The 144,179-nt window shown below is 38.4% G+C and overlaps 5 protein-coding genes across 7 annotated transcripts in view; 2 read left to right on the top strand and 3 right to left on the bottom strand.

Moving 5' to 3' along the window:
- Positions 1–15,617, top strand: part of LOC139691529 (minor histocompatibility antigen H13) — a 23,217-nt gene extending 7,600 nt beyond the window's left edge. The window contains exons 3-8 of the mRNA XM_071589392.1: positions 1,040–1,122; positions 2,739–2,943; positions 3,999–4,182; positions 5,313–5,433; positions 8,613–8,801; positions 15,127–15,617. Coding sequence (XP_071445493.1) covers positions 1,040–1,122; positions 2,739–2,943; positions 3,999–4,182; positions 5,313–5,433; positions 8,613–8,801; positions 15,127–15,199 — 855 coding nt within the window. The 3' untranslated portion in view covers positions 15,200–15,617. The remainder of the gene's footprint in view (positions 1–1,039; positions 1,123–2,738; positions 2,944–3,998; positions 4,183–5,312; positions 5,434–8,612; positions 8,802–15,126) is intronic.
- Positions 15,618–18,404: 2,787 nt separating this feature from the next.
- Positions 18,405–66,359, bottom strand: Grip (Glutamate receptor interacting protein). 2 transcript variants are annotated; one of them, XM_071589356.1, is made up of 14 exons: positions 66,061–66,359; positions 54,838–54,939; positions 51,355–51,517; positions 48,790–48,943; positions 47,249–47,472; positions 44,294–44,517; positions 40,609–40,824; positions 37,914–38,058; positions 33,162–33,346; positions 30,774–30,893; positions 30,454–30,687; positions 23,795–24,009; positions 20,478–20,762; positions 18,405–18,621 (listed from the first exon to the last, which is right to left on the bottom strand). In XM_071589356.1, the coding sequence occupies exons 1-14, from the start codon at positions 66,134–66,136 to the stop codon at positions 18,520–18,522; spliced, it is 2,445 nt and encodes an 814-aa protein (XP_071445457.1). In that variant the 5' UTR covers positions 66,137–66,359; the 3' UTR covers positions 18,405–18,519. The 2 variants fall into 2 exon arrangements, with proteins under 2 accessions (XP_071445457.1, XP_071445456.1); XM_071589355.1 differs by having other exon boundaries at positions 33,138–33,346; positions 66,061–66,358.
- Positions 66,360–79,995: 13,636 nt separating this feature from the next.
- Positions 79,996–100,610, bottom strand: LOC139691498 (DNA primase large subunit-like). Its single transcript, XM_071589348.1, has 9 exons — positions 100,466–100,610; positions 100,274–100,389; positions 98,862–99,083; positions 98,005–98,238; positions 91,235–91,378; positions 87,530–87,709; positions 85,336–85,525; positions 82,954–83,172; positions 79,996–80,096 (listed from the first exon to the last, which is right to left on the bottom strand). Exons 1-9 carry the CDS (start codon positions 100,608–100,610, stop codon positions 80,020–80,022), a joined length of 1,527 nt encoding a protein of 508 aa, XP_071445449.1. The 3' UTR covers positions 79,996–80,019.
- A 257-nt stretch (positions 100,611–100,867) lies between these two features.
- On the top strand, positions 100,868–120,145 carry Nf-YB (nuclear factor Y-box B). Of its 2 annotated transcripts, XR_011701602.1 has the most exons (6): positions 100,868–101,357; positions 101,437–101,591; positions 104,314–104,511; positions 107,042–107,108; positions 107,923–108,068; positions 119,663–119,775. XR_011701602.1 is itself a non-coding variant. In XM_071589377.1 (5 exons), exons 1-5 carry the CDS (start codon positions 101,273–101,275, stop codon positions 119,767–119,769), a joined length of 612 nt encoding a protein of 203 aa, XP_071445478.1. In that variant the 5' UTR covers positions 100,868–101,272; the 3' UTR covers positions 119,770–120,145. The 2 variants fall into 2 exon arrangements, 1 of the variants encoding a protein (XP_071445478.1); XM_071589377.1 differs by lacking the exon at positions 107,923–108,068 and having other exon boundaries at positions 119,663–120,145.
- A 100-nt stretch (positions 120,146–120,245) lies between these two features.
- Positions 120,246–138,304, bottom strand: LOC139691516 (nitric oxide-associated protein 1). Its single transcript, XM_071589376.1, has 8 exons — positions 137,411–138,304; positions 134,076–134,288; positions 133,239–133,390; positions 128,869–129,004; positions 127,604–127,785; positions 125,249–125,400; positions 122,526–122,743; positions 120,246–120,992 (listed from the first exon to the last, which is right to left on the bottom strand). Exons 1-8 carry the CDS (start codon positions 138,255–138,257, stop codon positions 120,802–120,804), a joined length of 2,091 nt encoding a protein of 696 aa, XP_071445477.1. The 5' UTR covers positions 138,258–138,304; the 3' UTR covers positions 120,246–120,801.
- Between the last annotated feature and the right edge of the window lie 5,875 nt (positions 138,305–144,179).

Below are 144,179 nucleotides of genomic sequence, written 5' to 3'. Positions count from 1 at the left end.
TCAGTAATACTGTAAATCAGCCCCACAAAAAAGGCTAAAATTAAAATTTCTACAATACAGTAATTTTTACAATAATATTTTAAAAATACACATTCACTGAATAAGCATCAAAATTCTTAAGTCACCATTTTAGGTTTCCATGTGCCCCTGATATTTTTAAAGCAAACATTTATGCCAAAGCATAAATGCAAACTTTCAGAAGTCATTGATTTTGACTGAAATCACCCTCAACTCTCGGCAACTGAACGACTCCCCTCGGTTTGGTTCTGGGCACCCTCAGCTTCACCCAAGCCAAGTGATTTTTTGGGTATCTGATCTTTGTGGATAACCATATGCGGCACGGAATGGAACTGACCCCTCTTATCACCCTGATGTGTGAATTTCATTGCCATTGGGGGGTAGTACTAGGTGAGCGATACCTTTAACTATCAAACCAACCTTTTAGTCGAATACTGTTTGGTCTTGCATAAATAAATGTATGAAAATATTCTCAATAATAATAATGCAGACATCTCTAACGAGGAGCCATAGTATATATGTTCATTTATACAGGGGAATAAAATGGTGTCTTTACACTATAAAATGTGGTTATAGATTCAAAGTTTAGTTGTGTGAGATACAAAGTATTATTTGAGGTGATAGAGAAACTTTCAAATTCGTGCAACAGTGATTTTTTAAACCTAAAATTATGTCTAATTATATAAAATGTAAAAGTAGCATACTCTTGTAGGTGGACGTATGGCCGTAAGGTGTTTGAGGTGTCAATATAGCAAGCATTGGAGTGCACAGAAATTACTGGGAAGAGAGTGAATAGGTATTAGAGTGCTTCATCATCCCTTCAGGAAAAGTGACAGAAGTCAGAGGAAGAGTCCATGTGGGTACATGGCAGGGTGTGACATTACTTCGGTTGTTGCCACCGAATGCCAGGAAGCCCCGTGTCATGGCTGATTACCGGAATAATGTGTAAAGGGCATGTGTGTGTGGCTTAACATGTCTTGAGGGCACATTCCAATGCTATCTATTATTCTACATTTTTCAGGTGTTTTCCAAAGAGCACATCAACTTACTTCTCACTGGTTACTTCTTCTTTCTGGGCATCCTTGCCCTCTCTCACCTTCTCAGGTATGTCTACTCAATGATATGATACGTAATGCACTAGAACTTTTGGTGGTTAACGAATAATTTCCATGAGTCCATAAGATTTTAAGCCTGTTTTCAAATTATTGTTTTCAATGTTTTCAAATTCACTATATGAAAATATTAGACTTTGCCAAATGCCAGTATAATATACTTGCTTAAGTTCTAAATTGTTCATTCCATTGAGCTCTGTAATGTACACCGTTCGATTGAATGACTGAATCGAGATTGATAATTTAATGGTTGAGCAAAATGGTAGCTGGCTGATGAATCATCCTGGACTTCAATTACAGCTCTGCAGTGTTTGTTGGCCAATGCTGTGGACAGTTGTTTCGCTGGTCGTTCAAAATGATGAGCTTGGATCATATATCCTACAGATTTGTGATCAAGGAGAATGGTTTAAGAAATTGTACAGAAGTACAGCAATTAATATAAATTGATGATGGTTACACCACTGCGTGTGGCTTCACCAGGTGAAGATGCATCAAAAAGCAAGGTATACATATGCATCCAGGGAGAAGTGGTGGAGTGAGAGGGGGGGAAGGAGAGAGGGGTGGAAGTGGGACTGGGAGGGCAGCTTGCGTGGCATAGACTCTCTTTCCTTGGGAAAATATCACCGAGGATCCAACGCTTACACCCTAAAAAGGGAATAGTCACTTCTCCAGCAACATACACCCGAGGACATTCTGGGAACCAGTGAAGACAAAATAAACACCACAGAACAAAGCGGAGGATATTAGCTCTGCTGCAATGACTGCAATGCCATATATATTGGGAAAACATTCAATATGAGAACACTTGGCCTCCTTCACAAACTACAAATAGACGTCTCAATTTGCAAAACACTTATTGACACCCAACCAACTCACTGCTTTCCAACCCAAGATAGTACACATGGAGAGGAAGGGTCCAAGGTTAGATGCACTCGGAGAGTTGGAGGTTAAAGATTGAAGTAGTTCTACATTTGTATCACATCTTGGCAGATGAAATCATTCTTCAAATTGGGTAATTTAGATGAATTATTTTATAGTTTTTTATCTCTGGCAAAATTTGTATACTTGCTGTAAAACATAAGTCTTGGAAAAAATAAGGCCAATTGGTTTTTAGTAATAGTATTGTACCATTTGATAATATTTCACCTCATGAATAGCTGACCCTCACTGAAGTTGATGACGTCATACTTGGTCAATATTAGCTAAGCAGAAATGTGCTTTTATGAAATAATTTAGTGTTTCAGTTCGTAAACTCTTTGTTAAGTAGAAATCATTTAATACTGATTATAGATTTAATGAATTGGAAAAATATTCTCCTTCTCAGACCCCTAACAGTCATAAGTGCTGTTTCCTTGCTACTGACAAATAATAAATGCTATTTTCATATCATCAAGTCTTGTATCAAGAGTGAATTGCCTTCGGTTACTCTTTATATAATTTTTCAATAGCTATTAATTCCAGTGATTATTTTCCAAAAATAGTTTAAATAGTACCTTTGTGTTCTCCTAAAAACAGGTGAAATAAAAAATTATTAATACGGTTATTGAAATTTATGTGTTCAACGCATAGCTGTCTTGAAAGTGCATCTTACTTTTTCATATGCGCCAGCCCTGTAATCTCATCGCTGGTGCCTGCAGCCATCCCCAACATTCCATACCGCATCCACTTTGCCCAACTGGACAAGGGCGAAGAGTCAGGGGGGGCAAGGGATCAGGGGGAGGGTCAAGAGATCATTAGTTACTGCTTCACATCGCACGATGTGGTCTGCCTGGCATGCTGCACCCTGGTCGGCGCGTGGTACCTCATCGAGAAGGTAACTTCCCTGCAACTGCCCCTTCCTCCCACTCAAATGTTATTTGGCTAGAAAAGGGAAGAGAGCTAGCGGACAAGTCAAAAAATGCCCAAATCATCCAATCAAGCCTACATAAATGGGTTGGTGCACTAGTGATCTAGCCCAGAGCAACCTACGGAAGAGGAGTGAATGGAGTGAAGACGAAATTCTTAGAAGCAGAAGATAATCATGCATGGCTACATATATGAGGTGTGTCCATGAGGTATCCAAATAGGCAGCATTTTGAGAAATAGCGTACCTAGGGCAATGAGGCATCCATAGTTATCACCTTTGAGTTACTCCCTTTGGCACGTCAGTCTTATCCCAAAATTGTCTAAGTCCTTTTTTGGGATGGTCATCATCTGCCCCTCTTCGCATGCTCCTTTATCTTGCCAACCGACGGTCGAGAAGACTGGGCTTTAGTATCAGGGTCATGCCGGAGCCAGACCCATGACTCATCTCCAGTTATGACCTTTTTTAGAGCCGGGGTCATCATTTGCACTTGGAGCAAGTCCCTTGCAACTGAAGTACAAAATTCTTGATGTTATTCAGGGTTATTTGGGAGAGCAAGTCTCAGTTTAAGGATAATTGCAAGCCAGTCACTGCTTGCCCTTTTCAATGCCAAAATTGTGGCCAAAAGGTCCATAGTTTGTGTAGAGACGTAAGCATAGCCTATGTTTCCATTGTTTTCGTATATATCTCCTAGAAAAATCAATGCATGTGTCCTTCGATTCGAATACTTTTTGTGAAATCATGAAATATAGATAGGAACGTGAAAAAGGACACTCGCCTGTGTTCTCAAATGTTTGGTGGCACAACCACGACTCCTTCTTCAGACAGATAAACGGACTGGAGAAGCCGTGGAGGAGGATGGAATGGGGAGAGAGAGGTGGGTGGACGGAAGGGGAAACGCAGCTTAAATAATATCTTGGTTCTCAGGAGCAAGCAGTGTGGATTGTTCTTTTTTTTTTTAATGTTTTGACCCAGTTATTTCCTCAATTTTGTTCTCAGTGTGTCTTAATCTTTTTTTGTGACAGCATTGGATTGCCAACAATCTGCTCGGCATAGCCTTTGCCATCAACGGCGTGGAGCTGCTGCACCTCAACAACATGGTCACCGGCTGCATCCTTCTCTGTGGCTTGTTCTTCTATGACATCTTCTGGGTGTTCGGAACAAACGTGATGGTTACTGTGGCCAAGGCCTTTGAAGCACCCATCAAATGTGAGCACTTTTCATAAGTATTCAAGGGATATTCTTTGCTTGAATCACTTTGCTATGTGCGTACAAATTGTATGTAGTGCTAATGATATCCATTCCATGAAAATAGTTTGTTGCAAAATTTCAATCAAATTACATGCTTTGGTCATTTCCCATATTGTGCGTGTACAGTATTAATATAAATGTGTATGCATGTTTTCAAAGTGTTTTATCCTACGTGGGTCATTCAATAACAACCTTAGAAAATCCAAGAGATGATGCTTGTAGTATAGGGAAATGTTTAAGCCTTGTCTCTCACTAGAGAGCTGTCAAAGTTTCAGCTAAATCCACTGCGTGTTTTCATTTTCATAGTCTATTGAAGTAAAAAACTTCTGTTTATCTGGAAAAATGAGTTTTGTGCAGTGTTTAAACACTTCTATTTAAAAGACTTGACGCCAAAGAAGATAAAAGCCAAGTTGGATGAAGTTTTTGGCACATCTGCTTGTGAGTCTGCAACTGTTGACAATTGGGTGAATGAGTTTGAATCGGGCCGTACAACCACAAATGATGAACATTGCCAATATGCCCAATTGTAAACAGTTGTAACCTTAGGAGCCAGGCATGCCATGAACTTCATCCATTTCGGCTTTGTTCTCTCTCGGTGTTCTACCTTGTGAATAACCTTCTTTCAATATTTTGTTTAAATGAACAAAATTTTGTTGCTTTAATAGACTATGAAAATGTAAACGTGGTGGATATAGCTGAAACTTAAACTGCAGTCTAGTAAGAGATGAGAGTCACCAAAAGCAAAACTTTCATTTTACTGCGAGTGCCATCTCTTTATTGAAGAAGTGCTTGAGAAGTTGAAGAAGATGCACTGATGTTGAGTGTCAAGTGCCTCCTGGTATGCAGTGACATAGCAGACAGGTGTGCTGGCATAGCACCCAGGGAGCTTTGGTCGCTAATAAACTTGTTGCTGTTGAGTCATGTGGCTGTGTCAGATTAATTTACTTGAATGCAAAATCTCTCTCTTGTCTTCCTCTGATTTGATGACTAATAAATTCTATGCTTGCCAAAGTGTGAAATGAGAAAAATTTATTGGGTTATTGTTGATTGTGAAAAATTTAACGCTCCATTTAAACTTTTCATTGCAGTGGTATTCCCTCAAGATCTCCTGGAGCGGGGCTTGGAAGCTAATAACTTTGCCATGTTAGGTCTTGGAGATGTTGTGATCCCTGGAATATTTATTGCTCTGCTGCTGAGGTTTGACCACAGGTGAGAGTGGTTTCACTTCTCCTCCCACTTCCTCTTGGGGGGATGCAAGAAGCCTTCTGTCTCCCTTCTAGGTGACTTAACACATTGCAGATGGATCACGAGATAACTCGTTTTCTACATGCTTCCTCTAGATACCACCTGCTTTGATGCATCATTGTATCTACTTGACCTATGTACGAGGTCTGTTCAAAAAGTACTTCTGTGTTATTTCAAAAATTATTTATTTATTCGTGAATATCTATTTTGTCCCCTTCAAGGTAATCCCCATTAGATATTGTACACCTGTGCCAACGTTTTTTTCCAATCCTCGAAGCACTTCAAAAAATAATTAATTTATGTGATCTTGCTCAGCTCCTCCTTCGATGCAGTCTTTATCTCGTCAATCGTAGCGTAGAGTCGTCCTTTCATGGGCCGCTTCAGTTTCGGGAACAAGGGAAAGTCACTGGGGGCCAGATTTGGGGAATACGGTGGCTGCAGCATCATTAGTGTGTTGTTTTTGGCCAAAAATTTGCGCACAAGTAATGATGTGTGAGCAGGGGTGTTGTCATGGTGCAAAAGCCAACTTTTGTTCTCCCACAAATCCGGGCATTTGTGACAGATTGCTTCGCACAAATTGCACATAATTTGCAGGTAATATTCTTTATTTATTGTTCTACCCTGTGGTAAGAACTCATGATGCACCACGCCCCTGCAATCGAAGAAAACTGTGAGCAAAACTTTCGCATTCGACCGAACTTTCATGCGCGCTTTTTTCGGTCTTGGCTCGTGCCGCAGCTTCCATTGGGATGATTGAGCTTTAGTTTACGTGTCATAGCCGTAAACCCATGATTTGTCACCAGTTATGGCCCCCTGGAGCAAATTTAGGTGGTCGCGGACAGAGTCCAACACCTCATTAGCAATGTAAATGTGTTGCTCTTTTTGGTCAAAATTGAGCATGAATTGAGGTACAAAGTTTGCGGCGACCCATGTCATGCCCAAATAATTGCTTAAAATCGAATGGCATGAGCCAATCGATATGTTTAGTTCCGAAACATCTCTGACGGTGATTCGATGATTGACCAATACTATTCTCTTCACTTCATCAATGTTTTTGTCTGTTGCTGACGAGCTAGGGCATCCGGCAGACTCTTTGATCCATCTTTTGGAACAGGCAAAAATCGAAGACAAGCCAAAACATGTCCCAGCAGAACAGCTGTCAAATATTAGCGGAACATTCAAAATGGTCGAACTTTTTGGCATAAGTGTGAGACATAAGTACCAACATAATGCCACAAAAAATAGATAATCAAATATATATAACCCATTGGAAATTCAACATTTGCGATAGTTTTTTAACAGACCTCGTACAGACTATTCCGGCAGGTATTTTCTAAAGAGTGGTGAGATTCCAAAAGGAATTTATGAAGTGAATGAACTCTGGAATTAACCTTTCTTTTGACTTCCCTTTTCAATATTATAGTGAAGTAATAGGGATTATTGTCAAATAAAATTATTATCGTCTGCAAAGGGTAGGATCGTGTGCAGTAAACAGGGCAGTCAAATCCTGAAAATGGGCTATAAGTAACTTTTTTCTTCCATTAATCAAAGTCCGATTAGAGTTTCCATTTGAAGAAATGATATGTCGTGTGACATCAATTTAGAAAATCCAGAGCGCAGCCTCTTGCAGAAGGGATGGTGACAGTTCCAGAATCCTGTCATTATATGTATAATCCTGGCATTAAGGGTTGTCTGAAACATTCCAGACCTCAATTTTGAAAATGGCAGTGCTCCTCAACAGAAGTTGGGTATGTGTTTGTATATGCGTTCTAAGGTACTACACAAATACATACAAAAAATACCAGCCATTTTGGACACTCAGTTGTTTTTTGACAATCATTCAAGTCAGCCATTGTGAAAGTTTTAGAGAAAATGGAAAAAATTGAGTATTGAGTTGTCATTAAATATTTGTTTTTGAAAGGTGGTGTGCTTACGCATATCAAAGACAAGTTGGACACTGTGTATGGGGACTCAGCAGCATAATTTGTGGCCATAAAATTTTGGGCAGCTGAATTGAAATGTGTCTGTAGCAGCTGGGCTGATGATCAGCTTCCAGGATGGACAAAAACTGTGACAAACAGTGATAGCATTAAAAAAAGTAGTCCAAATGGACACATTGGATGAGTGTTGAATTAACATTGGATAGATAGCAGAGGCTATGGACTTATTGAAAGAATGTGCTCTTCAAATATCGACTGAAGAAGAATTGGACATGTGTTAGCTTTCCATAAGTTGGGTGCCACATTTGCTAACTTTGGACCGGAAAGGAATTCGAATGAACATTTCTCTGGAGCCCTGTTGGAGTAGTTTAAGCAAAGCGGGTTGGATTTTATTGGCTCCTTCACTGCACACCTGAGATGAAAGAACAGTCAAAACAGTGGCCTCTTAGGAGCTGACCTGCTGTGAAAAAGATGAAGATGGTTGCATTGGCCAGGAAGGTCTTGGCGGCTGTATTGTGGGATAGTCATAGAATTGTGTTCACCGATTATCTTCAAAAAGGTAAAACAATATCAGGAGAGTATTATGCACCATTAATTGACTAACTGCAGACAGATATTGCGAAAAACAATTACTTCATTTAAAGGAGAAGAAAGTGCTTTTCCATCAGGACAATGCACCTGCTCCCACTTCAGCGGTCGCCATGGCTAAAATTCATGCATTACAGTTTGAATTTGTTGAACAATCATCCATACACGTTAGAGCTGACACTCAGCAACTCTTCCCTATTTCCTATCGTTAAAGTTTCGCTTTCACAGAAGGAATATTCATCGGATGAGGAGGTTATCACATATGTGAATGCCTATTTTGGGGAGGGAGACGTCAACTACTATTTGGAGGGGAACTCAAAACAGTTAAGAGCATTTCAGGAAAAAATGTATCAACTTAAAAGGAGACTTTGTTGAAAAATAAAACTCAACTTGTAGAAAAAATGTCGGGGTTATTTGTTAGGCCGGAAACTTTTCAGACTCCCCTCGGTGTATTCCACGAGGAAAGGGGAAGGGGAGTGATGATGTCTTGCAAAATGCATTCATGTGAAGCCACTGCCCTCACCTCAACCCACCCTCTGTTGATGGATTACCTCAATCATGTGTCAACTAAATAATTGCATTACTTTTCTCATTTTCCTTCCATGGCACATGCAGCCTGAAGAGGAACTCCAACGTTTACTTCTATGTCACCTTTGCGGCATACCTTCTCGGTTTACTAGTCACCATTCTCATGATGCACATTTCAAAGCATGCCCAGCCAGCCCTGCTGTACTTGGTGCCATCGTGTATCGGCACGCCATTAATTGTTGCCCTCATCCGAGGTGATGTGAAGGCCATGTTTCAGTAAGTAGACTTCTGGATTTTGGTGTGGGCAGTTCTCTGAAGTTTTCAAACAACTGGTAAAAGAGGCGGCGTAGCTTATGTAGTTATTAGAAGGCATTTGATGCAATGAGTAATTTGCTATAAAATTATTCCTTGTGTTCAGAGCATGGAATGATGAAATTTCATGTTATTCAAAAAGTTTTAAGAGATTTTGTGGAGCAAAAAAGTTTGATTTTGTCAAACTGTAACCATAGTTGCACCTGGGAGCATCGTATTATGACAATGTGAAGCCAAAAGAGGATTCTTAATTTCTAATGTGAATGTCAGTGATGATATAAGTTTATAATAAGCCTAAGAATATAATCAAACAAGAATAAATCACGCAGAGGTGGTTCTCGAGTTAGACTGCGTGAGAGCAATTTTTGGCTCAATGTTTCTCTCCCGTTGCAGGGAGAGTCTTCAGGAGTGAGTAACCTTGCGTGCTCATTCCGCCGGTATATATACCTCAGTTCTCGGTCCTTTCACTTTTTGACCGTTAGGGTCTAACGGCTGTTGGTTGGTAAGGGTGGGAGGTTGTGTGTATAATAATATATATATATATATATGTATATATATATATGTATATATATATGTATGTATGTATGTATATATGTATGTGTATATATGTATGTGTATATATATATATATATATATATATATACATATATGTATATGTATATTAATATATATAAATATACATATATGTATATATTAATGTATATATATATATATTAATATATATATATATATATATATATATATATATATATATATATATATATATATATATATATATATATATATATATATATATATATTTATATATATATATATTTATATATATAGTACAATACACAGTAACACATAATATAGAAACACAAAAAAAGAGAACACTCACACGTATTTTCTTGATATTTCGACGGAAACAATCCGTCTTCCTCTGAAGATGTAGAAGTAATGACTGCTGGAATTGTTGAGGTGAGGGGTGCGAGAGAAAGGGAAGGGGGCCAGGGGAAGGGGAGAACGGGAGGCGAAGGAGGGGTGAAAGGAATGGTTGGGGAGAGGAAAGGGAGAGGGAAGGGGTGGAAGTAACAGTTTTAGGCCACTCCCATCAGTGAACGACATTGAGGCCCGGATGCTGATAGGCCATACAGATGTAAATGAAAGCCAATTCAAGGGTTTTTAATTCTATAGGGTTATCGGATGTAGGAAGGGACGCTAGGATGGAAACATTGTAACACTGGTTGAAGGGGGTATTATGATGGGAAGCATGTTTAGGGATGGGGAGACCCGCGGACGGGGAGGAGGGATTGCACGAGGCGCGGTGGTTGTTAATCCTAATGTTAAGTGGTGTGGAACATTGGCCTATGTAAAAGGACGGGCAGAGTTTACAGGTAAGAAGATAAACAACATTCTTGGAAGTGCAAGAGGAATAGGGGAAGGGCGGGAGAGAGTTGAATGGTGGGATGGAGTGGGGTGGAGTGGTGAAAATAGGGCAGGTTTTGCATCTTGCTCGATGACATGGAGTGGGTATGGCTCTGGGTGTGTGAGGGGATTTTGAGAGTGGCCTGGTGGATTTGAGGATATCTGCTAGGTTGGCGGGACGTTTGAAGGTGACAGAGGGGCAATTGGGGAGAAGGTTGGAGGAAGTGTTGTGATTTTTGAGGATGGGGAATAGGTCTTTGAGGATGACTTTGAGAGACTGAATGCCTGGGAAGTAGGTCGTACAGATTGAGAGAGGCTGGGAGTCTGTGGTTGACGCAGTCTTGGGGGTGTAGGAATGTTTAAGTATTTTTTTATGGAGGAGAGAATCAGGGTATCCTCGTTGGAGGAGGGAGTGGTGAAGGTTGTTAAGGTATTTGTTAAGGGATTCGGGATGGTTGCAAATGCGGTGACCGCGGATAGAAAGAGAGTAAGGGAGGGAGCGCTTGGTATGGGAGGGGTGACAACTGCTGTAATGAAGGTATTGCTGCTTATTAGTAGGTTTGGTGTGAACAGAGGTAAGGAATTTGTTGTTGCTGAGGGAAATATTAACATCGAGGAAGGTAATCTGAGAGGATGAAATGGTCGAGGTGAAAGACAAAGATGAGGAATCATTGAGTTTGGAGATGAAGGAATTGAGGGAATCTATGCCGTGTGGCCATAGTAGAAAGATGTCGTCAATGTATCGGAGCCACAGGAGAGGTTGCAGAGGATAGTTGGAAAGGAAATTCTCTTCCAGGACACCGAGGTGGAGGTTTGCATATGAAGGGCTGAATCTGCTACCCATGGCACAGCCCTTTATTTGGAGGTAATGGTTATTGTTGAAAGAAAAGGAGTTGCGGGTGAGAATGAAGTTGGAAAGATCAATGAGAAAATCGGTACTGGGGATTTGAGGGGTAGGGCGTTTGGAGAGGAAGTAACGTAGGGAAGAAAGGCCTTCTTGGTGAGGAATGGATGTGTATAAGGAGGTGACATCGATTGTAGCCATAGTAATTTGGGTGTCAGGAGGGAGTAAAGTTGAGTGGAGCAATCTGAGGAAGTGGTAGGTATCTTTGATAAAGGAGGGTAGGGAGTGAACTAAAGGTTGGAGATAGTGGTCCACGAAGGCGGAAATTCTTTCGGTCGGAGAGCTACGCGAGGAGACTATAGGGCGGCCTGGGTTGTTGGGTTTGTGGATCTTAGGAAGGATGTAGAAGTGAGGGGTGTGAGGTTGGGAAGGGGAAAGGAGGGAGATGTCCCTGGGGGAAAGATTCTCCTTAGGGCCATTGTCTCGGAGGAAAGCGATTATTTCTTTTTGGAATGCGGGGTTAGGGTCAGCAGGAATATGTTGATAGGAGGAAGTGTCGGAGAGTAATCTGTTGCATTCTTGAAGGTAGTCTGTAGTGTTTAGGATTACAACTGTCGAACCCTTGTCGGCAGAAGTGATGACTAGGTTGGGGTTGCGTGTGAGTTTTTTTAACTCAGCTAATTCGGCCGGGGAGAGATTAGTTTTCGGATTTAGAGATTTAAGGAAAGAAGGACTAGATGTTTTGGACAGGAGAAGATTGATAAAGATTTCGACCGGGTGATTTGGAGGGAGCGGTGGAGGCTCAAGGTGGGAAGGCGGCCGGAACTTGGTGAGAGCGCTGTGTGTGTGTGCGGGGGATTGAGTGGCGGGTTGCATCGCCCAGAAATGTCGCCATCTAAGATTTCTGGCAAAATTGATGACGTCTGCGAGGATGGTCACGTGATTAATCTTGGGGGTGGGGGAAAAAGAGAGGCCTTTTCCCAGAAGAGAGGTTTGGTGCTCATTCAGCGTTGTGCTAGAGAGGTTCAGCACGTGTTCGGCAGTATCTTTTGCTTGGTCAGCCGGCGGGGAAGGGACGGATTGAGAAGGGTTTTGTTGGTGGCAACGGCTCGGTGGAATTCCTGGTGTTGGTAGGGAAGGTGGGGGTAGGTGGAAAATAGTCGCTAAATCCGGTTTCTGTAGGTAAAGGGGTGGGGGAGGAGGGCTAGGTTTGACAAGTTGGAGAGGTAAGGCAAGGCCTTGGCGGAAGTAAGAAGTGCAAAGATTGGACAATTTGTTTAAGGCTTTTCTGCGTCGGAACTCAAGGGAGCGGAGAGCCGATTTGAGGATTCGGTTTACATTCGGGAGGAGATGAGGGGAAGTGAGAGAAAGAATGTTGATGAGGGAATGTGTGGAATTGTGATATTTGTGAATGAGGCCATTGTATTGATCTCGGATGAACGTGCAAAAAAGAAAGGACTGTTGAAACTTGAGTGCATGTAGACTGGGGTGCAGGACGGAAGGTAGGCCTGATATAGGGAACTTAATGCATAAGCCATTGGGAATGATACCCAATGCAATGCATGCCGAAAGAAATTCAGAATGGCAGGTGTATTGGGCGAGTTTGCGGGAAAATTTCCGAATCTGGCGTAACCAAGATGATGTGGGATCAAAGTCGTTCATCATTGGAAGGGTGCAAAAATATATAAAGGAAGGGTGTTGGGATGGTGATTAAGTGGAAGAGGAAAAATAGAGAAACAGTAGTGAAGGGAAGGATAGGACACTGAGAAAGGTAGTTTCAGCTTACAATACTGGAACCGTAGACACAGCACGTTGACAGAAGATGACAGGGTGATTGCTCATAGCAACAGTATATAGTATATGCTTTCATAGACGTAACACGGAAGTGCCGAATAGTACAATACACAGTAACACATAATATAGAAACACAAAAAAAGAGAACACTCACACGTATTTTCTTGATATTTCGACGGAAACAATCCGTCTTCCTCTGAAGATGTAGAAGTAATGACTGCTGGAATTGTTGAGGTGAGGGGTGCGAGAGAAAGGGAAGGGGGCCAGGGGAAGGGGAGAACGGGAGGCGAAGGAGGGGTGAAAGGAATGGTTGGGGAGAGGAAAGGGAGAGGGAAGGGGTGGAAGTAACAGTTTTAGGCCACTCCCATCAGTGAACGACATTGAGGCCCGGATGCTGATAGGCCATACAGATGTAAATGAAAGCCAATTCAAGGGTTTTTAATTCTATAGGGTTATCGGATGTGGGAAGGGACGCTAGGATGGAAACATTGTAACACTGGTTGAAGGGGGTATTATGATGGGAAGCATGTTTAGGGATGGGGAGACCCGCGGACGGGGAGGAGGGATTGCACGAGGCGCGGTGGTTGTTAATCCTAATGTTAAGTGGTGTGGAACATTGGCCTATGTAAAAGGACGGGCAGAGTTTACAGGTAAGAAGATAAACAACATTCTTGGAAGTGCAAGAGGAATAGGGGAAGGGCGGGAGAGAGTTGAATGGTGGGATGGAGTGGGGTGGAGTGGTGAAAATAGGGCAGGTTTTGCATCTTGCTCGATGACATGGAGTGGGTATGGCTCTGGGTGTGTGAGGGGATTTTGAGAGTGGCCTGGTGGATTTGAGGATATCTGCTAGGTTGGCGGGACGTTTGAAGGTGACAGAGGGGCAATTGGGGAGAAGGTTGGAGGAAGTGTTGTGATTTTTGAGGATGGGGAATAGGTCTTTGAGGATGACTTTGAGAGACTGAATGCCTGGGAAGTAGGTCGTACAGATTGAGAGAGGCTGGGAGTCTGTGGTTGACGCAGTCTTGGGGGTGTAGGAATGTTTAAGTATTTTTTTATGGAGGAGAGAATCAGGGTATCCTCGTTGGAGGAGGGAGTGGTGAAGGTTGTTAAGGTATTTGTTAAGGGATTCGGGATGGTTGCAAATGCGGTGACCGCGGATAGAAAGAGAGTAAGGGAGGGAGCGCTTGGTATGGGAGGGGTGACAACTGCTGTAATGAAGGTATTGCTGCTTATTAGTAGGTTTGGTGTGAACAGAGGTAAGGAATTTGTTGTTGCTGAGGGAAATATTAACATCGAGGAAGGTAATCTGAGAGGATGAAATGGTCGAGGTGAAAGACAAAGATGAGGAATCATTGAGTTTGGAGATGAAGGAATTGAGGGAATCTATGCCGTGTGGCCATAGTAGAAAGATGTCGTCAATGTATCGGAGCCACAGGAGAGGTTGCAGAGGATAGTTGGAAAGGAAATTCTCTTCCAGGACACCGAGGTGGAGGTTTGCATATGAAGGGCTGAATCTGCTACCCATGGCACAGCCCTTTATTTGGAGGTAATGGTTATTGTTGAAAGAAAAGGAGTTGCGGGTGAGAATGAAGTTGGAAAGATCAATGAGAAAATCGGTACTGGGGATTTGAGGGGTAGGGCGTTTGGAGAGGAAGTAACGTAGGGAAGAAAGGCCAAACTGTTACTTCCACCCCTTCCCTCTCCCTTTCCTCTCCCCAACCATTCCTTTCACCCCTCCTTCGCCTCCCGTTCTTTCCTTCCCCTGGCCCCCTTCCCTTTCTCTCGCACCCCTCACCTCAACAATTCCAGCAGTCATTACTTCTACATCTTCAGAGGAAGACGGATTGTTTCCGTCGAAATATCAAGAAAATACGTGTGAGTGTTCTCTTTTTTTGTGTTTCTATATTATGTGTTACTGTGTATTGTACTATTCGGCACTTCCGTGTTACGTCTATGAAAGCATATTTATATATATATATATATATATATATATATATATATATATATATGTATGTATGTATACATATTTCATACATTGTAGAATTTGTTAGAATCCAAAAATGTGTGAATAAGAGTTGCCTCAACCATATATGTTTTGTAGCTCCAAATGCAAAAAATGCAGGCCCTGGAAATCAATGCCTCCATGCTGGTCATGCAATATAAATGACTAAAACATACTGGTTTTGAGCGCATGGCCACTGCCTCCACTTGACACCTATTGCTGTTGTCCTTTCCTGCCCGCAGGTATGAGGACCATCCATCAGAGGGGGAAGAAGTCCCAGCAGAGAGTAATTCCAAGCACAAGAAGGATGAATGAGTGACTGTTGTAGGGATTCTTGGCTAGATTGAAATAAGTAAAATGAAGCAAAGACATTACGCGGCCAATATTGCAGCATTCCCTCTCGTACTTGCGTTCGCACAGACTTCCTCTCGTGATGTGACATCGGATCTATGCCCTGCATCTGCCTGCTGCTGGGCATAGCCTCAACAACCAACCAAAACCCTCCCTCCCCCCTCACTTCCCAGAGAGCCCCTCTCCGACGCGCCAATTCACTGGTGCACTTATCCACTCTCCATCCTCTCTCCTCCAGGTAACCCATTTTAACTATCTACGTGTGACAACTGCAGGGTTATGTGCATTTAATTTTTTGTATTAACTTTATGCCCACACAGCTCTTTTTTTGTCATGATTTTAACTTTTTATATTTTACAATACAATAAAACTATTCTGTTGAGTTTTGCCTCGAGTCACTTCTCCCTGATGTAGTTGGTGGATGTATCTCCAGGATGTTTTTCTTTCTGAAGACTGCTGGTGTTAAGGTAAGAATAGTGAAGCCAGGGTCTCCCAAAATATTCGTAAAAATGATATTTTGTGTATTTTAACAACATCGGGTCCGTAATAATATCATTAGTACCACTTCAGTGTGCGGTACTCTTTCTCGAAAACCACATAACCTTTGTTTTATTCACATTTATTCTCCTTCCATATCTATCCCACTCGATCGAGATGGTGCGGGGGCTAACGTACTGGCTTCCCACCCTGAGGGCGCGGGTTCAAATCCCGGCGGTGTTGAATATTTTTCAGAGGTATCTCGATCCCTACTTGAGGTGCTATGTGGAGGGCACTTTGAGTAAGTACGCCGTCCGTCGGATGGGACGTTAAGCCACGGACCCCTTGGCGCCTTTCGTAAAGAGTAGGCTAATGCCGACGCCGGGTTTCTCTCCACCCTTCATCCTTTCCTGTCCTTCCCCTATGGCGCAAATGACCTTAGCTGTCGGTCGCCTCCCCTCAAAACTACTACTACTACTGACTGACAAACAAAAGCTTGGTCATCAGCAAACCTAACTGATTTTTCGAATTCCCCGCCCACTTTCATTCCTACCTCCAGTTCTTCCCATGCCTCTTTAATCATTTCCTCTGCATACAGGTTGAACAGCAACGGTGATAATGGGAAACCCTGCCTTACACCTCTTCCTAACACTGCCCAACCAGACTCCCCGTTCCCGACTCGCACCTGAGCAGTCTGAGACATGTACAGGTTGCAGAGTAGCCTCCTATCCCTCCAATCTATTCCTATTTTCTGCAATATACTCATTAGTTTTTCCCAATTCACTCTATCAAACGATTTTTCGAAATCTACAAAACAGGCAAATACCTCCTGGTTGTATTCATTTTCCTCTATCCTTCTGTTCATGATCCTGAGAACAACTTTAGCTGCGTGGGATATCAAACTCATTATCCTGTAGTCCTCACATGATGTAGCCTTTACCTTTTTTGGATAGGAGCTAAAACTGATCTCACAAAGTCTTTCGTTCAGATTCCTTCCTCATAGATACTACGAATAAGTCCATATAGCCTATTCTTCCCACATTTTCCTAAATCTTTTGGTGTTTCAGCAGGAATGTTATCCACCCCAACGGCCTTATTTATCGAGTATGCCGGGACCTAAGCTATCTTCCTCTACGTCATGTTCCTTTTCTGTGTCTAACTTTTTTGGTCTAAGTTCTTTACTATACAGTTCTTCTTTATTTTCCTTATCCCTTCCCTTCCTTCTCTCTTGTATCTTTTCTGTTTCAACTATTATCATACCCGCCTTATCTCTAACTGTTAGCATAGAACTTCCCTTCTTACTTACTGATAGTGTTTTAACCTTGTGTAGCACACCAATTTCATCCCTCCTCTGTAAACTTTTCTTATTCTCACATTTATTCCACCATGCTTCTTTTGCTTTATTTGTTACCTGTCTCAATTTATTATTTAACTCTTTTTACTTCCTGCTACCTAACTCTGTACTTAACATTCTTCCATTTCATTCTCTGATCTATCTTACTAGTCATCTCGTCTGTAATCCATGTCTTCCTTATCCTTTTCCTGTCGACAGTTCCTTGTTTTGTTAGCACCTCACAATATCCCTTTTTTGATATATTTCCATTTTTCCTCAATAGTACTCTGCTCTTTTCCGTCATCCATGTTTTCTCTACAGCCTGCTGATACTCCTCCCTTGTCAATCAATTTAATACTTCTAGCGTGTCTGGGAGAATTGTATACAGGATGCTCTGTGGTTGATGATTCTAATAATATTGAGGGGCGTGGTGCATTGATAAAATTAGATGCTGGGCAGTGCAGTGCTGGACATTGTAGGAGGTATGTGATATTTTGAGAAATGCAGGAAGCAGTCGAGAGAGATGGGGAGACAGGTGAGTGCATGGAGTTGGAGGGGTTTTGGGAATTGGAGTGCATCAGGAATGAGGCATGGTGGATTTATGAGTATTACAACGCACCCCTCAATAGTAGAGCCAACAACACGAGAGCAAGGATTAAAGTAGTAGTCCATCACTCCATTCCTAGACTACCATGTCACACATGTTCATTTATTGTGGCAGAGAGAAAAACGAGACAACTTGCTTAGCAGTGTACTGTTTTCTGGCCTTAGGAGGCTCCTGCTTGAAGGGGTCAGGCACTGTTAAGGCTGGACATCGCATTCGTGATGGTCAGGGTAAAGGCAAGTAAATGGCTAGGATCGGGGAGAAAAGTGTTGACGGTTTTCCTGTGCGCAAAACTTTATGAGGAGGCCTTGGACGAGGGAGGGCAAATTGAGATGAAGTAGTAATGTTTAGATTGAAAAAGAGGGAAGTATATGGATGAATAATAGATCTGTAGTGGGAAAATTTCAACTAAATTGCAGATTCCATCTTGAAACTTGCAGTTATTATGCATATTACCAATAATATGATTGGTATTTTTAGAAAAATACTTTTTATTGCGACTTTCCTAGAAATATGTTCAGCTCAATGAGATGAATATAGGCCACTAAAATATTATCTTTTGCATGGTAACTGCGCATAAATAAGTAACCTTTTTTAAAAAAAAGAAGCCTACATAAATAAACCAGTATGAGCTGACAATTCACAATGCTTTCACATCACATATGATGTATCTTTCACTTGTGGACTTACTACCCTGGAACATTCCAGCGAATGCTAATTTACCAATTCAGGCTGTGTCATTCCAAAGCATAAGATTAGTAAAAATCCAACTTTATTGAACAAAACATAGCACATTGGAAAAACCTCAGTAAGCACTAAAACACAGAAATAAAACATGGAGAGGGTCACAAGTAAGGGAAGGGAGGTGAGCTACAAGGATCTCACAATTGTCAAGTCTATCTTATCACCAGCTGAAGCAATCAGTGGCACTGTCAAACAGCAGTCGAATGCATACGTCATGGTGTCATTCACCTGAAAACAAGTGGCAGGAAATGAATCATCACACCTATATGTCTCACCTGAGATATATAATATCTACTAGTTAATATATGATAACAAATTAGGTTTATAGTTTACAAAAGTGTAGAGAAAATTTAGATGTGTCCATGGTAAATAATTTCTTTTCTTTTAAAAGGAAAAATTATGCATGTCTCATGTGAACAGTGTGAAATTGAAGAATTGAGCTGCATGACACTGAATTGTGCCAACCGATCTAAGGAATCAGTCTGTGTTTGTAGCTGCTTGTCCAAATGGAAAGTTGGGTTCTAATTGCAATGAAAAACATTGATTAATTTGCAATGTGTACAAAGCTTCCAATAGCAAACACCTCCATTTTAAATTCGAATCAATGAAGCTTCTCACTCAATTCATTTTCTAGTGCAAATCATTTACAATGTTCTCAAATTATCAAAATATAACGTGCAATCATCACCAGCATGGAAAATGAAATAAACATACAAGCAAAAGGTCCAGTGAAAAAATAAAGGGAGAAGTTTAAAAATAGTGGAAACTCTAAAGGCCTCACTATTTCGTTCCTTAAAATAGATTCTATGAATGTTTTCAGCTGATGTCACAATCAGCAACTTAACATTCACACATAAGAAACCAGCTTAGCTTAACTCAAAAAGGTCCTCAATTGCTCACCAATCTTCATGGTTCATTTCAACTCCACTACCCAAGTCGCCATTCATGATCAAACAGTACCTCTAAAGATGAAAAATTCAAATACAGGGTCGCACCCAAAAGTGATAGGACTGATTTTTTTACAAGAATTTTATTGACGATATACTTACTTCGACTTAATAATCTTCTAAGTATGCTCCTTGAGCTGCTACACACTTAGTATAACGTTGCTCCCATTCCCCGTACGCCCGCTGGAAATTTTCTTTGGGGATGACGTTGATGACCCTCGTCGAAGCCTCTTGAACGGCCTTTATCAAGTCAAAACATCGTCCCTTGAGCTGTCTTTTCATCTGGAGGAAGAAGAAGAAGTCCGGTGGTGCCAGATCGGGAGAATAGGGCGGGTGCAGCAACATGGCAACGCCGTATTTGGCCAGGAGCTGTCGGTCGACGAGCGCGCCATGGCAGAATTTTCGGCACCATCTTGGCGCACACCTTGCGCATGGCCAAATCCTGTGAAATAATGCGTTGAACGTTGGATGCAGACAGACCCAACTGGTCTGCAGTTTCTTCACTGGTTAAGCGTCGGTCTGTGTTCAGCAGTGTCCTCACTCTGTCCACATACGTGTCGGTTCTTTCCGTCGACGGCCGTCCGGAGCGATGGTCGTCTTCAACGAGCTCCCTACCCTCTTTAAACAACTTGTGCCACTCAAATACCGTGGAACGGCTTAAGGTAGTGTCCCCATAAGCCTGCTTGATCATATCGAGGGTCTCAGTTACCGTCTTCCCGAGTTTCGCACAAAACTTCACGGAATAACGTTGCTCTAAATTCAGATTCATTTTGTTTTTCGACGCGGACAAAAAACTTGCTTCACTAAAAACGGTGTCCTCACTCAACGACAGCCCGCAGGTGACTGAGGTTGGTGTCGGTCTGTTGCTAAGAGCCCCCTCCACCTTACCCTGCCAGGCAGACCCCCCTCCACCGCTCCGTTCGCGCCAGAGAAAATCAGTCCTACCACTTTTGGGTGCGACCCTGTATGTATGCCTATAAATGTTTGATGCAAATGTACTTTTTCGCCTCGGTGGGAGTGTGCATAACAATCAGCTCAGTTTGCCTTTGTTTCCCAAATGGCAAAATATCTGCAGCATGATGGGGGAGCTCAGCAAAACCTAGTTATGATACCAAGTTTAAAGACAATGAGGCCTACCTGGATTATTCTATCATAGGGCAGGAGCGAGCCAATGTCTGCTGGTCCACCGTTTCGAATGCGGTTCACGTACACCCCTCGCTCATAGAGACCATCCGAAACGCTGAACCCAAAGTCCTCGTAGATGCCATCCTTGTATAGGGTCAGACGCAATGTCTCCGTCCTGGGGGGCTGCTGTGCTTCGGCAGAGCCTCCCCTCACGCTGCCACCAACAGAGTGGGTCAGAGAACTGTGGTTGACCGACAACTGCTGATCAGAGTCATACGACACTGGACGGTTCATGTCCTGGAGCAATCAGAGTAGAAAAATCACAAAGTGACGAGCTGGGAGATTTGGATGTCCATGAGAAATTGCAGTGCACAGACCGTGGGTCAATGGAGGCCCAATAGGGATGGAACCATAGGCCACCTTTTGGTCTCCACTTGAGAATTTCAGCAAGTAATCATGAGCTAATTATATTTATAGAGAGTGCACATACTTAAAGCTGATGAACTGGAAACTTTAGAAATAAAGAATGACTGAATCTTAGGGAAATACAGTGGGACTCACAAGGCGAAGCAGTCCAAGAACAGGGTAAATCCTGGAAACATTAAAAAAGAATGAAATGAAAGAAAGCATGTCACTTCAAAAGAACAGTGACAGCATCAGTGCCCTTCCATGAGAACCTATGGAAAAAACGGTCAGCAGTGGAAACCCCAAACCATTCAAAGTAAATGCAGAAAGCTATGGCGGAAATGTAAAATCATCAAGGACTGAATTTAATTGGAGTAAAATTATAAACAGCATTGATATTGTAAAAAAAATATTAAACCAAAAAATGCCCTGCAAAAATTTTGAAAAAGAAAACTTGTAACATAAATGGTAATATTTTGTTCTTATGTTTGAAAATAGTAAGCTCAAAGGTATCCCTCAAAAGATGTAACAGTGGGGATACATTATCAAATACATCAACAAGCATTCTGAATGTACCACCCTATTTTCCGACCCAAAAAAATGGCAATTTTGTTACTCCAACATGTGCCCATAAATCAACCTGCGTCTTACAGGCTGAGGGCATAACTTCGACCTAAACGACGCCAGCCAATTTACCAAAAAAATACTGCAAAGTATTTTTCCCCGCATCAGACATAGAAAATAGTTGCCTTTATTAAAAATATTGATAAAATCTTTGTTTTGAGCCAGCAATAAGCAAGAGCATTTAAATATTTGCTTCAAAGTACTTCCAAAAAATTCCAAAATACATTTTAACTGCAAACAGTATTGCACATTTAGTTTCATCTCACATGTGGTGCTATTGTGAAGCTTAGACGATATACAATGGGCTACTAGGGAAGTGGTCCCTATTCTGTTATATGCATTGCATCTCTCCCAGTAAACTCGAAGAGTCTACAGGCACTCAACCCTAAGTAGAGTGTCCTTAGAACATAGAAAATGAGGGAATAGACAACTTGTAGGCATTTGGCTCACAATATTTCGTGAATGCCCAAGGCCAGATGAAGCCAATAATACAAAAGATTGAAAGAATTCTCACAAAACTTCCCCGAGGCTATTTTAGCCCAGGAAAAGCTTTCCATCAATGGGAGCTAAGCCGTAAGAAAAGCAGCGTACCAGCTACAATTAGTAGTAACCAAACCCTTGTTAATCTTTGCCCTAATTATAATGACAAAATATTCAGTAGTATTGGAACCAGTGGCATATGCCCTTCAAGCAAAAAGCATGGATTTGATGAAGGTAGGAGAACACATCATAAGAATCCTTGACTCAAAAAAAACGCCGTCAAGATGAAAAGCATGTAACTGACTGATTCTGTACTTTAAAAAGCACAAGACACTGCAAAGGAATTGGAAATAGAAACTTATTCAATGTCTTGCTCATGAGCAAAATAGGTGCATACCTTCATCAGATTGTGCTAATGAATACTGGAGGTTTTCTCTAATTTTATCAAACCTTTATCTGCTTACATTATTTTAAAAGATTCAAACTCCCCAAGAAAATACCTCAGCTCATATCTTGAAAAGGCTACATCCATTAGCATGAGGAAAAGCAGTATAATGGACTTACAAAGGATGCAAAATATGTTTTTTGAGTTTTATGAGATGGAAGATGAGACCACAGAGCTATAACTTGTCAAGCAATGGAAGAAAAAGAATTTAACTAGTGACAGGTTAAGTGACATCGAAGTCAATGACCTTCCAAATGAAACTAATGTTTGTCCCCAACCGTGAGTAAAGCACTCGGCAATTTGAGTGGAATTCCAACCACTGTGGCAGCCCTAGAATGGTCCTTCAAAGAGTGAAGACCCACCTCCCTTAGGAGCACTGTGGGAAAGGGTAATGGTATCATATCCAATGCATCTTAATTTCATAAGAGAGAATCATGAGATGGTGGAAAATAAAGTTTCAGAAAATTTTCAGGAAACCCAAGAAAATTACAATAAGCCAAAAAATTAACTCTTCAAGAATAAGAAAAAATATAAGGTAATGTAGCAACTGGGTTATATTGAATTATAAAAAGAATTTTTCCCAATGTGTGATTTTAATTTTGTATAAGAGCATGCCATGAGCTGCCCCTTGAGCTTCCCTAGCTCCAACCTGACGATGCCCTTGTTTTGAGAGGTGGGATGAAGCGAATCGATCAGAATATGAACAGGAGGAATCGGAAACAGTGTGATATCTGTTGAACGCTTTTACTTTGGTTTTCAAACTTTCAATGACAATAGCAGAAAATAGTGTGATTATTCCTGAAATTAAAAACTTGTAAATGCCATTGCAGCTGATACACAGTGACTGAAAAGTTTCATGTTGACTGAGGAGAGGCACCAACTAGTGTGAAGAGCACCAATCCTTCACATTTCTATATAATGGGCTCCAACCCAATTACATAATGAACACAACCTGGATTGTCAACACACAACACAAGTTATACTAAATGAAGGTTGAAATTCACTTCACAATTAGTATTTGAGGATGAAAAATATTGGTGTTTTGAGGTGTATTAAATGAAAGTATAGATTAAAGTGACTCCAAGCAAAATGTATGAACTCCTGAGAAATGCAAAAATGAGAGAAAATTACATTCACCATGGTAGCTTCTTCCTTCTGCTTCCTTTCTCACTCAACATCCTGATTGTACTATCTAGAAGCCACAGCACATAAACATTTCACTCATGTAAAAGGCTTCTAGTGAAAATAAGTATGGGTGAGTGGGAGAAGGTAACCCCACCCCACCCATTTGACGCCCCCATAGGTGCCACCTCAAATCAATTCCTTAGATAGGGGGTTTAGTGGGCAAGAAAAGGGTCTCGGACATTGTACTCACATTGGCAAGGGAGTGGTTGCCACTGGCACTTTGGTTCAGGTGGTGGTTGATGGGTGGTTGGTGGCACACAGAGGGGTGGAAGGTGGGGGGTGCCGCATGGTCCACCTCTGGCACGCCCTCCTCCTCATACTCTCCCCCACCACAGCTGCCGTGCATGGACAACGGGGCTGCCCTCGCGTCCCCCACTGAATCACAGAAGAGGTCCAGGAGAGGGCCTGCACAGAAGGAGGGGTCTCTCTCAGAGAATGGAGCGGCATGATGACAACAGGTGCCTCATTGATTGGAGGGGGTGGGGGGTGGGGTTTCAACCGGGTGCCCAAAGTAACAATCCTGTACCTCTTGCTTTTCAATCACCCAGCAATTTAAAGTTCTGTATGACTTTGAAAACTGAACACATGTGCCTGTATAACTATCGTATGTATCTCACATAAGTTATGTCAAATGAAAACTATTTAACATGCGTTATCATTTAATCAACAAAATTTGAAATTGCTCAATTGTTTTGACAAATGTATCTACAGTACGAAGAGTATAATAATAATAATTTTTATTTGTCCAGAGACTGCATCACACAAAAAATTGTACACATAGTATAGGACACGTCAATATATACAATAATACACAATGTAATACATATACCTATTCTAAGTTTCATGTTCCATGAAATTCCTAATAGAATAGAACAAATTTCTTTGAAGAAAAGCTCTCAATTTCCTTTTAAATAGACAAATGTTTGTGCTGGATTTCAGGTCCTCGTTTAGCTTATTAAACATAAGGAGACCCATAGATTTAGGGCCTAGTGCGGTGGTTCTAGTTCTTACGTAAGTGTATAATGGAGAGATTGATGTAATACAATGTACCAAGAATTTTGCCCATAGGACAGATGAGTGAAAGGTTTTGGAAGAGTTATCACCTTCTGATTTCCAGTGGAAAGCACCTACGGCAAACACGGGATGAAATATTGGACAAAATGTAATTTGTGTTCCTGCTCCCATAGCTATGAATGCATATAGGTATTGGTTTTACAGGAACTGATTCACTTAAAACAGCGGTTTTCCCTGGAACAAAATTCTACAGATAACACAAAAACAACACACATACAACACATACATATCCCATTCACAACTCCACCAAAAGTGAAAATTGAGCCTCTACAAGTGATTGATGCCACTGAAAGGTTCAAAACATGCATTTGACAAGTTTGGAATACCATATTCAACTTATCCAATAATCATAGAAAAATCAAATTATACGTTCAAGAAAAACAAGTGTAGCTGTAATGGATGCATTTATACATGAAAAAACATGAGGATTACGTACAGTGCTAATTTTTTTGATCTTAGAAATAAGATTACTCTCACTTCTGGTCTTGCGTTAATGGCACAGGTAGGCATTATAGCTTCAGAGCTTGGAATCGTTTCTACGTCTAACCCAGGGTGGTAGGAGCAGTTCAAAAGGTGAGGAATGGGATAGTATTCATGATTGGTGTTTTCTGGTGAGCCAGAGAATATTTCTAGTGAAGGGGAATCATAATGGATTAATCCTTCCTGGCCGAAACTACTGGCATACCCTTCAGTGTGGGGAATTATTCACGGATATGAAATCAGAATTTTTTTCACTGCCTTCCAGAAAAGATTTAGCGTTTAAAATTTTCTGGTGTTCTGTTCCTGGGGAAAATAAGAAGGGTGCTCTGTGTGCTAAATTATAGAGATTTTAAATGAAAAGCGACCTTTATATCAGTTATGTATCACAGAATGTAAAAATTGATGCATTATGCTCAGCTGCAGCACTCACCAAGCCAACCTTGAATTCAGAGGGAAAGGTTTCACATGTTGGTAGTAGTGCATGGGAAAAACAACTTGGAGGTTGGTGGTAGGAGAGGGAGGGAGAGGGTTGGGGGGGGGGGGCTGATGGACAACCAGTCCCCCTCACTCACTCACTCACTGTGTGAATTGCATGTCACTGGGACCCTACACTCTCCTCAGAGAACACCCCTGGGTGAAAATTCATATGGGGAATGAATCCTTGGATTTGGGGTTTCAGGTAGTGCATATCATCAAACCTACAACCTTGACATGGTGGATGGGCTTGTGCATTCTGATGACCCTTGGGCTGTGCTGGCGGGAGCAATGGAATTTTATCCTGGTAGGGTCACCCATACCAAAGAGCCAGACGAATGGTAGTCCATGCAGCATCGGTGAGGTGGCTACAATTATACACTTTCTAGCCTCTCCTAGCAAACAAAACCCAACGTCGTGTTCTGAAACAAAACCCCTCGTCATCTCCACATACTTCCTTTCTCCTTTCATTCCGTCCAATATCCCTATCCTATTCCTTCTTCTTCCTCATTTGCCTAACATTCTCCCCTCTATATCGCAGTCTTGAACATCCTATTGCCAATCAGAATGCTTTGCATCCATCTTTCTCACCTACTTTGGTATTCTCAAAATGATCCCCTATCGCCATCCCCCACCATGACTAGCACTTCTTACAACATGAACTGACTAAATGAATCACAATACATGAAATTACTACGTGAATTATGCTTCAGAACACAGAAACCAGGCAGTTGAAAGGTGTTTTAGCCCACTGAGAAGATATTACGAGAATAGAGGGAGCAGAAGATGAATGTAGTAAATGCAGGCAAGGGTGAATTTACTTTCCATTCATGCTGGATAATAAATCATGTGAAAAATGGGATTACTGTTTCAGCAAAAATGATTTTAACTGTATGAAGTAGATCTGGAATAGCACAAAAACTGCCACTTGAATAAGAAAATAAATTTAAATTGAGCCTTAAACGAATAAATATTTTTAGAATTAAAGAAAAAATAATAGGAAGCATATTATGCAAATACCTGGCCATTTCAAGAGATCCGGATTTCATCCTTTTCATTTTAACAAACATTCAAGGCAAGTAATCGTCATAAAATGAGAATGATAATCTGAATTAAAGAAACTATTACCTAAGATAAAAGAGGCACAAGGAAGAGAGAGACTTAGTAATGAACAGAATATTGGTTTAGAAGGAAAGGTATTCTGTTAAAAGGTCATGATTTTATTTATTCTGAACTTAAAATATAATACCTGAGAAGAGGGAATACCATTCAAACACCACCTTTACAAAAATCACACATTTAGTTATCATATCAGTAACATGGTCGCAATTCTTAAATAGATTGGTAAAAGATGATACAGATTGTAAAACAATAGTATCATCAACAGTAAATCATCAGAAAAAAGCATTGTTCATAGAAATTATGGATAGCCAGTGAGGGAGAAGACAAAGCAACTCAAATAATTTTAATTATTACTCATAAATAGTTATTAGGCCCAAATACAAAAGTAGGAAATTTTGACACAACCAAGGGAGCTTGGATATGGATGACAATGTTAAAATAGACATGACTAGAGAAATAATTATTAAACTTGACTCAACAAAATAAAAAATTAACAAAAATGTCACCAGTAAAATATTGGAGATCTATTGCAAAACAGTGCATCTTTAAGAAGTGTAACGAACTACAGGCTACAGAAGGAGTTAAATAATGGTAAAAATTGGCCCGATGGTGCTGATGGCATTAAAAGATCTTCCTTTTAAAGATGACTTGCTCAACAATGTGAGGGCTCACAGAGAAGCCAGAGCTAATAGTGAATGAGCTGTTGAATGGAACAACCCTCCCCTGTTCCCAAGCAACCCCCTCCATTCATGAAGTTAATCCAGGGAAGCTGGATCATCCCAAAAAGCAAATTTGTCACTCGTCATCAATCAGAAATGCGGGCTACCTCATCCTCATCCTGACCAGGTGATCAAGCTGAAGTGATACAGGGACACAAGGGAAAGTAAATAGTGAAGAAGATGAAATAACTGATGACGAAAACTCTTAGTTCTGCACTTTTGGACATTGATCTTGTGAAAATGGATGAAACACCAATTCCATACATGCAAGTACCACACCATATCTCTACATGAAAGCAAATTCTTATGGCCATGAGATTTTTAAAATGGTGGTGAATGTATTTTTGTGCAAAACAAACTTGCTCTGAAGGATGAAATGAAATGGGAATGAATTCTTTTCATTCATTTTCTTGTAAAAGAATGCCTTGATAAATTCCAGGCACTTTGCCTTGAGATATCAGCTGGAAAAATTTGTAAGGGCTAACTTTTGCAAAAACTTGGTGATTGTTTCTGTTTATAGACCTCATGGGGGAGAGATTGAAAATAGTTATTTTACATAATACATAGTCTTTTGGAATATTTTCAGAAATGTATTTTGGACAGCAGCAAATCTATAATTACTCAGATCTTTGGAACAGCCCTTATTTTCATAAAGAACTTTACTAATACTTTAAATTAAGCCCTTGCTGATGAGTTATGTCGCATATGATGGTGCTCCCAGAAATACCTGGCCTGACCTTAAGATTGCAGTAGTTGTTTGAAAAATATCACTCTATTAGAAAGTATGCAATCTATAAAGCGTATTTTTCAAGTTTGAAGATGCTACATTGCTTAGTATTTGTTTGGCAGCCATCAATTGTGAACGTTGTCAGTGAATTTGTGAAAATGGAGAAAATTGGTCATCATTATGTGATACAATACTTTTCAAACCATTTAATGCAGCTACATTCCATTTTCTGACCCGCCGCTCCTGCCTTATCCTTTTGAAACGGACGCTATATTTCATAACAACTAAATTGTGGTCAGAGTCCGCATCCGCTCCCGGGAAGCTGTGCGAATTTATCACACTGTTCCTAAACCTGTATCTAACCAAAATATAATCTAGCTGATACCTTTCACCTGGCATTTTCCATGTATACCTGCGTCTTTTGTGGTGTCTAAACCAAGTGTTGGAGTTGGATGACTAGCCCCCGTCTCCAGCAGAACTCAACTCCTTTCTCCCCGCGGTCATTCCTCGTGCCTAAACCGTAGTCCCCCACCTCACCACCATCTCTTCCTTCGCCTACCGTCGCATTCCAATCCCCCATTACTATCAAATGTTTCCCCTCAGGAACACACGCGATTATATCCTCTAACTGATCGTATTATCCTATTGACCTCTTCTTCCTTATGGTTGCTCGGTGGCAGGTATACCTGAATAATAACCAAGTTCGTCGGTTCTGCTTTTAACTCTACTAGTAATAATCTATCCGTTACCTGCTCTATGTTGACTACGCTTCTTCCTACTTCTTCATTTAATACTATGGCAACCCCTCGTTGGCTGTCGTCCCCGCCGCTGTTTATTATACTATAATTATCACTCCAGTAATCCCCGCTATCCTTCCACCTCACCTCGCATAGACCTAAAATATCTATATTTCCCCTTCCCATCACTCGCTTAACATTCTCCAATTTCCCTGTCCTCATCATTGTCCTAACATTCCACGTTCCTATTCTAACTAATTTGGTCTTCTTCTCCTGCGTCTTCTGTCCTGCTGCTGCTGGTTTTCCCTTGCAAGGGTTTCGTGGGATGACGACCACGGAAGCCTTGCCTCCCCCGCTGCCGGGCACGACACACGGCCGATTGGGCCGAGCCCCGTAGTTGCCAGGACTGAAAATCTCTGTATTGTCCATCATTTAAATCTTGGGAATGATAATTGAGGTGGTTTCCCGTTGCCTTCCTCAATAGTGTTTTTCACGTGACACCATCACTTACTGGCTGCCCCACGGGGGCCAGACACCATTGCAGCCGCCTCACTGAGGAACAGACGCTGCGTAGACTACCTTTCGTCTGGCTCCTAACCTTCGACCTATATGGTATGGGTGACCCTACCAGGAGCAATTATTTTTACTCCCGCCAGCATGGCTCTAGGGGTCATCAGAATGCACAAGCCCTTCCATCACGTCAAGATTGTAGACCAGGAGGGTATATATATATATATATATATATATATATATAGTACAATACACAGTAACACACAATATAGAAACCCAAAAAAAGAGAAGACAAACTCACACGTTATTTCTTGATATTACGACGGAAACAATCCGTCTTCCTCTGAAGATATAGAAGTAATGACATATATATATATATATATATATATATATATATATATATATATATATATATATATATATATATATCAATATATATATATACATATATATATATATATATATATATATATATATATATATATATATATATATATATCAATATATATATATACATATATATATATATATATATACACATATATATATATACATATATATATATATATATATATATATATATATATATATATAACAATTGTACGGAAAAACTCACACGAGCGGCACAATAATGGGCTGACACAATATAACACAAATAGAATAGAATAGCAACATTTAAAAGGACACTCACACGGTAAATTGTTCGATCTCTCGGCCCTCTCAGAGGCCTCCTTCAAATGAGACTCGTATAAATATATGTATATGCACATAAAAATTATATAGAGTGTGTGTAAAAATACGTCATTATCAGATGTGTGTATGTAAAAATATGTTTATGTTTGGATTTTTTCAAATTTCATTACATAACATCATTTTTTCAATCATCAGAACATTTTTGTATGGATAACGCACGCGTTGTCGATGGGAAAATATGGTAGTCTATACGGCATGAGAATTGAGTCTGAGTGAATCTCCATTTGAGAATGAGAGCCTGTGGTCCACTTGCCTTGCTCAGGCCTCCTCCTGGCTGGCAGGACTTCATCCCTGGTGGGGGGGCTGGGAGAAGAGGCAGGGGGCTGCAGGTGGCTAGAGGGACGGGCTACGTGTAGAATGACTGGGTCACTGGCCGCCCGCAGAAGGGTAACGGCCTCTGACAGCGGCCTCCCCACCAGCGACTCTCCCCCCACGGCCAGCAGACGGTCCCCGATGCCCAAGGCCGCCGTGCGCTTGGCTGGCCCTCCTAATAAGCAGTCCAAACAGAGTGTGCAATAAGTCTGATGCATGCCAACGGCGTGGCTGTGTCAAGGGGGGAACCAAAGGGCATACCTTCCACGAGGGCGGATATGGTGACATACTCCTGGGGGTCTTCGGTGCCGGAGAGGGTGATCCCCAGGGGACCACCATCCCTGGGAACACGAACCATATACACCTCCATCTCTTTATCCTCTAAAAGAGCAAATCAATTCGCAAAATAAAATATATTCATACAAGAGAAAATACAATATTGTTAGCACTAAGTTCTCATGTAAACGATTATGTACTTAGAATTAATAGTAAAATAATTAATATTAGCGATTATTTAAAAATATTTTTTAAGGCTTTCACTTAACAATTAATCGAGCTAGGAAGGTGTGCGTAACACAAAATAGGAATGTGGATGCCATGAAATTTTTTATTTTTTATTTCTCCGTAATTAATTTTGGGAAAATGTTGTTTCCATGAAATAAAATTTGCTTGGGGATTTCAGTGGAAATACATATATTGAGTTCCCAAGAATAAGTTGAAAACATTTTATTAATTATGTGCATCTGTGTACGTGAAAATGTGTGAGTGGGCACAAAAACAAAAAGACTTGTGCCCTGGGCAACACAACATAATAAATTTAATATTTTGTAATTATTGTAATTCAGCCAATATCAAATCACTCAAATTGCCTCTTTTGAGGTTACACTGCAAAATATATAGAAAGAGTGGGAGATCTGAGAACTTTTTTAAATTAAAAATTATACAAATTCTAATAAATAAAATTTTTTTTTGCATTAAAAAAAATGAAGGATTGGAAACTAGAGTGGGAAGTAAACAACGATATGGATGAATAAATAATTCAATGCCTTTCAGCTTCTCATTTACTGTCAATAGTGATTCATAACATTGGCAAATGTTCAAATAGTTACATAAAGAATTGTTCCATGTTATTGTAGTTTTCTATTGTATACATAAAGCTGTGAATAAGTCACAGCAGTACTCACTTAAAGTTGGAGTAATTTAAACTGACATTCCTGCAAATAGATAATCAAGTTTCCATCATAAAATTGCTGGGCAAGTATTTGGTATGTTGAAGATACGTATTCTACTGGGCTAAATGAAATCGCTGGGCATAAATCTATAATTTTATGTCAAATTGCTCAATTGGTTTTATATAAACTATGGCCTGACATATATTTTTTTATTTGGTAGTTTGTCAATTAAAGGTTGTACACAAACTGCACACTCCTACATTTTGTAGCCTTGACTGACAAAACAAAACCTGATACTCCACACTACAATAAACCTTGTGCTCTTTTGACTTGCACTTTTATATCAACAAACCTATTTAGCCAATGAATTATTATGACTAATATGAATTTCATCATGATGAGGCATCATCGGGTAGCTATCAGATACCTGATGATGATGAGCACTGAGAAACATGTCATACCACTTGCACTTTGATGGAAAAATATTAGTAAGTCACTTTCCGTGCTCTGCCATAGAATACTTCCACAAAGTTGAGCTGTAGAGCATAAAGTCAAAACAAATGTATGAGTTATACGCTGATTTGAGTGCCATAACATGACTGTGCGAATGGCATTATGGCCATTTCTAATTCAAAAGTATGTGTATAACATGGCAACCATTTGAATGGAAAGTTCAAGAGGAATACATTTATGAAAATGTTTTGTGCTGAAATTAATAAAACCAATACATTTATTTATCGACCAGTTATCAATTGATGATGATCGAGTTCAACCAGTACTAAGCCCTATACGGCATGTGAAATTCACACATTATTAGGCTAATACGGGGGGCCAGTTCCTTTCCCAGTGCTGGCTATGGGTCCCCAGGAAGATTTGGTACCCGAAATATCACAAAGCTTAGTTGTAAAGTAATTACCTCTTCAGCAGGTTTTTGTGTAATATTTCAAAGAATTTCAAGACACAAAGAATTTCAAATTTAAAGCATTTGCATGACTGCATCTGTTAACCCACCAATTAATGGGAGGGGACGAGGGAAAAGACATGAGTGACGTTGGAAATGCGAGGTGAGAGAGATGAGATCCAGGAATGGGATTCAGGGTGGAAGGCAACAAGTCCACCAGTGAGGAAGTCCACACTTCACACACCCTAAGATGCCGTGGACCACAACATTACCACTCATGCAGAAGCATTACATGTGAAAATAACACCTTTTTAGAAGCAAAATAAACATCACCATTAATTTTACAAAGTTTAGAAAAGATAAATTTTAAATCCTCAGATAGTAAAAAAAAGTTTTAATTTCTAAAGGAGGGTGAACGAAAATAAGTATGGCAATCTGTTTTAGTTTGATTGATAATTTGGGCTCTCATGATAGTAGAGGAAAAAAAATAAAGTGTGAAAGAGCAAAGAGAGGTGATTAGTGCGTGAGCTAGACAAAGGGCCAGGTGCACACCAGCAAATGGGAAGATTTGGGAACCATTGGGGTCATCCTGAGCCAAGCCTTTGGCCGCCACGCAGTCGTCATCTCCTTCCTCATCGAGGGGGTTGCCCATGAAAGGCTCGTCCTTGTGGGGAGTGATCCAGCAGCGGGTCCTCTGTGAAGCCCCCAAGAGCCTTTCCTCGCTCCCAACCTCTTCACTGCACCTCCTCATGGGGACCAGCCTGCAAGCAACATGGGCGCCCACAATGACAACTGGCACCAACTGCCAAAAACAGCAACACCTTCTTCCTTTCTCGGTTTCCCTCCAAGGTTTGCTGCACTGTTCATTTATATTTTAGTTTCAACAAACCATTGAAAACACAGATTTTTAAACTAACAATATCGCTACTTCCCTCAAGTTTTATATATACTGAAATTCTCTCATATAATTATTATTAGCAGTAGTCTACTAGGAGAGACAGGTTTTACAGGGTTCGTCCGGAAAATAAGTGTACTGACTCCTGGGCTGGGCGCGCCGCTCCAGGCGCGCCCAGCACCGCTCTGACGGGCTGCGATTGGAGGGGGGTATGTTGGCAAGCGATGCTGAAAAAGGCAGTCGGCTCTGAGCTGTGGTGTAGTGAGGAGCTCTGTTAACGCAAACCTCCACGCTTCGACCCACGTCACGGAACGCGATGACGAAGTTTTTGGAGCAGCGTTATTCCATCAAATTTGCGGTAAAGCTTGGGAAATCGTCTACCGAAACTGTCGGTATGATTAACCGGGCTTACGGGGAGTCAGCCATGTCCAGAAACATGATCTTTCGGTGGCACAAGATGTTCGTGGAGGGCAGAGAAGAGGTCGACGACGAGTCTTCGAGAGGTTCCCGATGATGCCTTCGCGGGAGCGTTCCAGGAATGGGAATGCCGCTGGAACAAGTGTATCGACTCACAAGGGTCCTATTTTGAGGAATATTAGCTTAAGATATGTAAAAGTGTAATACATTTTTTTCCTGAGCTCAGTACACTTATTTTCCGGACAAACCCTGTATACAAATCAAGGCACACCGTACAGCTGCACTGTTAACCTTCATCAAGCGCAATACAATAAAAGAAACCGTTTTTCAATGTCATGTACTTTCGACCACAATTCATTCCATTCCAAATTCAACACTCATTCCCACACCACATTTCCCCCCTCAACCATAGTCTTCATGACACTTCTTAGCCGCTCACTATGCCCTGCAACCATTTTCATTCCTTCTTTGAATTTCCCACAATCACCTTCCCTCTTCCCCGACTACACCTGAAACTTCTTCATACCCACATCTCAAAATCTTTTAACCAATGCTTATCCTTTTTTAACTAAGACCAAGTTTCATAGCCAGAAAAAACACACTCTACATTACATTTTTCAAATCTTTATATCACCTTCACTTAGAGGCCCTCTCCTCAACACTCTCCATTGTATAAGCCTTCCCTAACTCATGCAATCATGCTTCTAGTATCCTTCCTTATCACTATACTCTTTTTTGTTCCACATTCCAAAAAAATCTTACAGACTTAGTGCCTTATTTTGAAATTTGCTCATTTTAAAATATACTATGTCTTAAAATGTTAAGTAAATTATATGAAATTTTGGAGGAGAGATTTTCATCTTTTGAATTTATTCCAGCAGCATTTTTTTCCAGTGCAGACGTGATTATTACCACATATTGGAGGATGAAATCAGCATAAACAGATGAGTGATGGCTTTTACTCCATATAAATACATTGCTGAATTTAATTATGTCCCTAAATGTTGCTAAGTAAAACATTTTTTAAGTGTTTTATTGCAAAATTTTTAGCTGTTAAAAATTTTGGTTCTTTGATTCAGTTATTTTTTTGCTATTATATCTTATAACGTGAAGTACATTGTTTAAATTGTTTTAGATTGTTTTTTTTTTCATTTCAGAAAGAAAGAGGTTTGCATTTTTTTGGTAGTGATTGCTTGATTCCAATTTACCAATAAATTCCTGATTTCCATCGTTTTCATTGTTTTGTCAGGAGTTCCACTCTCTGCAAAAAGGACTCCAGTGAGAAAACAAAATAAAATCATGAAATCTGTCACCAAAAGAAACTTATGGCAAATGAAAAATAAAGGCAAGTCACACTGTTGAATAGGCATGCATTACCAGAGGTGTCAGTTTTGAAAGTTTTGGTTATCTTGCATATTGATGACTCTCTGTCGGGCCCAAATACACCCAACATAACTTACACAATGCCTGAGATACGGAAGACATCAACTTATCATTGTGCAGAGTGCCCCACTTTCTATTCATTATTGAGCACTTGAGCCACCCAGGGTGAGTTTGGAGGCAGCATGGATGCAGCAGTTAAAGAAGAAGATGTAATAATGACACAATTTAAGTATAGGGAATGGAAAATCCAAGAGAAAAAAGTTAGTTTTATGAATTCAACCAGTCACCAGTTCATAAAATCCTTTCTTTCAAATTTCTTTCCTCAAGTTCTGGGAAGCCATACTCCTTTCTTTTCCCCGATTGCCCAGATACAACACTGATAATTTCCAACCAATGGCTAATCCTTTCTTTCATGCACCTCATTCTAACTCTCATAATATTTAAAATCATTCTTCACCTTCTCTCAACAGATGATATTAATTATTAAAGGCTCTTTTAGCCTCTCTCACAATGCTGTTGTGATGCGCTCAAAGTATTCTTAGTTTTTTCTTTAAACATTTTCAATCAATAAGAGATGAAAGAGATAATATACAAGTGAAAGTGAGTACATCATGAAAAAAATTGACATTGCAAATTTCTTCAAATCACCACATAGTCTTGCAATTAATCGCTGTGGATAATGTGATGGATAGGGCTGAAACTCTTAGCAGCAGTCTAGTGAGACCTTTTCCAGTGCCATCTTTTGAATTTTCTATGGTGTTATTGAAAGGCCCACATAACTCTTATTTCTACAGTGACCTCCTAATAACACCCAGCACAAACACTTGATTATTATTCACGATATTTCACTTTAGCAATAACATTCATAACATTATTGCTTTCCAGTTGATTGCTTCACTATTGGAAAGATCAGTCAGGTTCATATGTCTCTGCAGTTAATCATATTATTTTAATATTTACATGTTTTTGGGGATAGCATGGAAGCTGCTACTGTTTCATTTAACTTCCTTCATTCTATAAACAAATGCTTTTTCACAGAATCCCTCTCATACACCACTCTCACTCTAATGAACTGGAATTTTATCTGCTCTCTTCCGCTAGCTGACGAATCACACTAATTATGCAAACATGAGTATGATTCAAAGGTTTAGATGATTTTCAATAAACAGTCAACAACTACTTTATCTTTTTATAATAGTAATAATGACTAGCAAAATAAATTCACATTATTTATTCAGTTTAGAGCCCTGAAATCATATTTTGAATGTTTTTGTTTCGTGATTAACCAGCCATTTGTTTATCTTGACAGGAGTGTGGTTCCATGGTGGACCTAATGTAACAGTTTTTAAATGTGACAAAATAGGTCTTTTCAGGATAAAATGTTGAAGTGAACCTATACAACAGCAGAGGAGATTGCATTGCCCATCCACGAGTCAATTAAAAACCACCTCATGTTGCTATTTTGTGCCCAAGCAGGCGGCAATTTGAAAATGAATGAAGCCACTGCTTGTTTACCTATCAGAAACTCCCTGAACCTTCAATGGAGTGTTAACTCCAAAAATTGAATTTGCATCCCAGGTTGGTTCATTCCTGGGGCAGAAGAAAAGATGAAGATGATTCATAATCTTAAACAATGTATTCTAAGACCAAATCTTATGCGTAATTATATTTTTTGGCATGGAGTGCATTATCATTTTTACATTAATTTACATGGGAAAATTGTTTTGTTTTTGAGCATTTTGCATTACAAGTAAGATTCTGGAACAAATTATGCTCATTGTGTGAGGTTCTATAGTATTACAATTTGTTATAATTGGAATAGGGTGTCCGTAATTCCCAAACCTCACTTGGTGTATTTTAATTGCATATGGATTTGTATTATTTAAGATTATTAAAATGCAATATTGTCTGTGAAATGGAAATAATACAAAAATCTAGATTACAGATTCAGGTGTGATGTGGTGGAATTATTCCATAATAACAGAGACAAAAACTCTTCCAATATTCCACTTAATTAAGATTTATTTTAGACTAGTTTTGATGTAATACATCATTTACAAGTACTGTCAACTTGAAAAAGGTGTAGTACATCAAAAATCGTCAAAAAGAAATCTTTAACAAGTGGATTATTGCAAGAGTTTTTGTCTCTGCTATTAATAAAAAAATCATTCATCCTGATTGAATGCCAGCCTCAGTGGTGGTTGAGCAGGGTAATGTCCTTGCCTGACAACCCAGAGATCATGAGTTCGATTCTTCCCCAGGTGGGTTTTCCCCCACCATGTGCGATAGGGCACCGGGTGTCCTCATTGTAATTCCATGTTTATAGTCCAATGTTGAAGTCCGATACTATGCTGCTTCCTGATCAGTACTAAATAAATAAATACCTTATCCGGACCACATTTGGAATAAAAGGGTTATTAAAACTACTATAAAAAATATGCACATCAAAAATAAAGCTGAGGCAGGTCAATTAATGATCAAAATTACAAATTTAATATAGTAAAAAATGAGAATTTTTTTCCAATAAGAATATTTGTGCATGTATCTTGTATAAGTATTTCTCATCTGGCGGCACTTCCATTGTCCCCACTACATATAAAGAAGTACCAGAGAAAGAAAGGAGGTAGACGCACCCTTGAGTGTCAGCATCTAAAAGGGCACCGCCAAGTGACTGGAAGCTCCCCTGCTGCCAAGGAGGGGGCAAATTCTCTCCATGATCGGAAGCAGCCCTGCTCTCGGTTGTCTGCAGGAATTCCTCCAGTTGCAAAATTTCCTCCCCTGCAATGGAAGGGTATCAGTCCTGTAGTGACATAGTCAGTTCCATAATGGCATAACGTACTAGCGCCCATTGGCAAACAGAATCTAGGCAACAGACATGAGAAATAACCATACGAGGGGTACTCAAAGAAAAAACCAGAATTATTTTTTTTTAAGCTATGTATTTAATTTTTTAAGGAAACAACCTTATCACCTCCAAAGTACTCTCCATTGCACTCAATACCTTTGTCCAATCTGCGATTCCATTCCAGGAAACATTTCTTCTGTTTTGATACCCGACAGCTCCTTCCTCAGTTTTTTCTTCACTGCTTCTACGTCATTAAAACATTATCCCTTCATGTCCCTCTTCTTTCAAAGAAACAAGAAGAAATCACATGGAGCGAGGTCAGGTGAGTAAGGGGCATGGCGTGACCAGCTTTTCTTTGGGTGAGGTGACCATGAAGTTTTCCACTGGCTTGATTGTTGTTGACAGATGCCGCAGATGAGTTTTGTCATCAAGTCACTTTTTACCTTCTTTGAAATGAGATAGCCATTGATACCCTTGAGTTTTTCCCATCGCACAGTCCTTGTAAGCTGTTTTTAACATCACAACAGTTTCTGCGGCATTTTTCCCAAGCAGGAAGCAAAATTTCACAGCGGTATGCTGTTCACTTGAATCCGCCATGATGAAAATCAAGGAGTAAGCAAAACTGCTTTAAGAAAACAAATTGTTGTGACTGAACACAAACTTCCCAAATTACAACAATGTCTGTGCAGAACTTTGAATAATTCGCGCAAAACTCAACTAGCGGTATAAATGCATACTACGTAAGCTGCGCCAACTGCAGCACTGTTCCGGTTATTTTTGGTTACCCCTTTGTATGTACTACCAGAGATGATTATAATTAGCCTGCCCTATTGATATAAACCAATATTCAACCTTTATCTCAGATATATTATATAGAGCCACTGTGACAAATTGAGATACATATATTATACCTGTATATACCTTCAATCAGCAAGCATAACACTGCAGTAATTCAAAAGTAATCTTGAATAATATGTATTTGGTTCCAGCATCCAACACTATGATGAGTTAACAAAACATGAAAACAAAAATGTAAAGAGAAGTCGTGGTTGGAACATGACAAACTTTTGCAGCACTTTTCTCCCCATAATTATTGTATCCAGGAGAGGTATCCGAGCAAGAACATTAGGTGCACACATCTAATTCTTTTGATTGGAATCATGTTTGTATACCAACAAATCTATTAACCTGATAAATTATTATCATCACAATCGAGGAAAGGAGGCAAAACCATTATCATTTTTTATGACTTTCAAAACCTATGTATGCAAAAACCCAACTCTTTACAGGAGTCATTGCACCCCTGTGCATTTAGGTAGAGGCAAAGTCATACACTCATTTGTTCCAGTAAAATGCTTCATTTGTTAGTGAGCCTTCAAAAAGGTGACAGTCTACTCGAACACCTACCATTGGAAGAATGAGAAGAATGGACCCATCTGCTCAGATATCGACTGCTCTTAAGAGCAGTCAATCTCTGGAAAAAAATGTGCACAAAAGGTGATGAAACAGTGGTATGAAACATTTCACATGAATAAATCTAATGTGGCCCACACATTACTTTTCCAATACAGTTTTCTTTTTTATTTTCAAAGACAAGGATATCCTTACTAATCAATAGCCATTTATTGCATTACTCATACACAAGGGTAATTCAATAGGTAAAGGGACAAATGGCTATAGCTCAAAAACACTTAATTAGATTCTTACATAATTTGGGCAAGTCTTCAACATAATCACCCCCATCATTTATGCACTAGTCCCATCTGTCTTGCAGCTCCCAAATTATTTGGCAAAGAATTCACTTGTTTGGCCCCAAAGACACTTTGGCAACCACTTCTTTGACTTCCCTGTTGTTGAAATTCACTGAATATACTTGGTTCAGACAGAGAAGTATTCAAAGTCTAAGTCAGTTCAAGATCTAAGTCATCAAGTCCCGTCTCTTTGCAAATTCTTCTTTGCACAGTCCAATACTTCTTTATTAATGCCCCCATCTCATGCAAAACAATTCTCAAGCATGTGAACTGTGTCACCTATTTTAGGTTACGCCCTCCTACTTATATCTTAGCCTTCCTATTTCTTGAGAATCTCTTGATCTTCATTTCCTCATGATTAATGCTCATTCCTTACCAACCACAATGGTTCCGCAATGCACTGAGTAATGAATGCAACCCTTTGGATGAATGGCTAACTAATGCTTGGACATCCACAAAACTAACTGATTCAAAGAGCTCCCCGTTTACTTTCACACCATGCCTTTTTTAAATATTTTTTTCCATAATATGTTGACCTTGATTGCTGTTGGATGCATTATTTTTGGTAATTTTACATCGATCATTGGCCATCCTCATGGACCATTCTCATTGCCACCCTCCCATTACATGTCTTTCGTTAATATTAATGTACTCTCTCCGGTCGTAATCTGAATCGAAATCCTTCCATGGCATGGAGGCATAAAGACTATTATTTTTCAGTAAGTCTCTGACCTCTCTGCATGCTGCTCTCGCCCAGCAGGTGAGCGGGAGAGGCCCTGGGCCGCCACCCCTGCCCTTCCACCACAGGCACCGAAGGCTCCACGCTCCACACCAGACTGCTGCTGCTGCTGCCTGAGCTGCCCATTGCCGATCGCTCCGCCTTCCCGCCTCCGTCCACGTAGCGAATCCCACCGTGCACAACCAGTGGAGAAGAGCACGACACACCACCTGCGGCCAAAACGGAGGGAGAGGGCAGGTGGGTATGCGGCCAGGCCACAACTGAGCCAAGAGATCACAATCACATCATATTGAAGACAGCAGAGCCACCAAAATCTACACACCCTGAGCACTGCAAACAACTGGAGAGCATGAGCCACCTGCTTGCCATTGCCATGAACTGCTTCCGGGATTTCAAAAGGGAGGGAATCGGGAGAGGATGACTCCACTTTGGATTGATCAAACAGGCAAATAATGAACGGAGACAAGAAAACAAACAGATAAACACCACTGTATTTTTTCACATTCAAAGTTTATCTTCTCGCATTAAAATCCAGGAAGAGAAATTTTCTGGTCGGATTGCAAATTACCTAATTCTTGAAAGAGGCACCATTTTAAGATTTTAAATGATTCAATGAATTATAGTTCCACCATGTTTTTGTCTGAGTTAGGGGGTTAACTGACATGTGATGACTTAATACACATACTTTCAGCATAAAACCATATTATAAACATAATTCGTCATTGTTCAAAGATGCACAAGTTGAGATACCTAATTTAAATATAACAAATATATTAGAACGAATCTAAAACTGAATAAAAAAATAATGCCACAAACTAGTTGAAGTAAGGAAAGCAGTTCAGTGTGGATGAATGAAATGAAAAAAGAAAGGAAGGAAAATACGTTCTTCTATGTACTATGCATAGTTCTAATACACTCTTTTACTACTAAAGGAAGAGAATAATTTTTTTCTCAGGTCTCTCCACCAGTATTTCTGATTTTGGTGACATAGTGGGCTTAATCAATGTAACAACTTACATAAACTATTAACTAAAAAACCATCAGCACCAGATAAGCATCCTGCTCACTCGGAATATTGATCAGGATAAATGAAAAGTATGGATACAATCAATAATGAAGCCATGGAACTTCAAAGTAAAATGTGTATGCTTTGCTTGATCATCCAACATTTACTGATAATTGTTTCAAGACTAAATTACGTGGTAAAAATAGTTTTCTTAGACAGAATCCTTTACTTAAGAAGTTAGAAAATGCAGTTTCCATCCAACTGCAGAAAGAAATTAACATCAGTTTAAATGTTTCTTGCAGGAGTGCCAATATCCTTCAATATATCAGAGGGATTCAGTTCAGTTTTCAGTACATTTTAGCCATCCCTTCAGTGAAAGACCAGGAAAAAAAGATGGCTTAACAAATGCTCACCTGTTCCCTTTTATGAGTGATCATATCAATATTACCAAGAAATGTATTAATATAATATTTCCTAGGGCCATAGATGATGAAAATATAGTCTAAGTACCTAAATTATACAGCTGCAAAATGTTTGAACCACGGATATTTTTTCAAAGTACTATTTACCAGCTGCAGCAGTGCATAAGATGCATCCTGATATATCAGATTAGAAAAGGATCAAAGTATTTTGACGTGAACACTGAATGGGTGGAAAATTGAATTGTAACACTACAAAATTAGGAGCCACACGTGTATCAAGGTTTATTCATTGCAGAATCCTGGGAATTCATCATCACTGCTGCTAAATCATTTCCGTAGTTATTTTCACTGGGGTTGTCACTTTTGCCTTACACAATGTCATCTTCACATCCATAAGGTTCATCGCTAATTTCACACTTTTAAGAAGACATTATGATAGTCTAACTTTCCACCCAGGCTTTTTCAATCACAAACACCAGAAATTGATAGCCATTTCATCCTACCTGACTATGATGTCATGAGTTGGTGCCTTATAACCTTTCTTTCTTACTTAATAGGTAGTTCCCCTGGAAGTTTTGACCATTTAAGAGCACATGGATGTAAATGTTTCTTCTCATCTGCATTTACTAAATCCACCTTCTCATCAACATGACATGATCTTCTCAATTGGGGTTGGGCCAAAATGTCTTTCAGTTGCCTTGTTTCCATGTTCTGAAGCGTACTTCACGAATTCAAGTTTAAATGGAATACTCTACGATAATCTTATCTCTTTCGATCCCATGAGGTCCCATCATTGTAAATTTTAGTGCAATGCTTAGTTTCTGTTATTATTTTGATATTATTAACATTTGTATTAGAAGCACCTATTTTCTGTCTTCATTACACTGTCATTCCAAACAACTCTTTCAGAGTGTAAAAGTCATTTGCCTTGACCAGGATTCGAACCTGGATCCCTCAATTTCTGGCCGAGTGCTTTAGCCAGTTAAGCTACCAAGGTGGATGACTCCATTAAAAGTAACTGTCGTGGCATTTCCCACAGTTTCTTAGAGCTTTCATACCACTAATGGTCCACTGCCTTTAAAATAGGTGTTCATTTGGGAGAGATGCTATGTATGTATTAGTAGAGGGGCAACATCCCTGTTGGCCCTAGAGGTGATAATTTTTCCAGCAGCACTACATGTGAGATGAAACTGAATGCACTTCATTGAATTAATTGACGATTTATTTGGGAATTTTTTATGAAGTGCTATCAAGGAAATATTAAAACTTTAGCTTATTACTTACTGACACAAGACAGTGGTATTATTGAAATGTCTAATGTTGGTAACCCTTTTCTATGCCTGATACTGGAAAAAATACGTACTGGTAAGTATTATTCCAGCAAATCAGCTTGCACTCATAGGTCAAAGTTATACCCGCCTATCATCATACGACAGATATGACGCAGGCCCATGTCCTAGTTTTAGAGCATAATTTAGAGCTTATTTTTGAATTTGCATGTTATAGGCTGGAAAATATGATAAGTCACAAGTAATTAGCTGAGAAATGAAGGAGAGAATGACCCATGCCAAACTCTTTTAAGTAAAACTTGTCTTTGAATAAGACAGAAGTTATGAATAATGCCTAGATTTGTCAATCTAATGTTTTTATCTATGATTTTGGTTTTTAAACCCATGTATGTTAACCAGTTTCCTAATACTTGTATGATAGCATTGTAAAATAATATACACCATTACATCATCCTTTAAGATGTTGTATCCTCTCGTTTTGTCTGGGAAAACTATGTTAATACATGTGAGATGAGGCAACGGTTGAAAATTTTCAAAAACCAACCATTTTGATACTGGTCATCCAAGGCATTCCACCTATTAAAAGTTGGTTTTGGATGGTCCCCAATGACCATGCGTGCCTATGCACCATGAGAAGTTCCTCTTGCCTGCCCCACATTACTTCTTCCTTCTTCATAACACCTCCCTGTCCATCTGATTTCATAAATAAGTTTCCCGTAAGACCCTTATCCCTCCAATCAACCCATTTAAAAGATACTAATATCACAGTATCAAGTATCATTAAGTATTCCGTCATATTTCTATTAACTTTGCCTGCTTTGCATGTTCGAACACCTTTTGAAAATACACACAAACAGCATACAAAGTCATCGATCAGGGTGGATTTAAAAAAACAGTAACTCAAGAGACCTTCATGGCTCGCTCGTGAGCATGTGAGACGAATGCAAAATGTGCAACTCACCACCTTGCTCCTTGCTCCGCTCACGGCTTCCAAAGTCACTGCAACGAGAGTTGTTGCTGGTGCATCGGCCCACGTCCATTTGAGAGAGTGGCAGGACTTCCATGTGCAGCACCCACGAGGACCTCGGGGAGCCTCCCGGCTGACCACCAGCATCGCTCCCTCCCCCTCTGCGCTGCACCTCACCTATCGACAGCAGCACATCCCCTGGATGAAGGGCACCACACCTGCCGTGCATCAATGCCTACTGTCACACACCCTCACCCTGGCAAAGTGTCTCATCTTCCACAACGGCTACCTCACAGTTACCTGAATTTTTGTTACTTGCATTTCAAAATAAACAAACTGCAATCCTGTGAGAGTTACACAAGTTTTAAGGCCCAGGGTGCCACACACGTTGGGTGAACTCCACCCATACCTCTTGATGGATCGTTTATAGTCACAATGAATGCCCTGCACACCATTTAATTTGTGCAGGACACACCAGTTTTAAATGTGAACAAGAGTGCCCTACATACCTGTATGCTGAACCACAATTGCAGCTAATCACGGTTGCACCTTCCGTAGGACTTCACATGGGGCTAGCTCTAGCATTCACTTTGAAAAATGTTTTGCATGAGAATAAGCAATTTAATTGTTGCCAGGGTATGGTGGCAATTTTTAGACCCTTCATCCATTTGATTCTTGCTGTCTAGATTATGGCGTAATTAGTTTCAATTTAAAAATATCTAGCAGCACGTCTGCAGTGTCAAATGACATTATACATTTAAAATGCTAATCTATAATTATATTGACATCGACACTCATCTATCATTTCAATATACACTATTGCGATTGCCTTAATTTATTTCAAATGCCCCGCAAATATGACAGATCATTTTATTATGGTAGAAGGCCTTGTTGGATCCACATGAAAAGCTGTCAAAAAGTTTGAAAATTTGGAAAAACATTTAAAATGAGATATAGGTAGTTTTATTTGTCTCACACATGCCTGACAAATATGGTATAGCATCATCAGGTGACCTAATGATGTTATGCCATAACGAAACCTAGGTAGTAATAAAAGTGGTTTATGTGGAAAGGCGAAGTATTTTAAATTTAATTTCAGTAATGATAATGTATTGATCTTTCTTCATATGCCCTATGCACTCGCCATATGAATGTATTATGAATCACTGTGTCTACTGGGGAAATAAAAATAATTATCATTATAATAACAGATACATTCGCTGGGAAAAACCTCATTTATAGGACCCTCTAATGTTATCAAAATACACTTATATGGTGCACACTAGTCACGCTGATACTGTGCACAACCATCCATCCAATCTATTACTCTAGAAAGTAGAAAACCAGTGTGGAGCACAGCTTTCTGACATGTGGTCGACTATGATGTGAGTTAGCTTTTCTAAGGACAAATCCTATTTATATCCTAGCATCCCATACTGTACTTACATAATAAAAATATTTAGAATGCATTTCCAAATGATTTTAATGTGAAATCAGCCACAGACACAGGTAAACCTTCAAGATAATTTCTCAATATTTAGATTTTTAGGAATCTCCAAAACTATCCTAATGAATCAAAGCACATTTTTTCAGAAATTATACCAAAGTAAATATAATAATATTGTTCAAATATTGGATATAGCAACATATGTACACGGTCACTCATGTGGGTTGGACCGATGGAGAGAAATAACTTCATCAGTAAAACTGGTATTCGTAACTTAAGTAGTTAAATGAACATGAGAAAACCTTTCATAGACTGAAACGTAGCTTTCTTAGAGAGGAACCTATGTTCAGTGCACACAGACGAGAGAACGAGTGGGAGAGGTTAAGAGTTGCAGTGAAGGGAGGCTTAGGACACCAATGGGTGGGTATAAACTTCTTGAAAGTTATTTGAATGTCCGAAAATTGAATGAGTGTTCTAATTTCACTCATTATTGACAATCTCAGCAGTTTTGGGCATGCCTTTGTGAAGTCGGATGTCCTCATGTCAATATATTATGCAAATATCTACTCCAGTATAGTATATAGTATCCTTTTCTGGGGTTCTTCTCCGCTTGCAGACACAATATTTAAAATTCAAAAGCGAGCCGTACGGCTAATTGTCAAAGCAGAGCATAATGCTCCTTGTCGTCCATTATTCCATAAATTGAACATTCTACCTTTGCCATGTATTTATATCTATGTATTACTGGTGTACACCTTTGTAAACCTTTCAATGTATGACACAAATTGTGGTATTCACCACTATGGGACCAGGTCTAAAAATGATCTGCACCGAACTTACGTAAGAACTAGAACCACCGCACTAGGCCCTAAATCTATGGGTCTCCTTATGTTTAATAAGCTAAATGAGGACCTGAAATCCAGCACAAACATTTGTCTATTTAAAAGGAAATTGAGAGCTTTTCTTCAAAGGAATTTGTTCTATTCTATTAGGAATTTCATGGAACATGAAACTTAGAATAGGCATATGTATTTACATTGTGTATTATTGTATATATTGACGTGTCCTATACTATGTGTACAATTTTTTGTATGATGCAGTCTCTGGACAAATAAAAATTATTATTATTATTATTATAAGTCGATATGTTAAAAGACAGTGAAAATTTTGAAGAGCTGAGGGCTTCTTTTTTTCAAATTCAAATGTGACCAGTTCACAAAGTCATGTAATCAATAGGAATTAGAATGGGATTGAGCTTCCAGGAGAAGTAATTTTATCCTTCTCTTCCAATGTATACAAATTTGCTCCACAAAGCTTCCAGATGATAATTCCTCAACATCTTAAGAAACTGTGCCCAGAGTTGAATATAAAACTGTGGAAAATCACAGAGAATACCATAGTCTATGATGATTGCTCTCCATCTCCATGCACTGCACATGAATGCAGCACTACCTCTGTGGCACGAGCCAAATGTGGTCCATCAGCTGGTGCGGCACACATACCTTTCGGCGATGCTTGCGGGTCGCACAGCCTCGACGAGGGCTGCTGGGCGCGATTGCGTGCCGCCATCCTCGGGCAGCATGGCAAGGGACAACCCCAGCTCCTCCCCAGGGTGCTCCATCTGCAACTCCACGAGGAAGGGCCCACGCGTCTCCACCAGCCCCTCACGCACCACAACATCGTACTCAATCACCAGCAAGGTGCAGCACTCTTCTGAACAGCACGGCTGCAGTGGTGCACGCACGAGAAGAGGAAATCAGCAAATTAATCAAGATGCACCTGCACACCATTAACGTGAATACCCGCGCAATACGGCTTTGGCATGAATGCCACTCATTGCCCACCATCAACGCCAATCGATGAGATTCTCAGCCTGCTCCCTCTTTGGAGATCACCAGCCATTTGCCCCTCGCCAGACAACCAGCCATGGCTCATTTCCCTCATATCAGGCATAATGTATTCGAGCAGGTGGAATCCATACATCCCCAATGCACATGGTTCATACATTTACCATTGTATTAGTACACTCATACTCCATCGCATGACGTTATCAGCAGACCTTGGAAGCTCATGCAATTGCATGTTGGAGTCATATATTAAATAAGACATTGTAATTACCCATTTGAAGTAAAAATATGCCATAAAAGCCATATATTATGCTGCATAATCAAGCATATTTTTTGTCTCTACATCGCATAGTATTTTTTTAACATTTACGATCGTAAAGCTGAAGTATTTAAAAATCCCATTACGGTATACCCTTGTTTATCAAGGGATGTTTTTATCATGAAAAAAATGACAGTTAGCAAGATCAATTACAATAAATAATTGCAGTTATTACTGGATCACTGCAGCTAAGGGGAAAGAGGGCCAGCGAGGGGTGGCATTAGTATTAAAAAAAGGTAGAAAAGATCAAGGTTAACATGGAGCAGGGGAATGATAGAATATTACTGGTAGAGATAAAAGCTGAGCAAACAAACTTCACCATTACTCAGGTTCACATGCCAACAAGGCACCAAATGAAGGAAGAAGCAGGCAGGGCATAAGATCAAATAAAGGAAATAATAGCGAGTGTCTCTCCCATTAGACTGAAAGAGCTTGTGTTCCGATGACCACTAGAGCTCGAACGGTGTGAACAATGATAATTGTACATGGTAGGGTCACCGTTGCCAGAGAGGTTGAAGAATAGGAGTCAAACCAAAGATCCAGCATCTGTTCCTCAGTGAGGAAGCTGCAAAGGCATGTGGCCCCAGCAGATTGGCCATTTGAGTGATGGCATCAAATTAAAAACACTATTGAGGAAGGCAACAGTGCAGAATTCTCTGCATCCATCTAACCTTTATGGTACCACAATTAAAAAGGGCTTAAGAAATCTTCAATGTGCTCAATTCTGTTCTTAATATGGTCAAACAAACCCTTCTGATAATCACTAAACTCCTTGTTCACCAGGTATTCAATACAGTATTAAAAAATATAAATGGAAATCATTCGCTCCTCACTTATTTATCCACTAAAGGGATAGCATTGGTAAAATGACACTCACCGTGCTCCCTCCACTGCATTCTGGGTCATCCCGCTCCCAGGAGATGCAGTGATTGTGGCGCAGCAGTAGGGCCTGGGCTTCCACCAGCGTGGCGTGCTCCGTTGAATGTCCATCCACGGCAAGAAGGCGGTCACCTGGGCGGATGGAGCCCTCCCTGTGTGCAAGCAGTGTGTGCCAAGAAAGCAACCAGAGGAGATATGATCAAAATTACATCAGAGGAAGGAGTTGGAAAGGTTTGATATGCAATTCCAATCCAATAGAGCCAATGTTACTCACTTAAATGGATTTCCAAGAAATGAAAAAAAATATGGGTTGCATCTATAGTCAAGTGGGTGGATCTTCCTTCTAGTAACTACGGGACAAAGCTAATGGGGCAAAGGATTTGCTATTAATAGTACATTGAGCTAAACAACCGATGTCAAATGAACATGAACTATTTTATGCTAAACAACGACATGCATGATTATAACACTAGAGGTATTAAAGAAATGCATTACAAATGTGTAAGAGCCAAAGCTTTACAAGATGGACCCTAGGAAATGGGCATAATATTGTATAATAAATTACGTCAATCATTGAAATAAATTGAAAGTAATGGTAGCTTTAAAGTAAACCTTAGAGAATACCAGCTAAATGAGATGTTTCATTCTGTGAAATAATACTTAAATACTCGGCAGTATAACCTTTTTGTGAACTATTACTATCAGGTAAACCTGCACTTCTGTGTAGTATGATGTAATTTTTACATGTTGCTGTGCAGTGTGTGTTTTTTCTACATATCTCTATGTGCTTTGTGACTTTTTTGACTGGGTACTTATGGATCTTTCTAATGGCGTCCTTATCCTCTGGTGAGAATAAAGTATTATTATCATTACTAATTTCCAATTTTATAACTGATTAGGCTTATGGAATGTGTAAAAATCACAATCATGCTACTACTCCCTGTTATATCCCCTTACGTCTTATCTTCCAATGATGAAGAACATAGCGCCAAAGATAGAAAATACAAATGTGACAAGTTAATCTCAAAGATTAATTTGAAATAGAGTCACATGCTTTTACTATTTCACATAAAATCTGATTTCTGTGTCAAACACCAGCTTTTCATCAAAGCTGCCAGACAGAAAACATGATTGTTTTAAATTGTCTACAAATAAAAGCTACTATGTGATTTTATCACATGGTGGGCTGCTTGTCATGCCAATTGTATTTGCAGAATTTCAATTATGAAGATATTTTGTCGATGATTCGGAAAATGCCAAAGTTTGAGAGGAAGTCTTAGAGATCAAATATTTGTAATATAATCGGCTGGAAAATGTAAAGACAGTGTGGTTTTTTCGTATCATTTTTCATCCTTAGGCAAATTTCACTTTTCATTTTTTTTGCCAACAAATAGTACACAAATACCAATAGAATGAAAAAAATAGGCATGAGACTTCAAATAACTTCATAGTCTAGTCTTTAAAATATGCTAGCAGTGTCATATCACTGAAATGCAACTAAAAAAAATTCCTAACGGGCAAATGGGCACCAAATCACACATAAGTTTATCAGTTGTACGTTTGTACATTATATTACCATGGAAGTGCTTTGAAATTAAGGTGAAGATTAAAAAACTATGTTAAACAATCATTGTTCTGATCACAGCTTTGAGATCATTTCATTTATTTATAATTCAAGACATGTCTGAGGATTTAAAAAGTTTCAGTCATTCAAATGTATTGTTCAGTAAAATTCATTCATATGAATGTATTGGGAATGAGATATATTTCTCCAAATGTATTTTAAATTGCTCTCAACAGATGAAGAAAGCCAATGTTGCAGCTTCAACTGCCCTTTGAAAGTGTCCAGAAAGGACCAAAACTTTTACTAATGATCAATCATAAGTTTCACAATATGATGTAGAAATAAATGCTGAATTTTCCGAGGGGAATATTTATGATTGCCCCAATCTCAGCATAAAACAGTCTCATCCCTATCAGTGACAATCTGGACCTTCATGCATGAAATTTCTTAACAATCTATTAAAATTTTCCTTCCATTTCTCATGTTGAGGAGAGGAGAAGAAATTCCCTTGCCACTGATTGGCCTGCCAATGTGAGATCAATGCACTTCGTTCCCCATATTCTTTTCAAATGCCAGGTATGCAATTTTTTCTTTGAAAAAGCACATCTGTGGAAACCAAATGAACCTACATTCATCATGGAAATTTATGAGGCAAGATTACTTTTCGTAGACATTATTGCTCTTGTTGACAAACTTATAAAAGCAACACACTCATTCCTTACAGACTGCAGTTAAGCTAAAAGCATACGGTTAATGTGAGCCAAAAACATTTCAAAATCCATCATAATTTTTAAAATGGTGGGATATTAACGTTGACTTTCATGTGAGCTGACAGAAACTAGAAATACATTTTAGTGCCAAGAGCTATGAATTATAGTTGAATTAAAGAAGCATTTCACCAAAATAAAAAAGAAAAACTATCATGCAGTTGTTACTAAACAAACTCCTGGTTCCCCAAGGGAAGAAGTGACAGAGATAAGTAGTCACGAGCCAGCGTACATGTGCACAGGGCCACCAGGACGGATGTGGGAGATGATGAGGGGGCGCGAGAAGGTGGCATTGCTGGCACAGGCACCGCCACATAGAGTCAGCCCCAGGCTGCCGCCAGCATCCCTCTTCACTGCCACCTGGATCAACCGCTTGCTTATCTGAATGCCAGCATCTGCAGTGGAGAGTGGAGGCATTACCACATAAAGGATAAACTGAATCCCTGAGGCAGGTCTTCCATCAAACTTATAAAGACGATTTTGATCTCCACAACCAGATCATTCATTTTCAATAAAAGAACCAATGAAGGTTGTTCCAAAAATAACAAAGCCCAAATCTTTTCTCCCAAAATACAATAATGAGTTACAGTAAATAATATGTGCAAGGGATGATATAGAGGTTTACTGTAAAGGCCTACTAAACTAGTAAGACACATTTTGTGGATTTTCAGTTTTCCCTTTCGTGATCGCATATAAGCAATGCTAGTTTTCAAAATATTCTATGATATTATACACAAAATATACTATAATAGCTGTAAAAACTAGTTAAATTATTAGTTATAATTAACCTAAATAGTTATATAAGCATATAAAATACATATTCATTTGCACATAGAAATTTTGAATTTGTACCAATAACTGTGATTTTTGGTGTATTTTTTTATTATTTCACCATTGGAGGGCACTCTTAGCTTCAGCGGTTGGAATGCTGAGCCACTCAGGCCTCTGGACACTCTTAGCCCAACCCAAGCTATGTGATTTTCCTGGCACCAGGCCTTTTTGGGAAACCACAGGTGGCAGAGGTAAGACAATGGCTGGCTCCCCTTATCACCTGCCAATGCATGAATTTCACATGCCATTGGACTTGAGATTGAGATAACTCTACCCTCACTTATCAAATAAACCTTGAGGTAAATTACGGCGGGTTTCACAAATCGTTTTTTTCCATTTAAGTTAACATGGATCAATTTTACACTGAGATTTTTTATTTGAGTTTCATAAACTTTTGACTTAAGGTATGTTTGGTCTATCTATTAAAAGTTAGGAAATGGAAGATCACTAAAAATTACCAAGCAGGTTGTACTAATGTTACGTCGGTAGGTGCTGTTTACTTCATTTAATGGTGAATATAAGGTTTTTTATGTCATTCTTTGTTCTTCTTATTACAGTTCTTACATAACTAAATGGGAATATGCACTGCTACACTGATACCCAATTAAAAGTTTTATTTATTTAATGCTAACTAATGGGTTTTTCCCTTAATATAGGAAATGAAATTAATATACTATATAGGTACAATATATTGCACGAACTTCCTCTTGCTGGCCCTATACTATTTCCTTACTTAAGCAGGGAAGAGAAATCTTCCCTGCATCCCTAACATGTGCCTTTTATTATAATCTAACACCCCACTATATCTCAACATTTCTTCAACCCATTTTATCTGTCTTCTTTCGACTTCACAAAACAACTTCCTCCATCCTCCCACCATATTTAAAACTTTGCTCTTAATTTCCTCTCTTTCCAAACTTATTTCCTCATTTCTTCTGCTTATCCACATCTCAAAAACTTAAAACTATGCTCATCCTCTGGCCTCAAATACCAAATTTAGGACATACACAGCACTATGCTCCAAAATAAAGTCATGTTACAGTCACAAAGTAAGATATTGTCAGTATAAAGGGGCAAGGGGCTGACAAGAACTGCAAAAACATTATGATGCAACCTTTAAAAAATATTGTAAAAAAAACTGCACAACCTTTGAATGTAGATAAAAATTCATGAATCTTCATTTGTGTTTTTGTACATAATATTCATAAATATGGTGCATAGGAGTTGGGCTCAATTAAAGTACTTATATACTCCCCAAGAACAATAATTATAATGCATCATTAGTCAAAGTGACTTACACTTGAAATGAAAAGCATAGTATAGGAAAAAATCTTTAAAATACATAATAATATAATATACTTTATCACTGTAGATAAATGGTACAAACATATTAAATTTTGTCAAGATAAATAGCCAAGCAATATAAACAGAAATTCTAAAATGTGATGAAAACTGCCATAAAAAATCATCAATTGAACAAAGTGGCGTAGCAAGTAATCAAATAACCCCACTCTTGAAATTTGGGATAGAGTCACATTTTAACTGAGTTGGCAGCCAGTTATATAAACAAATGTTCACATTCTGAAATTGGTTGTATGTTGAGGATAGCCTGTAATAATTAGTATTCAAGTTTTATCCTAGCATTGTCTTCATTCATCCATGCGATCCATGGATAGGGATATCCATCAGAGCAGCACTGAAATATTAACACATTGCAAAATAGGACAATGAGCTGCAAGCAATGAGCAACAGTGCATTTAAAAAACAATTCAATGTACTTCTCAACGTGAAACCTAATGCAGGAGGAGGCAAATATTGTTTGACTCCCATAATGTTCCATTATTTGTGTATATGCAATGGTTCCAAGTATTTTTGTAATAGCAGGAATAATGGTAGTTGGCCCATAGCTGTTGGTAACAGTGATATCGCCTTTTTTTAGACACTAAGATTACCTTTGAGAAAATAAATGCAGCCAGGAAGTTTCTTAAATGAAAGCAAAAATATTTTTACAATGGAAAGGAGTTTGCTTTGGGAGGGGATGTTTCCATTGGAAATGACTGTTTGAAAATATAATTAAAAATATATTAGTGCATCAAAGAATACTAAATAGTTAAGACTAACTGTCCTTGTGAGAAAGCATACTAGTTTAGTCCACACCACCCAGTAAATATCTGAAATCTTCAATTCCATGAGAGGTAATTAATCTGATGTGCACTGATGAGTTTGGTGTCTTATGTGAACTGCTGTTTTTTTGGTCTAAAACTGAACAAGTATGGCCGGATGATCTGAAATAAGTGTGTCAATGCTAGTAAACTAGTAATAAGTTTTAGTTTTAAGTCCCTCAAAATTTTTAATTACACTGTCAATGCATAAAATATTTCCAGTAGGTTCCATACTTACACAAAAAAGGTTAAAGAAGGGATAGTCCCCAAATACACTTTGACCAGTACAACATATCAATAATGAGATCTACACCAATTGCAATATTAGCATTATACTGCAGTCAATAAGTCAGAACCTTGTCAAAATGATCAAGAAACTTATCAGGGTCACCATTCAGTGCCTGGTAAGTGAAGAATACTATCAAATTATGCTCACTTCACAGCCATCACTTCAAAATGCAGTTCAACTCAACACCTTTATGGGTTGATATGATTTGCAACCTTTATTGGCAAATAAATTAATAGAATCACAATTTAAATGAAGATGAGCAATTTTCTGTTTAGTTTTGAGAAAAGTCATATTTTGTACGTTTTAAATCCCCCAACCCGCATTGGGCTGGGGTTGCATTGAGGACAAGCAAGCTTGGATAGCATGGCGAGAGCAAAGGGTGCATCCATTTTGAAGGCGCTCTCCACTCATAGTCGGCTGTTGCTGGGCTCACCTTCCGCCGCATTCCCATGGCAACCACATCCTCCCTCTGCCTCCTCTTCCTCTGGTGCATCATCTTCTGCTGAGATTGATTTCTTCTGTGGGCAAAGGACCCCTATTCATGATGGTAAGGAAATGAAAACGATTTCAACATGGCATTAACACAAATGAAATATTCAAATTTCCCATTACATATATCTGCATGTTATTGCGGTAATATGCACTATTTAACATTCGATAAACAATACAGAGAAATACTTTCAGATGAATCAGGAAAATGTTTGGGTCAGGAATTAAATAAGGTTGCTCAAGGTAAGTAACAATGCCAGTTGGATAATTTCCATGCCATTTGTCTGCATTTGGATGGCAAGAAATAATGAGCTCTATGGCCTCTCAGTTAAATAAGAAGGGGGAAAAATCTCCAATGGCCTTTTTTGTCCCCCCTTCTCACTCATTTGGATGGTTGGAACTCTGAGAGATACTCCTTACTATACCTTCTGATCTAAGTTTACAAAAATAGGAATTCAGCATTAATTCGTCAGTTACAGTTTATTTCATATTTATAATGCAAGTTTTATACAGTATTCAGTCAGTGTTTATGTATCTGTAGTGAGGAGGAGCCAGTCATTGTTACGGTGGGAAGGGGATTTAGTTTATAGATTTGTTAATATATTCATTGGGGAGTTCATAAAATATGTTAGGTTTGCTGATGATCAAGCCTTAGCTTGCAAGTTAGCCAAATTTGCAAATATTGCTGAACTCATTACAAAGTCAGTGAGATAGGTATGAGATGAGATTAAATGTAAACAAAACAATGGTCCCGTGGTTTTTGAGGAACACAAATGCTTGGAAAAGGTGAAGTGTACAGTAAGGAAAACAAATAAAAGAGCTAGGAATGGTGGGGTGGAGAGGGGATTGCTTGGAGAAATCAAAAGGAGTCAGGAAAGATTGCTGCAAAGCACATTGATTGGCAATGGGATGTTGAAGACTGAGATAGAGGAGAGAATGCTAGGCTAGCAAGAAAGGGGTGGAAATAGATAGGAATGTTAGACAGGATGAAAGAAATATGTGGAGATGAAGATGGGGCTTGTTGCAGAGTGCGATGTTAGGTGAGACAAGATTTATGAGGTAGTTGTGTCCATCCAAAACCTACCTTAACTGGTAGATATATGCCTGATTAAAACACTAAGAAAGGACACTAACTGTTGTAGTGTCCTTAGGTTGTGCTCTACCAGTGGAGAGCACAATCGAAATAAATAAATATAAATATATAAAGATATATAAATATAAATATATATATATATATATATATATATATATATATATATATATATATATATATATATATATATATATATATATATATATATATATATGAGGAACCGAGCAGGGCTGCCCCAGCCACCCTAAAGCCCAGATATGCCACCGCTTGACTTCTTTTTGTCCCCAATAATATAAAGGAGCTTGAAAGGCACCCAATTCGGAATGCTTGATATCATTAAATAGGCCATGATGAGGTTCCTGTCAAGAGTAATATGATCACCGAATACGTTTTTGCCCAGAATTATTCTGCTCATTTTTAGGAAGGACCATAAACAAATATTATCCAGGGTTGCAGTTTGTTTGTGCCTTAGAAAGCAAAAATGTGTTGCTGCATCATACACTCTTGCAAAGTACATTTCTATGCTTGCATGTGCTTTAGAGTTTGAATGGCAGAGGGAATTCTTGCAAGAGTTTGGACAAGAAAGCAATACTGGAGCAATGTATTTCTATACCCTGATAGAAGTATGTACATAAATGTAAATATATTTACATCAGGAAATTGATGCTAAGTGGAGATGTTGTTTTTGAGTAGGTAAAATAAAATGAAAAAAATTGCAGACCTTACAAAACCATTCCTTTAGTCAAGGATCAAAGAACTTACAACTGGTTGGACATTCATTAAGAGTATTCAAGTTTTGTAGAAATGCTTTCTCTATAAATGAATATTTAGTGTTATTTGGTGTGCAATTTTTAGTTGTGTGGTGAATATAGAATTTGGCTGATAGAGAATTGAATTTTTTGGTGATTGCTTAATTATATATTACTTTTCAAGGACACTATTGGTAGTTTTATAATTTAATATACTTACTAATAAATTATGTTAGTAGCTTTGCTGCCAATTACATATTTTTAATGTATGTGTGCTGCACCCTGTGGTAATGTCAATAAATATGATGTCTGTCCAATAAATAAGCAAACAGAGGCCATAAAAACTTTATTTAGCAAAATTTAGTCTACAACAATTTAGTCCCCTTCCTCAAAGTACTCTCCATTTGTAGGCTATGCACTTATTCCAAATCCTTCTTTTCCACTGCTTAAAGCACCCTTGGAAGCCCTCGACAGCAGTTAGGCTTTTCATTTTTCTCGTCGTTTCTTGCTTTATTGTGTCTTCCACATCTTCCCAGTGATGTCCCCTCATCACATTTTTGGAACAGGAAAAAGTCGCAGGGGGCGAGGTCTGGCGAACAAGGAGGATGATCAAGGATCAAGGTGATTGCATTTTTTGTTAGAAACTGGCGAACAATCAATGCTGAATGTGCAGGTGCATTGTCATGGTGAAGGAGCCATCCATCATGTTCGGTTTAAATAGTAGTGTGCACTGTTGATTTTCCTACATTCAGTCCATCAGCTATCACTTGGGCAGTTTTTTGACGATCGGTAAGGACAAGGGACCGCACACAATCAATGTTGTCCTCAACACAGGGGGTTTAAGATCGTCCCGGCCTTGCATCATCAATTGTGGCATCTTGACGGCCATCTTTAAAATGCTTAATCCACTTAAAAACAGATGTTTTCTACAGAGAATTATCACTGTAAATAGCTGCCAACATTTCAGTAATTTCTTGATAACTTTCACCACATTTAACCAAAAACTTTGTCAATTTATTGCTCAGTAATTTTGCCAAATTCCACTTTCGACAAACAGTAACAAAAAAGGACCACAGAAACTAACCTAACTGGCACCCTACGCACAGCTCGACGATCCGCTAAGCACAGACGGCTCTCATTGGGTCTCAGGCAACTAACGCTGCTAAAGTGGGTGGGGCGGGGCTATGATTCGCCTCATGGCCCCCAGATTGCACCAGTTTGCGCATTTATTGCTCAGACCACGTATAGTAGTTGGGTTGCTTTGGCCACTGGAAATGGATGCACTTTTGCATTGGCATGTCCATGGACATGAGTGTTCTCATCAACAAAAAATTGGGAAGGAACAACGAATCCTTTCAAATACTGTTTGAATTAACATAAAATATGCTCGGACTCAGTCAAGCAGGTCGGGTAAAAACAATACCCTGCATGAATTTTTGATTCATCCAGAAGACATTACAATAAAAATACAGCAAGACAGCTAAAAATGTTAATATTTTACGATATTAATTTAGGTTGAAGATCCAATAAATTAGGGGATTAGGTACACTTGGTAGTAAACATATGAATGACTCCCATTATGACAAGTAGCAATTGATTTTATTGAATGCCAGCCATATATTAACTAGCAACATCTTTTAACAATTTTAATCTTTTTATCAAATATGTAAATTATATTTTAATCTTTTAGAACTTACGGTCGTTTATTTTTTATTTCAATTAGTATTATTATGGCAATTAGTGGTAGATGGAGAGTCTGGATAGGCAGAGATAGAAAGAGAAGTAAGGCAGGCGTGTTCATTATCACCTGTGCTGTTCAACATTCATGAGGAGGAAATGATTGAAGAGGCATGGGAAGAACTTGAGGTAGAAATGAAAGTCAGTGGGGATTGATAAACTCAGTTAGGTTTGCAGATGACCAAGATCTAATTTGCCAGTTAGCAAAGGGATACAAGCATTGCCAAGTGAATTGGAAATTCATCATGATAGAGATTGGATGAGAATGAATATTAATTAAACAACAGTTATGCTATTTTCCAGAAGGAGGAAGACTAATGTCAACATTAAAATAGGAGGGTTAAAATTAGAGCAGGTGGGACAGTTTATGTATCTTGGAAGTGTTTTGGACCAAAATGGTCAAAGTAGTAGGGACGTAAGGAGAAGAATTGCGCTAGGCAAAGAGGCTTTCACAAGGAGGGAAATGACGACAGGGACTTTGAGTGACGATGCTAAGAAATTCGTCAAAAGTTTGACATAGATCTTGGTTTTGTATGGCACACAACATGGTCACTGAAGCAAGATAATAGGCGTATATTGGAGGCTTTTTGAATGTGGGTGAGGAGAAGGATGGAAAAAGTGAAATGGATAGAAAAGATAACCAATGAGAAGATGCCAAGTAAGGTGGGGCAGGAGAAGGGATTGCTGGGATAAATCCTAAGGGAACAGGAAATATGGATGCAAAGCACTCTGATTGGAATGTTGAACACTGCGATAGAGGGGAGAATCTTAGGCAAACAAGGAAGGGGGAGGAATAAGATAGATATGTTGAACGGTTTGGGGGAAGAAAGTATGCAGAATTGAAGAAGGTCTTATGATAGTGCAGGATGTTGGGTAATGATTTATTATAGAAACAAGGGAATTGTCGTTGTACCATGTAGCAGCTTGTGTCCACCAAAAAAACCTACCTTAACTGGTACATCACCAATAATAATAATTTGGTAATGCTACCATCTTCTACCAAGCAATACTGCACATACCTTTGTCTCTATTCCTAGATGACCTCTCTCTCTACAAGACTTAATGCAAATATAAACCATACACAGAGTAATCAACCTGAAGGTCGGTTTGGTAGGTGATGGTAGAGTTCACCCAGTACTAAGCTCAACGGCATGCGAAATTCACACATCAGGGTATGGGGGCCAGTTCCTTTCCTTGTGCCAGTTATGGTTTCCCAGAAAGATCTGGTACCCAAAAAATTACATAGCTTGGGTGGAGGTGCAGGTGCTCAGGGTGGCTTGCCTGGGAATCGAACCCGGGCCCTCCAGTCAGCAGTCCAACGCTCTACCCCCTGGACCTATTACTGCGACCCCTACTGCAAATATTCTCTATATTTTACCTGGTGTATTATTCATACTGTTTATAAAAATGCAAAACTATAACCTATTGGTCCATTGTACACAGTGTGAAAAATTAACCTGCAGGTACTGTACTTGGAACAAAAAAAAATCAAATTACATCATTGAAAGATTAATACAAATAAAATTTAAAAATCAAGTTTAAATCTTTGCTTGAGCTGAGCTGCTGTGGATCTTTTCTTGATGAGAAGCATTCAGGAGATTGATTGAATAGTTTGGTATATATATTCTCCATGCATGTGCATCTCACAATATAAACGCACAGTATTTCTGAATGGTAGTTATATTTAACCCAAGTAAATTGCTCCATTGCCTCGACACTGGCAAGAGCTTTGTCCAGTTGCAAAAAGAATCTGTTCAACAGTTTGCAATGAATTTCTTTCCTGGATCGTCTTCTTTCACTTCTTCCCATCTTGCTTTTTCTTTTGCCAGCCTCTGTGTTACCAATTCCATCAACCCTTCATCTGACAGCTCCATTTCCTATTATATACCAGATTAGGTAACTTATTTTCTATATAATTTTATGGTAATAGCTGCAACTAAAATATAAAAACAATTCAGCTTATAAGAAAATAGCATTGGTTATACTGATGCATCAGCATAAAAAATAACTCCAATTCATTCTTGTGATCAAAGAGTACAGGAAAAATTAGAGGACAACCACATCTTCACAATAGTCAGATGTATTTTTTTAAATTGCCACAGTCCTGACTAGATGACAATGTCATATGAATGGCATACCATATTACAAAGTACTTGCATACCCAACTGAGAGTGACAGATGAACAAGGAGCAGCAAATGTTATGGCAATGGAGGAGGGAAGATAAACTTCACACCTGCCCTCTTAGACCCTGCTATGCAGTTAGATCTTTGAACATGGTACTGTAAAAATAACATGTTTTTTCATTTTAAGCCTGGAATGGAACTCAGGACTTTTGAATGATCAGTATACAGTTTAGAATGAGCGAGCAAGTGTAGGTTTGGTTTCCAAAATCTTTAATCAAAGATGTAAATGGTCATTAAATTTTTAAATTGACTCTAGTCCTCTACCAGCTTCCATTTATAGATGTAGTGAACATCACTTGAAAAAATATTGGCAGTTTTCAATAGTAGTAACTTATATTTCCTAGTAAATAAAGGCATCAGCAAAAATATATTATTTTTTCACAATTAAATAAAATGATTCATAATTAAGTGTGAGATCCTATTATGTTTCCCTGAGGGATTTGTGGAATCACTTGAACACCAATGGAACTGAAGTCATTAAATACTACCCACCCTTTGTTTCAGATGGATAAAACAAAGCTTTACTACAAAGATGCTTGAAAAATATCTTACCATTTATTCTGTATTCTTGTAGCATAAATGATCAGAAATTGTATCTATCAGTATTGTATTATCAGAAATCTTGAAATGTTTTCATCATATCTTAGATGACCATTTAATACAACCCACCAGGCTACTGGAAGATTCCTCTTAAAATAGCATGAGATAGTATACAATAGTACTAACATCTCAGGCACAAAAGATCCAGTTGGGGCCAAGTGCAATTTTTGCAAAAACTATTTTGAACATCACCTTTGTTTCAGCAGTCTGATCCTTCAAATTGGGTTTCTATTATCATAGAGAACATAATATATCTAGGGACCTAAGCCAAATGGCTCTGTATCGAGTTATTGACGAATTAGAGTTCTCTTTTGTAGGAGTTCCACAAGTCTTTTATAGAGGCGAATGCGTAATAATTTTGAATGAGTAATTATTAAAATTAGAATAAATGGCATTTCCTTTGTGGTTTGCTCAAAATGTGAATTGGATTGCATTTAAGGATTGGTTCCATCTATGGCTCCAGCCCAACTTTATATGCAGAGGGCGCAAATGTAATCCACAAAACTCCTTCCATCAGTAGTAGACTTGATGATGAACAGCAGGACAGCAATTACTTACTTGCTACCAATACAACTTCTCAAATCTCAATGCTCATTTACTTGGCATACGAAAATGAAAGACAGGTGAACTTTGAAGTTGACTTTGGAGAGCAACTTAAATTCAATGGTTAACTGCAATAAAAGTGTCACCTATACTGATGATATGAGCATCATTAATTCCTATTTTTCTTTGAATAACTTATTGGATTCTGGTGAACTTGGGATGAAGGCTAAAAGGTACAAGTCGAAGGAAATGTACAAGGAGTTCATCATTTTAGTGAAAGTTCCAAATCTGAGGATAACATGGTAGGTATGTGATTCACAATTAATATTCTGAGATAACAAAACCCAGACCCATACATCTGGTCAATGTTTCTTCTCGATAATAGATCACCAATATCCCACACCATAGCACAATATGCCATATCAACTGTTAACCATTTTCATCTGATTGATCACTGTAATTTGTCACTAGTAAATTTCACCAGTGCGTCCACAACAGAGAAGTTTAGTAACAATTTGGTTTTTAGGCTTAAGACAGAATGTTTCCCTTATGACGATAAAACCTCTTACTCCCAAAAGCTCACAATCTAATAAGTTAACTCCCAACCCACTAAACATTATACCAATGGCAATGACGGCTATCAAAGGTACACTTGCTTTGTTTAAAATTCATATAGAACCAATCATCCATTAGTGCTGTGAGATTAGGTAAAATTAAACTTCAGAGATTAAGCAGGTCAAGGTTAATACGGGGACTTATGCATTAACTGAATAGTTGGAGTGTGCCATGAAATAATGTGATGACAGAATCTAATGCAACTTGATTGGAAGACCTACCAAGAGAAGTAGCAGTGCCAACAACTTAATAACATACAATTTCAAAGAAGTAGGAGCACAAGAGAATGGAAAAAATAATACTGACAGAAAGAAAAATCAAATGCTCATCCGGTAGTCATTGTAGGGAAGGGAGATCATTGTTGGGAGAAATTTAAAGAAGGCATAAAAAGTGGATGGAAGGGAGACTGATATGCACAGGGAGAGTGACAAATGTGATTGAGAGGGGGATTGCAAGAAGAGGGAGAAAAAGACTGGGCATTTCCGATGGCATGAAGGGAGGGAGGTCCAAATCTATAATCATAGTTTGAAGACTGATTCATTGTGATGGAAATAGTTTTGCCTTCTTTTTCATTTGCGTTGACGTGGCAAATATTGCCCTCCTAATCGCAATTGATCTTCAGCCACCTAAGCACCTGTTTCCCCACTCGTGGGTTAAGGATTATTAGCACTACTTTGCCATGTGTCACCCTCAATTTATTGGTGCAAATGACCTCAACCATCTACTGTCTATCCTTATAATGCCTAGGACTAACCTTCTGCAAAGCATGCCTCAAAATTTTGTTTTATTCCTTTTTGGGACTATTATTAACTTCAAGTCTTCTGGGCCTTCCCCCCAAAAGAAAAAAAAACTCTGCCTTCCATTTTCCTAGATCTTTCAGTTTAATTCTGCGAGGACATTACCTAATCTATTACCTTGCTCATCTTCATTTCCTACATCATTCTTGTATGCCACCAATTATTATTTCTGGTCCCTCATCAACGCCATCCAAATTGCATTTCCAATCTTTTGTCAAGCTGTTTTGACCTTGGGGCTTGGAGATCTTATACATTTTCTCCCCAGCTTTTATAAATTTATCTTGGTTCCAGCAATAAATTTTCTGGCTTTTACACCTTTAATAGATATCCACCTCTTTAACCTAAGGAATTATTTCATCTCCTTAGAGAACATGCCATTTAATGGACATAAACATAATTAAAACACCCAAAACAAAGGGAAAGTTCAAAGATTGGATAACATGCTAATTACTAGTCGGAAAGGAGTGCATAATTGTCCCTCAGTGATCTACAACAAGCTTCCAGCATTTTAAAAATCCTTTCCCTCATTGCCAGTCTTATAAAGTGATTCAGGACTTCTCTCCGGGGAAAAAACTTTAATAAATTAAAAGGATACATGAATTGATTAGATGAATGTTATATATTAACAAACTAAATTATATTATTTCTTTGTGTTTCGTGTCTGCATGCTAATATTGACTTGCTTTGTCAAAATTTTGACAAAATAGAAGCCATCATGATAATATTATAGCACTCTACATCTCCTTTGCCCTAATTAAGACTGAAATGAAAACATCACCCCAACTTACAGCATATTTTCATTCGGAAGCTCCTGAGGCAGTTACTGGGTCATAATTAAATCACTTACCTTTAAAAACGTAATTAATAACTTTAGATTTCCATAGCAAAAAGTCAAGCCTTTTAAACGTTTGCATTTTCAACTAAAACATGTCAATTTCCATCCACATATTGACAGCTGTCTCACATGAGAGGTATCGAATATAAAAATTAATTTCTACTGTTTTACAGTGTTCTTCATAGTCTCTCAACATATTTACTCCTCATGGTTGATTCTGGTGCATAGGTGATACCACATCCATAGATGAATAAACTATTTCTTTAATCCTCAACTTGGAAGTGTTATATGGAGCCAATGGAGGTCATAGATTTGAATACAACAAAACAGTAAAACAATAGGGTTAGCAAAACGAAAACACACGATAGGTAAAAAGTTATTTAGGATATCCATTACTTTCCTCAACTTCATCTTATACACTACATGAAATTAAAATTCACTATAGTACAGAATGCTCATAGGCACCAATTCACAAGCAGCTCACCTCCCTAAACACAAAAGCAAATCATATCTTCTAAATCTGTATTAACATTATTTTTCATGGCAAGCTGAAACTATTCCTTTGTGATAGAGAACTAAAAACTGGCAGAGTAAAACATAAATAGTTATTTAAATTCTTTCTTGAATGCGGTGCTACTTCACGACCATACCATTCTGAATGTTTAATATGAAAGAAATACAAAAATGAATAAATGCCAGAGTTAACTGCATTACCTTTTATTTATATTTCAGAATGTAGGTTTCTCAATAATATGGTATTCTAGGTACAATTTAAATTTTTTAAAGCATACCATAGTTCTCGTATATCGATAGCATGCAAGTTAATAATAAACAATTAAAACCATCACTGAAGTTAGAATTAGTGAGTAAGTGACAGCTTCACAAGATTTAATTAGAAAAATCCAAACATCAGAGTCACCCGTTGCATTTAAACGTTTCAAGTAAAACTTTACTTGCAATAAAAATCATGGTACGCTACAATTTTGAAATGTTAGAATGTGGAGATAAAAAAATTCAGGAAGGGAAATATTAATTGAAATAAATGGCTTCTATGATGATATACCAACAAACATATATCTTCGTGATGCCCACTTACGTGGTCAAACTTCAATCACAAGCCCAAACATAAATTCGAATTGTCTCCAGGCAATTCTTGTATTCTAATTGCAGATGCAGAAAACACGAAGATCTCATTAATCAAATTCTGCACGCTATGATGAATTCGGTGCTAGCCTATCCCCACGTTGGCAGGATTACCGAAAAATATCACCCATGAACTAATACGGCTAAGAGGGGAAAATATACTCTGGAGATCATTTGCGGAGGTTGTGCCATGGCACCGTTGAAATTTCACTGCTCCATTTAACTTTACTTATCCAAATTTGTTCTACACAGGCATTACCATTGATCAAAATGTATTCAAGTGTATAATCATTATTATGCGCGACAGTTAGGTTATGCTGGTGGACAAGTATAAATTGGATAGTTCACTAAGTTCACTATCAATTAAAATATACTCAGCTAAATTGAATCGTGAAAATTCGTGACTTGGACTTTGCGACAATGATATTGTTGACGGAATTAATGTGTTGGTACTGAAAATTCATTCCCGCAGATTATCAAGAGCAATGGAATTGCTTAGGGGTAAGCAAAATTAATACTTTTGACAGGGATTCGTGTCGCTCCGCTACTCAGGAAATGAATCTTCCTCGGGTTCGACCGAAATGTCCATGGTTGGATACTTACAACAATATTGAGTTAGTCGAGCATCTATGGTAGACCTAATGTGCATTGCACTAAATTTTATCTGTTTCATGAAATAATAATGCTAACAACATTTACGAATAAAATACATTTCTTATTTCAGCACCGTTTACATATTAGGTATAGTAATTAGTGAAATGCCCAAAGCTTGGTATTATGCGCATCAAAGAGTTAGTTTATTTAAGTTAGTTCATTCCAAGACAAATTAGTAAAAGATGACACAATGAAAAAATGCAGAACAAGAACCTACGAGAAATATTACGGGCGTGGCACAGTTGTTCCCCTTTTGCCATTGGAGAGGAATGAAGACCGAGTGCAGCAAACATTATACTTCAAGCGGAAAGAATAATCACTTTACAGTACGTAAACTACTATGGAGTTAGCTTATCATCGTCCTTCGATAGATCAGAAAACTAACGCCCTGTCAACCTAATCACATATTTTATTTCCAGTCAACATGAACTTCTTAGGTTCTAATTTCGGTGTTCCCCACCCATGGAACTTCCTCAGCCCAGCCAACCCTAGGAAACAGCCTACCCTATCAAAGATGTCAACACAACGCCTACTAATTTACCCTAATGTTTGCGCATGCGCAAGGCGGCAGAGTTGAATCAGAAAAATGCACGAGTTAATTAAATGGCACGTTGCAAAACGTAATAGCATCAACTGTAAACATTTTTTATTTATAAATTTCATGAAATATGTAGTTTCTCCTGTGTTTACTATTTTGGGGCATATTCTTTTCCAAATGTTCATCAGTGACACCGGTATCACTATTTTATGCGCAAATGCGTCAATAGAATGATACCCTTAATAATTGTTGATATTTAATCGGTAAAATAATGATATACAGCTAAATAAAAACCTTTTAATTCCTATTAACCTCATTTTTTTATCTGGGAAATCCTAGATATAATACAATATTTTACAGGCCGTCACATATTCTGGAAAGTTCATCCTAACCTCGTTACTCTCATTCGTAAATCTTCCCCTCCCAGAAGAAGTGAATTCTGACCCCCTCGAGATATCCCAGGGGGTTCCAATTTTTAAGAACTAAGGTGACAGATATTACGTAATAAACAAATATCCATTATACCTTTAGTTTAAAAAAATACATGGTTATGCATTTAGTAAGTCTCATTGATTATCTTAATGACATAAGTAGTCTGTGATGACGTGACTATGGATCATATTATATTACTTTAAATTATGAGTACTTCGCGATAATCATTCATCCATTGGCAGCAAATCTTGTAGGCATGTTGGTTTTATGCTTAAAAATGAAAACTGGAAAGATGTTCTCTGCTAAACTTTTTGGGGTTAAAATTTATGCATTCCTGAATAGATATCAATATCCATTGGCAACCACATTTCAAAAGAAAGGTTCATTACACTAAATCAGGAAACGAGCAGTGAAATTCCATAAATAGTTCAGTTGAGCATTTTAAAATAAGAGTTATACAACTAGGATTAGGAGCCATAAATGTATCAACATTAGACATAAAACCCTGTGAAACATTTTTTCATAATCACTCCTAAAAAATATTTCACTTTGCTGTTGCCTCATCCCTCTCCAACGGATTTTTTTCATAACTAAAAGAGAAATTTCTCTAACTTGTACATAAATGCTTTTTGAATCTTTGGATGGAATTTTTTTTGCCATCCTATGGTTAAATTTTACATCACTAAAATAATTATTCACTCAATTTAAAAAAAATGAAAAAGTATAAAGAATAAACCAATACTGTAGCAATAAGCTTGCCGGCCTAATGACTTAATTGAATAGTTTTCTGCATATTCTTTTCATGTCTCTTGAATATTTCCTTGGTCAGTAAATAATTCCTGACTAATCAAAAATTGTTTGCCCAGATTCCCCTTCTTACTTACTTCCTGACAAAGTTTTAACCTCCCTGATAACACACCAATTTCACCATGCTTCTGAAGACTTTCCATATCCTTGCAGTACATCTTCCAACATACTTCTTTTGATCTTTTTTCATGCCTATGTTAATAAATGAACTCTTTATATTTCCATCTACCTAACTCTGTATTTTTACATTCTTCCATTTCCTTTTGTCATTGATTTACACATGCATTTTTTATGTGCTCCATAGTTTGTTGTCCTTTTCCTATAGTCTTGTTTACAGCTCTCAATACCTCTGTTTTGAAATTTTTCATCTATTATACCCATCTCCCTTCCACTCATTCATAATTTTCACTAGAGCCTGCCGTTATTTATTTTTAAACATTATTCACAAACAGCAGTAGCACCAATTTATAGTGAAAAATATAGCAAAGAGCATGAAAGGGGAAAAAATAAATAACTGCAAAACAATAAATGACGAGAACCAAACATGGACAGGGGAACGATTTAATTTGTTGACAGGCAGGATGAAGCTTGGGTGGTGAATTGTTACATAATAAATAAAAAGGATTGACAGTGTGAGGGAGTGAACTTATAATGGGGAAAGGTGAAATAAAGGTGAGTGCTTAGTGAGAGATATCCTATGAATAGGAAGATAGAGTAGGGAGTGGGTGCGGGTGGATCGAGTAGGTATCCTGAAGTTGAAGAGAAAGAGAGCAGTTAAGGGCAATCAATAGTTGAGTTTAGGGTGTTGTGGAGGAGTTTTAATGTGTGGAGGATTCAGCTCTAGAGGTAACCCTATTGCTGAGTGCCCATGTACAACAAGGAACCTGTCAACTTCGTAAATTTTGGGTTCCCTTACATTTTTGATTTTTTCCAGCAGCTCCAATTTTGTCTCAACTGCAGAGTATATAATTCCCCTGGTGTCCATCCAGGCTTCCATTTCGTCCTTTTTTGTGCTGCTGCACAGTCTGAGATTTATCTGTACGTTGTGGCACGAAGCATTATCCATTACCACAACTGAATTTGAAGGGATATTCACCTGGAATTGGTTTTGGAGCCACTTGGAGAAATTTTCTCGGTTGATGTCACCAAGGTAGTCCCCTGCCTTTAAACCAGATTTGATTGTTAGAAGAGCTCCAAGGACGAAACCCATTTCTCCTCCTTGAAGAAAAAAATGCTACATTTTAAAAATATCATTGCAAATACTTATTTCTAGGTGGAATTTATATATATATATATATATATATATATATATATATATATATATATATATATATATATATATATATATATATATATATATATATATATATATATATATATATAATCATATTTTTAGTTTATTATGAATGAAATTCACTCACCAGCATCAACAGTAATCAATCGCTGGCCCTTGGAAATGGCTGTCTTGAGCCCAGCTACTTCCTCACTCCTCTACTGAAAAGGGGTGGAATGGGAGGAAAGAATGTAGCTTTCATCCATGTAAATTATAGGACGTCCTTCTTCTTGGAACTTTTGCATTTTTCTAATCTATTAAATTCTTTTCAGACGGATGTCTCTTTGCTTGCTCAGGATACTTTTGTAACTGGAAGTCTTCTTTTTCGACCAGATGAAAAGTAATAAGAAAAACTTTAAACATCACGTAAACTCTCAGATAATAGAAAAAATCATCACATTTTGTAATAGTACTGACCTTAATCCAATCTTCCCCATCAACACAAGGAGGGAACTGATTTGGCCGCAAAAGTTGGAATTTTCCTTGATAACAGGCAGAAGGGCTTGTAATGTAGAATGCCTCTTTTCTGCAGTGTGGAACTGATGCACTGTTCTCCTAATAACTTGAATGTTGAAGTCGTCCATCGTGGATCTTGGACCCCTCTGGGATCTTTAGTCTTCCTTGGGATCTTGAAGGAAGGACTCAACCATTATCAGTAGCTACCCCCTCCTTTGCAATGTGTTTCAACATGCAACTGCACACTTTTAAGGGGAACAGTGATTCCATTGACCGCTTCCTTCTTCATAAAAGTTAAAACTTAATAGATAATCTCCCATGCCTAACTATGCATAGCCTTCCCATCACATACTTTTAAAACCATGTTTTCCATGGTAAACTACCAACAAAATATGTACGTAAACTAAATCCGCTATAAACCAGTATAATCAAATAATCGTAAGCTATCTAATATCTTAAATAAATGAATCTATATGAAATTTATGCCTAAAATACAAAAATACCCTCTCTAGAAATTGAACTAACCTTATAAAATAAACCAACGATTAAAACTAAAGAATATTAAATTTTGCTAACAAATAACCTACAAATATGAAGCTAAATTTACACTTAAGATAACTGTCTAAAAACGTAAAGGAGAAAAAACTAAAACCAAAGCTAGCTAACTAAAACTGAAGATGAAGGCTAAAAAGGCAGCTAGGTTGGCAACGAGCGCACTTGGTCATAGTGAGGTCTCGAGAGAGAATAAAACTTTGACCCCACCCCCCTTCTATATATATACTTCTTACTTCTTGGAAAGGGTTCTTTCTAGGCCCAAAAACCACTTCTGAGCATGAACCACAAGCTTTTAACCAAGCTATACTCCTTTCTTGTCGTTTTACTTCGTGCCTCTACATTCCATTCCTGTAAACTATTTCATCCCCTTGAATCTGATGTTGAACATTCATTTGACATCTGCATTAGATACATTTATCCGCCTCCGTGTAACTACAAGCGAAAGAGTAAGTTCGTGCACACTTGGCCTAAATTGAATATTAAAATATACTTAAAATTTTTTCATAAACATTTTCCTTCAATATTGTTACATCGTAGACCTAAATTCAGCGGCATGTATGGACATTAATTCCAGACATAATATGAATTTAATTGATGTTGAGAGAATATTTTATTATGTCCATTTAGACTACCCTTTTACTTGATATCATTTCACCACCTATGAATGATACATGCTACCCAGGGATAACATGTTTACTTGCCAAAAGAAATGTTCAATAAGAGGTCTGTTCAAAAAGTATTTCGCGAGTTTTGAATTTTCGCTGGTTACGTATATTTGATTTTCGATTTTTTTGTGGCGTTATGTCGGTACTCAAGTCTCTCACTTATACCGATAAGTTCGGCCTTTTCGAATGTTCAGTTAATTGTTGACAGCTGTTTTGCTTCGACGTGTTTTGGCTTGTCTTTGATTTTTGCCAGTTCCAAAAAGTGTATCAAAAATCTATATCGAATGTTGTGAGAAAAACGAAATCAAGTGCGTGGACAACAGCGGACATATTATACTCGGTGATACTCCCTGAAATCACTTGCAATTGTAAGACCGGGATGAGTTATGTATTATGTGATATACGGCCCTAGAAAGACATCTACACATTTAGTTTGCCCAAGCGGGAGGTCGTCTTTTATAGCGAAAACTAACAGGTCGTAACGAAAACGTTTTCGACAATATCTGCTCAACTAGAAAGGTACTTTTCTTGAAAATCACCAAAAACACTCGGCACTCCGTACCCTATCACGGCGAAGGCATAAAACCCACATCCATAGCCTAATTTAGCATCCAGTGCCCAGAGCAGTCACCAGAGTCGCCCTTTCAAGAAAAAAATAAGAAAGTACTTAACAATATCTCCTAAACTAGAACTTTTTTTTAATATGGCAAAAAAAAATTAAACCCTCTTTCCTCTATCAGCCACCTTTCGCTTACCCCATTCTCATGGCCTAGTTTAGGACCCAAGGCCCACAATCGTCACCAGAGTCGAACTTTCACACCAAAAATAAAAAAGTACTTCACAATATCTCCTACACCAGAACATATTTTTCCTAAAATTTGGTACAAACACTAACCCCTCTTTCCTCTATATTCAACCTTTCGCCTACCCCATACTCATGATCTAGTTTAGGACCCAGGGCCCACCATCGTCGCTAGTGTCGTCCTTTCAATGTAAACATGAGATTTGGAGAGTTAATTCAGGGAGTTTTAATGCAATGGATTTTTATGCTGTACATAAAGACTGTGAAAATATAAGTTTTAATAACTCCAAGGTTGAGCCTACGGGATAAATCAAATTATTTTGCAGCCTGCAACGAAGATTTAGTCCATTGTATTTGAGTTCTCTTTAGAATATTGAAGACAGTAATAAATGGGAGATTGTTAAATAAGCAAGGAATGGGAAAGAAAAAGCATTGGGATTAAATGAAACAAGTTCGAATTATGGACGAGACAAATTGCAACGTTGTCACTACATAAGATTATTATTGATGCCCAAGTAGGTGAATGATTCAACGTCATTCCACTAGTTTCACTCCTCGAATCGTGATATCTCTGGATTCAGCTTCCCTCTTTCACACACAAGGATTTTTGTTTTTTTCTTGTTGATTTTAATATTATATTCCCAAAGTACTTGGTTTGTTGTAATCAGATATGCTTGCAGGTCCTCTTGCATCTTTGCTACTCCTGCGATCATCGTCTGCGAACCACAGCATGTTAATTTATTTGCCATTCACCTTGACTCCTTTGATGCCCAATTCTTTTGCTTCCTTCATCGACTCTTCTACATATATGTTGAATAGTGCTGGCAATTGGCATCCTCGTCAAACTCCTTTGTTTATTATGGCTTCTATTTTCCTTCAGCTTCACATTTGCATGGTGGTTATTATTAATAGTAGTAGTCGCTTATCTGATTACCTTTAAAATTGTGTTTTAGCAAGAGTCTGATTCACCTAATTTCTGTTAAATATTCAGTAGTGCTTGGGTTAAATTATTCCTAAAGACTTGGCCTTTTTTGTTTTCCTTTGATAATTTTTATGCCAATCTTTTCATGAAGAATGTCAAGCTACTTTTTATCATCATGATTAATGAATTGTCTTGTTATATGAAACCTAAATCTGTTCTGTATGCTGATGACACCACTTCAGTCTAAAAATGTCAACACCTAGGAGATGAAAAGGATTGATCTTGCATGCTAAGACAGGCTAAGGATGGTAATGGTTTGTTATCATTCATTTACATATAAATACTCACAAAACTAAACATTTTGTACGCAATTTTATATGAAAAATTACTGATGTTGACACTCCTAAAATATTATGAATAAATATTTTTAAAAAACTAAAATGGGAGACCCACATCAGTCAGATCTGCAATTGACTGAGTAGAGCACTTTTTATGTAAAAAATATTTTAATTTATCACAATAATATTATAAAAAATGTATAAGAACCCTATCTTCCAACGGTAGGCGAAATCATGTCCACCAAAACAGATGGATTATGTATTGGGAGATATATTTCATGTGTCAGTTTTTCCAGGTGCGATAAGGGATCACAATTGCATTGTCCGACCACGGTAGGGGGAGAAAAAATTTGGTCAAAATAGGTCTGCTGTGTATTAACCTCCAGCCGCACACCCTAGCGGTGGCTTGCAGGGCACTAATCTTTTTTTACTTTATATGTAACCATCCTCCACTTTCCACATGCTCAAACTGGATTTAGCCATGCCAACGCACTTCCATTCAAATAGGGGAATAGCAGACTTATGTTCCGTACGTCCCCGTCATGCAATTTCAAGGTGTGTGAAATGTCTTAGTATGAAATAACTCATCCCGATAGGAAGGAGCTATTCATGAAGAATCGGCTCGGTCCCCTCCTGGGTCAATCTGGCGTCACAAAGTTGCAGTCTTTGTTCACAATATTTATTGTTCGATCGAGACTATACTGTTCCAGCATAAGATTTTTACTTCAATTTGAAAGAGCTTCCGAAGTTGTACGAAGTGAAAATTTTGGGATAGATATTATTTTCCATATTTTAGTACCATACCCGTCATCGCTAGGCTGCGTGCCGGGGGGGGGGGGCAGATACTCTTTTAGGTGAAAGTATAGTTATTGAGACTGCATGGTAGCAGGCAACGAGTAATCGGACATGAGGTTAGTTGCTATGTGAAAACCTATGGTTTATCAAAGTCTTTTCATTCGGTATTTGCTCTTTATGTTGCGTTCTTACTTGGGTTTGTCCGACCAGCTTGGGATTTCCACTTCCCACTCGCTTTCCCTATTTCCCTTGTCCCTGCATGACGGTGGCCCTCCCCTTTGCCCACCTTTGTGGACATATAATGGTGTTCATTGTAAACATAAGCTTTCCTCGAAATGAAATGATGTTCTGTATCCTTTTTAAGCACGTACTGCCGAGAGAAGGAAACAAAGGAATCCCCAAAGGTTCCCAATGCCTCCCAAGGTCCTCCTTGGCACCCACCCCCTCCATAAAACTCCTCAGGCGAGAACGAAGGGAAAGATTCCTATTCTGGTCGTTTAATGCCGACGAAATATGCTTTCCCGGGAAAAACCGGTGTCGTCTGTTTGCGCATTTCCTTTCATGGTGCCGACTGCCAACCTCACTTGTACTTCAACACCGTAGATAGGAGCAAGAAAGCAATGCTGTCGCACTTATATTTATAACTGGAGAAGTCATGAAGCTGAAGTGCGAAAAATTGATACTATATTGTCTTATGAATACCTTTATGTGACGCATACACTTGATTACTGAGGAAAACTGAGAAAATATTGTAACTTTTTTATTCATGTGTGACAGTTACTTGACGTGTTTTCTAGATAATCAGGTAGACGCCGCCAAGCCACGGGAATTGTCTTCCTTTAAATAAGAAAGAAACGGATCTTATCCGGATTCCATCATATGCACTTCAAGCTCACGGGGCATATGAGTTTCCTTGCGGCAAAGTGAATGATTACGGCATCCAATGATATTGTTAGATTCAACCACTGCAATAAAATAACAGAGATATATGCACCGTCGCACTCAGACTCAAGCAATCGTTCTTCGTATACCTACATGGTCACAATAACCCTGCAAGTGTGTGTGGCTGGGGTTTCTAGGACACAGGGCATTTCACTTACACTGTTATGACAATGGCAACAAATGGTGTCCAACGCAAAACTGTTTATTGCCGGTAAAGTGTTCTCATTAGTCATCACGGTAAATTCTTACCAAAATACAATCGAAGCTTGAGTGTTGTTGGGTGGCTTTCGTGCTGCATCCTGGGGTGCAGTTTTTTGTTGGTTTGTGGTATATGTGTTTGCATGAGTGTTGGATGAAGGATGAGTTTGCATGAGCGTGTGCGCTGCTGTGGGTGTAATTTTCCATGTTGTTGTTTTCCATGTGGTATTGTTCCTTTTTACGGTTGGTGAACTAACACTTCCCGCCACACGCCCTTGCGGCGGCTTGCGGGGTATTATGTAAATGTAGAAAGTTATTCTATGGCAAAAGCAGCCTTTCGTAAAGCGCTCGCTGATTTCAGTAGAAGATGTTAAGGCGATTTCTAGGAAAACTTAGTCAACATTAATTTTTATCAAATATTTGGTGGAGCCAAGTTACACAAAGATTGTGAAGTAGGTAACATAACGCCGTATTTAGTTGGTACAGGAAAGTACGCAGCAATTACAGGCCAATCTATGCGACATCAATTTCAGGTAAGGATGTAGAACACATAATTATCACGACTATAAGGTGGCAGAACGACAGTATTGTTTGATCAAGACTCGGAATAGCCCTACAGTGGACAGATTCCACTGCTTAAATAAGGCCTTCTATTTATAACGGTTCCCTGAGCCTTCTTTTTCTGGGTAATCTGCACAATCAAATTGACATTTTTGTCGAGCTGTGTATTGGGATTGTGCATGTTTGACTGGTGACCTCGGTTTTTCGTGGCAATATTTAGTACTTTCTCAGTGCTCTGCAAGGCACCGCCATGTTGTGTGGCATAGAGTGAACACACACCATACTAATTTTGACCCGAATATTTTTACCCCTACCGCCGCCGGACACCATCATTGGGATCCCTTTTCTTAGTGGGAAATGTTCACTTAGTTCTATTTCTTCTACGTTTAATCTCTCTGATGCAATTTACTTGATCTTTTCTACCGTAGTACGATGACAGTAATCAAACATTTTCAAATATGCCTTGAAGAGACGTCATTTCAATTCCTGCGAGCGATTTAATCTGTAATTTAACTCCCTTCCGTGAGTGATTCCGAGCTTAGCAGCTGTAATAATGTTCATGCTCTACTTGGTTTGTCAGTAGTAACAATGTCTTACAAATCCTATCCTCCTATCCACGGTGCACGCGATCCAAGTCGACAATCAATCCAACCTCGTGAGGATCCCATTTCCTTGAAGCATTTTTTAAATCAGACCTAACCAGCGAAAGATCACATTTCTCTTTCACCTTTTCATCGCAATAACCGAGGACTCTTCTATTAAATTCCAATTTTTTGTTAGCTTTCCACATATTCCTCGTTCATGTTTCACGCAAGTTCAAGTTTCACGCGCTTTGTAATTTCATTAAAGATATCTTCGCCACCGTAGTTCTTAAAAAAAACAAAAGGGACATTATTTATATCCCTTGCGAAAATTCCAGTTATGCCCTACGAGGGAACTTCACGTCCGAGGGTTTAGTCGCCAAGCTTAAGTTCAAAGAGAAAATTATATTAATGCCGTTCAATAAAGACTAAATCACTGGTCCCTGTTCGTCGTAAACTTCGGGAGTTTTTATTCAGTTATTTCGATCCATTGGGTAGCACGGATATGGATCATGCCAGGCATTACAATTTATTCACGACTTTCTTAAAGAAGCGGAATACGTTAAGTAAGGAAAAAATACGTCCCAGTAAATTGAGAGCAATAAGGGTGACATTCGGTAAACAGAGAGATAGCTATAACTGTGGGGTGCATTCGTGTTTTTTCATAAATCAGATAGCGAAAAATATGGGAACTGAACAAAAGTTTGATGCCGACGAGTACCGGAACAAAATTAAAACAAATATATTACAGTCCCTCCGTAAAGTTAACGAAATATGCCCTTTGTGCGATCGGGGTAAAATCCGTGGAAGTACAACGTCGGTCGCGTGCGATGTGTGTTCCCGATGGTATCATCTTTCTTGCGTAGATAAAACTGCCACCGCTTCCGATTACGAAAATATGGCTTGGTCGTGTATACTGTGCACTAAATGGATAACATTAGATATTCAATTACTAGATATGGCAGACAGCTGATTAATTGGCCTTGTGGCTATCCCTTGGTTGTACATCGATTTAGCTTTGAACGCACATTATAAGTTGGCAGGCGAATATATTTTGTTGAATTTCCTCCAATACAAAGGTTAACCAACAGTACATACGTTAACCTACTATCACAGGCACTGAGGTGCTCTCCGTCTATCTGAAGAAGCGGGGGCCGGAAAGCCTCAGAAATTATAGCGTAGGAACCAGTAAAAATAGGAAAAGAGAGGTGGCAATGATTTTATAGGCACTGAAGTGCGCTCCGTATATCTGAAGCAGCGGGGGGACGGAAAGCCTCAGAAGAGATAGCATAGGAACTATTAAAAATAGGAAAAGGGAGGCGGCAATGATGATATAGGATCTGCGGTCCATTCCGTCTATCTGAAGAAGCGGGGGACGGAATGACTTGGGAATATTAAATATGCTTATTTACAACAAGACAATTTCATGCTACTTAAATATTAACGGATTTCATTAGGGTAAAACACTAAAAACAAATGTTGAAAAAATTCCTCTATTTTACCGTAGGTTTCGGGAGATACTCCCTTTGTAATTAAGGGAAAGGGCAAGCGGTTTCTCGCATGCCTCCCGGGGATCTCTTTTTCACTCGTTTATTCCCCAAGCACAAAGAGAAACGCATCTAGCGAGTAACCTCTTCGGGTGATGTGGAATATCTTGCAGATATACTAAAACCGTGATGAATTAATGAATACTACTAATAATACAAAATAGTTATCCATACTTACCTTCTAAAAACTTTTCACCAAATCCCATCTTCGTAGCTCAAGACACCAGACAAAGAAAATGGAGAGAGGTGAAGAATTAGAGAGAACTGTGAAAACGAGGAGTCCGTGGCCGAAAAATGGTGCAAAAATCACCTTAAAGTAATAAATTAAGAAACAGATTGCTGAAATGGTGAGTTTTTCATAAAAAAATTGGCCTACTTTGTGACCCCGAGGAGGAAAAAAACGGTCGTATTAGAGGGAATATTGAGTACATAAAAGAACAAACTTGAAAAAACCTATTTCCATGGGCCAAGTTCAGCGTCGTATCATAGTCACTTTTGATGGGCCCTGGCTACTAAACTAAGCCAGGAGAATGGGGTAAGCGAAAGACTGCCGTAAGTATATGTGGAGCCTAGTGTGGATTGTAAAATTTAGAGAAATAAATGTTCTGGTTTAGGAGATATTGTGAATTACTTTGTGTTTTCTCACGTGAGATGACGACGCTGCTGACTTAATTGAGCCCTGGTTACTAAACTAGGGCAGGAGCATGGGGTATGCAAAAGACTGCGGGAAGTATATGTTGTGCTCAGTGTTTATGGAAAAAATTTAGAGAGAAAAATGTTCTAGTTAAGAAGATATTTTCAAATTCTTGGAAAATCAGCTGACATAACCTATCACAGTGGGCCAAGTTCAGTGTCGTATTGTAGTCACTTTTGGTGGGCCCTGGGTACTTATCTAGGGAATAAGCATGGGATAAGCGAAAGACTGCCAGAAGTATATGTTGTGCTCAGTGTGTATTGTAAAATTTAGAGAAAAAAATTCTCTAAATTTAAAAGGGGACTTAGTTGAAAAATTAAAAATAATGTTTTTGAAAAAATGGTTTCTCCATTTCTAACATGGGTACTTATTGAACCACCCTCTTACCAATGCGAGTAATGCTTATGGACAGTGCTGAAGTGATTCTAAAGCATCCCTTTGCATGCAAAGAGACAGCATCAATGTGGTTTAAGTGCATACCTTCCCCAAAGGCACATCAATTATTAAATTAATGTACAAGGAAATGCCACTTGTGAATGCTAAAATTCCAGGCATCTTGATTTTTGGTAGACACACACTTGCTTGAAACATTTTCTTGAGGGAAATTTCCCCACTCTCCAACATTTGGACAAAAACGCATTTCATAATTGAACATAAGGCAGTAGGTAATCCAAAATGAAAACCCTGGGAAAATACTGTTTCCCTTTCACCCCAGAATACTTATTATGGTTCATGTTGGTGGTCCAAGTAGCTGTTGATTCTCCAAACAGAATTGGAAGTACAGTTAAGAGAAAATGAGCTAGCTTTAAATACCTGAGACTTGGGAAGGCTGTTTCAAAATGGCTCCTTGGTGCCACTGATGCTCTTTGCCTGTGTGAACCTGAAAAGTGCAGCCCCAAACATCTCTCTATGGTACAATAAATGGAGGCAATGGAGCAACAATGTCTGCATTGATCAACACTTGACTCACACACTCACTGACAGCCTGCATTGTGTGGCAATTTTAAGGGTAGTGGTCACTGGGTAATTTATATTATACATTCCAGTATTATATTGCAATTACATTGGACTACTACACTACACATTATCTCTATATTGGATGCCTCATTGATGGGCGAACTTGACTTTATACAGGTCAGCATCTGTAAAAACTTCCAATTGACTGACAAACTTACTGTTACCATGTTTGCTTTATCCTCTTGATGGCCTTATCTGCTAGTAGAGAAGTACATATTTCCTCCATCACCTGACCCCCCACAGACACATCCTTGAATGGTCTAACGAGTGGGAAATGGTGACACAAAATAGTGGCATAAATGTCCCTCTTTGATGAAGCTAGGGATGTGTCGATTGAAGGAAACAGATGCCATGAGCCTGTGCCCATGGAGATCAAGGTGGACTGGTTGTCATTCCCAGCTTCTCACCATTCTCCACCCTCAATCACATGAGGCCTTCCTGCTTCTCTCATCTACATGCATCTAAAATGGACTTATTGAATATATTTTCTAGTCTACAGAATTCATTATCCTTATTTGCCAATCATTTTATTGTTATGGGAAAAATAATTTAGGTACCATCACATTTATCTCCCTTCACAGCATTTTTAACATGGCACCATCACTTCCAATGGTTACCCTGCTGGGACCAGATTCTGCTGCAGCTTCCTCACTCAGATACTGTCTCTCCCTTCGTTCAGACCCTAACCTCATAAGCAATAATATGTACATGATATGCTTCCACCTGGATAGCTCTCTGGTCAACTGGAATATACATACAAGCCCTTCCATCCCATCGAGGCTGAAGTCTTCAAGGAGGGTAAATGTGATAGAAGAATTCTCATTTTTAATAATTTAATCTTGAAACAGATAATCACTCTCATCTTATGCCAAATATAAAGTGAAAAATATCAATTTATCAAATATCTACATAGAGTTAATATAATTGTATAATGAGTACAAATTTACATACAAATATTTAAGGCATTAATTCACATAGTAGTTAAAACAAAATTCATTGTATACTGTAATCACCAAAGTCATCATCAAAATCAATGCACGGCAAATCTTCTATTTCTGATCTTTGAGTGCCTGTATGGAGAGAAAGTATAAGTGGTCAATGGTTATATTGTATCATTTCAAGACAATACTGGGCAAAGTGAACATACTCAAATGACATAATTTTCTTTGATTTTAATGTTTTGGTATGTCTTAGCATGCATTTTAAATCAAATTCCAACCAGGCATAGGTGTTATCATCAAAATTTATTAATTCAGTTCAAAGCTCCTCAATGAAAATTTAGATTTGCACTTCCACTAATCCAATACTCATTCACCCTAGCATTTGAATTACATTTCAAAGTAAAAAGAAATTGAGGTTATATTCTCAGGTAATTGTTTTAATTTTAATGCTTCAATTTAAATATTTTACTAATTCATTACCATTAAAAGCTTACTTTCCAGAAGGAAAAACATGGTGATAATTTTCCCCTGGCAGGGATAAGGTAATTAATAAAATTACCAAACAAAATATCAAGCGTATGACATTATTATCAAGGAGAAGAGCCAGTATTGCCGGGATAGCTTTAACAGCAACTACAATTTTGGTTTAATTAAAAATAGCAATTTTCCACAAAAATCATGATATTCCACCATATCACGCCTGAAACGTCTCTTTTTACAATTTTGGTTGTCAGCCACCAAAAAGTGATGCACATGTTTACTGCAACGTGGCAACTTATGACATTAAGAATATAAGTGACTGTGTTAAATTAAATGAACAGACACTAGAGAAAGATTTGCACTTGAAACATGCTATCATTGCTTATAATCTAATGAATTTGCTTAAAGACAAAATGTGTTGTTGTACTAGGCTTCAATCTCCAAAAGGCAATGCTGTCACCCAAACTCACAACCAGTGCACAGTATTACGAGTCAAGGCAATTGCATAACAGGACTGGTGTTGCTACTGGTGGACAGTGAGCTGCCTGCTGATGCTCAGCTCGATAGGCTGGATTGTATGTTGTTCAGTCTTCTTGCTATAGCAATATTCAAGTCTTTGCACTTATGTCTTGTCGAAAAAATGCAAAGTGTTCAGATTAATTTATGAGTTAACCTCAGGTTTCCAGTGAAACTGAAGAAAACTGCCACAGAAGCTCATGCCATCTTAAAGGAAGTTTTTGAATAGGGAGGGATATGAAACAGTCGGAGACGATCCATGACCTCAAACACCCTCAACATCAAATATGGGCGACAACATCTGGAAAATTGGTACACTAATGCCCTAAAATCAACGTCCGAGTGTCTGAATTCTTGACAAAATCTCAGGAACGATGAAAGCATCCATGAGATTTCACATGAATCACTGAATATGCACAAAGTTTGAACAAAAATGGTGCCAAAACTTCTTGCTCCGGAGCAAAAGGAATAGAGAATGAATGTTTGTGCTGATCTTTTCAGCAACATTGATAACATTGGGTCCAGAGTGATTACCAGAGATGAATCATGGTTTTTTATCTATGATCCCAAAACAAACCGCCAATCGATGCACTGGAAGAGCCCAATCTCACCACGACAAGAAAAAGCAAAAATGAGCAAATCAAAAGTCAAAGCCAAGAAGATTGTATTTTTTGACAAGTGTGGAATTGTCAACATTCACTGGGTGCCCAAATGTCATACAGTTGATCGACATTATTACATCGAGGTTCTGACTGCCCTTGCTGAACAAGTATGACTGTGACTTATTTTTATTTCCTGAAGTCAAATTGGATAAGGGGACAATATTTGGCATCGTGAAAGCGAAAAGCAACAGAGGTTCTCAACAAGCCGACAGAAGTGGACTTCCAACACTGCTTTGAACTATGGGAGATTAGTATGGAGTGCCGTAGGGATCAGTATGGGGAGCAGGTTGAAGGCGATAAACTTTCCAATGTAATTGGTGAGCAATAAAATGTTTTGTAGCACCAGTGGCTATTTATCTTTGAATTTAAGTGATTACAATGCCAAATCATTTTTAGAGCATCAATGTATTTATAGAGTGAGAGAGCTGTAAAATGTGGCTCTTAGGAGATTTTGAGTTACCTGAAGCACAACTTCAACATTATTATCACACCTAATCAGAGAACAACACTGAGACTTTAGTTAACAACACTCCAGAACTGCCAAAAATGTTCCAATTATTGAATTCTAGCATACGACTAACTATATTTGGCAGCAATTATCAGCAAATGATACTTTGGAGAATGTACTTGAAATACAAGTGATTATGGCTAATATTCATATGAAAAAATAATGCAATCACAAAACATACAATAAATTTCAAATGTGGTTAAGTCAGGCAAGTTGATGCCACTCATGTATCAACTATTAACGCAGCCTTATAAAATATATATAATTCACTACATTGAAAAGATAAGTTCCCCTAAGTGTTAAAGTGAGCCAAGAATATGTACTACACCTATTGTAATCATTAAGTAATCTATCAAGCTAATAAGTACCCAATAATTAAATGCCATACAATTGGGGAATCATTCTTCAACATCAAAACAGATTAAAATATTTTTAATTAGAAAGGCTAGTGTACATGACAGTTTCTGCCTAAATTTTCAAAAATTCTCTTTGATAAGTCAATGATATTCCACAACAAAGTTTCCACTCTGCCCAGTCATGATTATTTCAATGCATACGAGGTCAAAGGATTATAAATCAAAATCTTCCCAAAAATCACAGCAAAAGGACTAACTGATCTTTGAAGAATGCAGAAGCATGAAATTTTAAATGGCAATAAAGTTAATTCCATAAAAGTAAGTTCAAAGTGATAAATATCAAATTTGCTAATATTATCATGTAATTACCATAATTCCAATAATCCAACTCTGATTTACCATTTGGATTATTACAAGTCAAAACATGCAATTGATACAAAAACAGATCAAGAAAAAATACATACCAGTGTCTGATTGGGATGAAGGTATGTTCACCCGTGTAGTTTGTGCCTTTGTGGATGGTTTAGCCTCCTTCCCGGACTGTAATTGCCTGCTCTCCTCAAAGTACTGAACGGGGTGGGTAATTATTGCTCCGGCTTCAGCTTTTTGTGTCATTTCAAAATATTTTGAGCATGCATGGCTGTACTGCTTTGCTTCAACAAATTGAAGGATACTCTGTGCATCTGCAAAGAAAAGAGGAGGAAATAATACACAAATCACTGGAAGGTCAATTTCATTTCTACACCATGAAACTTAATAAGTGGCATTTCTTTACAAATAGAGTATCCTGATCATTAAAAATATGTATCATGATTCAGGGGTGACAGTGGAAAGATAATTTTTTTATCAATTGATTAACCAAAACACCATTTTCAATTAACCACTGATTACAATAGACAGCATCTTTAGTGTATTTTATTTGTGCTAAGCATCGGTGCTTCCATTTTCACAACGAATTCCGGAAAACATACTTTTGTTTAATGGTCAGTTGAATTATTTATCATTCTCTCTTTTTCACAACCAATGTTTATAAAGTTTTCCCTGCTGACATCAAACATGTGAAGTTTATATCTGTTTATGATAAATAGGTGACACCCTTAGGCATTCTCAATGGTTGGAAAAAAGGTATCCAGCAAATCTGAACACCAGGGTATCCAGCAAATCTGAATATCATTTTTCCCTGAGTTTTGCAAGTTAATTTGTGTTCACAAAATATAACACAATGCAATAAAAAAAACATGGACGAAGAAAGCTTGTCGATGAGAAGAGACTAGATGACTACGTTTCTGTTGAGGCAATTAGCAAGGCAATCTGCCTTACTTGTAGCCAATCTTAGTCATTTTTCACAAGGTATAATGTAAAGAGACATCATGTGCAAAAACATGCTGCTACATTTAATACATTTCAAGGTTTACAGCAGAAGAACAAAAGACTGGAACTCAAAAGAAGAGAATACTTTTCTTAGAGATATTGATGATGAAAACTATGTTACTGTAAAGAAACAGTCTTCCTTGTGCCACTAAGAGACTCAACCTAATCAAGAAATCAATACAAAGCAAACAAAAATAACATCTAGTAATTTTCTTTGTCTATATCCAACATACATAGTTTTTGATGGTGCCTCAGGGATGGTAGTTAAAGGAGAGGAACCAGTAAAATGAATAGAAAGCAAAGAATTCACAACTCAAAACTCACATTTGAGAAGAAAAACTTTAAAAATGGATAGTGCCAACATAACGGCCAGACTTCAAATTTCAGGAGCACTAAGAGATAAAATCATCACCAGTTATAGAATTTCTTATCACTTTGAATGGTGATCATTGGGATATCATTTACTTTTCAAAAGCAAGGGTAAATAGGGGTATGTATGTGTCACCTCATCTTTAGCCATATTCATATTAAGGAAATTAAAATCATTGCTACAAGGACTTTTCATGTGAATGCATACTATACAGGTTGCCATTGCCATCTGTTATTATAACTGAAGTTAAGGGTCAATATCTCTAGCGTCAAATCTATCCTTAATCTACAAAAGAAAGCTACCAGAATCATCTGCAATACAGATTCTAGAGATAACTGCCGGCCACCCTGCATCGCTAATAGCATTATGACAGTTTAAACGCTATACATTTATGTTGCCTAAGGTGATATAGAAAAAACTAATAATCTCTTGACAAGAGCAAATATACATAATTATGAAACAAGAATAGGAGCCAAGGCTAATACATCATATTATCATTTGGCTAAGACTGCAAAATATATGGGGATCACATTATTTAATAAACTACCACCTTTTGCATAGACTAATAATAATATTATTTATTGATCCAAATATTTTACAGGAATAAAATGTAGGAAAGGTCATTTGTAAACATGGCACAATACTGGAAGATCATAGAATGTATAAAAAAATTTCAAAGACCACAAGACTATTCCAGAAAGTCCTTTTGTTATAGTAACCCTTCTCTAGCAGTTTACTTGTTGTTAATTCTCCATACATAGGACCAACATTTTAGCATTCAAAACCAAACCATTATTGGCTATCAACCAAGCCTTTAAATGACAATGAATTTGTTGAGACTGACCCTAGTTTAGTGACTCAGTATTCAAATAAAATATGCATATAAATGTGAATGCAGGTACTCCATTTTGTGCTTCTATTAGCATTAACTTTACTTTTTGCAGATGTAACATCTAATTATAAATAAAATTATGATTCTAAAATTGAACAATGTCTCATACATCTATCAAGTGATCCTAGAATAGTTAACACTGGAGGTAGGGATCTAGACTGTACCAGTCAGAAATCTCTGAGGTACTAGTCACACTAAAAGGAGTTTACTTACGTTTTGGAGTGTGTGAGTCAAGGGACGTAATGAGACCTTTGATTTTACTGGTTGTCTCATACTTGAAGGGGCAGCTGCCCTCGGCTGCAGCATCCATTATTAATTTGGCACAACTGTATGGTGAATACTGCCTGCAGGAGCCCACTTTCCCATAAGAGTGGTTTATGGAATACGAATATTCCTTTTCAAACTGAAAATAGTAAGATACAGAGATAATTCACTGCAAATAACGAGAGGGGCACGTCTTTCAACAGATACATTCGTTACTTACAATTAGATACATGAGAATTCATCAAATGAAAGAGAGAGTGTGATTTTCCACAGAATTAATTTGGTTTGGTGCAATGTGTTTCATTTTAATACGGCATCATCAGGTTTAAATTTGTAGTGAGATACATGTGACGCATATATTGACACACTTGGTGTGATGGGTGGGAGTGAGTTGGAGCCAAAATGGAATTGGTTATCCCTTGGGAACCAGGGAACAAAGAAGTAAATCTAAGCGGGCGATGGGGAATGACAAGAAATCAGGGGGTGGTTAAGTAGGGAGAAGCGAGGGGGTTGTGGGGTAATGAGACGATTGCAAAGGAGGGCTGATGGGAGGGTTGAGGTGGAGTATGTGGTTGTTCAAAACCCTAAAACAGAAAAGGTGTTAAAATGGAAAATTGCAGTTTTTACAATAAAGGAGATATGCCGTTGAGTGAAAGTCTGTTGCACTACAAGAAAAGCATACATGCCATTCATATATCAGGCTTAAGAACGCATGAATACAACATTGTTGCACGTGTTAAATCATTAAATTGGATATTAATTAAATAACGAGTTAGATGATCACAAATGGGCAGAACATAAACGAGTTAAAATAGTGTTGTAATATTTTACTTAAAACTCAAAACATTGTTCTCTGAAAATTTCTCAGGTGGGAAACATTGAGTGCTCATCAAACCCATTCCACAAAAACATTCAAATAAATATTAATAACACAAATGTTTACATTCAGCTTTTATTAACTTTGCCGAAGTCATTGCAACCTTTTGGTTAAGGCTTATAGTGGTTCAGGGTTCTTGCCGAGGACCAGTATTAACCAAATGACCCTCGCTCATCCTCCAACGGCAAGCAGAGAAAAGCACACTCATGGCCCAAACCCAGCAAACATGCTGAGTTGGGCAGGAATCGCCACAATCACCTCATCATCACTTTAAAATGCCCTTCTTTCTTCACCTGTGTGACAGATATCCCAGATACAATGACCCATCATGCCCAGGCACCAAACTCTCCCTTCGCAATGGTTATTACACTCCTAAGCATATGCCCCCATTCAGATACGCACGTACCATTTTGGGAATAGTGAGTGTCTCTCTAGAGTCAATAACTTCGTGACAAAACGAGGACATTTCCATGAAAAGAACACTTGCACGGAGCACAAGGAATGTATTTTGATAGCGAGGAGGAGAGCATTTTTGTTGGCACTTTGATCCTTTCATTTTGCTTTTACAGCCAATGGGCGGTAGGTCACGGTTTCAATGATGCAATTTGATGAATCATGGAGTGCTAATTTTCCTTCAAATTACTTTTTTAGTGCGACACATTAATTTGTCATGAAAAGTGTATTCCGGTTATGGATTTTACATAATTTCTCCTCAAAACAATGGTGACTATCCCTCATGATATTTAACCACGAATAGAGAGAACGGGATCTCATTCTAAATGTCTTGAGCAGTATGCATAGCAAAGAGTGAGTAGCTTATTCATCAGAATGGCAATGTGTTGCTTTTAGGCGAGGGAGATAAGTGCACCAAGTCGTGGTTTCCTACAAAATTTTAACCACAAGGCTGAGTTTAAGTTTTACTGAGGCTATTATTGATACACAACAAATACACCCTCATGCCAGGGATTTCAACCATGAAAAAATAATATTACACCATCAATGTAAAATGTAAATAAACTGGAGAAGGCCTCCCATGCTTGGTTGAAAATGCATTGAGGGTATCCTACTACTTTAATTCATAATTTAGCCAGAATAGGACCAGACGGCAATCTAAAATTTTAATTAGCTTTAAAAGTGTGTGCAAACCAAAGAGTAAAATTGCATACTGCACCCATTCACACCACCGAAATCAGGGTCAGGTACGGAAATAGAAGGGACAAACCACACCCCGACTGCAGGGCAGCACACACAGCCCTTCATTCGAACCTTCTTAGGGTCGTGCTGCATGAATTCCTCCCTGAAGAACTGCATGGCATGCTCATAGGAGAGGCCGAGGCCTTTCAAGTAGAGGATGTATCTGAGACGGCCAGTGTGGTGGAGGTGGTGCGTTGACCTCAGCTGCTGGTGGAGACTCTGCATGCACGGAGGGAACGACTCGAGGCACAACTGCCAAAGAAAAGAGCAAAAGGACGTCACCAGGAGTCATCAGGCTTCATGGCTGAGCACAGACTGCTCATCAACAATAATGTTCTCCCTTTACAGAGAACTCTTCAACATTTATGGCCCATCACGTGAAAAATGACAACACCAGAAAATATGAGCCATGGCCTAATGGAGATGCATTATATTAGAACCAGGATTACTCCAATACATAGTAACGTACGGCTGATTTGCCTCCCCATACCCCTCAACCTTGAGTTGGTAAAAGGGCTAGTGCACTCTGATGACCCCTGCTGGTGTGAGCAAAGATACTTGTTCCTCGGAGGGTTGGTCACCCGATGCTAGATGGGCCAAAGGACAGGAGCCGGATGATGGGTAGTCCACGCAGCACTTGTTTTTCAGAGGGGAGGCTGCTTAGGCATCTGACACCAGTGGGGCGGCCATTTGAAGTGATTTGTGTCATGTTAAAAACAGATGCAGAAGGCAATGGAAAACCACCTCGACTGAATATTTCACAAACAAAGCAATGATGGACAAAGATCATGATAGCAGTCTTGGCAACTATGGGACTCAGCCCAGTTGTCTGTGTGCCGTGCTTGGCATCAGGCGAAGCAAGCCTCCTTGGATCATCATTATATGGAATCCTTGCAAATCAAAATAGATAACAGCTGCACAAAATACATGGAAGAGGACCAAACCAGTCAGAAAATGAATTTGGAATATTAGTAGGATGCTGAGGACAGAGGAATTTGAAAATATGAAGTAAGAGATGGAGAGAGGAAATCTAGATATTTTTAGGCTACGCAAGGTGAGATGGAAGGATAGCAGTGTTACTCAGGTAATAGCTGGAGAGTAATATACAGCAGAGGGGTTGCTGTAATACTGAACAAATTGTCAGGAAGAAGTGAAATAAACATTGAGAAAATGAGCAATAGAATATTTTTAACACACATACAAGCTGAACCAATAAACTTTATTTATTTAGTTCAAAAACAGCAAGATGCAAATCACATTGGGCAAATAGCTTTGAAAACAAATGATGTCAAATTCAAGACGCACCCTGATTTTTCAGGTAAGAATTGACAAAAGAATAATTGGATCAAACAGAAAAGGATCGAAGAATTTTGTTGTCAACACAAAATACGAAGAATTTTGAATTGTCACTTAAAAAAAAATTAGCAGCTACATTTATGTCAAGGTCATCATGGAATCCTGGAAATTTGTAATCACTGGGCCAAAATGCCTGTCAGCTGCTTTGTTTCTGTGTCCTTAAAGGTAATTCACAAATTCATGTTTGAATGGAATACTGTACAGCAATCTTCTCTCTAGGGATCTGAAGAGGTTATTATCATTGTAACTTTCTGTGTAATGCTTAGTTTCTGTTATTATTTTGATATTATCAACAATTGTATTAGAAGCAACCATTTTCAATGCCTTAACAACACTCTCTCGCTACTTAACGTTGACTGCCTGTTGAATCCCAGTTTTTCAGAAGAGATGCAGTGTACTTACGCATGTATGTATTAAAGGGGCAATATCCCCATTAGCCCAAGGCATATTAAGGTCACAGCAGCACCAGATGTGAGATGGAACTAAATGCAACACATTGTATACATTTATAATTTATTTGAGAATATTTTTAGGCAGTACTTTGAATGAAATATCAAAACTCTGTAACTTACTACTGACTCAAAACCGTGATATTATTGAGATTTGTAATCAAGGCAACAATTTTCTATAACAGTGGTAGCAATAAATACATAATATAAAGTATTTTTCTGGCAAAACAGCTTGCGCTCACAGGTCGAAATGATGGCCGTGTGCCCCAATCCCATAAGATGCAGGCTGGTTTTAGGGTAACACCCTTTGAACTAAATAAATTGCATCTTATTGGCCAGGAAACATGGCAAACATGTTTTCAGTTCATTAAGGAGATTTTCTAAACTAATATCGACTGAAATGAACAGGTACATGGCCACATGATTGAATTCTGAAACAATAAATGAACAAAATTAATTAGAATATATGGAATAAAAATTTCCATATTCCTCCAAACAGTTTCAAGATAAATTGTTTTACTGAATTGGTTAATTTGTGTCCAATCCTTAGAAGAAGCATGGCCTTTTTGCCTTTCCTATCATCAAAAGATTCATTCTTATGCATAATATACCACAGCGTACAACCATAACTCTCTCTCCCAAAGTTTTGCACCCATGAGCCAATTTTTCATTTCCCACAGCAAACAAACATTTTCATTGGGACTTCCAACGTAGGCTATTTTCAACAGCATTTGAAGATTTGCTCTGGAAGCAGATAATTTCCTCCATCAACTCTTGAAACTCAGCATGAAGTTTATCAGCTGCTGATCTGCATTGGCACTTAGTCAATCCTTAATGACTCTCACTTCATGAATTCCATATTGTTTATTGAATGGCATCAACTGTCCTCATGATGCACCAGACTATTCCTCAACCCCTTCCAAAATTACCGGTTCATCTGCCGAATCAGTTGTAGGAGAAGCTAAGTCCTCAGCATGCCGAAAATTATTATTTTCCAGCGACAGATTTCCAGGCAGTTTCCAAATGTTTTCTCCATTGTAAATTAACAAATCACAGAGTTGTATAGAAAATCCTTAACAAGGTATCTCCTTGTGGGTTTCCTTCCATTTGGAGGCAAATTAATTCCTTCTGGTAAGGCCTGATTACTAAAATTCTTCATCCAAAGATGAATTTGTAGCATGAAATAACTAGTACACATCACACCATCCTTTTATCAAGTTCATCAATGATAAACCGGTGCACTAAGTACAGTTGGAATCAATCAATGTAATATTCCAGCAGAATTCCATGACATGGATTCGAAGAAAGAGCATGTGTAGTGTAGCAAAGGAATTGCAACGGTGAAATTGACGAGTATGGCTGCCCTTCAATTACCTGCCTATTTCAAATTCTACCGCACTAAAGGAGACTAAAGTTAATAATAATTGCTGAAATATTATATATTTAGTTATTATTAACTATAGGTTCAGATAATACCTTCGACTAAAATGTTAAGTAGAATGAAAGATAAGATGGGGGATATTTTACACTTTGAGCTAAGGAACTAGAGATAGGTAGATCTTTCTTTCGGACTCCAACCAAATTAAAATATGTATTTCAGAATCCATTAGATGAATCTTATAGAAATATTCAGTGATAAAGAAGTATTGCGTTACTACAATTGTCATGTCTTGTCAGATATTCATATAAAAAAAAATTGTTGGCATCAATATTTGTTTATAATTTTGTTGGCTTTCAATTTTGTTGCTATATCATTCATGCATCAATAAAATTTAAATATTATAATCTCAGCGTGTAAATTATCCATATAGACATGAAAAAAATTTCATAGGTTATAATACATTTTCCTAAGATAGATAAGCCAGTGGGCTAACAAGCAGGAGAGTGTTTAATAGTGGAACTCTTAAGAGAATGGACTTTTGAAGAATTCAATGACAAAACACACAATGATTATCTCATTCAGTTTCCTTACTTGGTCCAACTCTTGAGGCAGTATGGTGTTCTCCATGGCTGGAGTGTTGGAGTAATCCCGGCCAATGTTGGCAATATGCAGACCGGACAACAGAGGCCCAAGTCGAGGGTCACGGTCCAATGACCAACGTATTCGGACAAGGGCCTGAGCGGGATGTGGATAAAAGAAAAATGTACATTACAAAATATAAGCATATCTACAGTTTGGCAACTTCTGTGCAGGAGGATTTCGAGTCCTATTTATATTACACTAAAGAATATTTACTAAAATAATGTTTTCACATGGCACAATTACTTAGCGATGAAAACTAGCTTGGCCAATTCCAAAGAACCACACATTACTCTAGCCACATCAGAGGTAGTTATTCATGCTGCTCTCAAAAAGCAAGCAGCACCAAAGGTGACAGCTCTGTGCCATAATGGATTACTTCCAAGTAGGCCCATCTTTTGGCATCTTCAGGTCAGCAGTGTTTGGTGCTGGTTCTTTTCTAAGACACCAGCTGTCTGAACCAGTGCACTCTGACTGGCTGAAGGGCTTCCACATAATTAGGTGGGCTACCATTGGTCAATTGAGTTTTTTTTTTAAATATGAGTTTTCAAGAACTCAAAAGAGTAAAACGGCCTTTTCACTTGATATTAATGATCATAATGTAAAAAATTGGACTCCTTGAACGAGTCGCAGGAAGTATCAATTCTCTTTTGTGATCAGTTTTGCGCCTACCCTTATGTCAACTAAGTCAAAGAATATTTTTCCACTAATCTCATTGGAAACCGCTGTCCTTCCTTCAACGTTTCAACTGGCGTGACACCATGCTCAAGAGCAATGACTCTTTCCGGTCCTGGCTGTGATGACTTTGTACGCTCCAAAAGTTCAGTTTCCCTTAGATGATATCATGCTTGCAGGCAGAGGACTTATTTTATTGATTTCTTCAGCTACCTTAAAATAAGATGGAGTTATGAAGCATCCAATGAAATAAGCCATTTATGGTAACGTAAGTTAAAATCAGCATTTTCAAATTCATATTGACCAAGCTAATGTTCCATATTCTGTGCTTGAAGAGGAATTACTGAGGCATTGAGGAGGTTACCAAACATATACTTGAGACTAATCATGCCTGTAACCTTGATTTACAAGTAATTCATGTGCTAAACAAGAGAAAGAAGTTAAGATGCACTGGAAGAATTACAAATCGTACAATGGGAGATCAGAAGCACCTACCCTCCTGAATGACATGCAGTGTTCACCTCCACCTCTCCTACCCCTTCCATCAACTTCACTTGGTGACCGTGATACGTTCCTCGTCTCCCCCCCTCCCTCTGCGTGCCAAGTGTAGTGAACCTTTTTCCTCTTCCCACCACTCCTTGGGATCTTAATCCCCTGAGCTTAGAGACCACCATCCACCCCTGATTGTTTCCTGCTGCAGATACGGGGCACTGAGATGACTTCTCAATTACCCAAGTGGAATCCGAACTTCTCTTCTGTGTTATATGTCTCTACCGTTGTATTTATCCTCTGCCAACCCTTCCCTACCTATTCCTTCCCCTGTTCAAGCCACAGCCCCTATTCCCCTTCTTTTTCCCACCACATATCTCCTTTCCCGTCCAATTAAAATAGGAATACAAGATGGCATATGACTACAGTTTTCACCTGTACAGGTATATGATGTAGCACTTGGAAATCAATCGTGGTTTAAATAAAAGCTGTGGAAAAGTGCTGCTATTTATTCATTAATGTACTTGAATTCCACCCCAACATGCCTGAAACTATGCATTAAATAAGAATTTTTATTTGGTATTCCACCAGTTAAGGTAGGTTTTGTATGGACAGAGGATGGCACATGGTACAGTGAGAATTCATTAGCCTATCCTAATAAAACACAAGCATACATCTAACATTATCATTAAGCCCCCCTTCAATTTGCCATACTTCCTTCCTCCCTTCATTTCACCTAACATCTCTAACCTACTCTTGCCCCTTCCTCTTTTGCTTTTCATTCAATCACCTCTATTGCAGTTTTCAAAAGCCTATTACCTATCAAAACACTGCATCTATCTTTCCTACCCTCTATTCGATTGCTCCAATCAATCCACTCTCCCCCCACACCACACCAAGTACTTCATCGTTTGTTTTCTTCTCTGCCCACTTCACCTTCTCCATCTTTCTCCACACCCACATTTCAAAAGCCTCCAGTCCACGTCTATCATCTTGCTTCAGTGACCATGTTTCCATGTCATATATAACCACACTCCATTTCAGAGTTTTGACAAGCCTCTTTTTAACATCCTTACTCAACGTCCCTGTCATCAACTCCCTCCTCCTTGTGAAAGACTCTTTGCTTGATGCAATTCTTCGTCTTATGTTGCAATGACTTTACCAATTTGGTCCAGAATATTTCATATTTTGGTAAACTATTACAACTACTCTAATTTATGATCTCCTATTTTGATATTTAACTTGGCCTTTCTGTTTCACAAAAACTGCATATTCTTTGTTTCATTTACATTTATTTTAATGCCATTTCTTCTTTCAATGTGCTTAGCAATGTTTGCAAACCCTTGGCTGATTAACAAACTAAGGCTTCATTATCGGCCAACATAATTGTTCCATGTCCATATTAAATGAGTTTGTAATTTTCCACAGACCTTCTAACTATTATTAGTATTATTAGGGGAAAATATTTGAAATAGTTTTTTATCAACGTCTTGTATCATATCTTGAGACATATAAGCTATTATCCACATCTCAACATGGATTTAGGAAAACAAGGTCCACTACAACAGCCACATATCACATGGTGAATCAAATACTTTCAGGATTGGATAATAGAACTGAAACTTTAGGATTATTTTTCGATTTCAGTAAAGCTTTTGACTTCGTCAATCATCAGTTACTCCTATATAAACTGAAATGCTATGGTATAAGAGGCACGCCCTACAAATGGATTGAATCTTATCTAAGTGAACGGCATCAGTATGTTGAGCTCTCAAGAAATGGCTCCAAATTTGTTTCCCCTGGTAGAGAAGTAACACTGGGTGTTCCCCAGGGTTCGGTACTTGGTCCTATTTTATTTTTAATCTATATCAATGATCTCCCAGACAATCTTAAGCTCATTAAGGGGATAGACCCAATACTGTATGCTGATGATACAAATATCATTGTATCAGCCTCCTCAGTAGACAGCTTGACAGAAAGAGCCGCCGAAGTAGCTCAGATTTTCAATGCATGGTGTCTTCATAACTTTCTAAAACCCAATTTAAATAAGTCCAGCCTGATTTATTTTACTAATAAAAAGAAAGTTTCATCTGCAATCTCAGTAGATGTAGAAGGTGTGAGCATTCCCCAAAATTCCAGTACCCAATTCCTGGGAGTAATCCTGCAGAAAAACATGTCTTGGGAGGAACATATTTTCAAATTACGCAGCAAGTTAAGCTCCCTATGCTTCCTTATTAGAAATATTAGGTATTCTGTAAATTTAGAGGTCCTTCTATCCATTTACTATGGTGAATTTTATTCTCGTGTTACTTTCAGTATCCTCTTCTGGGGTTCCTCTCCCCATGCGGGCATAATCTTCAAAATCCAAAAGAGGATTATACGCATTATGAGCAATGCTCCTTGCAATGCACCATGTAAACCTCTCTTCAAAAGACTTGGTTTATTACCAGTACCTTGCATATATATATTTAATGTCATCTTACATGCAAAGGGTAATATTTCCCATTACAAGTCCAACCACAATTACCATAGTCACTACACAAGGACCTGCAATGACCTGCACCAACCATTTGTCAGGACATACAATACTGCCCATGGGCCCAAAGCAATGGGCTTAAGGTTACTCAATAAACTTCCCCATGAAATGAAATATGAAACAAAAGTACCTGTTTTCAAGAAAAAGCTGTTTAACCTTTTAAAAAATAATATGTTCTATTCTGTAAATGAATACCTTGAATTGTCGCAATGCATCAATTCCGGCTTAAACAATTGATATGTAATTATACTAGTGTATTGGTATGTATATATATATATATTTATATATTGTATCTCTTCTATTGTGAAATTGTGAAAATTATATTTGACGTGTCCTATATTTGTGTATGTATGAATATGCAACAAATCTCCGGACAAATAAATGTATTATTATTATTATTATTACAAACTCTTTTAACATAGACATCAAACAATTCCACAAAGTGAAGCATGAAAGTGTTAAGTATATAATGGTTCCAGTTGTTCCCTTGCCTCTTCCGTCACATATACATTATATAATTGCACTGGTGATAATGGGCAACCTTGCCTCACTCCTCTTCCTATCACTACTGATTGCCTACTCCATCCCACACTCATATCTGAGCAGTCTGAGACATGTACAGGATCAGCCTCCTATACCTCCAATCTATACCTATTTTCTGCACCACATCCAGTAATTCCACCCAATTTTATCTATTAAATACCTCTTCAGAACCTACAAAACAGATAAAAACTGAGAAAGATTGTTTTCTATATTCCTCCCCATTTGAGAACTAATAACTGCAATGGCATCACGCGTGCCGCTCTCCTTCCTGAACTCAAAATGATCTTCTCGTAAATAATCATTTACCCTGCTCTCCATCCTTTGGTTGGTGATTCGGAGAACCACTTTAGAGACTTAAGAAATCAGACTTATCCATCATTCTGTAGTCCTCAAATATTGCTACCTTTCCCCTTTTTCAGAAAAGGAATGAACACTGATCTGATAAAGCCTTTTTAGCAGAAAATATTTTTACAACTAACATAACTAGTAGCCTTCAAAGCAGTAAAAACAACTCACGACAAACCATAAAATGTTACTACAAAAACATTAACAAAAAAAAGGAACACCACCATACATAATACAGAATTATATCAGGAAGGGCCATATAAAGCTTATCCTCACCACTAGGTCACAGTTTAAAATAATAAAATGTTACTACAAAAACATTAACAAAAAATAGGAACACCACCATACATAATACAGAATTATATCAGGAAGGGCCATATAAAGCTTATCCTCACCATTAGATCACGGTTTAAAATAATAATTATGAGACCAGGGAGCAAGTACCTTATAATGGGAAGAGTCAACCCCAGCTGTACTCTTATAAATGGGCAAAGGATGGGTGAGGGAAATTAGAGAAGATTATTGCAGTATATCAATAAAAATTATATAAAAAAATAAATAACTGAAAACAAAAATAACAATAAAATAAATATAATAAAAATACTAAAAATAATTGAAATAAATAGATAACGCAAACGGTTTGTTCAATGAAATGGAAAAAATGCAAATAAATCACATACTCTCTAGCTTGGATGTATTGTGCAGCATTGATCCTTGCTAGTCTCCATCACTCAAACGCACCTAATAAAATAAAATTAAAAATTATAATAATAATAAATGAAAAAACATAGAAACACGTAGAAATATCCTAACATGATTTAAAGAACACATGGCTTGCTACAGACTAGGTCATACCAAAAGATCGGTGGTTGCAGAACAAAAACTCATTGGCACAGCACCGAACCACTAATTAGACTATTACGAAAGCAACTACATCCACTGCTCCAAAAATAAACTCAAGAACCATGACCAGGGCCCCATCTCATCATCCTTAATCTCCTTAACAAAACACCAGAACCTTTCCACTCGGAAAAATCACCACTAATGACTAGGCCTCCATTATCACCCGGGTACGGCTTATTGCCCCCTCCCACTCACCCTTCCCTGGCCACCAAAACAACTCAAATCCCTAACACGACCATTCCCCACAAACCCCCCATCCTAACCCACTTTTCACCACAACTCTTCCCCCCACTTTTGGATCGTTACACTACCCACAGTATGTGTAAGTCACCACACACGAGACGGCATCATTCCTTCTCTGAAGAGGACTGCTCTGCAGTCGAAACACTGTGTCAGCTTATGGGCACTCCCCTTACCTTTCCACAAAGTGCGAGTCACAGTACTAACGTCGGAAGAGATTCCACGGTAGACCTGTGAGTGAGTTTTGCAAGGGTTAAGGCATCTTCGCATACTCAATTCGCAAGTGAGTGATTGGTGGGCCACTGGAGCAGAGGGAAACCTCTCGAAAGCACTGATAGTGAGAGCGCTTGAAACTAGCAAGGATCAATGCTGCATAGTACATCCAAGCTAGAGAGTGTGTGATTAATTTGCTTTTATTATTATATTACGTGTGACTGACGGGCCACTGACGCAGAGGGAAACCTCTTGTAAGCCCTGATTGAATGCGAGTACTTGAGACTAGCAAGGATCAATGCTGCACAGTACATCCAAGCTGGAGAGTGCGTGATTAATTTTCATTTATTATTATTATAATTTTTAATTTTATTTTATTAGGTGCGTTTGAGTGTTGGAGACTAGCAAGGATCAATGCTGCACAGTACATCCAAGCTAGAGTGTGTGTGATTAATTTGCATTTTTTCAATTTCATTGTACTAACCGTTTGCGTTATCTATTTATTTCAATTATTTTTAGTGTTTTTATTATATTTATTATATTATTATTTTTATTTTCAGTTATTTATTTTTTAAAGATAATTTTTATTGATATACTGCAATAATCTTCTCTAATTTCCCCCACCCACCCTTTGCCCATTTATAAGAATACGGCTGGGGTTGACTCTTCCCATTATATTCATACGGCCGTAGTTACCGTTCGCTTTATACAGCAAGTAACTTACAAACACTCAAATAAAGCTGACACCATTAAAGGATCTCAATATAAATCAATTTACCTTAAGACCTCTTGTAAGTATGCCACGATACATGTGTAGTACCACAAACAGAAGTTCGCTTGAAGGCACATATGCTATACCACCTTGCAAATACACCCTCCGATTACGAACTAGATCTGGAACAGTCTCAAACTGAAATTTGAAATACTCCGAAACTTCCACAGCAGTGGATGACATGTGAGGAGTGCAGCTTATCAGATGACTTAACAATTGTTCTTTCTCACTTTGGGTAACCTGAAAGTAAAAAAACATGGAATGCGATTAATCCAGTAGACAAGATTGAACTGCCTGCGATACCCATTTATGCACACAGAAATACTCTCTAAACTCTAGAAGCTGTCTAAATACATGAGCAGAATCACAAAGTCATAGGTTCAATCAGTGTGCTCAGGATGTGGTGGTCATATAACCCCAAGGTTGTGGATTTGTGACAAAATTCAACCAGACTTTGGAATACCTTTGTAATCCATGTGCATGATGGGCCACCCACAGGAACAATTGATGGAGGCCATGAAATAATTGCCACATATTTTGTCAAGGGAGTGAGTACGAATGGGAATACATACCAGGTAATGACACCAAGATAAAACTTCATGAATGATCTCATTTCTCATTCTACTGTTTCCTTCACCAACCCAATTCCCTTAAAACACATAGCACTTTCAGACACACAATTAAATAAATTTTATGTATATTTAGGAACATGAAGTTGCTCCTTTTGTAATTGGAAAGATAAGCACTCATATACATAGTAATATTATACTTCGATAGAGTGCAATGTTTTTACATAAAATGAGAAGAGTATTGATTGATTCTGCAATCCACTTCCCCACCATAACAAAGAAAGAATTGCTCACCACAGTAAATGAAAGTTTATTGTGCTCCACAAAACTCTTGACACCCTCTGAACTCAGGTGACTGAAGCGCAGGCGAAACAACTCCAGCTCCCTGGAAATGAACCACGCTTGGTGTTGCTCCTCCGAGTTGGAGTACGCAAGGCGCAGAATATAATGTGAAGTGTTGTCATCTCTACGAACATCTTCATCTACTGATGACCCTTGAGCTCCTACACTTGAAAACTGTAATGAAATAATTAATATAGAACTATAATATAGAACTTGGTCAACATTATTTTGGTAGACTACTGAAAGCAGTGGTAATTTGGGCCCTCAGGAATAGGCCTGTAGGTAGGAGTGTAATGACTTCACCATAGATTACACTTAAGAGTCAGGATGGGCAGTGTAAGGAAGAGGCATATGACAGGGTTGTCCATTATCACCGGTGCCCTTAAATGCACACGTGGAGGAAATGATGAAAGAGGCATGGGAAGAACTGTGGAGGTAGGAATGAAAGTCGGCAGGGAATTCGTAAAATCAGTTAGGTTTGCTAATGGCAAAGCTCTAGTTTGTCAATAAACCAAGGGGTTTCACGAATTGCTGAGAGTATTGGAAACTCAGTGCGATAGATATGGGATGAGAATCGATATAAATAAAATAAAGGTTGCGTGATTTTCCAGAAAGACAAAGGCTAAGCTTAGCATTAAAATATGTGGGCCAAATCTAGAGCTGGAATGGTTTACACATCTCGGAACAGTTTCGGAACAAAATGGTCAAAGTAATAGGGACATAAAAATAACTGCACCAGGCAAAAAGGATTTCACAAGGAGGAGGGAGTTGATGACAGGCACATATAGCAAGTATGTTAAGAAGAGGCTTGTCAAAACTGACATTAAGTGTAGTTATGTATGGCACAGAAACATTGTCACTGAAGCAGGAGGATAGACGTAGGTTGGAGGATTTTGAAATATGGGTGTGGAGAAGGTGCAATGGACAGAAAGGAAAACAAACGAGGAAGTTCTAGGCATGGTGGGGGATAACAGAGGATTGTTGGGAGAAATCATAAGGAAGCAGAAAAAATGGATGAAGGGGGTATTGACCGGCAGAGGGATGTTGAAGACGGTAATATAAAGAATGTTAGGCAATCAAGGAAAGGGCAAGAATTGGTGCATAGCATTGTACCAAGATTGGACACTTGCGATCTGACGTTTTAAAACACCCGGTTAAGAAGACTTATTGCATAGATTGGTGATTGCACATCTACCAGTATATATCCAATGCAAAATTTACGAGGTAAATGAAAGAAATGTTGAGGGAATTCAATATGTAACGTCATCATAGCATCAAAATTATTTTGATCGAATTTGATATCAAGAACGTGACCAAATTAATAATTAGTGAAATACACTGACAAATACAGATAACATACTTACCAAAGTGGCATATTTCTTAAGGCCATGCTTCCTGAATTCATTAAGAATAGCAGCCACCCATTCTTTAGAATATTTCGATCTGCCTCGTAAAGTGACTTCTTCGATTATTCTCAAAACTAAGAAAGGAAATTAAAGAATAATATCATGATGAATAACGGAGAATAAATTAATGTATTTCGAATTATTACGTACTTTTCAACCGCTCAAATGCCAATCTACGGAATTCTATCAATGTAATATCAAAATCAGGAGGGAAAAGATAGAATTGCAAATCATGAGGATATATCACATTAACAACAGAATTGATTTTCCCTTTGGTATTTCTCTTAATTTCCATTTCGATATATGACACTTGTGACGAATAATGTCAGCGAGAAAATACCATTTATAGCGAAAATTAAACCGGTACAGACACAACAAAAATTATCAGCTTTGTTACAAATTTATACAGTTATCCCGCGCTTAGGAGCGCTGAAAGCGCCGGAGAATTTGCAAACTTAAATAAAAAGAAACCTGCTTTCCGTAATATCCCACCTTCTTTTTCAACAAATGAAGTTTAAAAAGGGTGACCAATATTACCAAAACTACATTGTTTACTAGCACGAATAGTTTTATTGACTTGTAAAATATATAGACACATTTATGGGAACGTATAATGTATCCAGGGTAGAAATAAGTATATCATAGACACATTATTTCCTATTACATAATTTTCGCAATTGTCTTTGCGTCTCAAAACAAATCCACAACCAAAAAATATTTCACGTTGGCTGTCTGCTTACTGAGGGTAGCAACGGTAGCCCTGAATCTCTGGTAACAGAAGCAACTTGGTTAACTTTGTGTAATGCTACACACTTCCAGGAGTTGTTCTATTGCAGTATAATGGACGATTAAATAATCCTTACATGAATATTTTCTATGCGTGATTGGTAAATGCTGAATCGAGATTTACTTTTTGGATACATCGAAATATTATAGCCAGAAAATTTTAACTATCAAATGGAAAATAGTGAAAGCGGAGACGATCTAGGTAATTCCTTCCTGACAGGTGACGGATCATACATTGTCCATGGAGAAGCCGATGGTAGGGACTAGTTGTTTTTCTTTGAATGAACTCTGTATTGAGTACTAAAGAATATTAATTGACATAATTTTTAACACAGATGACGCCGACGCAGCTCTTACTGCCGAAAATACGGACGATTCCAACCACGACGGTGGCGATAAACTTTCTCATCCACTGAGAGAGCAGGACAGGTTTCTTCCTATTGCCAATGTGGCAAAAATTATGAAGAAAGCGATACCAGAATCTGGGAAGGTAAGGTTTGAACAACATCGCAGAAGAAATTCAATGTAGTTCATCGGTTTCTGGTACTTAATGGAGACTTAGACGCTACTGCACTTAGATAAACTTCCACAGTTTTGTGTGAAAAATATCTGCAGTAAACCAGACTCTTCGATTTAAATGTAAAGCATCTCATGTTTATCAATAGGCCAAATTTTTTAGCTAAGATACAGAGATGAGATTTTTACTGCCATTTTATTTTTGATAGTTAATAATGTTGCCATTGCGTCTGGTGTAGCCTCTTGTGAGTATTATTTATTTTCGTTTTTACATTGACAACGGATCTTGCCATCTTGTTGTAAGTACAAGCAAAAAAATGTGAACTAGCTTGGCCTTTATAACAATTTCACAAGTATTGTTTAAAATTATAGATAAATTTGTAAACATTCACACTTATAGTACCAAGTAATATAAAATTGCGATTAAATTTCAATGAATAAGCGTTTGTGTAAACAAAAGAAACCATTGTTAGCCAGGCTTGATATCAAAAGTTTATGTTCACAGTAATTTTTGAAATATATTCTGTGAAGAACACATAATTTTATTTGTTATTCATAATAGACGGTAGCAGCGCGACTCCTATTTTTTTTAAATATTTAAAAGTTTAGTTCTCATTTACTTCTTGAAGTGTGTGTGCTGTTAAAGTACCTTTAAATAATATTGATAAGCTATGTTTCAATTCATCAAAGGGGCGGTGTGTAAAAGGAAGGGTAGTATGAGCACTGTATCTTTGCCCATCAGAATTCCTAAGTGGTATATTAAATAATGGTGAATTAATATTTATCAGAAATGCATAGAAATCACATTATTTGATGGACTTGATGCTTGATTTCATTTGAAAATTAAAGTTGGTGTCGTGAGGCAGTCCATAAATGTTTAATTCTATTTTTCCATGCATATTTTTAGATAGCTGGATCTTGTTTTGTTGCTCTTCCTCAAATAATTGGCAATGAGTTATCGCGCTGGTTGATCAAATAAGTCCATAATAAAAGTCCTAATTTGGCAAAAAACAAATTCTCTTCCATCAAGACAATGCTAGAGTGCACACCTGCACAGTTTCAGTGGTTAAAATTGTGATGTTAAAGTTTGAATTACTACGGCATCCATGGTATTAATTTAGTTTTTCCCCCAGTCACTTTTTTATTTCCAAATTTGAAAGAATGGTCAGACAGCAATCTATGCACATGGAACGATGGGGTCACTGCCAAACAAGATGCCTGTTTTTAGGGACATCCAAAATCCTACTTTTTGGATGGCTGGAAAAAGATTTTTTTCAGGATCCCTACTTGAATTGCTTTGCGAAGAGCACTTTAAGTGAGTATGTTGTCTGTAGGATGGGACCTCAAACTGCAGACCCCTATTGTTACACATTTTGTGCTTTTCGTAAAGTGCAGGGCAAATGCAGACTCCAGTTTTCCATCCACCCTTCCTCCTTTCCCATCCATCCCTAGTATCACTAATGACCTCGGATGTTGATCGTCTCCCTTAATCTGCTTCCGCTTCTAGTTCTCAAGTAGAATGTAGTTTCCCTGTGAACATTGCCAACACTGCTTGGCTACCAAAATAAACACCATCAACTCTCAATCCGGAACCTTTGTAAAGAAGAAGTTCCTTGACTTCAGAGACATATCCGAGGTTGTCACCACCAATATTTCAGTGACAGTTTCTCCAACAAATCTGGTTAACCTATGAGCATTTTAATGATCTAAAACTTTCATATATTTAATGGAATATTAAGTCAGATCGCCTTAGTTCAACTATGTTTGAATAGTAATCTTTGAGAATAAGTAATAGCATCTGCAGAGTTCAACCTTTGAGAACTAATCATTTTTCCTATGCTAGCAATTTGAATGTAATGCTTTGAATTCCACACAAAAAGCATATTTTTTTAACTTATGCCATCATGGTGGCTTACAATAATGCCTGTGCTTGTGTTGATTAGTTGTTAGTTTTGATGTTGTCTCAAAAAATTATATGAAGGCTATGAAATACTGCATAGTTGATCCAAGATAGATGGAAAGAATATATGGAAGCACTGTATAGTGAAGTACTTAGGCCAACAAGGTTAGACAATTCATTTATGAGAGAGGGATCTGGGTGGAAAGTTTTCTGAGATCAGTATTAGTTCCTGTAGCAAAAAAAGTTGAGGCTACATCATGTGAGGACTACAGAACAATAATTTAGATATCCCACGCAGCTAAAGCTGTTCTCAGGATCATCAACAAAATGACAGAGAGTAGGGCAAATGATTACTTTGGGGATGATCAGTTTGGGTTTAGGAAGGGGAGAGGAATGTGCGATGCAATTGCCATAAAGAGATCACTAATTGAGAGGAATATAGAAAACAATCGGGACGATCCTGCTTCGTAAACGTGCTTACTCATTTCATTGTAGCAAAAAAAATTCTAGAATATTGAAGTATTGTAACCGTAGAAAAATTGTTGTCCTTCCTTAGAAATAACAATGGAATATTAAAATGTTATGTCGCATTACAGTGACTATAATTAAAATACTATCATTATTTTATTATTATTACAGTGTTGAAGCTTCTAAAACTTTGTAATGAGTATAAATAGATATTTGGAGGAGCTATTGAAAACATTATTAAAGTTTTCTTGAGTGTTCTTTCATTTAGAATTTGAATTTCTGAAAATGGAATGGAGTACTGTTAATTTTATTTTTCCCCGATTTGCAGATTGCAAAGGATGCGAGAGAATGTGTCCAGGAATGTGTCTCGGAATTCATAAGTTTCATCACGAGTGAGGCCAGTGACCGGTGCCACATGGAGAAACGGAAAACGATTAACGGAGAGGACATCCTCTTTGCCATGACTAATCTTGGCTTTGACAATTATGTCGAGCCCCTCAAGTTGTACTTGCAGAAATATAGAGAGGTAAATACTCAGGATGTTGATGGTAATTTGCTGGTTGTCCAAACAAATATTGGTTTTTTTTGATGGAATTTTTAAGAGTGCTCTGTGTATTTAGGGGGCTTGGTAGTCCAGTTGGTAGAGCCCAGGGCTCTGACCATAATCAAACCTGAGTGTCCTGGTTTGATTTTGGGTGTCCCTCTGGGCACACTCCACCTCACCCAGACTGAGCACATTTTTCAGAAAGGAACTCTTTCATATGCTGTAGAGCTTAGCGTTAGGTGATCTCCCTCCTCAAAACATGATACATTTTTTGTCCCATGATCAAGTAGTTATGGGCACGTCACCCATGTCATAAGACACATCGGAATACAAATATATCAACGGAAATAAAGATGTTATCTAGTTCAATAGTTTTTACATAATGCAATATGATGATCATCATGCATTAGTAATCACATATTAGTAAAATATAATTACATCAAATTTAAAGAAAATCATTAATTGAATGAAACATTTTACAAGTTTGAAATGCAGTGGAATCTTGCTTAAAGAGCATAATACATTCTGGAGTATTATTCTTAAAGCGAAACAATTTTTCTCTTATAAATTAAGATAAATAACAATAATGTGTTCCATGCCAAAAACAATATGTAAGACTTATTCATCCATTGTTTGGGATCGAGAATCATCTTTTCTTCTATTGTGGAATGAACCAACGTTGAGTACAAATTGATTTGTAGAAAGCGAAGAAGTGCATATCCAATTAAATAGTTTATTATTTATGATGCCAGAGGATACCCAAAAATAACTGGAGTGGTGCTGTGGTTGGCAGAGCTTACATAGTATGCATTTTTTCCACTAGGTGAGCTGTAGCACAACCCGTTTCGAGTTCTAGGAAGGCATTGTTGTTGCCTCGGAGAGTTGTGCTCAGTCACAACAATTCGTATTGTAAAAGCAGTTTCGCAAGCTCCTTGTTTTTCATTGTGACAAAGTTAAGTGAGCAGCGTGCTGCTGATAAATTTTGCTTCCTGCTTGGGAAAAACTCCGCGGAAACTTTTGTGATGTTTAAAGCAGCTTACAAGGATTGCGCTATGGTCAAAACTCAAGTGCAACAACGGCTTTCTCAATGCGAGAGAGCTAGTGTATTTTCAATGGTCCCACCGGGTTAGACTGTTCATCAGGCTTTCTATTTGGAGGTTATAAAGAGATATGCGACAATAAAGGCTGCAAGGACTGTTTTCTTTAATTTTCTTGGTTTAACTGAGGAATTAAATTAACCAAAAAGCAGATTCTGTTTACACTTAGGTATATCTTATTTTCAAAAGAAACTCCCCGTAAAAAATATGTAACAAAAAAGTTATATATGAGGGTTATTAATTAATATGGGACAATAAAGGCTGGAAGGACTGTTCTCTTTAATTTTCTTGGTTCAACTGAGGAATTAAATTAACCAAAAAGCAGATTCTGTTTACACTTAGGTATATCTTATTTTCAAAAGAAACTCCCCGTAAAAAATATGTAACAAAAAAGTTATATATGTGGGTTATTTTTTAAGTTATACGTACATGTATATGCTTGGTTTGTAAAACAATATGTTTGGTAGTAAAAATTTTTATTGGCAGTTTTAGTTTCCTATGAACCTACTTCATTTCACTACATAATCACCAATCACATCGAAGCACTTTTCGTAACGCTGCACCAGCTCCTTTAATCGCTTGGCTAGAAGTTTGCCGCCTGGGAATTGAACCAGTTGATGACAACAGGGGTCTTGAGTTCCTCTTTGTCTTCAAACTGTTGTACACCGAGGCACTATTTCAAGTACAAGGTCAGGCCTGTTGATAGTGGTCCAGAAATGTTCATTCACATTCACGTAACATTCTTTGCTCTTTGTGTTGGTAGGCGTGCATTTTCGGTGTTCACCTTGTGCACAATTTGTGATATCCAAGCTTTTCTGCAACAACCCTGTAAATAGTGGTGGATCTAGCAAGAGGAAATGTATCAGTCAGAGCAGTAATCATTAGTCAGATCGCGTCTATTTTTTCAATAATTTCAATTGGTCTGAATTTTCAAGTCTGCCACTCCACTCTGCATCATTTACATTTGTGCAGCCATTTTTGAAGTCTCCGCGCATTATCCAACCTTTCCTTCAATCATTATTCTAGGTGCATAGACTTAGTACGATTCCCAATGAATCTGGGCGGCTGCTGGCCCTTGTGCACTCAAAAATCAAGTCAAAGCATGCACTTTTCAACTGGCTGGAGCAACTATTTTTACAGACATTGTTATCTGTATTCACTGACACATGCAATGGACTACTCAATCAAAACAATTAGTTTAATGGCTCGGGGAAACAATCAACTTATGGGACTGCATGCGTGCAACTTTGTTATAGCTCACCAATATGAGTCTATCTGGTTCTTATTTACTTCACACTTTTGGCTTGAATCTCTTGACTTAAATCGAGGACCTACTATACTTTACATTGATTTTATGTTATTTCGCCAGTTTTAACTGAAGTCACATGTTAATAATAATTCGTCTCTTCTTTAAGGCTACCAAAGGAGATCGCAATATGAACCTCGGTGAGATCTACGAGGACATGTCTCAGGATACATTTTGTGAGTTTGAAACTTCATATATTTAATGTGTTTTAAATTGATGTTGAGTAATGTGTTACATTTTTAGCAATAAATTGGAAATACTTTTACTATATATCCTTTGTGTATCATAGTTCATTTAATTTTTGATGTTTTTAAGCTATTAGAAGTTGTTTTCTCTGCATTAGAGTGGTACTCGGGTAATATTTACACCCAAAGGTGATTCGAGGCTGCTATCATTTTTATTTGTGACCTGATCTACCTCAGGTTTTTCACTTGTATTCTTTGAATTGCGCAGAGATATAAGACAGAGATAAGGCTTCATTCATCCCTGGTGTGTTTTACTAGTAGTAGTTCTCAGGGGAGGTCTAGGTCACGTGTACCATAAGGGTAGTAGTATTTATGGGAGGCGACCAACAGCTGAGGTCATTTGAGCCATTAGGGATGGATGGGAAGGGAGGAAGGGTGGAGAGAAACCTGGCATCGGCATTAGCCTACTCTTATAATTGATGGTTTCTGGAGTAACTTTATGGAATCGATTCATATTGGAAATGAAAAAATAGTTACTTCGTGATTCCGCGGAAAATGTATTTCGATACCACCTGGGTTTCGACCTTCAACGTCATCTTCAGGTCAACCTGAAAATGATGTTGAACGTTGAAACCCGGGTCGTATCGAAATAAATTTTCTGTGGAATGACAAAGCCTTCTATTTTTTCATTTCATAGCCTACTCTTGTGGAAAGATGCTAAGGGATCCACAGTTTGAAAAGTGTTCTCCACAAAGCACCTCAAGTAGGGTTCAGGATACCACTGTGAAATATTTGTTGTCTCTAGGATTCAAACCCTCTTGGGCCCTCTTGGTGGGGCACCTATACGTTAGTCACCGCACCATCCTGATCGCCCACCATGAGGGAGATGTGTGCAATTTGGTCTGGGTGGAATGTTCAGGAAATGGAGGAAGAGTGGAAAGAAACTTACGAGTGAGTGTTGGTCTACTTACTACTACCTATTCTCATTTTTACCATCCTGTTCCATGGTTTAAGGAGCAGTTTTGCCTACAAAGCATTTATTTTCAAAGCTCATCACCAATGCTGTGATGAAAAAATGCCAATGTAGGTGTTACCTATGAACTGAAATAGAACTGATAGATCTTATTCAAAGTGTTAAGCTCAGAGGTTGCAATGCTAAGATTTATTTTGACATTCACCAATCGGAAATTGTTGTGGTACAGAGTCGATTATTATTTCACCGAAGGAGGCAAGTCATGACGTAATTTGTTGGACCAGTTGTTCTGTTAAATATGAATATAATTAAGGATGTTTCCATTATACATAGCAACATTTATTTGTTTATGACTCACATTCTTTGGCTTTGAGTCATTTATGAACATTGCTCTCACCATGATTTTGAATAAACCAATTTATTTGGGTGTTTTCTGCCCACAATACAGCCAAGGCACTATGAATTTATAACATAAACGTTTTAATATTCTTGTTTTATTGCAAATAGGTCATTCATCAAAAACTCATCCTTTTTTTTTATTTATGGCATATGGGCGCATTTTCTTCTATTGTATGGTGATACAATTTCATTGCCATAAACATGTATATTTATTTTTCTAAGTATACCTACGACATATGGTCTGAATAGTTTCCAGCCTCAGAAAATTTCAGAAAAAATGTCTTATATCTTTGTTAGGTCGGAAACTTTTCAGACCACCCTTGTATATGCAACCCCTTAAGATTAGGACACTGTCACAGGCGTTACCTGGTGGAAGTCTTTCATACTAGGAATAAATAAGGGAAAATTAACTTGACAGATTCCACTAGAATTTTAAATTTATTTCATGACCATGACCTGATGATATTGCCAAGCAACACAACCATGAATGTGAAAAGTAAAAATCTAGCTTAAAGATGAAGTTTTAGCATTAAAGTTCTTGTTGGAAAGTTGTTATTAATCATGTAAATGTAAATAATTGCTACAGGCGTAACTTAAATTAATATTCTACAATTGATATTAAAATATTATTGCTGTTACTCACCCAAAATGTTTTATGGACACAAAATACAATTTCTATTCAAAGTAAATTTTTATATTAAGTACATGTTTTAATATCCACAGACAGACATTTAATGTAAATAAAAATAATAAGCCCTTGCTCTTCTTCAATCACCTCCATAGCTTTGTAAATATGTACTTTATAACCATACCTACGATTGGTTGATTACATTTCATAAGATTGTTGCTGCAATTTTTCATGCATATCTCAAGCAATTCTGAAAACTATGGACAAGTTTGTCAACACTCAATCGTACATAGAGTTAAATTACTTCAATGTTGGCCATATCTTAGAATTGGCCTCATGGCCCAGATGCCATTCAAGGCATTTGATGATTTGGAATTACATCCTGCAGTGCCCAAGCTTCTTCCACCTGAAAGTGTTCAAGCAATTTCCTCTGGAACAAAGGATAGTAATTGTGCACTTGATACTATTAGGAATTGTTTTTTTGAGCTTATGAAATATGTCGAAAATACAAGGGCCTTAGCGCTCACTCTGAGTTAAACAATTCTGGAATACCTAGTTTAAGAAAAATATGCTGCTAGGTGTTACACATTTACAAAGATACTACAAGGAGGGAGGGAGATGTTGAATAATAAGTTTTAACAGTGGAGATTAATGGCCAAAGCGGGGGTCAAAGGGTAAATATATTGATCCCTGATGCCTTGCTTACTCCTGCAAGTCCGTTACTGCTGCATGAAATTGTGTCAAGTGTAGGGTGCAGCAACATAACTTCCTTTGTTTAAAAGCGTTTTGCATTTGAAAAAAGGAAGTTATGTTGCCGCACCCTGTATAAGTGTATAGTCACCTTTCTCATCATTTCGACAATATCCTCGTCTTTCAGTATTCGGGCTAAATCTGGCGAATAGGATGCATGAGGTGGCAATTCAAACTTTAATTCATGAATTTTGGCCATTGCAATAACGGATTTGTGAGCAGGTGCATTGTCTTGATGAAACAACACTTCCTTCTCAGCCAAATTCGGCCACTTTTGAGTGATTTCTTCGCTCTGGCATTGCAGTAAGGTCACATAATACTCACCATTGATATTTTTTCCTTTTTCAAGATAGTCAATGAAAATTATCCCATGCACATCCCAAAAAACTGACTCCATGGCCTTGCGTGCAGATGAAACGGTCTTCACCTTCTTTGAAGGTGGTTCTCCCTTTTGAATCCATTGTTTTGTCTCGGGTGTGAAGTAATGCACCCATGTTTCATTGATGGTTATGAAACGGTGCACAAATTCTGCTTTGTTGCGGTGAAACTTTGCTAAACACTCGATTGATACATCTTTATGACACTGGTTTTGCTCGAGTGTGAACAAACACAGCACCCATCCACCACACCGCTTTCTCAAGTCCAAATTTTTAGTTAATATGCGATGTACCGCACTTTTTGAAATGCCTACTATGCCTGCTAGCTGGTGCACTTTCAGTCGACGATCATCCAGTATCACTTTGTGGATTTTCTTCACCGTTTCTGGAGTTGTCGCCTCATTTGGTCGACCAATGCGATGTTCGTCTTGACAGCTCATACGCCCTCGTTTAAACTCTGCTACCCAATATTTTACTGTTGTAAGTGAAGGAGCAGACTCACCCAGAGTAGAATCCAGTTAAGCTTTGATATTGGTTGGGCTGAGGCCTTTCAAATGAAAGTATTATGTCACATGACAAAGACCAATTTTCTCCATTTTCACAAATTCACTGAAAACATTCACTATTGATGGCTGCCAAACAAATACTAAACAACACCACGAGGGCGGTTCAATAAGTACCCGTGTTAGAAATGAAGAAACCATTGTTTCAAAAACATTTTTTTTTCAACATAGTCCCCTTTTAGAAAGATATACACTTCTCCCATCGTTCCGGCCATTTTTTAACCCCTCTAAAAAATAGGATTTGTCGAACTCTCCAAAATACGCCTCTGTCTCGGCGATAACTTCCTTGTTTGAGCTAAATTTTTTTCCCGCGAGCCATTTCTTCATGTTAGGGAATAAGAAAAAGTCGCAGGGAGCCAGATCGGGTGAATACGGGGGGTGCGGCAGCAATTCATGAGGTAGTTCATGCAGTTTGGCGGCGACAACTCCAGATGAATGTGTTGTCCACCGTGAGCAATCGCGGCACCCTTGGCCCGACAATTTTTTCATCGCCAACTTATTATGTAGAATATTAATTGCCGTTCCGGTCGACACACCCACGGCCTCTGCTACTTTGCGCTCTTTCGTTCGTCGATCAACGAGAATCACGGTGTGGACTTTTTGAATGATTTCCTCGGTAACCACGTATGCCAGGCGTCCTGGTCACTACTCATCAAAAATCCCCACGTTTGAATTTCTTTGAACCATTATCTAACTGTGGTCATACATGGCAAAGTGTCCCCATTAACAGCATCCAAATTTGCTTTTATCTCCTCGCATTTCTTCTGATCCAAAAACAAAAAGCGAATTACCGAACGATACTGCTCTTTTTCCATCTTAGCGAAAATCACGAAACACGTCTCACACTCGAATGGCTGCCAAATCCAAACTAATATTTAAATCAGTCTGAAATTTGTTTCACCGTCATTTGATAGATGGCAGCACACGATGATAACATAAACTTCCCTCAGGAACGCCCTTTGTCCTCAAACACGGGTACTTATTGAACCGCCCTCGTAGCGACTGCAAGCTTGAAACATATGCTTTCTAGATTGCATACTTTCTAATACAGTGATATTTTTCAAACAACCACCCCCATCTCTAGGTCTGGCTGGGTACTTCTGGGACCACCATCGTATGTGTGAGGAACCCTCTCTTTTTGTCATTCGCATCACTTTGACAGTTGTTACTACAGCGCATTTAATGTTTGCAAACATTTGAATCATTACTATGGAGCACTTTGATTTGCTTGATGGTGTTGCACTTTTAAGAGGTGCTTAGTCCTGTTTAAACTTAGTAAGGCTTGATTTGAAAGTGATAAATTACCTTGGTAGTTTAAAAATGATCTCATCCTTGATCTCAATTTTTTTTTAGTGCAAGGGTTGTTTGTAAATTTAATTCAAAAATCAAAACTACTTAATTTTTTCAGATGAACCATTTTTATTTTTCAATATAGCTTCTTTATAGGCTGTAGTAACGTGTTGTCACATGTTACTCCAGTGTGTAGATATCTTCCAAATAGTCCCAACTCTGCAAAATAGGCATTTATTTCTATAACTACCTCTGCATTTGACTGAAACCTTCTACCTGCCTGCCATTTCTTCATTCTTGAGAACAGATAGCAATCCAGAAGAACCAAATCTGGAGATTAGGAGGGATGAAGAATGAGTTCGAGTCATAAATCCATCAAGCTTGTCGCCCAACAGCAAAAGAATGAGCTAGTCCGTTGCCGTGGTTGGAAAAGGACTTCTGTTGGTCATTCATGAATATTTTCTTAAAGCTTGAGTTTGAAATGGCTCACTAATGTTCCGTGGCATGCACCGATAATAGTTTGACCCTTTTCCAAATAGTCAATGAGGATTATTTCTTGTGAATCCCAAAAACAGTCTGCATAACCTTCCCATCTGAAGGAATAGTCTCCTGGCAAACAATTACTGAGACTTATATCGTTTCAGGTTTGTAGTGGTGTGTGTATTTTTTTATTCATTATGATGAAACACCTTATTTCTTTTGGATCTTGCTGAAATATCTGCATATCAAAATTGAAACATGCCACACGATTCAATGGTGGTGAACAATTCGATTCAATGTCGGTGAGCAATTGTGGTCTTGTGGATAGTTCTCATGTCCAATTGTAGCAAAGCATGAAATACGAATTCAGTCGAGATGATTACAGAATTAGCAACGTCATATAACATTATCCTTCTATTTTTCATCTCCCATCTTGTGGGTTTTAGCAATGGCTTTTAGGATAGTGGTCTCCATAGGAAAACCAGAACATGCTGCTTCCCTTGCGCTCATATCTCCTCTCCAAAACTGTTGAAACTATGTACTCATAAACCATTCTAATCCAAGGGACAGATTTGCTATAATGTTTAATACATCCAAGTTTCTCTTTAGTTTCCTGAGGCGATTTGCCTTTGATAAAATAATGCTAAATCAAGGCATGGAATTTCCCTTATCCATTTTTTGGAAATCACTCTAATTTCTTTATTCAAACTAATGCTAAAAAGAGTAATACGAGGGTCATCCGGAAAGTAGTACCCGTTCGTGCCGCATGAAGTGCTGACGACGCGAGTAGCCGCTGGACGAGGTCAGATAGCTTCAGTGGCTTGTCTGCCTTCTCTGAGCCAAGTTGCGTGACGCTAGCATTGCCTGTGTTGTTTCTGTGATTGTTTACAATGTTTAAAAAAATTGAGAACGCCGCCAGTTGTGAAGTGAGGGCAGTGATTAAATTCCTCAATGCAAGAAACGTTCGCCCATGTGATATTCATCGCCAATTAAAGGAGGTGTATGGAGACAATGTAATGGACGAGTCGTCTGTTCGGCGGTGGTGTCGCAACTTCAACATGGGGAGGGGGAACACACACGACGATGAGCGTTCGGAGACACCGTCTGTCATTACAGACCAACTGGTGAGCTCAGTTGACGAATTCGTGAGGAACGATCGGCGCGTCACAATTGATGACATCTGTGAGCATTTTCCCAATGTTTCTCGAACAATTGTTCATGAAATTGTTAAACACCATCTGCATTATGCAAAAATTTGTGCAAGATGGGTCCCTCGCGTATCTCAATGAGCTGGCGGCGAAGGACTATGCAGCAGGAATACAGAAACTTGTCACACGTTATGACAAATGCCTTAATTTGCTTGGAGATTATGTTGAGAAGTAGTTTAAAGTATCCTCTTTCAAATAAAATTTTTTATGTTTGTTAATATTTACTTTTGTGTCTTTATTTCACGAACGGGTACTACTTTCCGGATGACCCTCGTAGATTGATCTGGCCAAAACATTTGGCATCGTCCCTCAAGAGATGCTACTCACTGACTGTATTAACTTCGGTGAACACCAGTAGTGCCATCTTTCTGACTCTGAATGAACTTTTCAAGCTACTCTCACAGCTATCCCTTCTGTTGTCCCTCATTGATCCATGCATCCATACTTCTCAATGACTTCCATCCTTCTCAGGGCTCGTAAAACTTTCCAGGTATTGTATAGAGCATCACAACTCTCATTACACACTTCCATAATTTTCCTTCCATCCTACAATTCCCGTAACACAGCACCCCACTTATCTTTCTCCACCTATTCCATCCCAATTTTATTCTTGACTGTTGACCTCCATCACTCTGTAGAAGTCTCAATCCAAGGTGTTTAAACTTCTTGACAGCTGGTGGCTTTTCTTCCTCTAGTTTCATACAGATGCCTCCCTCATTTTTTTCTGCCATGTACCCCATTCCTCAGACATCTCTTCTGGTTGTTTGTTCTCTGTCTCTCTTCACTGAGAGCTATCTCATTCATAATCACTCTCCATGGTGGTCTGCCCCTCTCATTCCTTTTCAGCACATCCATAATCAGATCAAAGAGAGAGAGGCTGAGAGTTGATTCCCGATGTAGCCCAACTGCTATGGGAAACTGCGACCAACGTTTCTCCTGGCATGGGCCTCTACTCTCATGTGTATACTACTTATTCTTCTTTGCCAGCCTCGCATATTCATGTGGTACATCCACTTCTCATCCGCACCTCCATATCCCCTATGTGCCCACTCTAATTTATGCCTTCTTGAAATCTATAAAAACTGCATTTAGATGTTTTCACTTCTCTCTATTTTTCCATGAACTATCTCAGCACAAATACAGATGCTGTTCCTCACCTACCTCACGCTCCTGCTCTATAACTTTCTGAGGCCACTTTTCACAGATCTTCTTCATGTGTCATTGGTTAAATTCCTCTTAAAGTTTCTAAAATCTTGCTCATGACCTTTTCCAATATATGTATATATATATTAATATGAGTGTACACTCTTTCTTCACTTGTCTGGCATCTTTCCAGCTCCATAATGTTTTGATTAAATCCATATCACATCAATCACATCCCCATCGAAACCTTTCCTGGTTCTAGTCTGATTCTACTGCTCTTCCATTTTTAATCTTTCTGAATGTACACTCCACTTCTTTCGCACACATGCATTGAGCCATTCGAACATTGGCCTCCCCATCTTTGCATCTCTCCTCCCCCTGCGACTTTCCTCTTCCTTTTACCTATCTTAAAATAATCTTTCTCCCTTTCCCTTATATTTTCTTGGCCTGATTCATCCTTCATCTGTTTAATTTATGCAATATTCTCTGATGCCTTGCTCCTTTCTTTAGCTATCCTCGGTAACTTCCTCCTTCCTTTCCAGTTGTCCATTAACTTCTTCACATAATTTCCTTTGTTTGGCTCATTTTATTTTAACTCTGCCACTTAATTCTTTTCTCCCTCTCCCTTGGGTGCTTCTTCCTTTTCCCATCACTTGTTGCCAAATCCATCGCTACTAGTCCACGTTTGCACCCTCTGCAACACTTCCACCGCTTCAATCTTCTTCACTTCCTTTGGATGCTTCCTATGGTAAAGTCAATCCGGCTTATCCTTTCGCCTCACTTGCAGGGAATGAGGTGTTCCTCTTTCTTCTTGGAGTATGCATTAGCAAGTCCATTGAATGGTCTCGTATAATGTCTCCCACCCTCTCCATTTCTTTCACCATAACTCCCATCTTCAGTGCGCCCTGTTTTCTTCCTGGATATCCATGTAGATCACCACCATGATCACTCTTTTGCTATCCAGTTTGCTATTCGTTAGAATATGGTCCAAGTCTCTCCTAAATGCTGGCTACTCCTCCTCCGCACCCCCTTCAGCCTGGGGAGCAGATGCACTGACTACACGCCTTGCCAAAAGCCTCCTTCAACCTCATGCGTGACACTGATCATTTCTTTCTCCTTCACCTTTCTCTTCCTCTCATCTTCTCCACACCAGAATATCCGTCACACCCTTCCACCAGCTCTTGTGCTTGTTTCCCTTCCCACTTGTTTCATGCATGCACTAGACATTCACCTCTTTCTCTCTCTGCTCTTTCCAATCATCATCATCTCAATGTTACGACTTCATAATAGAGGCCAACTGTGAAATTGTGTGGAGCGAATTATCACTACCCCATGTGAAAGCCTCAAAGGCCAACAAACTATTCGTTGGCTGTTTTTACTGTCCTCTCGCAAGTGACTTGAGTGTACTTGAAAGTTGCCTTGACTCAGTGTTTTGGGCCATAAATCTGGGCCCTGTAATTCTTGTGGGTGATTTTAATTTATCTATTCGCTGGGAATCTCCCGCCAACGGCCACCCACTCAATGCCAATGACAAATTTTTTATAGAACACTTTGTAAATGCACTCCAACTCCCACAACACTGTCTCAAGAGCTGCCGCGATACGGCAACCCTGGACTACCTGCTCTTGACTGCTATGCCCAAGGCAATCACCCCCGGCAGAAATATTTTCGACTCCGACCACCAGTCCATTGATGCCCATTTCTTCTTCCGTGGCTCCTGGAAATCCCGCGGGGCTCCTCCTACTTCATCTAAGCCCTTTCTTGCCTGGTCGAAGGTTCACTGGGAGGACGTCAACTCGTCAACCCCTCGACCTTATTCCCTGGGGCATCCTTTCCTCATTCTCCCCTGAAGAAAGAGTGGGCTTCTTTCACGCTGTCCTCGAGGCCATCATGAAAGACTTTGTTCCTCTAGTTAAGCCCAAGACGAAAAAATTGCCCTCATGGTTTAAACAAGATACCCGGGAAGTTTTTCTATACCTATGCAAAATTTGCCCCCACCGCTCACCTGGCCCAGATGCTCTCAGCCCTAAATTTATTCGCAATTGCGCTTCATCCCTCTCACAGCCTTTAGCCATCTTGTTCAATCGCTGTTTTTCCCTGGGAACCTTCCCTCCTCAATGAAAATGCATCAATATCATTCCGATACATAAAACAGGTCCCAAGAATGATGTTTCAAACTATCGCCTTATCTCATTACTTCCAATCCTGTCTTCTGTTTGTGAACGTATCATTCTCAACAGGATTTATTATTTCACCTCTCCCTTTTTATCTTCCCTGCAGCATGGTTTCCTCCCAGGCAGAACATGCCTGACAAATCTTGCTGTCTTTCAGCACCACGCCGTCATGGCAATAGACAAATCAAGTCAACTTGATGCCATCTACCTTGACTTCTCCAAGGCTTTCGACGCCCTGCATCATCAACTCCTCCTTCATAAACTCAGCCAACAGTTCGGCATTCGTGGTATGTTCCGTAGCCTTCTCTATAGCTTTCTCACCCACAGAACCCAGCGTGTGATACTCTCAGATGCTTCTTCCTCTTGGTCTCCTGTCACATCAGGGGTTCCCCAGGGCAGTGTCCTTGGGCCATATCTTTTCAATTTATTCATTAATGATCTTCCTTCCCGACTCCTTTCCTCCCAGGTCCATACACTTCTCTACGCTGATGATTGCAAGATCTACAAGCAAATTAATAAAATTTCTGACTGTACTCACCTTCAACTTGCCTTACATAAAATTTCCCTATGGTGTGATACCTGGAGGCTTAACTTAAACCCTGGAAAATGCAACATCATGACTCTTGCTCTGAAAAAAAACCCCTGATGTTCAACTACTCAATTAACTCCCTTAAATAGAGTAACAACCATGAAAGACCTTGGCATTTTAAATGACCATAAACTAAATTACTCCGACCACATACAGACTGTAAAAAATAAAGCAATGTCCCTACTAGGCCTTCTTTACCCCTTCACAGAAATTAAAGATCCAATGGCACTCCATTCGTACTTCTCATTAATTGTCCTTCCCATCATATCATATTGCTCCCCCATTTGGTCCACATCATCCCCAACTAACCTTAAATCCCTTGATTGCATCTCTCACTTCTTTACCAAAATAGTCCAACACTGAGTCCCACATCACCGCAATATGTCCTCAAATGCTGTTCTGTCTTCCCTATCCATTTAAAGTCCCCAAAGCTGCAGACTTAAGGCTGATGTAAAACTCCTCCACAACACCCTAAACTCGACTATTGATTGCCCTGAACTTCTCTCTCTCTTCAACTTCAGGATACCAACTCGATCCACCCGCACCCACTCCATCTCTGCCTATTCCTAGAATATCTCTTACCAAGTACTCACCTTTATTTCGCCTCTCCTTCCTTCTAAATTCACTCCCTCACACTGTTTATCCTTTTAACTTATCATGCAACAATTTCACCACCCAAGCTTTATCCCACCTTTCAATAAATTAAAATTTACCCCGGTCCATGCTCGGTTCTCGTTGCTATTGTTATGCTGTTATTTTCTTTTGTCCTCTTTCATGTTTGTTATATTTTTCACTGTAAAGTGGCGCTACTGCTGTATGTGAATAATGTTTTAAAATAAATAATCAGGGGTTGCATTCCTCCTCTAGTTTTTTAACTTTTGTTTGAATAACTTCTTTAGTCAATCCTTTGTTGGTTCCATAACCCTATTCCTTTTTTCCATGGTCTTCAGGTTACCTGATGGCACATGCCCTAGCCGTTTTCTGTTCTTCGGTTTGTCATTATCGCAGTTGGTTTAGGCAGGGAAATTTTCATGGCCTGAATGACCTTCCTGACACCAACCCTTGCCATTTATTCCAGGCTTGGGACCACCACCTTATTGGCCTCACTTGCCCTCATCAGTGGCTGGTTTCTAATGTTTATTTAAAAGATGACCTTAAAGATACACAAAGGACGATGATTACTAATAACTTCCCTAATTGACAATAAGGGTGCTTTTATAACCTTATACAACTTTTCATTCCGGTATGAATATATCATTCATGGGACTATAACAATCTGAGCTCAAATATGTTGTATTAATATTCGGATTACATTGCATGGATCATGCATTGGGGATGAAGTAATGTCTAACCTTTAATGTAGGTAATTCAAGTAGAATGATCCATATCAATGAAACCATCATTCAATAGAGCATAATGTACAAATATGAAAGCATTGACCATGCCCAAAAAAGCTTGTATTTCCAACCGGTTAGATCTGTTATGGATTTTTTAAAACGCTTATCACAAATTAATTGTGCTACAAAGTTTTATGAAATAGATTAGGGCAATGAGAGCACTGAGATCTTAAACTCCCTGCTCTCTCGAGCAAAGAGGTCCATCGCTGGGTACTCTCAGCTTATGCACATCACTGTACATTGCTGGATCAAATATCGTGGGAGCCAAGCAGGGTCTGCATATGCCTCAGAATAAGATGCAGAATCATGCTCCTCTTCCTTGGCTCCTTGGTGTGTGATCAGTGAGCATCCCCATAACCTCCCCCGGGTTGTGGTGTGGTGCATGGGAATGGGACTTGATTGAGGGATCATTAAATCAGAGAACTGACAAACTTTTCATTCTACTTGAGGTATTTTTGTTTAGGCTTAATTTCTGCCATTGTATTTATTCATTAAGACTTGCAAGAGTTCCATCTATTTGGATGAAGTATGTGTGTATGTGCCCCCAACTCATGCCTACCTTTTCATGTTGCAGCTGCCCATGCCTTAGCGGGGAATATTCTGTCCGAGGACCAGAATGGACAAGGGGAGAGTGTGATTTATGCATATCCTGAGCAAATTCAGCAGTTCCAGTTAGGGTGAAGATATTAGAAAATGTATTTTGCTTCATCCATCTTGAATTCAAAAATAACAGTACCATTCCGGAAGTGAAATAATTTTTAATTTTTCTTCATCTTTTTCAATGCTGTGGCCATTGAGAGGGAAGTCCAGTGATGTATTTCTGAGATTAGTGTGCTACTTTTAAAATCTTGCTCGACAACTTCAGATGTCCGATTAAAGCATGAATGAAGAAGCTGCTCCGCAGTGAGAGTGAAAAAAGAGGTTAAATGAAAACTTTGCAATACTTGGATTCCTTAAAGAGTGTATTTCACAAACTGACCAGTAACATGAAAGTGGATTGATTGTGAAAAAAATTTCAAGTGTCATCCTCCAATTAAATGTATTTATTAAAAACTGATTGCTGGTCCAATTATTTCATTTCACCTTCGGATGCGTTACTCTTCTTCCTTTGTCCCATCAGAGCATGGAACTTTTACTAGTGAAATAGACCTCAAAAATAAAATTAAGTGTTGCCAATAAATTTACTATTAAAAGTTCGTAAATAATTGAGAAAAACATGAAGAGAGCAACCATTGAAGAGGAAGAAGCTGAATTAAAACCTATTTCTTAAAGGAGAAAGTTAAGACGCTTGGGCAAATGACATTGAAGGACCTACAAGAGATGGCAAAAAAGTTAAAAAAATAGTAAGGCATGCCCAGACGAAAGAATTCCCCGGTTTTCAAAGAAACTACGGAAACTAGAGCCTTAAAATTTCTCTACTCACAAAACCATAGCCAAAAGAATGTGAAGGCTAAATTACTTTATTAAAGCTTAACACTGGAAATAATACTTTCTTGATTCACATCTTCAAAAATTGTAATTTTTTCTTTTATTCATAACTCCTTGAGAGCTTAGAAACAAATATTATTTCAGATGATATTTAAAAAACAAATTAACATTAAATTACCTTAAAGCATATTTTTATTTAGATATTGGGACTAAGCAGAGGAAGTAAACTTCATTGACTCTGAACGCTGACTTGAAAAGAGACTCCAGCAATGGCTGATAGTAGAATCATGGTGAGTACTTAGTGAACAAGTGGTCCTTAAGCGATGGATATGCAGGGGTTTCCCTCCTCCGTGGGCCCTTCTGCACCACGCTGTGGGGCAGGAGGGACGGAGTGCGCAAGTCAACCCCGAAGCCCCTAGGCGTGTGGGCACGCAAGCTGCATGCCACTCCTCTCCCAGCAGTAATGGCCACCCAACCTAGGAGAATGAATGAAGGAAGGAAGGACAGCATTGATGGATGGGTTTAGACCAATGCAGTGCGTTGCATACAACTTGGCTGAGTCATGCTTCAGACCGATAAGATCACTAACAATATGTGAGGTTGGGGCTTTATGCCTGCAACTTATTTAAAAAATATTTCCATGATTATAGTCTGGTCTTGCATGATGGAAGTGTAATTATTTTCACAATTCTAATTTATTGCATTAATTGTTGTTTTTCTTTTACTCTTCCCTTTTTTCCTTGCTAAAAGCATCAGAATGAAGTGGCCCACCGCACTAAAAATGTCTCGAAGTGCTTCCATTTTCTCTACACCAGTGTCCTCATAAATTACAACAGACCAACTTTGTAAACATTCAGCGGATAAAAACAAACCATCCATAAACATTAGCGATGGCTTAGGTGAACAAGAAAGGAGAGAGTTTCCTTTCCCAGCAGAAACAACCAAACACAAAATTTGTGCATAGTACTTAGAAACTTTGCCAACATTAATATGCTGCTTGACAGCAGCTTAACTATCACTGAAGAATTAGTAAAAGATAAGAATTAATAATAGTCACTGGGGGCCAAATCTGTTGAATACAGTAAATGCTGTAGTACTTCAAACTATAATTCCATAATTTTTCCAATGAAATTGCACAGATGTGCACCTGCGCATTGCCTCAATTTAAGAATTTTTCTTTGTCAATTGAGAACATTTTTTTCTTAATTTCTTCACTCTACTGGTACAATAATGATGCAAAATCCCCATTTATCATTTGCCCTTCTTGTAAGAAATCGATGTAGATAATTCTGCGTACAGCCTCAAAAACCATGGCCATCCTCTTGTTGGCCGTTTCACCATCTTCAGAGCTGGATCACCTTTAGAAACCCACTGTTTCAATCATTCCTAGCCTCTATAGTGTAGTGCTGTAGTCATGTTTCATCCACAGTTACGTAGTGACATAGAAACTCTCCTGGAATGCAATGGAAAAGCATCAAGCCAGCCTCCAAACCTACCACACTATTGCATTGATTCTCCATATGGAACAAACGTGGCAACAATCTTGCCAATATTTCATGCGATATTGAAAACAAACACAGGAGCAGATGTACCGCGAACTTCTTCCAACTCAGATTTCATCTCTTTCCGTGTTAAGGCCTTAAGATGGGAGGATTTAATCGCTGAGTGAAACTCATTTGTTTCCATGTTTCACAATTAAAAAAAGTTTGTGGCTTCAATCAACTAAAAATGTTAAAAAAACCTGGACTTCTCTGCGACTAACTTCAAACTGTGGAAATCCCAGGCAATGCCAGGTAAACTATATGCTATAAAATGAAAAAAAAGATTTATATTATCTACCATTAAACAATATAAATTATTCCTGTTATAAATTCTGTCTTGCAGAAGTTCAACAGTTCATTTAAGTAGCTACATGTTGTCCTTTGTCCAGTTAAAATGGCACCATTCGCCACAAAATGCCTTTTCCCACCCTGTGGGCAGTGTCTAACCGGGTGACCTTAGGTGCTCACCTGCAGATGAAAGCAGCACATCGGCAGAGCTCTCCTTCCAGCCAATGCCAACGACATCATAATCCTTAGATGCCAGGGGAGGCCAGTGCTTCAGACGGCCCTGCCCTCCCTTGGGCACTCCAAACAGCTTAGTGCCCAGCAAAGACGTATACAGCTCCTCTGCATTGGCTGTGCTGCACACAAGGATTGGGAGTTTGCTGGAGGCAAAAACTGTCATGCTGAAACACAAGCGGAATTCGATCAATGTTTTCACACAATGCCAACAACTCATTGACCAAATTAGATAAATAGAGAGGCGGGCATTAACGGATTAATATGTGCACCAAAATGCAGGGTGAGGTTGTAATTTGCTATATTTGCAAAAATGTATAAGTCTCAAATATAAAAGAGAAATATTTGGTCAATAAAAATGACACACATTAAAAACAATGAAATTCAAACACTTTTATTTATATTAAATTCGCCCATTCAAAAATACGAAGGGACATAACTTTCATATGTATATTCTGAATTTGATGGTTGGTTGCTAGTGGGTCAAAGAGGGGTGGTGTACCTCAAGTGGAAGTTATTAAATGGCAAAACATGAACATCAAATCACTGGTCAGTTTTTAGTCTATAGGAGGTCAATTTCCACTGAGAAAGAGCTGAAAAACTTTGAACAAATTATGAAGTGATTTTTAAGGGTTCCACAAAGAGGATTTTGAGATTTATGCTCCAGTGAGCCAATGTTACCACTATTCCTAGCCAAATGTGCATGTGTGCACATAGTAGTTTTGAGGGGAGGCGACCGACAGCTAAGGTCATTTGCGCCATAGGGGATGGATAGGAAAGGATGAAGGGTGGAGAGAAACCCGGCGTCGGCATTGGCCTACTCTTTACGAAAGGCGCCAAGGGGTCCGCAGCTTAACGTCCCATCCGACGGACGCCGTACTCACTCAAAGTGCCCTCCACAAAGCACCTCAAGTAGGGATCGAGATACCTCTGAAAAATATTCAACACCGCCGGGATTTGAACCCGCGCCCTCAGGGTGGGAAGCCAGTACGTTAGCCCCCGCACCATCTCGATCCCCATGTGTGCACATATATGGGGAAATTTCATATAAATGTACTTTAAAGAACATTTTACTATTGAGGCTGAAAGAGTTTAATTATTTCATAAACACTGAAAAAAATTAACTATTTTATCAGTCATCGTGAATTTTCACGAAGTAGAGCCTCAAACCATCAAAGTCATGTAATAAACATGTTAAGGAGAGAATGATTTTTCATTTCATTTTGAGTAGTATCGATAGTAATAATAATTAAAAAAAAAAAAAAAAAAAAAGTAATTACAACCAGTCTTTCAAAGTTCATTAATAATCAACAAAGCAAAAAGAAATATTGTCTCACCATGGTAACATTGATATGGTATTTTTTTATTAAATTTATCAAAAATTGTCGAAAGTAAAAATATGGTATTTTTTTTTTTAATCTCTAATCAGCAGTTTAGTTGTATTTTTCTACAGACCTCCGGTGTGTTCCAAAGCTGAAGTCTAAATTAAGGCTCTCACAATAAAACTCAAGTCTAATAGTTAAGGTTTTGGGGCATTCCTCTGCATTTTGGGGACAACAGTTTCACCAGCTATGCTTCCAGCATCTTCAGGTCAGAAGTGATAATGTGTCATTTTTGGCCATCTTAATCGCCAAAATCGATGAACATTCAAAAAAGATGCCAGCAGCATGGCTGATGAAACTGTTGTCACCACAAGAGGCATCCTGATGCTGAGGAACACCCCAAAGCCATTAACAATGTTGATAAATGCTGTGGAAACGTCATATTCTATTTGTCAATTACAATTCCATCTGAGAATTAGAGACTTGATATTGGTGGCCTTAAGGTGCTATCCTTCTAAGAAATTCAGGGTAAACATTGCCAGGAAAATCAACATAGAGGAAATTATTCAGACATTCAATTAATAATACTCATTCATATCTCATACTAAATATTCAACTATAGAACAATTCTTATTTATAAACTATGGGTTTTCATTTACAGCCCAGATGGCACACCAATATCAGCATAGGTAAACAATATGAATATGCAGACAATATCAGTCAATAGGTGTTCAGGTATTGGAGCCATAGACTGTACAAATGTTTAAGGTAAACACCACCTTCTGATTATGGACAGCATATATTAGCCCTAATGGGATATGCATGGCAGAAAAATGATGTGACGGGGGTTTAACAATCAATACAGGAAATTTTAAAGAAATATAAACGACGAGCAAAAATCAGAAACCTCATAATAATATAATGAAACCAACACATATGCTGACTGTGAATGCTCTTCATATCCATAAGCTAATGGCATCTCTATTTTCTTCTTGATGCAATCATTACGCTATGCCTTCAAGTTTAAGTGAAATCCATCATCCATAGACTCAATGGCTTACAGCTCTGTGTTTAAATTAAACGAACTAAATGCACAACAGACTGGCTCCCTCCTTGACTCAATTTAACTCCATATCTGGTATTTCTTTCTTACGTTGTGAATCCTTGATTCTCCAAGTAAAATAGCAGAGGATGCTGCAGAAACAATTTCTGTCGACTACAAACATCAACCTTATTCAATGCAATCTTACCCAGGCATTCTGGTTTCATTAGAGATGCAGAACATGGGAAATTTATACAATAAATCCTAAATAATAACACTAACTGAATAATAAGAAGATGGAATCTTACCAAATAGGGAGGTCACCAGAATTGTAGTCCAGTCGAGCCAGGCCACCAATGAACAGAGTGAGACCCACTTTCATGTAGAAAGTTCTCGGGATAATCATTTTTGGTCCAGGGAGAGCGTACTTCATCTCTTCTGGGGTTAGTAGGTCTAAAGTCTAAAAAAGGAATTAGTTAGAAAAAGCCATTTGCTTATAAAGCAAAACCAATGGATTTACCAATGTCTTATAATCTACAGCATCCGCTTCATCAAAAAACCCTTAAATTGCTTAATTAAACTACATTATTTTACTGTTGTAGTCCATAAGGCTTATCCGTTGCGACAAAATATGCTAGTGTGTAATTTGACTTAGCACTAGACCGTAAGATGACCTCCATTTCCTTAATTAATAAGAAAATACAATAAGTAAATGCACATTCACCTTAGGGATACGTTATCAAACAGCACATATGAAAATGAGTTTAAAATACGCACTCATTTATTTAGAAAAACCAAGGTGCGTATTTCAAATTGTACTAATAACCCCCATAAAATGCTGGTTTTACATCACTTATTCAAAACATACTGCAACAAAACAGGTTCCAATCACATAGTTACTTATGCCAAAAGTGCAATTGGGTCAGTGGGTGGATCATGAATGACTTTGGTTCTCTTACAAAAGCTTTGTACAAAAAGTATTGGTAACAAGTTTTCCATACGTCTGCATTAAGTGTGCGCATGATTGCAGATCATAATGGCATTGATATGATGACAGTGCACACCATGATCACTGTAAATTTGGTGATATAGAAGATCTGGACTAGACTCATCCCAAAGTTCTTGAGGGTCGACCAAGAGTAGGGTTGAGTGTCTGATTATGAAGGCCTTCTGCAACGCCAACGCAACAATTCCCCAACCCGCTTACAGTCCCCCCACTTGGCACCAAAAGAATATTATTCCTTTTCCAAAAAGTGAAATCCTGCCTCAAGGGGCACCAACACCATGGGACCCTATAAGTGCCATCAAAGAAACTTGCACCTGTACCCTTAAGAACCTTTCAGAATCTGCCATCCCGTGAGCCTTTGAGAGGTGGAAAAGCTGCAAGCAAAAGTGTGTTGATGCTCAAAGGATGTACTTTGAAGAAATAAATCCATTTTTCCAAAAACTTGTTCCAATACTTTTTATACAAACCATGTAACCTGTGCATTGCCATAATTAAACTCCCTCACTTCCATAAAAATCAAACAAATATTTTGTCAAAATGAGAAAAAGAAAAAACAGCATTCCTTGAGAAGGCTTTCATGATGTGATGCTCTTGTCACTCCACACCTTCCAGGATACAGGGTTCGTCCGGAAAATAAGTGTACTGACTCCTGGGCTGGGCGCGCCGCTCCAGGCGTGCCCAGCACCGCTCTGACGGGCTGCGATTGGAGGGGGGTATGTTGGCAAGCGACGCTGAAAAAGGCAGTCGGCTCTGAGATGTGGTGTAGTGAGGAGCTCTGTTAACGCGAACCTCCACGCTTCGACCCACGTCACGGAACGCGATGCCGAAGTTTTTGGAGCAGCGTTATTCCATCAAATTTGCGGTAAAGCTTGGGAAATCGTCTACCGAAACTGTGGGTATGATTAACCAGGCTTCCGGGGAGTCAGCCATGTCCAGAAACATGATCTTCCGGTGGCACAAGATGTTCGTGGAGGGCAGAGAAGAGGTCGACGACGAGTCTTCGAGAGGTTCCCGATGATGCCTTCGCGGGAGCGTTCCAGGAATGGGAACGCCGCGGAACAAGTGTATCGACTCACAAGGGTCCTATTTTGAGGAATATTAGCTTAAGATATGTAAAAGTGTAATAAATTTTTTTTGCTGAGCTCAGTACACTTATTTTCCGGACAAACCCTGTATATTCTGTGTAGGTCCATCCTTACGGAACAACAGTTTTACCCGAATTGCAGTTATAATTTCGCATCTTTCGTCATCCCTCGAATTCTGAATTTGAGGCAAACTGTAATGCTGCTTAACTGTCGTTCCATAAAGATGGACCTACGAGGTAGGTATCCAGAAAGAGTAGAACGAATTTCCTATTATATGCTCAGAAAGAAATATATACTATAGTACATATTACCAAGATTAAACTTAATGGAAATTCAATGGACCATGGGTCAGAAGTATCTAACACACAAACCACCAACTGCCACACACGTGTCCATGGCGTTAGCTCCATTGTGACCAGGAGAGATCTCAATTTTTATGATGGGCATTGAATCAGTTGAGATGGCGTACCGCTAAATGGAATATTCATGAATAATTCACCAGTGACATTCTTTCACACACAGTTCTGATTCAATTAAAATGGCACAAGAGAAACTAACATTAGCACTCTTACACGTTCAGTGTGTGGGATTCCAGGAGTGTCATGGCACCATCTGATGTCTTTATCCCTCAACTTTGATGGGGACACTCCCAGTTGCAGTAACTTCTCCTTGCTGAGTTTCATTACTGTGCAGTTCACAGCCGTTGTGCCCATTTCACAGTTTATGTCCTCAAGATCGCTCACGGAAAAAGTATCTGTCAAGAGGAGGCAGACCATACAGGGAATCACTCTTTGAGATAACTCAAATCAGCATTAAATCTGGCTTCTCATTACATCATCTCTTTTAAGTTTTTTCACTTCAATTAGCAAAAACATTTAAAGTGAGACTTTGTTGAATTAATGTCAATAGAAGAGAAAAATCCCTATCTATATTGCTGCTGACTAAACTGTTCTCAAGAGCAAATATCTCAAACTAGCATGATGACAAAATGAGATACTGATTGGAACTTTATATAAAATAATAATTTCTGTACACACTATTTATGGCTGTAATGTGCGTGTCTCCCTGATACATTGGTTCAAGCATATCTCAATTAATCACATTTGCCAATCAATTTCTTACAACAACCATTCAAAATCACCTCAAATATTTACGTAACAACATCCCTTGTTTTGCTCTCATGACAAATCACAAACATGCTGATCCCTCACTTTAAGTAATGACATACTTTGAGAGACATACAGGGTTCGTCCGGAAAATAAGTGTACTGATTTTTTCCCGCCGCTCCAGGCGCGCCCAGCACCGCTCTGACGGGCTGCGATTGGAGGGGGGTATGTTGGCAAGCGACGCTGAAAAAGGCAGTCGGCTCTGAGATGTGGTGTAGTGAGGAGCTCTGTTAACGCGTAATATGATTTAGTAAATGGAAATCAGCATATGTTTGGGCAAATTTTAGAATTGGATTGACAGGGAAATTTAAATTGTAACATTATGCAGGCCAAAAAGGTTTTTACAAAGTTAGCCACTTTAAGAAATATGTAAAATAAGCAATATTTCCACATACCCACAAATATAAGCAATGACTTAGAACTAAAACCACGCGGAACCTCTGAGAAGACTTCCCACATTGAAAGGCAAAGCACTTAGACATCATGGTGTCATTTAAATTTCAATGGCTGAAAACGGGAAGGCACCCAAATGCCAATGCAGTACAAAAATGTTCCTTACAATGACACACTAACTAATTCTGATCTAATGCTACACAATACTCGGGCATTATATTTCGTCAATATCCGAGGACAGAAATGTGTATCTACTGCATTCAATTATAAATCATTACCTGGTGAAGCCAGATATCCCTTATATTGTTTTCTAGTAGGTCTTTCCTTCTTAGCATTCTTCTTCTGCAGGTTCTCCAACTGAAGACGCTGGGTCCTGTGAAACATGAACATGCCAGCTGGACGGGTGATTGGAAACTGTAAAAAAGGAAAGCATACAAAACACATGGAAACAAATAACTATTTTTTTACTTTCTTATTAATGAGATCATGCAACTGCTTAAAAATAAGTAGTAGTTTTTAGGGGAGGCGACCGACAACTGAGGTCATTTGCGCCAGAGGGGATGGACAGGAAAGGATGAAGGGTGGAGAGAAACCCGGCGTCGGCATTCGCCTAATCTTTACGGAAGGCGCCAAGGGGTCCGCAGTTTAACGTCCCATCCGACGGACGGCATACATACTCAAAGTGCCCTCCACAAAGCACCTCAAGTAGAGATCGAGATACCTCTGAAAAATATTCAACACCGCCCAGATTTAAACCTGCACCCTCTGGGTGGGAAGCCAGTACGTTAGCCCCCGCACCATCAAGATCCCCGCTTAAAAATAATAAACCTTCCATTAAAAAGAGAGGCATCTTCCATGGGACAAATTTTAGCGAAAATTAGCAAGTAAAAGTATCATATTCAGTTATTGCAAAGATTAAACTGAGTTAGAACAATAATTCAGTAAAACACAGATTTTACACTTGCCAAAACTGCACCCCAATGTTACAAAATTACCATCTGCAATTAGGTACCAAATTTTCCACAAGCGATGACAAGCAATTTTCTATAAGTTTATGGTAGGTTTTTGATGGGCCATGGCACTACACACTATGTACTGCACCACTAAGTCCTCACTAGCATGACACCAAGTATCATCTACATCTACTTAATACCCAGCAAGCCGCCGCAAGGGCGTGTGGCAGGGGGGTATCTTTAACTCCCATTCTTCAGCTCCCAATATGATCATCTCTACTTCCCTTGAGTCCATTCAAAATGCCTCTTCTTCCCCCTCTTTATAATTTTCCCAGAATTCTCCTATCTATTACCATCTTCTGCATCCCATGCCAATATCAGTCTCTCCTATGTCCACTCATTCGACTCCCCTACCTACCTATTCCCCTTTTTGCCCTAATAAAGACCTCTATCTAACTATCTCCCTCACTGCCATCTTGACTCGCCATTCCCTATCCACGACTGAGCAGTCTGAGGCGAGCAAAGGTCCTAGGTAAGTTGTATATCCTTCCAGTACACTCATATCATCATTCATTCATCGTTCCCATTTAACTCTCTTTCTCAAAATCAACAAAGCACAATAATATATCCTGGTTGTCATCTATATTTCTTCCCACTAATGGCCTCATAATCGCTAAGGCATTGCATGCACCCTTTCCAAACCCATACTCATCTTCTTCTAAGCATTCCATTATTTCCTTAATAAGTTCAAGAAATGCAACTTGTGGCATTGGAAAAGGTTTGCTTTTTGTAAGCCTCAAGTCTAGACTAGACTACATTTTAGCTGTACTCATCACAAGTGTTCATTTTCATAGTAAATTGAAGGAAAAAATTTTTACTAAGAAATATGCAAATAATATGAGTTTCACACCACGATTAAACATTTCCATTGAGAAGACTTAGTAAAAGATCACAGCAGAGTCAGATGAAGTTCATGGCACATCTGCTCTCGTGTTTAGCAACTGTTTGCAATTGGGTGAACGAGTTTAAACGTGGCTACACATCCACACGCGATGAACGTCCAGTGGAAGTGACTTCATCCAAGATGATTGACAAAATCCCATGATATGATTTGGAGTGATTGATGAATCAAAGCTCATCAAATAATAGTGGAGGTAGCAGGCATATCAAAAGGTGCAGTGTTTTCAGTTTTGAATGAAAAATTGGGTGTGAAAGAAAATTCGGCAGCATGAATGCAGTGCTTGCTCCAAGGGGGGAATAAATGCTTTCAATTGTGTGGTCCGTTCAGAGGCTGGTTTGGCATTTTTCTCTTGCAATTCTGATGAGTTTCGATGCATAAATGTGGACGCCAAGTGGACCACACAATTGGTTGAATTTATTCTAAACTGAGAGCAAACATGGTACCCATCTTGCTGAATTTTCTTTCACACCAAATTTTTCATTCAAAATTGAAAACACTGCACCTCGCCACATGCCTGCAACCTCCATTATCTAATGAGCTTTGATTTTCTAATCACACAAAATCATATCATGGGATTTTGTCGGTAATCTCACAGGAAGTCACTTCCACGGAAAAGGGTCTCTCAACATAGGTAACACGGTTTCTAAAAGCAAAACGCCTGGCATAAGGTCTTGCCTCTCCTGCTGCAAGGCATTGTCCAGTGAGCTGAGCTTGCTGGTGCCAAAACTCATTTTCTTGCGCCATCACAAATTTGGGAGATATTTAACCCTCTTAGTGCGGCGGGGATTCCAGGGGTACTAGTGAGAAGTGCGAAGGGTAATTTAAGAAAATGTATCACCTTAGGAAAAAAAACATCATGAAGTTATTTGTTTAGATATCCATGTGCAGTTTTTTTATTTTAAAATATAATGTTGTAGTTAATAATGATACAATACATTTACAACATTTGAAAAATAAATGTAATTATTACAGTATCATAAATTTGAAGAATATTTTTTTAGCAATAATATTTCGATTTTTAGACACAAAACTAATATTTTTTTAAAAACATTTTTCAATTAAACTACAATATTTAAATATAATAAAGAATCAAGAAGACACGTAGAAAATATTATAAATAAATAAAGAAAAACCAGTGAATTGAAAATTTTTTTGTCAGCCTCTGCACAGTTCGATTTTGTTGAAAAGGCTGATCTCACTGTCAAATTGGGACTTTTCCCCTTTCCTTGAGACTGCGGCAATGTGCTTACAATCTAAAGGTAGAAAAAAATCAAGTTCTAACTCACAGAGAACTGCTGACAATGTAATCCATTACACAGGGCGCAATTGATTAGATAGGATGGACGTCAAGAGAAACCAAAATGATTACAAAGCAGTGCTCTCATCGTCTCAACAAAGTCTGAATAAGCAGGTATATATCAACACCACGACACCACAACACATTCAAGAGATTACAGATGAAAACAGATTAGTAGCCTTTCAGTGGCTTTTCATAGTGGAAAGACCACTCAGAAAAAAAAACGAGCAAACAATTAGGCAGAGCTTCCCAAAATGTACAAAACTGAACGAAAAATTATAGTAAGAATTATACTTTTTGAAAAGCATTTAAAATTGCTAATAAAAAATTTAAAAAATATTTACGTAATTCTATGGAATTCAACCTATCGATAGCACAAAAACCATAAGTTACAACGATTTAAACAATAGCCTACGCAAGAGCCGATATATCGGCCCGCCGCACTTTTCGCCGGGGACACGAAAGCCGATATATCGGCCCGCCGCACTAAGAGGGTTAATTGCGGCCGTTTCCCATTGACTTCCTCAATGGTGTTTTTAACTTGGCACCATCACTCAAATGGCTGACCCATTGCTCAGACAGTTTTGCGGCCGCACAACCGAGGAACAGATGCTGCAGAGACTACCTTTCGTCTGGCTCCCACTCTTCAATCTATTCGGCATGGGTCACCCTACCAGATCCAATCATCACTCCTCCTTCCAGGGCAGTTCTAGGGGTCATCAATATGAACAAGTACTTCCACCACATCAATGTTGCCGTTCATGGAGAGGGTTTGTCATAATGCTTCTTTGCAATAAAACCGAAGTTAAAGTATGCATGATGTAAGATTTGAAAAATTTTATGGGAAGGACGTTAACACAACAGATGTAGTAGTGATTGGCAGACCTGGAGATTAAATGGATCTATTGGGAGCATGATAGAAGTGAAATTGCAATGGAGTACACATGCACTGGGAGTGCCAAGAGATTGCATTTACCCAAATAGCTGGTGACTTAACATCCCATGTCACATGACCAGGTAATCGCTTGAAAAGTAAGACGTAGATGAGATGGGAATGTAAGAATGTGGAGTGAGGGTGAGGTAAGGCAAGAGAGGAGCTATCAGAGTTTGTGAGAATGAGCATTTTCGAGGGGGAAATGGGAGGGCTCCAGTCAACTGATAAAAGAAAGAAAATAACAATGAAAAAACTAAATGAGAATATGGCAATGAGAAAAAAATTTTTTTTAATAACTTGGAATTGGACAATAGATGATTTGAATACATTTTCTGGCAGCGACCAATGATTTTCATGAGATGCCATGGAAAGCTGTTGGAATTAATGAAATTTACATGAATTCATTTATCCAAAGCTGAAAGCAAATGAAAATCTCAATAGAAACCCAACATAGAGAAGTGCATTGAATTAACATCTTTTAATTATAACTCAAAACACACTACCTTGAGAATACCCAGAGTGGTTCCAGGCCAAGGTGATGTGGTGGCGCTTTGAATATCTGATGCTCCGATGGCCTTGCATAGGTCAGAATTAAGAAGGGCATTGAACAAAGATGACTTCCCAACATTAGTGTGACCAACAATAAAAACATCACCTGCAAAGATTTTAAAAACAAAGATTACAGAAATTAAAGCATTTTTTATAAATTAACTCTCCTTGCCCATGTTGAATCAAGGCAACAAAATGAAAAATCAACATTTTTAGGCATATGAGTTACATGGGTGTCAGTCATGGGGAGAGGAAAACCAATGAAATATGTATACCATTTTACAGACGTGTTTTCCTAGCCAAACAATACAGCCTTTGGGTGGTTCAAGTTTCTGGCCTAAAAATGTCTATTATCTGACATTGAAAAAGAGACAAGGAAAGTTCTGAGGTGGCAATCCACGCTTTGGCTGTTACACATCCTGTGGCTTAACATATAAACAAATACTTTGCTTAATTTTTGAGTTTTTCAACTATTTGAATCACAAGCTAACGTAGTTAGTTCATTATCGCTCAAAAAACTCAATGACACGTACACCCATTAAGAAATGATTGAAAATGGATCACAGGGAGAGTCTTCAAATTTTAATAATTCTGTATTTTTTAATACACACGAGAACAATGATTACAGAAACAAAGGAATGGCCCCCCACCACCCACTTGGCAGGGGACAGGAGGACAGCCTGACCTCACTACTGTTCAGTGCATTGAAATCAATGAGGCATATATTTAAAATAATTCGATGTTGTTTCAGAGTTAAAGAGGTAACAAATAATATTAAATTAATGCCTTACCATAGTTTTTCCAAATGCTAAAAAGTTTGGTTATCAAGCTTTCAATTCCTATTCCCGATGCAGAGCTTACAAGGAACAGTTCCTTAACATTCAGGTGACCATTGGATTTGAAAATTTCTTTAATATGTTCCCTTACTCGATTCAAATAACCATTACTATCTGGAGGAAGCAAGTCAACCTTGGTGCCAACAAGGATTATGGGGTGTCCTTTTCCTGTGAAAGAATGGAAATTCTTATTTCAATTGAAAAATTTGGAACAAATAGGAAGAATATGACAATGGTGGGCAGCAAAAATTTTCCCATATTTATATATATATATATATATATGTACATATATTATGTATATATATGTGTGTGTGTATATATATATATATATATATATATATATATATATATATATATATATATATATATATATATATATATGTACATATATTATGTATGTATATATATGTGTGTGTGTGTGTATGTATATATATATATATATATATATATATATATATATATATATATATATATATATATATATATATATATATATATATATATATACACATATACACCTGCTCTGGTTTTCGCCCTCCTATTTTAATGTTTAATGTTTAGCTTAGCCTTTTTCTTTCTAGAAAATTGCATGACCTCTGTTTTATTAATATTGATTTTCATCCCATACCTGTCGCATTGAATTTCCAATTCACTCAGCAATGCTTGCAATGCCTTGGCTGACTGACAAACTAAAGCTTGGTCATCAGCGAACCTAACTGATTTTACGAATTCTTCGCCCACCTTCAATCCTACCTCCAGTTCTTCCAATGCCTCTTTAACCATTTCCTCTACATACAGGTTGAAAAGCAGCGGTGATAATGGGCAACCCTGCCTTACACCTCTTCCTAGCGCTGCCCATCCGGACTCCCCGTTCCCCACCCGCACCTGAGCAGTCTGAGGTGCGGGTGCGGGCAGTTGCGGATTAGCCTCCTTTCCCTCCAATCTATTCCTGTTTTCTTCAATATACTCATTAGTTCTTCCCAATTCAATTTATCAAATGCTTTTTCCAAATCTACGAAACAGGCAAACACCTCCTGGTTGTATTCTATATTCCTCTCAATTAATAATCTCATTACAGCAATGGCATCACGCGTACCTGTCCCCTTCCTAAACCCAAACTGATCATCCCCTAAGTAATCATTTGCCCTACTCTCTATCCTTTTGTTTATGATCCTGAAAACAACTTTAGCTGCGTGGGCTATCAAACTTATTGTCCTGTAGTCCTCACATGATGTAGCCTTTACCTTTTTCGGGATAGGAACTAAAACTGATCTCACAAAGTCTTCCGGCCAGATTCCTTCCTCATAAATACTACGGATCAGCCTATATAGCCTCTTCCTCCCACATTTTCCTAAGCATTTTAAAAGTTCCGCGGGAATGTTATCCACCCCCACGGCCTTATTTAGTTTCATCTCCCTTAATGCCCTTTCTATCTCATTGTCTAGAATGCCTGGACCTAAGCTGTCTTCCTCTAGGTCTTGTTCTTTTTCAATGTCTAACTTTGTTGGCCTAAGTCCTTTACTATACAGTTCTTCTATGTATTCTTTCCATCACTCTTGGATCTTTCCTGCGTCAACTATTATCTTACCCACCTTATCTCTAACTGCTATCGCTGATCTCCCTTTCTTACTTCCCGATAAAGAATTAACTTTGCTGTACAGCGTACCGATTTCACCCTTCCTCTGCAGACTTTCCATATCCTCGCACTACGTCTTCCACCATGCTTCTTTTGCTTTATTATTTGCCCGGCTCAATTTATTGTTTAATTCTTTGAACTTCATTTTGCCTAATTCTGTATTTACATTCTTCTATTTTCTCCAATCATCCATCTTTGTAATCATCTCATCCGTCATCCATGGTTTCCTAGTCCCTTTAGTGTTAACGGTTCCAATGGTGTCTTTCGCGGCTTTAGACAACCCTTTCTTGATACATTCCCATTTTTCTTCGATAGTACTTAGCTCTTTACCATTCTCCATGATTTCCTCTACTGCCTGTTGGTACTCCTTCCTTTTCAAACAATGTAATGCTTTTACATTCCATTTTCTAACTCGCCGCCCCTGCCTTATCTTTTTGAAACGGACGCTACATTTCATTACAACTAAATTGTGGTCAGAGTCCGCATCCGCTCCCGGGAAGCTGCGCGAATTTATCACACTGTTCCTAAATCTGTGTCTAACCAGAATATAATCTAGCTGATACCTCTCTGAGTCACCTGGCATTTTCCATGTATACCTGCGTCTTTTGTGGTGTCTAAACCAAGTGTTTGTGATGACTAACCCCTGTCTCCTGCAGAACTCAACTGCTTTCTCCCCGCGGTCATTCCTCGTGCCTAAACCATAGTCAGGTAAACCTGGGCATGGAGGCCATTTCATCCCCTCATTTATTAACATTTTAAGCATGTTGTATATTACATATCTGAAAATATTTTTCATAACTCCAAATAAAACAGGCCTTTCATTGATTCTGCGATATGACAGTTTGGTGAAACAGTGGAATGTCTCCTGATTGACAGGGATGCTGACTGGCAGAGGATAAGGTTTAATTCTGAAAGCTAAATCATTTTAGCCACCAAGCATCAATCGTGGTGGAATTAAATACATTCCAGTAAAAGATGTGAATTTTACACGCCGTCGGGCTTAGTACGGGGTGAACTCTACCATCCACAACCAAAGCGACCTTTGGGTTGATTTAAGTGTGTATTATGTAAAAGAGGTAGGCTAGAAGGGAAGATAACCATTGATGAGGAAGCTCCATGACTTTGGCCACCACTAGTACTCAAGACTTCAAAATTGCGATGCTCACTGCACAGTGCAGCATTTGTAACCAACAAAGGAGGAAAGGCTGATGTACTTCAGTTTTAAATTGATGTTTGAGATATTACCCGGACAGGTAAATTTTCATTTTACTAGCATACTGAATCTTTCCGTTTACCTGCAAGCATCACAATAAGCATTAAAGATGGCCTTGGCTAAAGCCGATAATACAACAAATGGAAACAAACCAATGGAAAATATGGGTGATTTTTTCATAGAGAGTCGGTTGAAATTACTGCACCAAGGGCATTTAGACATGAACAATACATTTTAGATAAGGAATTTTAAATTATTACCGAGAATATATTATGTGAAATTTTATTTTAGTGTTATTTCATAAGAATATACCATGATTTAATATGATTTAAGAAATTTAAATCCGGTTATTATATAGACGTAACCAATACATATGTTCACCCAAATCTTAAGACAAAATTAAAAATAATATCATTAAAAAACTGGATACGAAACACTCACCGACAAATTCACTAATTGATGAGCAAATGCTGCGAGAAATATCAGTAACATCAATGACCCCTAAGATTAACGATTTTCTGCTTTTCAGCTTATTCAAATCTTTCAGGTAACTATAAGGATTATAATTCACTTGCAAAGACACTTTCAGGCTTCTAGTGAAGTAGCATCTTTGGCAAAGAATGAGGTTTTTTTGACTGCTGTTCACGGAGGAAAGAAATTCTAAGGGAATAAATCCTGGGTTGTACATATCTTCACACTGTATCCCTGCTCCACAACCTCCACAGGATATATTCCTCTGGCCTTGACCTCTTATGACTAAATTCTGTTTATCCTGGGTATCTAATGAATGACTTGTCGATAACCTTGTAGGAACTGTCGACTTCACCTCAGAAATTCCATTAGCTTCGCTTTCCTTTACATCATCACATGAGTCCAGCAGTTCTGCATTTCCATCTACGGTATGATGTATTGTTACTCCAAAAGTTGCATTATCATCAATATTGCCAATATTCAATTCTTCCATATATTTCATTGCTATTGGAAATGAATGCTCCCTTAACCTTTTAAACCTCTCCATACGAGCTGCAACTGATTGCTTTCTCATTAGTTTTTTGGTCTCCTTCCAACTGAGTAGGTGACTGCGGTGAAGGGTTGAGCTATAAATTATTTTTGTTTTCAGATTTTCCAATCGCGCACTGCCGTCCAAAATATTAGAATCGTCCAGCTTTAACAACAATTCTGAATCATTAGCGTTGCTAGTCACTGTATTAGAGCAACGACGGCATACGTCCCTTCCATAGAAGTATCTTACACATTTGCAACTTGCCAGGCATCGCAAAACAATCATTTTGGTTTATTAAAAGACTATCTTAAAACCTCACCAACTCATATTCAAAATTTACTCACTACGACGGGTCCAGCCAGTCATTTGACGAGACGAACTTCCGAGATAAACCTTAACCACATATCGGCAGGAGGTAACTTACGTAGTTTAAGATCCCTTTGATAGATGACGCAACAGCCGTGGATCCTCATGGTGTTGTCGGGAATTTCAAACCGTTGTACATTTAATTTTAGTTCCTCATTAATACTGCAATGAGCACCACAATAAATAGTAATTTCTAAAGCCATCGCTTAAATATTGAATCTGATGAAATAGTTAACAATTGGGTGGTTGATTGAACATTCTGAGGATTAAATTTTTCAAATATGAGTCAAGATGAGGTATTAAAGTAACTTCCCCCAAGGATAGAACAAGGTGCAATAATAGAATACCAAATGGATGAAAAACACTTCAAAGTTACTGTTGAGTTCTTCTCAAGTTTGAAAACTATGCCAATCGGGTATATGAAATATTTGTTCAAAAAATAGTGTAATGTTATTCAAATTATTTTTCATAAATTTTTGCAAGGTTTATGGTAGAAAACTTGATAATAAACCTTAATTTTAACTACTGTCGCGATTTTCATGGACACAAGCAAGGAAAAAATTAAAAAACCGTAGAAATTGCAACTATGGGTATGGAGGGTTATAATTAAGCACAGTAATGAACCCAAAGGTTGATTTGCTTGGTAAAGATGGTAAAGGTCATCTAGGACTCACAGCCTGTGAAATTAATACTTTATGGCGAGGGGGGGGGGGGGGGCAAGATCCTCTCCCTGTGCCACCTCTGGCGTTCCTGAGTTATCTGATATCTAACTGAAAGATCAAACAGCTTACGTAAATCTGAAGGCGCTCAGCATTGTCACGATGAATCAAACCTGGTAAAAACCTAGTGAAAATCTCACAAACGTAACCAAAAGCCAACGATTTTTTGTAATCACGAAATGTATAAAATGTGCTAAATGTAATGACAAAAGGTCAAAAATACTTTCCATGACAGGGCTAACATAATATTGTAAGGCAATGGATAAAAATTTATTAATATGGAAATGGATGTAACAAAATATTGTGTGAATTTGTTGATACAAACTATTCAGAAGAGTGACAGAATACCTTTGTAAAGTGAGGCAAAGTAGTTTTATCCATCAGGTCCGTAGGCAATGCATAACAGATAACTAATTTCTTGCGAACTGCTCGAATGATCCTTTTTGATTTTATATATTTTGTTATTGTCAGGTTTCTGAAAGATTCGAATGCAAACTTAACTTTATTTTTAAACTAATTTATGGTTTTCACCTATTGTATATAGCATTCTATTAGAAAACGTACTTCAAAAGAAATACAATAATGAAAAACCTTACATTAAATTAACCTTGCTTATATAAAGATGTGCTGAAATACAATTTACTGGCGTGAATTTACAACAGTGATTCTTAAATTTGATGACAATAAAGGAAACAAAACTCTTAGTACTTAATCGTAGGTATAAATAAGAATGCAAAGGTTAAGTAACTATGAACAATGCATAAAGTACCGTAAGGATAATCTAAGGCAAATTCATAAGTTCCTTTCATTACATTTAATTAAATTGTGTTTTAATTTAGTATAAATGTCGAAGTTGTATTTTAGCCGATGCGATAGATTCAATTTGTTAAACATTAATGCATATGAGAAAATATAATTTAATAAGGCATTACCGATAGCGATTCAAGGATCGCCGAAGTCAGAATTACTTTCTATGATTTCTCCATTTTCAAAGGTTGCCAATTTTTGCCACTTGTTGTCACACAGGGCGGCATTTAGCCTCACTTCACGTGTATCCCCGACCAATGGCAAACGCCATGTATCCGAGTCGGCCTCATGGCCATTCCATACTCATTGATGCCAACTGACCAAAGTTTTTTTAGTGCTCAAGGCTTGTTCGCGGACAAGACTTGATCAAAATCCTCTGAATTATGCATATAACATGCATATTGCATATAATATCCAACATATCCATTTGTTCTGTAACCCCAGTTTTTTCAATGCTGTCCGATATAGAAAAATATCATGTTACCTCTAGCGTTTGACATGAATCTTAGTATACGTTTTGTTAGCTGTATTTCATTTTATGATTTGTAGACGTAAAAAGCTCATTTTATTCCGCTTTCTCAAGATGTAAACCGATTCTACCCGGGGACGAAGGAATATGCCCAGTTTGATTTCTATATCAATTTATATAAATATTTTTCAACAGTGATATGTTTTAGTGTAAAGATCATTTGTCGCGTTTGTCATAGGTCAAATATGAAATAATGTTTTTCCCTCCACAGGGTATAAGGACGGATTAAAAGAAATGAGAGACATACCACGTTATTGCCATAATCTGCTTGGCTGCTTGAGTGAATTTATTAGTATACATTTTGTGGCTTGTGAACAATAGAAGTCAACTCATGTGGGTATTATCAATGTTATTGTTGTGGTTCGTTTATGCAGAAGAAAACGTCTTCGGAATACACTATGGTCAATAAATGTACGGACGCGCAGCATTCAATCAATAGCAAGTTGCTAATGGTTACTGGCCTGTTTTTTTGTCTCCATGGGGACTCAAAAGAACAAGATGGCAATGGATTTTCCGTGAGAGTTTCAGTTGCGTGATTAGGCTGATTGGTGTCTTCCTGAATTTGCACTGATGAAGGCGAGGGTAATATTCTCAGAGATAGCGCAAATGGAATGAAATAGCTGTTGAACCATAGATTAACGCAAACAATAGTTTGTTTGTTGCATTATCTGTTCAGGCTTATCATAATTTTTCTGATTTAAATTGCCTTTTTGCTTGCCATATTTCTGTCTGCAGACTATACAAAAATTATCTAGAGGGAAAAAGATTGTATGGAGAATTATAAGAAAATTAATAGGGAAGGGATGATGTCTGGAAAGAAAGAAACAGTTGATACCTGTCTGTCACTCACAAGACCTGCTGCTAAATTAGTTGCTGTCGAAAGACTTTTGTAAGTATCTATTCTTACAATAATATTTTTAATTGCCAAAAATTGAGATGCTACGAGGAAACTATTAAAAGAGCTTATTATTTAAGGAGACACATTTCATTCAAATAGAAAATACAATTATTTCAATAGTTTCAGCCTCAACTTTGTGGAAGTTCATTTTAATAAATGAAAAAGAAACACTTTGTTCCAATCCACCACTTTATTACAGGTACGACTAGTTTTGACGCTACGGCGTCATCCTCAGGTACTCGTGTTTCTTTTTCATTTATTAGAAAATACAAATTCACATATCACAGAGAATACCAATTTTTGTATTAAGCAATTACATTTTAATTACTGTGATTAGCATATTAGGTATGCTCTAGCCAGGGCAGCAAAAACTTCAAACATCAATATTTTTTTGCATAAAATTAATCAGGTAAATGAATGAAATATCCTGAAAGAGTTAAAGATACAAAGTGCGTATTAATGAATATGTCTTACGGATTGCCAAGAAGAATAACATTTAGGTTAAAAGAGTAACATACAATTGTCAGTATTTGGCAGTTGGGCTATCTATACCATGAGATACTGGAAGCTATAGCTATTATGTGCCACATATCATGTAAGTAACCTCTAGTTTGCCGAACATTATTTCCTTATATGTTTTTTGAATCTTATATTTGTCATTGTGCTATCCAAAAAGCTGTTTTCAGCACTGCAATGGCATCACATGTCCCCATCCTCTTTCTAATACAAAATGATCTCAACTCAGTTCATGTTTTTATGATTATGTATCCTTGTATACTCTCATACCTGTGCTGCATGTGAAATCTAGCTAATAACTCTATGGCCTTCGTATATGAGGGCTGGCCAGAATGTAATTTATGTTTTCACTTAGCGTGTTGGTGGGTAGGGCTAGAACTCTTGGTGCCTGATTGTCCCTATACTCTGTATGCATCCTGCTGTGGTAGTGTGAAGACTATCGTTTTTCCCATGTAAACTGGGCAAATATGCGCTGCAAATAGGAAATCCCATGAGTTGTCAGCAAATGCTGTCCAGAAAGTGACATACGTATTTAAATGAAATATGACTATGATGACTAGACAAAGTTTTATTATTTCTGTTTGAAAGACACATTCTTAAAATATTTTTCATCATTGTCACAATTAATATTGAGGCATTTATCAATATGAGATACACACTTTTCAATTCTGTCTCTGAAGAAATCTGCCACCTTAAAACCACTCGTTTACACCAGTATGCAAGACTGCATCTCTGTCAAAGCACTGTGTTGCAAGCTACATCAAGTGAGAAATTCATGTTAAAAAATTGGTGATTTTCGCAAATTTTTTCGTTGATTTTCACCGTCAGTTCATCTGTCACAAGACTAGGCCAACGGCTGCAGTCCTCATTGTGAACATTGGTGCTTTGGGCATTTTAAAACTGAATGTACCACTGCTTCACCCCGCTTTTACTCATTATTCCATCTCCATAAGTTTCACAAAGTTGGCTGTGAATTTCAATTGGCTTGGGGTTTTTTTGCCAGTAATAACCTAGTCACAGTCTGCACTTCACGGCTCATGGGATTTTCTGTTGCAGCTCACATTTTGATAGTTTGCTGTGATCAAAGTAGAAAAGCGACAGTCTGCTCATACTACTACCACAGCATGATGCGTAGACCGAGTGTAGGGACATATAGACACCAAGATGGTGGCTCTAGCCCTACCCACCGCAATGCTAGGTCAAAACCTAAGTTAATTTCTGATCAGCCCTCTCGCTATGCTTTTCTCTTTCTTGGGATGGTAATCAAAACTGACCTCTCATTTTCTGGCCCAAATTATTCCTCATAAATACTCCTTCAGATATTCAAACAGTCGCTTTCTTCCATTTTCTCCATAACTCTGTGAGGATATTATACATAGTCCTGTATAGTCCTATTTCCTTAATCTCCCATTGGACCTCTTTTATCAAGCAATCTAGTATTCCTGGACCCTGGTCAATCTTATCTATATCAAAACCCCTTTCTATTTTTAAGCTTGCTGTCATATCTTTACTGTAACTCTTATGTATTATTCCACCTTCCCTGAATATCTTCCAGCTCCATAAATAATTGCCATCTTTATTTTTGATAGTCTTTATATTTTTCTCCTGTTACATCCCGACTATTTTCATACATTCTTTTATAGCACTTCTAGTTTTCCTTGTATCTGACAGTTCTCCATATCCTAGAGAACTGTCAGATGAAGAACTGATCTTTCCATCATATTAGTTTCTGCCTAAGTTTATTAATCTGCTCTCTGTTTATTAGTTTCCTTGGCTCCATATCATGTGATACCTTCTCTCATTCGTCATAAACATCTCTCCTCTCAATTAAATGAAGAATACAATGTATCTTTCCACTGTCCTTTATTCTCATACTAGTAGTTTCAATGCTCAAGCATCATCATCAGGTACAAATTAATCAAGTTGCAGTCCATTTATATACCATTCATGAGGGAGAGGAGGGGTGGGTGAGAGAGGGGAGGAGGGGAAAGAAAGTCGGGTGGCGATCGACATTGATGGGTAGGGGGAAGAGGGGTGTAAAGCGTCAGGAAAGGTGATTGGCTGGTTTACAGTGGGGTGGGGGATTTATCGGGTCTATCTGTGAAGGAAAGGGGTACTTCCAGGATTGGTATTCAAACAGTAAATCGTTAACCAAATAACCTGTTTTTAAGTCTTCCTGATTTCGAGCTCTTCCCACTTGTCCATCCTCATTCCTTTTTCATCTGGTGTAAGAGCTCTGGGTTGAAATCACTCCCATGATTTTCTTCCCATAGATGCTTGGCGAAGTGTGATTGTTTGAGGTCACAGTTCCTGAAACAGCGTTTGTGTTCCTCTGTCCGTGCTTTTAATAATCTCCCTGTTTGACCTATATA

This window comes from Hetaerina americana, unplaced genomic scaffold, assembly GCF_022747635.1.
Source record: "Hetaerina americana unplaced genomic scaffold, ioHetAmer1.1.p SCAF_37, whole genome shotgun sequence".
Classification (NCBI taxonomy): Eukaryota; Metazoa; Arthropoda; class Insecta; order Odonata; family Calopterygidae; genus Hetaerina; species Hetaerina americana.
This window is presented reverse-complemented; position numbering and strand designations above follow the sequence as displayed.

Bases quoted from the DNA above. Each gene is read 5' to 3' on its own strand.
- LOC139691516 (XM_071589376.1), bottom strand. From the start codon at position 138,257: ATGATTGTTTTGCGATGCCTGGCAAGTTGCAAATGTGTAAGATACTTC. The intron at 134,289-137,410 runs GTGAGTGTTTCG...ATTCTTTCACAG, and splicing joins ATCAATTAGTGAATTTGTCG to GAAAAGGACACCCCATAATC. The intron at 120,993-122,525 runs GTGAGCACCTAA...TCATTCTCCTAG, and splicing joins TGTGCTGCTTTCATCTGCAG to GTTGGGTGGCCATTACTGCT.
- LOC139691498 (XM_071589348.1), bottom strand. From the start codon at position 100,610: ATGGAAATTAAGAGAAATACCAAAGGGAAAATCAATTCTGTTGTTAAT. The intron at 99,084-100,273 runs GTAAGTATGTTA...ATTTCATTACAG, and splicing joins TTAAGAAATATGCCACTTTG to TTTTCAAGTGTAGGAGCTCA. The intron at 83,173-85,335 runs GTAAGTAAACTC...TTTTCTTTGCAG, and splicing joins TGACTCACACACTCCAAAAC to ATGCACAGAGTATCCTTCAA.
- Nf-YB (XM_071589377.1), top strand. From the start codon at position 101,273: ATGGAAAATAGTGAAAGCGGAGACGATCTAGGTAATTCCTTCCTGACA. The intron at 101,358-101,436 runs GTAGGGACTAGT...TTTTTAACACAG, and splicing joins TGTCCATGGAGAAGCCGATG to ATGACGCCGACGCAGCTCTT. The intron at 104,512-107,041 runs GTAAATACTCAG...CTCTTCTTTAAG, and splicing joins ACTTGCAGAAATATAGAGAG to GCTACCAAAGGAGATCGCAA.
- Grip (XM_071589355.1), bottom strand. From the start codon at position 66,136: ATGTTTGCTGCACTCGGTCTTCATTCCTCTCCAATGGCAAAAGGGGAA. The intron at 47,473-48,789 runs GTGAGTGTCATT...GCACCACTGCAG, and splicing joins AATGCAGTGGAGGGAGCACG to CCGTGCTGTTCAGAAGAGTG. The intron at 38,059-40,608 runs GTCAGAGACTTA...CTTCCATTGCAG, and splicing joins CGAGAGCAGCATGCAGAGAG to GGGAGGAAATTTTGCAACTG.